This window comes from Sebastes fasciatus, chromosome 9 (assembly GCF_043250625.1).
Source record: "Sebastes fasciatus isolate fSebFas1 chromosome 9, fSebFas1.pri, whole genome shotgun sequence".
In the NCBI taxonomy this organism is placed as follows: Eukaryota; Metazoa; Chordata; class Actinopteri; order Perciformes; family Sebastidae; genus Sebastes; species Sebastes fasciatus.
The window spans coordinates 28,266,767-28,388,662 of record NC_133803.1 but is presented as its reverse complement, the minus strand read 5'-3'; the positions used below and the strand labels follow the sequence as shown (position 1 = coordinate 28,388,662).

The 121,896-nt window shown below is 40.4% G+C and overlaps 1 protein-coding gene and 1 long non-coding RNA gene across 7 annotated transcripts; one reads left to right on the top strand and one right to left on the bottom strand.

The window, feature by feature from the left end:
- Window positions 1-514: 514 nt before the first annotated feature.
- LOC141774399 (uncharacterized) lies at window positions 515-84,209 on the top strand. 6 transcript variants are annotated; one of them, XR_012595335.1, is made up of 4 exons: window positions 515-677; window positions 887-936; window positions 13,248-13,322; window positions 83,374-84,209. It is a non-coding gene; the product is annotated as an uncharacterized LOC141774399 (long non-coding RNA). The 6 variants fall into 6 exon arrangements; XR_012595339.1 differs by lacking the exon at window positions 83,374-84,209 and adding an exon at window positions 44,780-45,993; XR_012595337.1 differs by lacking the exon at window positions 83,374-84,209 and adding an exon at window positions 34,209-34,627.
- A 32,865-nt stretch (window positions 84,210-117,074) lies between these two features.
- Window positions 117,075-121,135, bottom strand: LOC141774394 (5-hydroxytryptamine receptor 7-like). Its single transcript, XM_074647044.1, has 2 exons — window positions 120,385-121,135; window positions 117,075-118,177 (listed from the first exon to the last, which is right to left on the bottom strand). The coding sequence occupies exons 1-2, from the start codon at window positions 120,990-120,992 to the stop codon at window positions 117,286-117,288; spliced, it is 1,500 nt and encodes a 499-aa protein (XP_074503145.1). The 5' UTR covers window positions 120,993-121,135; the 3' UTR covers window positions 117,075-117,285.
- Window positions 121,136-121,896: the final 761 nt, after the last annotated feature.

Sequence of the window (121,896 nt, the reverse complement as noted above, 5' to 3'; positions counted from 1 at the left end):
ATGCACGGAGACTTTAAGGGATGGCATATATATATATTTGCTGATTTAATCACATAAAAATATCAAACACTTTAAGACTTTTACTCATGTAATATTCTAATAGGTGACTTTAACTTCTACTAAAGTCATTTTCTAGTTAGATATCTGTACTTTTACTCAAGTGTGGCTTTTTGGTACTTCATCCACTACTGGTTTTATAAGTCTAGTCTGTGTCACAAAGTACAAAAGGGTTTCTATGAATACTCTGCAGAATTGATGTTCCCCCCGAATTTTGGTCAGAGTGAAACCTCCTGTCATGATAAATATCATTAAGTATAAACTGACTTAACACTGTTAAAAACTGTTTAAAACATTCCCCTTCTTCCTGCAATAAATGAAAACGAAAAAAATATATTGTTTATAAATATAAGCTTCAGTAATATTTGCAGACTAAACAGGTTAAGAGACTGAATTTGACATGATGTAATAAATATTACAAGTCCTCTGCCCCTCCGACACCCCTCTGGTTAAGACACACATGGTTCAGTCCACACACCTGCACTCAGGTTCAATCACAACGAGTCTAATCACCCAGTTCTGTTTGCGTCCGATTAAGGTGACGTCGAGGCACCATAAGAAACCAAAAAGAAAGTAAGGAGGAGAGGAAGAAGGAACATATTAACTGTAAACAGGAGAAGGTGTGTTTACTAATTGTTTGAGAGTGTTTTAATGTCAGTGTTTGTGATATGTGAAGTGTTTGGGCAGAGATGACAGCAGAGGGGAGGAGAGGTTAACTGGACTGCAGGATGAACATTTCTGCAACATATTGTGATAGGAGGTGATTTATCAACTTCAGACCAAGTTAATGTTTGGAAACTTGTTTCCTTCACACAGGCTACACAGAAAGAGGCTCCTGAAAACCAGAAGTGTCCACCTGAAGACGTCACTCAGGTGAAGGTGAGTTCACAGGAAGAGGAAGTGATGCTGTCTGACTAAATGTTTTTTCTAATTCATTCCCATCTGGTTCTTTGTCATCTCTTGGCTGTGGATGTGAGTGGATTTGTCTCCAGAGGATTTTGAATGTAGAAAAGATAAAAATGGTTTGCTATCAGATGTGTTCAAACAGGAGAAAAGAGAAAACACTTCCAGAGAGAAGACTGGTTGGTTTCTTCTTCTTATTTTTGGCAAACATTTTAATCTCTACATCTGGCATCAAGAGGAGCGGATAGCATTCCCCCCCCCCCCCAAATACAATTACTGTCTGTGTACTCTGAGCAAATAGATATCATCTTAGACACCCATAAGCAGGAAAGGCTTAAGTGTATTTACATAACATATTTGGCATTCACAGTTTCCTCTTCTTTTTATACCCATGTTTGAGAAGCAGTGACTACGCTTGGTGAAAAGTTTGTAGGTTGCTCTGCAATTCTGTAGCTATGACTTGTTGTGTGTTGCGTTTCAGTGCTGTGGGATACTTCAACTTCAATAATAGGCAGTTGCTTAAATGACTGTTTGCTTTTTTCGCCCCTTATACAGCAAATCCTATGGAAATTAATTTATCTTACTAATACTTTCTCCTGTCACCCAAAATGATTAAAACCACACTAAATAGCCCCAAATAGCATATGTTCTCTTATCATAATAATGATATAGTCATTGTGAGTAATATGGACCTTCTTTAGAATAAGGTACCGTGTTTGATCATTGTTTCCACCTATGCTCTGCCAGCCTGTTCTCATTCCCAGGTCGTCAAATACTGATGTTTTGTCACGGCCGTCGGTGTTCGATGCCGACGCACCGGGCCTTCCAATAACTACAATGTAAACCCATCCGTTGCCTAATCCTAAGCAAGTGTTTTTGTTTAGTTTAACATTAAGCACGTGTTTATTGTGACCGAAAAGTGACGCAGAGGGTTCTGACAAAGCGTCAGTATGTGACAAGTTGGGCTGAGAATGTGTTTGCTTTACACATGAAAACATACAGTAGCTCTGGAATGGCGTGCAGTGGACACCTGGGGCCTGTATTACGAAACAAGGTAACTTCAGGGTTAATTCTGGGTTTTCCGTCCTACGGAGGTGGATCGCTTCATACCGGGGTAGATCGCCATGGTAACTTATAATGAATAGCTAACATGCTCCGGAGCAGGTGATGTTCCAGATAAGAGATCAACTCGTATAAAAGCACCGCCTGCTGACCAATCAGAGCTCGGTGAGCAGATTGTATGATAATATTACACACATATGAAGAAGTTCAAATCATAAATCCAGGCTAAAAACAACACAGTTTAAACTGAGAAATGCAGGACGGACAGCTGGCTCTATGCTGTGGGTGTTTACCACTTTGAATTATGTTTTTATATTTATTTATTTTACTTGCTCTTGAGTCCGTTTCACACCGCCGCAGACGGGGACGCAGCTGAAACGAGGCTGAAATAGTCATACACGCCTCATACTTGTGAATGGGTATGATGAAGTGTTATCCATTCATCCATTTCACTTCTAAAAGCTATTTATATTAAGACGACTATATTTCACTTTTGAGTGTTCCATTAAATTAATAAATCTGTTAATTTACGCATTCACACATCAGGAGTTTTTTCTTTTGCCAGCTGTCCTTCCTGCATCTGGCAGCTTCAACTGTTCATTTTACCCTGGATTATGTGTTTAACTTCTTCGTATTTGTCTAATATAGTTTGCTCTTCCTTTGTTAAATGTGCCGCTCTGTCCGTCAGTAGTCTTGTTCATGTCTGTGATTGGTCATGTGCTGCAAACACCGCCCCGTTCATGTGAACGCACTCAGCCAGACTGAGAAACCCTGGGTTGATTTACCAAATTGATAACCCCCTTCGTAGGACCGCTTAGCGTGATCTCGTTTGTTAGGGTTAGTTAAGCAAGATAACGAGAAGATACGCTGGGTATGTTGAACTCGCTTCGTAGTACAGGCCTCTGAACACAAGAGACACACACAGACACATTAACTTCATCTCAAAATCAGGAGGATTCTCTGGACTCTGAACCTGCTCCTCGTCCACCAATGAGACAATCCAGCTTCACAAAGACTGAAATTGCTCATTCAGGCTCTCTTCTTTTTCAACTTGTATCGATCGACCGATGCACCGTGGTGTGTGTGAGATGCACTAGTTGTTTCCTTCCGGCGAAAGGAAACAGCGTTTCTCCGATGCTTTCGACGGAGCCTCTGATGTGAGACAGGCCTTGTCATCTCGATTTGATGCAGTTGGTGTAGAAACGCAGCTACACACACACACTGCAGCCTCACTTCCTACAGCTCTGTGATTCTGATGTTTTAATTAAAAGTGGTGTATCGTGGAATTTCAATACGTGCTTAAATATGGATGGATATGGATTAAATAATTGCAATTAATCATAATTAATCTTGCAGTGGATGGACAGCCATAGCGTGGGCACATCCGTTACATCCGTTGTCACATCATGGCGTTGTCTTACAGTCCCTCTGCACCAGATGGGTGAAGTGTCGGGCTGAGGCACAGTTGTTGTTTTAATATCCAGTTCTCTCTCACAGACATTCGGCCTCATGCAGCAACATTCTCTTAAACTTATCTTATATTTTGTCTTTGCTTTCTGCAAAGAAAAAGTTAAAAATAAGAGAAGTCAACTCCAGATGCACCAAAAGTCTTACCCACCAAGGTGTGCTGAAAAATGAATCCCTCTTGATCATAAATTGGAGGCATATGGCCGATTGTTTATTATTAGTATAGAGTAACGCCCTCTGCTGCGATTTTGATGTTTAAAATGCAATCATAGAAAACTCTGTTGCATATCAAATCAAGGGCCAGCCAGCCACCCAGCGGGGGGGCAATCCAGATGTTTTGGCTTGACTTTTAGGGAGCTGTCATGCTGCTGTGCGCTCATCCTACAGCGGGAGCCTGTGAAACACTTTCCTGGATGTTGCAGCTCCAGAGTAGAAGAGTAATATACTGTGTATTTTACGGACAAAATGTAAATGCACTGAACTCACCTGAAGAAGAACCTTTTTTTTAGTCTTATTTTGATGCAAAGATTTGTACATTAGCAGGAATGTAGCACAACTTTGCTTATTTAAATGGTAACGTGCAATAAAAAATATGCTGTCCCTAAAATCAATGAATAATTGTAAATACAAATCTAAATATGAATCAAAAGTAATTGTGATTATTATTTTTGGCCATAATCGTACAGTTGTATGCCCGAGAGTTGTAGAGATGCCAACAAAAACTGCTGTAGGAAGAAGAACTTAGATACATAGATTGATTGATTTTATTGATACTGTTAAGTAAACAAATGATTTTCCAGAGCATCATTACTGGCGTTACAGGAAAATCAAAAAGCATCTAAGAGCAGTACAGTATGTACGCTATTCAGAAGCTGAACGTATGCAATACCACCCAATGGTGTTTATAGTCTTTATTGGGATCAATGGATCAATAGTATTTCTTTAGCACAGAAATGTAATAATCCGATCATCCTAAACACTCTAAAACAGATAATAATCTAAATTTATTTATATGATGTTCATGCATTTTTTTTTATGTTCCTCAGATTTCAAACGTCTGTTTCCTTGAGTTAAAGAAACAATTTGTAGACTGTGGAGATGTTTTTTTCTTATCTTGGTAAGATAAGAGTGCTCTCGACCGCTCGTAAAATGTTCTCTTACCTTACAGAAAAGCAACAATAAGAAAACATTGGTGAATCCCAGAAAGTAGATACTAACAAAATAAAAACAAATCATGGATACGAGCAAAAGTAAGAGGAAATGTGTTCTTCTATCGCTTCCTGCACGAGGCCCAATAACCCTCAGACTCAACCTTTAAGCAGAGATAAAGTTTTGTGGAGGAGAGTGTGAGTGTCTCCGGGGCCGCGGACAGATGACTTAAGATCACGGGGCTGTGAAATACGTGAGCTTCTTGATGGATTGAGCTGTCTGCTTTCATTGATGACCTGCTCCAAATGACTGCAGCTGTTAGATACAAGTTAGTTTGGCCTGATAGACGGTTTGAGAGAGACTCTGACTGACTGCAGACAGTTTCATCACAGTAGATGAAGTAGAGAGAGTTGATAAGTGATCTGTTCAGTTGTAAATTCTTCGAGAATAATCATGGGCGTATTATTAATAAGGTTGATTTATTTCTAGATGATATGAGGAATATGAACACTTTGAACCAGATCAATGTCAGAATTTAACAAGTGATATAATGTATTGATATGTAAAAAATATGTATTTTAGGGCTGCAACTAAGGATTATTTTCATTGATGATTAATCAGTCGATTATTTTGTAGATTAATCGATGCGTTGTTTGCTCTATAACATGGTGAAAAATGTCGATCAGTGTTTCCCAGAGCTCAAGATGACGTCCTCAAATGTCTTGTTTTGTCCACAACTCAAAGATATTCAGTTTACTGTCATAGAGGAGTAAAGACACCAGAAAATATTCACATTTAAGAAGCTGGAATCAGAGTTTTTTTTCTTAAAAAAGAATATTCAAACCAATTAATCAATTATCAAAATTGTTGGCGATTAATTTAACGGTCGATAACGAATCAATTACTAGATTAGTCGTTGCAGCTCTGCTGTTGCTTTGTGTGATTCATGGGTTTAAAATAATGCCGGTTTAAATGACAATTATTGTTTCTGACTAGCAAGCAGAAATTTACCATTTTACTCATTCACTAGTCTGCACTCATATCTCTCTCTCTATATAGTTGTTAATTTTTCTTTTCTTGGCATGTGGTTGTTCTCAGGACACTACTGCTGTTGAAATTATGCTGTCAATTTTCACTCATAATTACAAAACTAAAAGCCTATTGCCCCGCTAATGTCCTTGAGAGACTGCAGTGGTAATTAAAAACAACAATAGAAGAACGTGGGATGGAGAAACACAATATACTGATTTAAGTATTCTTAAAGCCTTCTTAAAAGCCAGGGGGTCACTAGGGCTGTCCTCGATTGCAAAATTTTGGGCCGATTCCGATCAAACAATTTGTCCGATGGCCGATACCAATGTTTTTTTAAATTTTGTTTTTGCTGTTATTTATTCCCCCTTTGTGCCAGGGACACAAAGACATCTTACTGTTTCAGGGGCTGCACGGCCTGGAGGATGTTCCCACTGTAACGTACTGGGTGCCGCGTCACCCCCCGTTGGACTGACAGGCTTCTAGTGACACATTATGCACACACCAGGTTCGTTCATTCAGACCGCAGCGATTGTTTTAATCAATCTTGTAAGCCGTTGTTTTGCTGCTCAATTTTTCATTGAACATTAAGGTTCTCGTCGCTGATCTTTCTCCGAGAGAGTGTAATACTCTCGCCATCCGAGTGGTGTCCAGTCAGTGGCTTCTCCTCTGAACCAGCAGCTGGTTACTGTCGTCCGAGACCGACCGCAAATTACCAACGCAACAATTAGCCGGCGCAAAATTGATGCAACACAACAGATAAACGTCGGCAAATGTCATCTTATTTGCCGATAGTCCGATGGCAATCAACAAGGCGAATATCAGCCAATCCTGATGCTCGGACGATAAATGGGTGCGTACCATCCATCAACATGTTTAACACGTTTCATGACAATCTGACTGTAAAATGTTGAAATATTTTGCAAATGACTAGAAGTGTCAAAATGATCAGTGCTGACTTGGGATCAGAAGACTGCTAGCTCAGATCTATGGCCCAGTTTGGAAAATGTTGCTATGAAAGGAGGAATATATTCAAATGTGAATGGCGTTGAAGGCAGTTTTGAGAAAATCTGTAAATGTGAAGGCTTATCAGATGTCAAAAAACTGCAACGTTTTTTTAACACTGAGACAGAATTTAACAGCTCAGAACTTCAATTCTTCGTTGCAGTGACTGCTGGGTAAACAGAATAATTCCGTTCATGTTAAAAACCAATCTATCATGAAGGCGAACTTGATGTATTCGATCGACCCTGTATCCTTGTAAATTATGTTTATACAATACTAATTTATTTTCCTATTTATGTTTTGATTGGAAACCTAATTGCTGCCTGGAATACTATAGAAATGTAATTTCTAGTTGTTTTGATTGGCTATCACAATGCGTTGCTGGATGATTTTGAATTGTGTTTTCTTTTCCAGACCACCGATGCGTTCGGACTCCCAGCGTGTCGATGCTGTGCTCACGCAGCGCTAATGTCTGTCTGATCACGACTATCCGTTGCCCCGGCGATCCTCATCTTTGTTTTTATTCTCCTCTGAATGCAGTCTGTCTGTGTGGATGACCCCGTCTCTCTCTAAAGTCCATTTAGTTTGACACGCAGTTGCCATACGCATAAAGGTCGACCTTAAAAAAAATACATTATAATTGCTTTAAGTAGGCACTCAAGTGGGCCGTTTTCAGCGGTATTCATCCCCATGCCGGCTCTGTGGAGCCAAAACAGCAGATTTAAAATAAGATGATGAATAAATCCTTTTAGAATACATCAATACCTGAACTATGAGGCTTCCTGCAACAAAAACATCTCTCATCATGCATGCGTATCTATTTTTTAGGGCAGCCCCCTCTTAGTAGATTTTGGTCTTAGTTGACTAAGATTTATTTAGTCGATTAGTTGTTTTTTATGCTTTTTTTCAAGCTGAATGACTTATTTCCAGGAAACGTGTGAGCACATCGCTGGTAAACACAAGACTTTAAGTGGTGCTTTAGTGTGATTCTTTGTGGAGAAACTCAATTTCGCAGATCTGTCGATTAAACCAACTAATCGATTAGTCGACATAAGCAAATGGATATTTTCGTTGTTCGAGGACAGCCCTACTATTTTTGTTTTTCTGCTTTTGCTGTCTTGTTAATCCAACTTTCATAAAGTTAATTTTAATTAACTTCCTCCATATCGTCTCTCTAGGATGTTTGTCAGATTTTTTCTTGTAATTTGTTGTTGATTAGTTTACACTCCTTAATGTTCATTCTCATTCTTTCACAGCACAGGATTTTCATCTCTAAATAATATGCTCTGTGAAATCAGTATTTCTCTGCCGTGAAAGGATTGTGATTTAGAAAAAGAAAGTAGTCTGACATTGAAAAGGAGAGAGAAAGGTTAGAGGATGGAGGTGTATGGGGATACTTGTACCTTTCAGTCTTATGATGCAGGTTTCAGATCATAAGATTTCCACAAGGATATGTTTAATTCTCTGTGAATGTTTTTGCACAAAAAATGTCACCAAGGTGTTAAATCTTCAACTGAAGTTGTTCTTCTTACTTAAGGGTTGTAATGTTTGATCAGTGCGGCCTAGTTTGACCGTTTGGTTGGAGTTTGCGAGTGATTGACAGCCGGCTCTTATAGACAGCAGCTAGACAGAAGACCTCAGATCAGCTCTGACTCCTTGTTTTCCTCTGGTCTGCAGTCAAGTTACAGATTACATCCATGTCCAAAATGTCATCACTACAGGATTTTTTCATCTTGACCTTTGACCACCAAAATCTAATCAGTTCAGCCTCAAGTTCAAGTGGATGTCTGTGCCAGATGTAATACAATTCCCTTCAGGCGTTCCGGAGATATCGCTTTCATGAGAGTGGGATGAACAAGAGGTCACAGTGACCTTTGACCACCAACTTCTAATGAGTTCATCCTTGAGTCCAAGTGGACATTTGTGCCAAATGCGAAGAAATTTGTCTCAAGGTGTATTACAAGAATGGGGCAGACATGAGATCACACTGACCTTTGATCTTTGACCTTCAATTCCCTCCGGGCGTTCCTGAGATATCACGTTCACAAGAATGGAAAAAGTCATAAAAGTAATAGTACGTGCAGGTGAACGGACGGACAACCGGAAAACATAATGCCTAACCACGTCTGTTGCTGACGCAGAGGCATACAAATAAGATGTAGAAAAAAGAGACAGACTGATGGGAAAGTGCAGGAAAGTAGAGAAATTTATCGACCGGCTGTTTACAATTATAGTGAAGAACAGTTATTGTTTAGCAGTAGAATATATCTTAACGTTGGGGAGGGCTACAGCATGACAAAGTGTCATATTTTTCAAAATTATGAACAAAATGTACCATCTGTTTTTTAGCAGATGCTCTTCATTGCTTCTGTGAAACTGCTCATAATTTAACTCAACATGTGAGGGAGTAATGCTTCTATGAATATCCACAGGGGCGGATATTTCCTGCCACAGTTTACCTGTTTATTTATACCCTCCCGTTAATGCAGAGAGACCTCCGCAGCTGCTGGAGTGACTTTATTCAGAGTGACACTGCGTGGTGAAGGAGCACTGGGGGAGGATGGGTTTCTCTGTGTGCACCTGAGCTTCCTCACGCCTTATTATGAAACAAAACGCCTTTCCTGGTTGCGCTTCTCTCTGTCAGGTGTGAGCACTCAGGAGACACAGTCCATTTGTTATTTGCACTGAAAAAAAAACCCAGTGAAGATATGCCTCCTCTTGTGTGTTTTCGTCTGTTTCTCAGGCTGACAGCAGCGTCCAGATGGAGCTGAATGTGATTTGTCAAACTGCTGTGGAAGATGTAACCGCAGGCAAACGATGTCCTCGCTGTAACTCCTGGTCAGGTGTTAACGGTGTCCTCACCGGATAGCGGAGGAATACGAGAGTACAGGAAGTTTTTAACGTGGGGGATTTTAAGATCATAACAAAGTTGGTTCCATCTGTGCATTGAAGCGAAATGCTTCACCACGTTCGGTTCTGACTGGAGGCACAACAAACTGACTGCTGCCCAGAGACAAAACGGACCCGCTGGGTTTATACTCTTTAAGCATAAATAAGGATTAATATATTGAGGCTCTGTTCTAGCTGGGAGACAGTGTAAAGCTTGAAGAATAGGGAGAAATGTGCTCAGCTCTCCAAACTCCAAACCCAAAGTGTGTCAGCAGGGAATGAAACGCGTGTTTGTGAAAGTATCAACAGGTTTGGCTCACTTGGCCGTCCAGCTCGCACACACATACTGCAGCGACTGTAGATGTAAATCTACGCTTTGTCCCGTGCAAACAAGCCAAGTTTGATTTAGTTTGGAGTATCCAGCCAGCGGCAGCCTGAATGCTAGAAAGTGAGAAACCAAACGGATTCTGGGCTGACATTTGTTGGCTGGATATCATTTTGGAGGCGGTCCTGATCTGGGATTTCTGCCATTAAAGAAGATCAGTTTTCATCCGTAACTGTTGCATTCGGTTTATGTTCCGCTGTGAAGGGCCAATATGCAGGATCACCGTGTTAGCTGCCAAACAGCGTAGCATTTAACTGCTGTTTCAAATGATAATTACACCTGCAACAAACAGGATAAGCAGATAGAAGCTACTGCAGAGGCTGCAGCTTTACGAGTTATAGGACTTCTTAAAGCTGACGCAGGCGATGAGGGTTCAACCCTCATTGCATTGTGTTTTCTAAGAAGGTTTCTAGTAGTCTACTCATCAGTGTTGGAAGTGCTTAGTTTCACAGGGGTCCCTTTACCTCTGACCTCAAGATATGTGAATGAAAATGGTTTCACTGGGTACCCATGACCCTCCCCTTTACAGACATGCCCACTCTATGATAATCACATGCAGTTTGGGGAAAAAAAACATGCAGTTTTTTGCATGCAGTATACATGTGTTATTTTCTCCTATTCTACAAATAGTGTATTAGAGATTTTCTGCATACTGGGGTCCCTTAACAGTCTTAGAATTACATATATTGGGTATCACTGTAAAGCTGAGACTCTGTTGGATCCAATGAGCTCATTTGTATTCATGTGCGACGATGTTAATCCCCATAGTAGCCATTTCATTTAATGAGACCAAATGAGACCTGTGGTGACCTCTAGGATAATGACAGCCTCATGAAACTTTACAGCCACAAACTAAAGACCTAGATCATTCAGAGGATGGATGGGTTTCCTAGGTAGATTGACAATGAGGGGGTTTCTGAGCAGTTTCCAGAACAGAAGTGCTCGCCATCTAATCGGCAAAAAATGCAATACTTGCAGAAATCTCCAAATGTCAAAACTTTTTGAAACCAAATCACAGCGTGGCTTTTTCTGTGGTGTTCCTCAAGGTCTTGGTGTCTTTAATTTGGTCTTAACCTTGGAGGGTTTTAATAATAAAAATATGTTTTATCAATTTCTGATGGTTAAATGGTTCTCTCAGGGTTAAAGGGAAACCGATTCTCAACCAGCTCTGTGTGTCATCCCCCTGTGCCGTCAGCGCCCGGAGCTCGTCGCCCGTCCGCCAGTAAAAGTCCACCAGGTGACACCTGGACCTCCGTCGGCAAATGAGCGGGGGAGCTTTGGGCGCTGGCAGCACGGAGCAAAGCCAAACACTGCTCATCTACACACACTGCGATGACACCGAGCTGGTTGAAGTATCCCTTTTAAGTGGGAAAAGAAAGCCATTAACAATCACTTTGCTTTTACACAGCTGAACTTTAACTGTCACTGGCATTTTGTTTGATTTGATCTGACTGATAGTGACGGCCTCTTCTGTATACATGAGCAGCAACTCTCATTACACAACCTGACACATCCTCTTAATTCCCCCTCTGTGTTCCTGCTGCATAGTCTCATTCAGGTATTCCCATAAGAAGACGAGTCTCTGATCGGGCTTGTTTTCAGATCTTTGACAGATTGATTGTAGTGTTTGCTGCCCTGCATAGCTGATGCTGACCTGGACACCAAGTTACATTTAGGCTTATATCAGCACATCTGGCATCCAGGCCCCCTTCATTCCTCCCTCAAGCAGGCACCTCCATTCTGACAGCTTAAAGGGATAGTTTGGGTGTTTTGAAGTGGGGTTGTATGAGGTACTTATCCATAGTAAGTGTATTGCCTACAGTAGATGGCAGTCGGCACGCTCCCAGTTTGGAGAAGCAGACACGAGTACCAGCACGGAAGCAAAGCAATGTACTTAAATACCATACAAAGCCAGCAGATTCCATTGGGGGAAAAAAACTGTAATTTTACCTCGCAGAATACGGGAGGTTGCTGGTCTACTGCTGTCTCAATTGATTAGTTTGTTTGCGTTATTGTGTGACTTTGATTAGTTCACATTCACCAAAGTGATATGATAACACGAACAAACTAATCGATCGTGACGAGCAACTCTCGTGTCGTGCAAGGTCAAATTCCAGGTTCTTTTAATGGAGTCTGGTTGCTTTGGTAAGAGCATAGCTAACAGCTTCAGTTCCCCGTCGGAAACATAGACTGTATAACTGTCTCACGGAGAGGTAAACCAGCAAAAATATAAAAAATATAGTGTACACTTGAACTGATATAAATTTTTTTTAGGTGAGCCTTTCTTTTGGGTTTCTAAAATCCATTTTGCTGCTTCCCCCGTCCACAGCAGTACATTGGTTTTACTCCTGTCTGCTTCTCCAAACTGGGGGCATGCCGGCCGTCATCTACTGTAGGTAATACACTGACTAACACCAAAACTATCCCTTTAAGGAGCGATGAGCCAAAGCAATATTATTTTCCTGTCTAGATTTTGACAAGTTTTAATTCAAAGCTTTGTAGCATGCAGAGAGATGACAAGTTAAAGGAATATTCAAGATGTTTATTGTCACACCGGTTATACAAGTACAATCGTGTGAAATACTTTTTGCTGGGAAGCTCCATTTTAAAAAAAAAAAAAAAAAAAAAGTTGTAAGTTATATACAATAAATAAAAGGAAATACTAAAGGCAAGACAAAGGAATATTAAGAACATACTATATATAAACAGAGGCAGTGAGATAAATATAGAGCATATATACTGTATATATATCTATATATCTATATATCTATAGATATATAGATATATATATAAACATGGGAGCAGTGAGGTTAGATACTATAAAAATATTACACAGGCATTTTTTTTTTATATCGCACGTATTGCATTGATTGAGGTATTGCACTTGTTTATTGCACTTATTGTGAGAGAGAGTGTCATATGATTTATCTGTTGAAGAGTGTTGTGGCCTCGGGGGGAAAAAACTGTTTCTCAGTCTGCTGGTGAGAGTCCTGGGGGTCCTGTATCTTCTACAAGAGGGCAGGAGGGAAAACAGGCTGTTGTGGGGGGGTGTGGTGTTAAGAGTTTAAAACATACAACATAGAACATTTAGAGCATAAAGAGTTTTAGTAAGGTTTTTGTTCCACCATGAGCCTCCAGAAAAGCTTAATTTCTTGTCGCCATTGATTCTCCAAATCTGTGGAACTCAACTAGAGCGACGAATACCACTCTACCAAAACATGTTTCCTCATTCTGTGTTTTGATGATGGTGGTCGAGAGCGCCGTCTAACATGTTCTAAACATGCTCCAATATATCCCATAGGTGTTCAGCTGGGTGGATATCTGGTGAACGTGAAGGCCATACTGTACCATGGGATTCTGTGACTGAACGTTTCCGGTAGGTCCTCTCTCTTTTTCTACATTACTTCTGTGAAAAATTAATTCTGTGAAAATCATTAAAAATAAAAAAAGTCATCAAATCAAATAAAAATAATTTTATCACATTCGGAAACAAAAAAATACTAAATTAAGAAGACCAATGAGTAACAAAACAACATGATAGATAGTACTGCACAAACCAGAATCAGCACTAAGAATATACAAAACAGCTGATATAAAACGTATAATGCCATAACGTAAAATAAAATGGATAAAATATGAAGAAATGAATCAGGGATCAACAATATAGTATACAGATGAAATCAAAATTATAAAATTAATCAGTACAGCAATCATTGTACCATTTATAATGGATATGAAAACAAGGATAAAAACAAAAATATTAAAGAAAATAAAAGGATTCATTTCATCAAATATATAAACATAAACGGGACACTGGGGAATTTATAAAAACGAAAGCTTAACTCTTTAAAAACGGATCTCCCGCGGGATGTCGTCGTTTTCATCATCCTATTCAAATATATATAACATAAAAAAAACTAGTAGCTAGAGCATTCATTCCTTTTGCAGCAGAAAGCTGAGGCTGCCGTCTTTCACGTCATCACGTTACTTTACGTGCAGAACATAACAAAACCATCAAAACGCCTTTGCACTCGATCTGGTCATAAAAATGAGCATATTTCAAAAACTAAAAAAATGTGCAGAGGTCAAATAACTTATGGAGTGTTAAGAAATATTTTGTTCATGTTTCTGCATTTATAAATATTTTGGATCGATATGTTTTGTGTTTATTTAGTAACATTTTATGAAAAAACATGTCAGATTTATTTTTTATCAATGACGCAATTTCAATACTTTTATCAATTATAGTTTATTGACTGACATAACCTTTTATCTTAGGTTGTAAGATTGATTTGTGTTTGATTTAGTTCAGCAGGAAAGCATGAACTCACAATGAATGCAAATTGTTAACAAAGAAAGATGGAAAGCACCATGTTCTGTAGGGGTATGAAAACAAGCAGTTTTAGAGAGCTGTCTTGGCAGTTTTCTGAATTTGAGAGATGAGAGTTTGACCAGATCAATATAAGAATTAAGATGAAATGTATTGAACAATACAGCAGAATGATGTGATAAATCGGTTTGTAAAGTGACTTGGCTATCTTTTTGAGTAAGTGTGACATGCAATCAGATAGTCTGACTTTGGTAGATGAGTAAATCATTTTAATGGCAGTTCTTGTGTATGAATTATTCACTTTTTATCATAAGAAGCCCTGAAAAAACGTCTTTGGCATATTGTGAGAACATTTCTTATTCTGAGGGAAAAACATTCAGGGTCCGTGTTCCAGTTCACCATAAGGCATCAGCGCGCAGCAGACTGCTTCACAGCTGAGCTCCCTGGGTGAACAAATACAGGACAAACTGAGTCGAGACTCCGACCGATCGCTCCCGGGAGAGACGATGCAGCATCTGGGGCCAATGTTGGAGGGTCAGTCAGGGTCAAACCATGGTGTCGCATTAGATGTTTGGGGTCCACCGTGACAGTCCTCAACTGGTTGTGTCCATGCCCGATGGGGAGGAGGACAAAAGAGAGTCAAAGATGTGCTATTATGAATCCCACTAGGGATGTCACAAAAAACGATGCTTAGGTACCAAGCCAATGCCAAAATTTTGAAAACGTGATGGTACTCGTTTTTCTATGGTACGGTCAGGGCTCGAAGCTAAAGGTGTCCCGGGGGCGATAGAAAATGTGTTTGGGACTCACGATGTGACATATCCAGTGGACGCAGTCTATTTTCCCCCCGATAAGCCCACATTGTGAACAAATCCTTGTCAAAATTGGCAGGACGAGAGCTAGTTAACGTTAGTTGTTCGCAGCCGGTAAGCAGCACAGTCCTGCGGAGCTAACAGCTACCGTTAACGGGAGGTGTCACTGATTTACATTATAATGCGTTCAGGCTCTATTCAGTAAAAATGAGTATTGGCCGAAGGTAAAGCGTTGTCATGATGTGTTCAAATGTAATCTTGTTAGATGTAGTTTCTGGCAAGAAACAGTAATAATCACAGTTGTTTGAAGGAGATGTTTTCACAGCGATATAATAGAGAGGGAATTATGAGCGGTTTAACTTCCTAACAAAAAGCAGTATGCAAAACGGTAATACATGAGTATATGTTGAAGTACATGTGATTTATTGTTTTACTTTTGTTTTTTACCGATGTATCGAATTTGGAATCATTTCACTGGTATTGGTATCAACTACTTAATTTCTGGTATCTTGACATCCCTAAATCCCACTGTTTTTCTATCTCTGCGTAGCATTCAAGTGCTAGGATTGGCCAGGCGTCCATGCTCGCCGATGTACCAATTCATTCAGGTCCTATTCCCTGACCAATGAGCTATCCTGACCCTAACCACTCGAGGTCAAAGCCCTAACATTAACCAATCATCTCTGCCTCAACTAGCTACGCAGGGCAAGTCTTGCCAAGAAATGCAGTGGGATTCATAATTGTGCGTCTGTGATGGTCACAGCCACACAGGGTAATATCATTCCGATTCACACTCTCTCATCTCATTAGTTTACTACCTACACAGGTTCATTTAATTTGCAGCCAACTATACCTTTACAATTAACATCACTTATTTGTGTTTAACCTTATATAGTTTAGATTCACACATTAACACTGTGAGGTTACACATATTATTATTTGTTATATTAATCATTTGTTTCTTTGTTTGAGTTGGCTGTTGGGGGAGCTGACTTCCTGGTGGAGATAGGGGCGTGGCTGAGGACTCAAACCAAGTGCTGCCATGAGGACTCAAACTGGGCCAAACCAAGTGCTGCAATGTTATGGGGGGGATTTGGTTGTAGTTAGTTCTGCTTGGTATTTAATTATATTTTGTGTCCATCTTGTTTACCCCTTTGTGTTCTATTTTGGTTTGGCTAAGCCCTATATATATCTGCCCTCATGGTTCATTGTTTAGGTTAGTTTTGTTCAGTTAACATCTGGTTTAATAGTGGGAATAAGTATTGTTATATTACTTTAACCTCTTTTTTGTTAGATCTAGGTATTCAATTATTGTTTAATAATGTTTTGTTATTTTTTGGCTGAATAAAAAGCCCAAATTAGTTCAACAACTCCTGTTTCCTCGTTGCTTCACTGCTTGGTCCCTTACAGCGTCAAAGATGATGCATGGGCGAACACGGCTGCTGGCCTCGGTCTGCTCAAGGTCTAATTTAAAACTGTTTGTGTGAAGCTCTTAATACCGTGCCATCGAGCCTTCATGGTGCAACAAATAAAGCAGCTACAAGTTTTCTGCTCGGAGAGGAGCTCAGTAAAAGTTTATTTCCAAGAGAAAATTCTGAAACAATAGGACCCCAGAGTAACAGAAAATGCTCAGGGTCTGGAGTTTTGGCCTTTGAGATTCAATTCATCATAACTCCAAAAATGTAATGGTTTTATTGCTCTCCTCTTGTTTATTTGTATTGGTATTGAACGGGAGTTAATTTAATCTAGCAGCTGAGTTAATGTCTTTGTTATTGGTTTTTGTTTGGCACATGCATGATGCTTTAGGCTACCGATGCCCTCAGTAGTGCCACACTCGGGTTAATACTTCTGAGCTGAATTGGTGTTTAGCATACATCCCCCTGGAGTGTTGTTGGTGTTGATTTAGGCAGGTCTCTTTTCAGAGGGCCATATTAAATATTGGTTTTCTTGCTCTAATATCCTTCTCTTGGCTTCACAGGAAACGAATGCCTAATTTTATGGGACACATTTAGTCAAAACTTAATGTTCAGCTAAGCAATCGAATATGTTTTTACTCCAAATATTCAGTTTTATATGTTTGCTTTACTAAACTTTTTATATTCATTTTAACAGCAGAGCTCCTCCTGCTATACAATCACTCTCTTTGCTTTTTTGGCTGTTTTCTTGTGGAGGTGAGATAGCTTTGCTTGCATCTAAGGGCAACATGGCTTGCATCTAAGGGCAACATAGTTTTCTTGCATTTTGTTTTACAGTTTTACCCTTGTGTAAGGATGAGTTAACTCAGGCATAGCACAGAGGTCACACTTGCATAAGCTTATAGGCTTTCATGCTTCACCTTCATCATAATCATCAGTGTATTGTCTTTCTGTGGACTGGTAACATTCAAGCATGCTGAAGATGATCAAAACACTTGTATTTTCAGTACAATATTGCTAAATCGAGAGATTTTTAAAGATTATGTGTCAGTATTTTGCCTCAATTGGATATTCAACAGTAGAGAAAAAACTTAGAGAGTGATGGGGATAGTATGAACAGTGGGCAACCTCTGGGTCTGAGAAGTGAAGCCAATGCTGAAGTGCCTTAAACTTGCATTCTTTCTAACAGCCAGCAGGGGGCGACTCCTCTGGCTGCAAAAAGAAGTCCGATTGTATAGAAGTCTATGAGAAAATGAGCCTACTTCTCACTTGATTTATTACCTCAGTAAACATTGTAAACATGAGTTTATGGTCTCAATCGCTAGTTTCAAGTCTTCTTCAATACAGCATGATGTTCATTTAATAAATTATGGTCCCATTTAGAGTCAAATAGAGCATAAAGCAGGGCTTGCTTTAGGGCGTGGCTACCTTGTGATTGAAAAGACGCTACCATGGTGATGTCCGGTCTGAGAGTGTTTTTGTCTTGGAACTTAAACCCTTTCACAGTGTGCTTTCAGTTCATGAAAGTTAATTATAACATTTTGGTCACCTGAAAACATCTTATTCAGAGTTCGGTTGTACTTAACTCCAACCTCTCATGTGACTTTTGGTTGCAAAAAAACAACATGGCGACGGCCAAAATGCCGAACTCGAGGCTTCAAAACATCAGACCACAAACCAATGGGTGACGTCCTGGTGACTACGTCTACTTCTTATATACAGCCCATGAATATGAATCAAAGGTCGCCAGTCTAAATTCATTCGTTCCAGACCAAAACAACACTCCCTAAGGATCTTTTAATGCTTTCCTTCAGGTCATTTATTGGCATTACTCCTACTCCGTTACAGCTCCTGTTGGCTAATCTGACAATACGTAGTCTGTTTGGTTCCATGTCACATCTTGGAACAAAATACCAGAAACACTCTGCAGCTTTTGACCCTCTAATATCCAGATATCCATATTAGACTTCCCATGATGCACATCTGGTTTTGGTGGCCTTTTAGTTGAACATCAGTGTAGCGCAAACATCAAACCAAGAGAATCATCCATTCGTCCACCCAGAGCACCGCTCCCCTCGCGCCATCGCACACGTTAGCACTTTCCTTACCGCTGACCTAGAAACATTGAGGTATTTTCTGCACTACGGGTGGAGACTGTGTATATGTATGTATGTGTGAGTGCGTGGAGGTTTGTGTGTTAGCATGCTTTCATAAAACTTTGCATTTGTTTGAATCAGTTTGAGTGTGCTGCAGAGAAAAGAGAAAAATATTCAAGTTTGTGTTTTTTGCAGCAAAAAAAAAGGAGGGCTTGTTTTTGTTCACCATCAGGGACGATGTTACATCAGACTTAGACTCATTATGTCTTTCATTCTTCTTCTGTTCCTTGCACAGGGTCAGAAGTGTGTGTGTGTGCGTGCGTTCATGTGTGTGTGTTTCTATTTTGGATGGGGGAGGCGGAACATGTCTTTTTAAGCAAAGTTTCATCAGAGTAGGTGAATATTGCAGAGTGTAGAGGCTCAACATACACTAATACAAATCTGATGGCAGTTGGAGAGCAAAATAATGACTGAAAGCCTGAATTTATAGTTTTTATGATGGCCGCGACGCCTGAGGACACTGACGTTGATCAGTTGGTCCATTCATCCAATCCTAGACACTGACAGGTGCTGGATGAGATTCCCTTCTCCGGGGCAGATTACCATTTTGTGTTAATCATATTTCCTCAGAGGACAAGTCCTAATAATTTTGGTGACCTTAACCCCATCATGGTGCTGTATCTCAAAAGTTAATGGTCAGATTGCAGTGAAATTTGCTCTGTACATTAAAGATGATCTATTATGCTCATTTTCAGGTGCATACTTATATTTTGGTTTCTACTAGAACATGTTTACATGCTTTGATGTAAAAAGAAGCACTTTATTTTTCTCATGCCGGCTGTGCTGCAGCACCTCTTTTCCCCCTCTGTCTGATCCCTCTGTTTGAGCTCTGCTCCAGCGTCGCTCTAACCAGCTTTGTTTGAGGGCGTGCCAAACTAGCCGTAATGCAAATGTGTTACTTGGTGACATCATTACGTTACAAAAGAAAAGGCATGTCTTTAATCAAGGTGTAACTCCCTTTGGCCTGGGCTTTGTAACTTTGCAGACCTTTTACTTGCACAAAAAACTTTATGAGACACTAAAGGAAAGGGGAAAAAGCACAAAAGCATAATAGGTCCTATTTAATATTTGCCAGAGGATGGATCCTAATGATTTTAGTGACTGGCTAAAGATTTTTTCTAGTGCTGCTTTTGGATCAAAATTTCCCCTGAAAAAATAAAGATGGATGGATACTTTATTTGTTCCCGTGGGGAAATTGATTTGTTGCACAATCACAAGGCATTTCATTAAAAAAACAACACAATCACAGAAGACATCACTACACCTACTCGTACCCATACTTCGCACATTGCAACAAGCACCAACAACAACAAGTTAGGTGCAACAAATATGAACTCTAGTGGGCAGATTGTCATGAAATGCACTGAGCTCATTTTGCTTCCCAGAGGATGATCCCTTTTGATTTGAATGACCCCGTGACCTTTCTTTTAGCATCGGACAATTTTGTATATGTGTGTAATAAGTGAACATTTGGCACATTTACATTGTGTTAATGTTGTTCTTTAATCAGTATGGTGGCATGTTGTGAAACTTAGCAGCTGGAGCGCTTGTTGGGCTTGGAGAGTCGAGATGCTTTGCATGTTGAGAAATGTTGACCAGGTTGCACTTGATCACCCTGGTTGAAAATTACGTTAATACATTTGTTAAATATTACCCATTCAGCGATTGACATTTCAGTCTGATAGACAGATGCAAACCAACAACAAAGAAGGGAGATGCAACTTTATTTTTGCTGTAGTTTTAGGATAAAAGTAACAGATTTGGGCTTGAGGCAACATTAAGTAGGCTATCCAAGACTGTTATTGAACCCTGTTGGCAGAGCGAGGAAACTATCTAAATTGATAGCACAGATTTTCAAAGCGTTGTGTACACACAGAAAGAGAATATGTTTTATGCAATGACCTTATTTTGCGACTTTCACCGTCCCAACTGAATCTAATTTTTCAAAGGCTGACCATAAATCATGCATTGCTCAAATGTTGAGTCAGCTGACCACAGGTCTTCGACTCTTCGACTACAATACTACCAATAATGAAATTGAAACAAACTGTAACGGAAGCTGAGAGAAACCTAGACGTCATCTCAAAAAGTGCCTTTCGTCTGTGCTTTTAGAAACAACCGTCCCACGCTGTTTCTATTTCCATTTCGCTTGTACTTTAGTGCCAGCGCTGCTCAGAGTTGTCACCGTGCAGAAAACGACAAACTTGGCAAAGTATTGCAAGAAATATGTCGGGTTTATTTCCCCTGTTCAGTTGTTTCCAGTGAAATCATCTTAGTGCAGATCATGTTTGCTTATCGGTTTGCAGAAATACACCCGACTTTCTATTTTCCAGATAAAGTCGTCAGCTTGTTTTCGGGACATTCACATGATAAAAGAGAAACTGTCTTGTCAGTATTTTCTTTTTTGCAAGGCTTTCATCTGCTAAGGAGCAAAATTGATGTTTCATATTGACATATTAAAAAGAATGATCTAATAGTTGTTGACACAGGATAATAATACACTTAGTTTTTTGTGGTGTTCTGTGCACTCAGCATACTTCTCTATAAACACCTTCCAATGCGGCTGAGGATAGATTTGAAAACAGTTAGTTTTGTTTTTTTCCAGGGGGTAAAAAAACCATTAATTAAAAAAGTTTCTTCTTGTTTTGGTCTGTGAGGTGAAAACTTTAATCCTCATTACCTCAAAACTACTCTGAGCCCAGCTGGAACTTTGTAATAATTACACAATGCTATGGCATGTTATTCTCTCTCTTCCTGTCCGCCTTACTCTCTCTTATCATTTCCTTTATTCACTGCTGTCTGCGAGCCAGCACAGCATAAACACCAGGCAAGTAATTTAGACAAACGCGAATGAGCGCATCAGCCCAGAAATGGGTTTTAACAGAAAGTGTGCATGCATGTGATTCAGAGATAAGGTGAGACCCAGAAACCGAATGAGACATCCTTTCATCACCATCGGGGACATGTTGTATCTGATACAGACTTATTATAAGTCTGTCTTTCTGTTCCCCGGCGTACACTGAGCATCGGCCCAACGCTGTTCACAGCACTGATGCTCAACGCCTCACAGATTCGTGAAAACGAAGCTGTGGTGAAATATGAACATTAGATTTTTATCTCCTATGTTTTTGCTACTTTGCCGAATTAATTACCACACACCTCTAAAATCTGCACATATTCATTATCTCGACAGCTTGTGGCTACAAATTAGTAATACTTCATTAAAGCAGAACACGCATTTGTCTCCAATCTTAGAAACAAGACAAATTTCATTCAGATCACATGAATCATATCGCAGCCCCCGCTAACATCTTGGTGCGGCTGCCTGGTGGGTCTCGGCCCCGAGGCTTGGAAACCTTCTCAGGATCATCCCTCTGTCTCTGAGTTTTAGTGCCTCTCCGAGCAAAAGACATTCATCAAAGTGTCATGACAGTCTCCCGAGGCCAAATTCAAAAGTTTCCTCCTTTTCTTTCTTGGACCATTTTCTTTTTCCTCTGTCACCATCCAGAATTCATTAATTTTGTTCGTGTAAGTTTTAAGGTGGATTCACCCACTCGCTCCGCAGGCACTCCAAGAACGAATACATGCAGGACAAATGAGGTCCTGTCGTCTCTCTATGAGTCACAGTGTGTGGTGGTGCTGTGTATGTAAATGGCAATGCCTTTATTTGAATTGCATTAAGATTTTTTCCTGTTGTATAATCGCACTGGCTGAATCATGGTTCTATTTTAAATTAAATTTAAACATCCTCCGCAGCCTGAAACTTTACGCAAAAGTCCCAATTAGCTCCGACATATTGCCTTGGTATCTCATTGTAAAACACACTTCCATTGAAACTCGTCAAACAAAATAAAACACACCAAAACCGTCTTGGTTTGCCTTTCCACTGTTCCAACAATCACCAACTCTGGTTTGGTCGAAATAAATCCTTACTTGACCAGTTTGATGTGAAAATATGCCGGCTCTACATGCTGTTTTTGCCCGCTGTCTCTCTCTGCCTGTTGACTTGTTACGTTACAGCATTACCTACTTGGAAAAGTAATTTGTTAGACTACTTTTGCGTTACCAGGAATGAAAATCCCTTTACGAATCCTTGTGCATGTTGGTTATATTTCCCAGAGGGCGCGTAGCCCACTGTACACCTTCCTTTGAATGTATACCGTCATGGCACAGCCTCGTCTACGGCAACTCTGCAGGCAGGAATGACAGACGCAATATCCGCTTTACAGCTCTTTATTATATCGAGGTAGCAAATGTTTTTTTCTGTCAGACACGGTTCCCTCCATGTTACGCATCATAAGGATATTATTAAAGATTTTATGGAAAGATGATACAGTTGATATCAGTAGCATCTGACAGCCCAAAGCCATTGCTGATTTGGAGCTGGAGCGCCGGCATCGTTCTCTTCCTTGATGCGCCTCGCCACCCAGTGTTGTGGAGCTGTGCGTATGCAGGTTCTTTTTTGAATTTTGAGGTAGATTTTGCCTGACATTAACCATTCAAGTTCAATGCCTAACTTTTACCATCTCGCAAGAGTTTCGCAATTTGTGCTTTACCTTCTACACACGACCTTGATTGGTGGAGCTTGTTGGGGTCAGTGCATGGTTAAGAAGGAACCTCTGCCTTGAGGACTTGAGGGGAACGTAAATCCTGCCTCTTTTATTGGACTCTGAATCTAACCGTAGCCCCCTAACCCTGCCCTTAACCGTCTACATCCTAAAGCAGTTGATCAAAAGAGTTTGCTGGGGGTTAGTAGACAACCTTGGCAGAAAATGCTCCCTGAGAGGATCAGTTTAGTCCCTTCACCACCTCAGAGGCTTAGTTCTGCAATAAATATATATATATAATTGTGTCCAGTTTTTAAAAAAGAGGGTCTCATACTGAGGTTATGGGAGGATAGAAGAATAAATGGAGCTCTAATTCATGCACAAGTATGTTCATTAAAGTAATAAGATCATGTGTTATTTGAGTGGTTTATTTTAGACGTTTTTGTTGCAGACAATTGTAAACTAACTTAAGGAATTGGATCACAGCTCGACATCAGATTGGCTGCCTTCACTGAACCTCAGGCCTCTCACAGCATCTGAACTGTGAAGCTTCCAATTAGCAGCGTGTCCTCATTTGAACTGTCTGCTAACCAGAGCCTGATATTATGAGGAGTTGATCCTCAGTTCGGCTGTTAGTGTGATGATATAAACAATATAAGGAACATTATTCATAGTGTTCATGTTATAAAACCTATAGAATTTGGGGTTTATGTGGACTACAACCGTCAGATGGATCATCTCAACTCTGCAAACCCCAAGGGACGTTATAAACTGTGAATGAAAATGCAGAGTTTGAGGCGGTATCCCAGTGGGGCTATCCCACTTTCATCCTCCAGTCTCCCACATTCAAATTTACAGTACATCCAGGTCCTGAAACTTGCAATTGATATTACAGGAGCATAGTCTGACTTGTGCTAGCCACAAAGGGTTGAAAGGCCTTGTAGAGAATATAAAAAGTTCCTTGCTGATGTTGAGACAAACCCCTTGTGAAAAGTCTACGGTTGAAAAGGATGTGATAGGACATGAGTTTAAGTCCCCACGGACGTTCGCTCCCTCAGTGCTTCCTTCACACGGAGATAAGAGGGGAGAATAAGGGCAAAGACAGAGGGGCAAAAGAAACGGACTGAAGAGATCCGACTTGACTCAAGTTTATTGAATTCACGCTTGGAGTCGTCCACCGAGCTGACGTTTGACCGCTAGGCCTCATATCTCAGACGGGAGAGGAGAAGAAGTTGTCGAGCCGAGCCGGCCTCGGCTATTGATTTCTGGGGAGAATATACGAGCGCTGCAGCCAAGAGTCGCTTCCAACAGAGAGGAAGAAATATGGAGCCATTTTAGAGGCTCGTTGGCCAGAATGTGGATGAACGATTTCGACCTTGTGAACATTAGTTCTCAGGTTTAAAAAGAATATTTCGATAATGTAACAGTGCTGAAAAGAAATATCAGAGGAGAGACGTTTGAAAGAGGTTATTAAATGGTCGTATTAATGATGGGTCCAAAAATATGTGATCACTGTGTAACCTTTTGAAACTGCAACAACATAGACTGTATCTCCTCCTGTACACGTGTCTTGCAGAAATCTCAGCAGATGCCAGTTAATGGTTAAGTTATTGTTATTATTTATCAGCTGTACGATGAACTTCTTGCACACATACTGCAGGTAATATGGTCATTATGTGTTTATGATGTAATAAAAAAACTATTTCTGTCCCCTGTAATATGGTTTGGTAAGTTTTGCTCTCCTTGAACCCAGCGGTGGAAGATGAGTACATTACTCATCTGTACGGAATAATAGTTCTAAGGTACTTTATTTGATTTTATCCACTTGTTGGTGTCTTAAACATCTGTAATGATGATTGTCATGTTGTTAAAATGAACATAATAATAAATTGTAATATCTTCTTATAATAAGCATGTAAAATGTGATACATTTGTGATGCATTATAGAGTATATTAAACTAACAAAGGTAATAGTAAACCTGTTGCACGTAAAATGTGAAACGTTTTATAAGCATTTACTATGAAATATGATACCTTGGTTTAGCATATATGATATGAAACATATACAGTATATACATATTAAGCCCAATAGTTTATAAAATAATTAAAATAATCTCCGTCCTGACCAACTATAATATTAAAATGCTATTATATATATAATGATATGTTATGCGAGAATGTATTGATTCCCCAAAACGCTGTATCGATTTTTAATCAACCTCTTAAAAATCTGACGACCCGCCGGTGGACCCGGCAGCTATTCTGTCTTTCGGAGGTTGTAGCTGGCTCAGTTTTAAAGCTAGAGTGAAGATACTGGCATCATATGAAACTAGAAACCTAGAAAGACACCTAAGGAATCCATTGGTAGAAACCATGTCGTACTTGCATGTCCTGAAGGAGGCTAAATAACGCTCCAAAATTAGGAAAAAACTGGCATGGCCATTTTCAAAGGGGTCCCTTGACCTCTTAAATGAAAATGGGTGCAACAAGTCTCCCCTTTTACAGACATGCCCATTTTATGCTAATTACATGCAGTGTGGGGCAAAGACCAAGTAGCTGTTTGCATGCAGTACAAATGTGTTATTTTCGGCTATTTGTAAATGGTGTGTTTGAATATTTCTGCATAATGGGGTCCCTAAACAGTCTTAGAATTACATAAATTGGCTATCACTGTAAAGCTGAGACTTTTGTGGATCCAATTAGTCCAACTGTATTCATGTGTGATGATGTTACTCCCCATAGTAGCCATTTCACATAGTGACTTTTTTTTATTCAGATTTTATACATATGGTGATGTGTCTTTATACTATGACAGTTTTCAGCAATATATATCGCCCTGCTTACAATATCACCATTGAAGCGTTACACCTGTATCGTATTGCCAGATTCTTTCCAATACACAACCTTAGTTCTGCTTTTACTGTAGTAAAGCTTCAGTAGGCAGTATATTCCTGGCATCATTGGCATAATAACCTTTCAGCATATTGTAATTCAAGTGTTCTGAGAGATAACTAAACTTCTGCACCTCCTCATGGCTCTGTTTTCAGGCTTTAGAAAATCTAGTCTGTGACGGGAGACTTTGGCCAATCACAGGTCATTTCATTGAGAGAGCATTCCTATTGGCTGTGCTCCAGTCATGTGACCGGAACTTGACGTTCCTTCAACAGATTTCACAATGGCTGCCGCGTCATAAACTTTCTCATTTTACAGCTAAACCGTGCACTACAAGATGATTCTGAAAAAAATTGAGGCAAGAAATAGGCATTAACGTAACATAATATTGATTCACATTTGATAAGCGCTGCCTAGTTTGACCGTTTGGTCGGAGTTCGCGAATGATTGACAGCCGGCTCTCATAGACGGCAGCTGGACAGCAGACCTCAGATCAGCTCTGACTGCTTGTTTTCCTCCGGTCTGTGAAATCTTGCAGATGCCGTTAGGAGCACCGGAGGACACAGAGGCACATGATTCTTTTCAGGTTACCTGTCTCATGTACTACTGTCACGATATAGAAACCCTTTTATAAAAATAACTTTGTTTAATCATATTTGCTCTAATCTCGCCTACTTCAGCTTTAAGTATCATAATACCGAATGTCTTAACTCCAATCCTATTCCATCTCACTCTCTTTATGTCCTATTTTTTTTATACAGTATTAAAAAAGCACATTTTCTATTCTCTAAGAACAATCCAGCCAACTTCAAAATAAAACCCTGCTACAACCCAGAAGTGGCTCCATGCCACACAGAAAGTGGTCTGTACTTCACAGATTTAGCGGTTTGGCTTGCGGTGGCAGTGTTCAACAAAGGCAAATGATTAATTGGTGGTAACATGATTAATTAGAAGTTACATCAAGTAAACAAAGAGGGAATGCAGATTGAAAGCTTACCCCCATCGCCTTATTAGCAAGGACCTTCTTTCCATGGTGTGTGTGTGTCTGGAATTTATGTAAGCAGGCAACTTCATGCCGGTCTTTGTAATACTCTCTTTTATGCCTGTGATGATGTATAATTACACGGTCTTGTCTAAACATGCATTATAGCCTTTGTGACTATATGCAGCATGTAGGTGTGTGTGACCGTGCATTTGATTTGTATGGACGCATTATTGACACTGTGTGTGTTTGTGTGTGTGTGTGACATTGCATACTTATGTCTGTGCATGCGCTGATAAGCACGTCTGGAGAGACTGCATTAATGAGTTGCTGGTTAGTTTAGAGATCTCAGATACAGTGAGCCAGACTGATTGGGGAGCTTTGGAAAACCAACTCATCCTTAAAGCCGGGGTTAGAGAGCAAAAAATTACATCTTGCCGGATCAGAGACGGTGGACTACAAAGAGAAAAAGCAGTAATTGCTCAGAGGGGGGAAAACGGCCTCGACATGTTTCCAGTCTAGTCAAACGACTTACAAGGAAATTTCTGTTCCCTCAGGAAGACTTTATCCAAACATGAGATCAAATTTCATCTTCATTGATTCTCAAATGAGTCGCCTTTTTTTGTGTACTTGTACAGAAAAGTTGGCAAAAAGTTTTGTTGACCTCTGAAGTACCTGGTATTCCTGAGAGGTGTTCCCTCCATCGCCCTCTAGTGGGCTGCAGAGCAACTTGATAGCAGTTTTTTTAGCTCCCTCTGCATTTACTCCGTCCGCCACGTTTTTTTTTGTGAACTGTGCTGTTAATCTTCTCTAGTGTATTATTCACAATCTCAACGTCTTTCTGTGTATGAATCAATAATACAAAACTCCATCTTCCCTCTAGATGTGTAGTGTATGAATTATTCCTTCAAGATGCTCTAGTTGGAAAAGCTGCACCTGACATCTCCATGCTCGATTACCATATCAGGTCATTTAGTCTTTCCTGTACCTATTTCACGACAATATGGTACGATATGAGGCAGTCATTACCAGAGACTGGGTCAGGACACACAGGTCTTGGTTGCGGGGGACTTTATTATAGAATTTCTTTCATAGTCTTTAATTGTATTTAACATTTATATCTGCAGTACACCTTTGAGGCACATGAGAGAGCCTGAATGTTCGTATTGTTGTCATAATTGTTGCCTAATTATAACATTGAATCTAATATGAAAAGCTAGTGTTCATGTTTGTTTTACTGGTGAAATTAAAAACTTAACTCCACCTGGATGAAATTATTTGGTCTCATTTATTAAGTATCTATGTTTTCAATAACACATGCATTAAAAAAAAGTTGTGATTCATTAAACGTTTATGTCTTCGAAATGACTGATTTATCTATTTAAGATAATATAAAGTGATGCGTAAATGGCAGTAAAAATGGTCAGGAACGTTCAATTATGCACAGATTCGCCCTTCTCACGATTTATAGATGAGGTCTATTGTGAATTGTGTCGGTCATTTTTAAAAAGTGGGTCCCCAAAAAGTTTTGGAAACACTGAATAAGGTATGAGCTAAAGTTTAAAGACAGGTTTCACACCTTTTTTCACACGATTGCACGGCCTCTTCAAAGTCCAACAGTGCACCAAAATCCCACTTTTTGGACTTTAAACAGATCAGGAGAAAGTCAGATACTTTGTCTTTGTCTATATTCTCTGCAATGAACAGCCAATAAAAAGTTCAAACACACCCCCCATTTATTTTTTCCCGTTTAGGGGCAACCAAATTAAAATAAAAGAATTAACTTTATTATTCTGGCTTGTTCTGTTGCTCCACTCCGGTATGGGGTCTGGCACAGCTCCAGGTGCATGCAGGAATGAAAAAGGAGCTTAAATTCAGGCTCAGCATGGAAAGTAAACACAACCCAAGGCATAAATTCACATTAAAGGATATTAAGTGAAATGCATTTTATCCTAATGCTCATGAAAAGGCTCAGCTCACAGTTTACCACAGTGAGAAGCTGCGGTTTTTCTCATTGTAGTCACAAGGTCCCATTATTTTAAAGAACCTATTGCTCAGAGACTTGCTGCTGCACTGATGACTGTAATCCATCACTGTCAGCGGGAGGCTGGTAATTTTTCCTTACATGTTTGCAACTTTATTAAGTCACGTTCACTGCAGTTGTGTTGAAAAAAGTTACATTCTGCAGTTATTGGCTTTTAAGTGCTGAAAAAATATCCTCAGAGGAAAACCGGTGCAAATTAAAGGACTTCATTCATGTGTGAAATAACTTTATTAAAAAGTCAAGTTAAGAAAACAAGGCACTGACACACAACATAATTTGTTGCTTATAGGTTGGAGGGCATGTTGTGAGTTTTGAATGTGGCAAAGACAATTGATTTGATGTTTATATACTTTTAAGAAAACTGTCTTTCTATAACTTACTATAGTGACATCTTAACATCTTCTACATAGCTTTTTCAAATCCGGAAAATGTCTTTAAGCCCCATTTTTGGCAGCTGCTCTACTATTTATATTCTCTAACAACATGCAAATAATGTCACATTCAGTTCCCTTTATTTGTCAGAAAGGCCTAAAACACAGTTTCCCAGATATCCTGATTTAAATTCAGAATATATGAGATCAGTGTAATGTCTTAATACAACTTTATCTGCGTGGGGCACACATTTCTATTGATTATCATGCTCATTCCTTGAACTTTGAGGAGGCTTAATTTCTAGCAGAGGTTGGACCAAGTCATTGTTTTGCAAGTCACAAGTAAGTCTCAAGTCTTTGCACTCACATCCCAAGTCCTAAACATTGAGTTTCGAGTCCTAAACAAGTCATGATGTGCTCTCTGCCATTTGAAGAACAGAGTACCTGGCGCTCAGTAACGTAACGTTCATGGTTTTCTCATGTAACTTGATTGGATGCTGTCAGATTGGTTTAAACAAAGTGGATCAGCAATAAACAAAAGATAAAAAAATTAAGTTTGTTCAGTTCAGTTTTTCCCCCCACGAGTAAATCCTCTTCCCAAACAAAGCAATAAAGGATCTCTCAAAAAGTAAATAAACCCAACTTCTCCGACGGGTGACCTCCGGTTCTGGGCAGTGGATCGCCTTTTGTGCACACACTTTTTAAATACTTTTTAATCTTTGGACTTGGGGGTAAGGTATCAAGTATTTCCAAGTCAAAAGGCTCAAGTCCAATTGGAGTCACTGGTGTTAAAGTCCAAGTCATGCTGCAAGTCTTTTTTTTTATTTTGACAAGTCAACTCTAAAGTCATCAAATCTGTGACTCGAGTCCTAGTCATGTGACTCGAGTCCACACCTCTGCTTTGTAGTGCTTCTAACCTTTTAGGCATTGCTGCCTCCTCACTGCTCCCACCGTTCTCTTAGTGTTATTTTCTGTCCTTTGATTTACTGTAGTGGTTCATTAAGTCAACGGTGTTTATTAATGGCCCCTTGAAAATACTCAATACGCCATAATTCCTGCTGTTGCGACGACTTCTCTACGTGTCACTTGAGCTGAAATGTGTTTAGATGTATTTGTGCATCCTCATTCTTTTACTCTCGGAAGCTATTCAAACCCAGTACTGTTATTTAAAAGTGACAGGTCATCAAAGAGGGGAAAAGAAGCAATTTCTTTCAAACTTTTTCGTAGGTGCTTTTCCGTGACTGAAGTGTTACTTTATTGTGATTTAGTTGAAGAGGTTCATAGGTTTGAAAAGTCATCTCGGCATTAACAGCCATTTATATGGTGGCAATGGCCTGGATTTACAGTCTAAAGTGGTATATAGAGAACATTAAGCCGGGTATATGGGGGAGCTTTATACCTTTTCATTAGATTCAGCGGTCTGGCCAAAATAGACTTTATTAATCCAGGCAGCTGCAATACTCATAAACACACACACACATGCGCATACTATAGCGGCAAGCCAACAATCGCATCTTTTCACAGGCCAGAGGAAATGTCTGTTTTGGTTGAATCATTGCCATATTGGTTTAAAACCCTATTTTTAAACCGTAAAATTGTGATTGCATCATTGTGGTGGTGAGAACAGAAGGCAGTGCAGGCAACAGCTCCAACATTTCCTCTTTAATAAACACCAGTGTGTTAGTGTTTTTGCTAACAAGTGGAACCAGTATCTAGGGTCGTCTCCTCCGTATCCGGTTGTGTCTTTAAATGAGCAACTTGATAGCACCAAGAAACTATTGACACGTCTACTGCCTCTGCTGTTCTTGAAGGCTGTAAGCGATAGTGTCGCTGTGTTTACCAGCAGTCCCTTAAGTGCAACACACACTAGCAACCCAGCTGAGCACCGTGTCATTAATGTGTGTTGATTGATGCCAGTAGCACACACCGGACTCGTTATAAAGACAAAAGAAGTAGGCGAGTTACAGTAGCTGGGATATGGCCATCCGGGGAGCAAATTTAATGAAAGGGCTGTGTTTCTTGACAGCTGAAGCGCATCAAAGTCAGGAAATAGGACAGTGGCATGCCCTTTCGAGTTGACGCTGCTGGTGTACAGGCTTACATATAACACAATGGGGTGTGTGGGTGGTTTGAAGCATGTCATCTGCTACTGGTGTGTGTTAACTTTGCTGATTCTTGTGTTTGGAGTAGAAACAAGGACAATTTTCAGTGTCACAGTAACCATGAGACTTTCTCTTGCTTCTACTTTTCCTCGCCACACACAATTGTTGATTTATTAACCGGGCAAGGTGGGCAGCCCTGGCACCTCAGATCCTCTGCTTCACTATATGTCAGTTGGTTTTTGGTAATTTCATTATTTGCAATATAGGGAGTTCATTAGTTATCTAAGCTTGTGTCCAAATCTAGTTTTAAAGACAGGATGGGCCAGTGTTAGCTGGCTAGCATGCTCATTTCAGTAGATATCTCTGCAACACAATACATAGATGTCTTTAACATTAGGTCAACACTGTAAACTCTTCATATTCTGTTGATACAGTTCATTTTTTTATGTTTTAAACAAAAATTCTGGCCAGCTCTTGCACCCTTTAAGAAACCTGTGGCTATAGTTACTGCAAGCAAAACCACTTTCTGCATCTCTAGTCCTATAACAAAGCTGTGGGATGTGCGGAGCATAATGAGATCTTCGAGCTGTCAGGGTACATACACAGAGGCTGGTAGGTCAGGCGTGAGAGCAAACTTTTGCCCCGGGGTGCACGAACACACTAATCCAGCCGGTTTATTTAGGTCTCTTTTGCATGTTTGCTTGCACTCAATTCCCTTTTTTTTGATGGTGCCAGATGTGGCTGCTTGGAGACTTGTTGCAACTGCGAATTAAACCTTGATTATTTGCTTTTCGAAAGGGAAAACAAAAGAGAATCACAGTCCATGGGCCCAGAAGGGGCAATGATTCTGTATCTGTAGTAAACACAGCTGCATTTGCACTGGAAAAAAAAGTCAATGTTAAGTCAATCTATCTAGTCCAATATCACAAATCACAAATTTGTCTCAAGGGGGCTTTACAATCTTTACAGCATACGACACCATCTGTCCTTTGACCATCTCTTTGGATAAGAAAAAACTCCTCTCAAAAAAACTTTAAGAATGGAAGAAACCTCAGGAAGAGTAACCGGGGAGGGATCCTCTCTGGACAGACAGACATGAAATAGATGTCGTGTGTACAAAACAGACCAACATCATAAAAATTACAGTATAGGATGTCAAACAGCTTCCAGGTGTCGCCGAGAGACAGATGACAGCCTGGTGACGGCTCATTGACAGAAGCCGCAATGACAGATGACAGTGCAAGCGGCAATGTTATGACAAAGTAGTATGTCCCAATTGTGTGCGCATGCAACAGTACATACATAATAAGGGCAGCTGCAGTACGTATTAAAAGTAAAAAGACAAAGTATGTGTTTTGTAATGCAGCTTGTCCATTTGGTTTATTTTTACCTGTATGTAGTAACAAATAGAGAGCGTTGAGAGTTTTCATTAATTCAGCGTTTATTGGACAGAGGACGTTGAGAAATAGGAGCCTTCTTTTGTGCAAAGTTATAGAGTGCCAAAACAACTAGAGTTACCACATCACGGTTGTATGTCTCTGCCAACCGGTCAAGATGCAGTTTACCTCCATGTCTGTCCAAAATGTCATCACATTTTATCCTGTTAGACATTTCTGTGAAATTGTTGTCATTTAGCATAAAAAGTCTTGAGTTATGGCAAAAAATGTGTGTATTTGAGGTCACCGTGACCTTTACCTTTATCCACCATATTCTAATCAGTCCAAGTGGACATTTGTGCTAAATTTGAAGAAATTCCTTCATGGCGTTCCTGAGATATCATAAGAATGGGACGGACGTGCGGTCAAAGTGACCTTGACCACCAAAATCTGGACAGACAGATGGACGGACGGACGGACGGACGGACGGACGGACGGACAACTTGAAAGTATAATGCCTCCGTCCACGACTGTCGCTGGCGCAGAGGCATAAAAATAAGCATCTATATACAGGATATCCTTTATTTTAACCAGGTTAAAAACTCATGGAGATGTACATTATTCCAGGAAGAAGGAGCAGCGTTTTTTAAAGCTTTTTTGCCTAGATCCGTTCTAACCTTTGGGACCAACATCTGCAGAACATTGTGAGAGCGCAGGCCATTTTGATTGCAGTTCGTGCACATGTATGTACACAGATACGAAGAAACCAGTCCAAGGAGCGATTTATAAATAAGAGCCAACCAATGTGAAAGCCTGCGGACATACAGAGATGGCCATTTAGCAGCAGCATACAGGGTACAGTGGTGTATGAGATTTCCACAGCCAGTAATAAAACGTAAAGCACAATGTGGTACACAGTATCCCGCTTCTTTAGGCACTGGTCATGTGCATTCATATAGAGCAGATCACCGTAATGCAATAAAGGTAAAAAAAAAAAGTTGCCATGTTTCCTCGCCTGGAAAGAGAAACGGGATTTGTTTCTAAAAAAAAAAAAAAAAAATTGTTTTCAGCTTGGAAACCAGGTTTTCAATGTGTGATTTGAAGGACAAGTTCTAATCAATAATGACACCTAAATACTTATGTGGATCACGCAATGGAGAAGAAATCAACTCTTGCAGTGTGGATTTCATCATGCAGCATATGGCAAACCGATATGTTGTCCCTGTTGCCTTCAGCATCCAAAGGCTTGAGGAAGACTGTGACATCCCTGCTGCAGGAGCCACATGCCCTCTGGAAACAGCCCGAGGCCCAGAGAAGACGAGTTGCCAGAAGTTTGGACAGTGTGAGGATGGCAAGAATTCCAACCCAAACTTTTTTCCCCCACGAGAAATCAAACTGAATGTCTTTTATCTCATCCTCTGAATCCCTAAAGAGTAATGCCTGGATGAAACTTTTGGTCTGATTGTGTTCCACCTTTCAAACAGACGAACAAAGCAGCAGCCAGGCGAGCACTGAAAATAAATGGCGTTCGTAAAAGGCGTTCACTGGGCATTGTATATTGTGTGCAGTTCAGGGTGAAATCAGCAGTTTTTGCTTCAATAAACAAGATGGAAGGCGTGCAGAGCTGCGTCCTCTTCGCCAGTTAGCTGACTAATCAGTTGTTGGGGTACTTTTTTAAGGTCGCATCACAATAATATTCACAAAAATGCTGGGGTTTGTAATAAGCAGGTGAGCCCATAGTGTGATTACATCGGGAAAAAAGTGACATATTTGAGATTAATTACTGTTAAAAATGTCATCTAAGAATTAATTTAGTGAAGGGCATCGTTAGAGGAGAGGCTATAATGATTGGAGAACTTTCTCCTGCAGTTTTGCGCCTTAGAGCTGATAAATTTAACAAGGACACTCAGTGTCGTTGGTGTAACACACTCACACAGAACATGTGCATGGTCATCGCCACAGCAGCAGGGTTATGGAGGTTCAGGAGGAGTTACAGGGTAGTTTTATTGTAGCATTAATACTTAGAGATGAAGTAATAAAACATTTATTTTTTCTGATATGATCACAGCAAGTACAAACACTTTGCTCTTCATACAGATGCTTCCTAAATGAAAGGAAAGTACTGCTTTCTGTATTAAAGGGTAGATTTGATTGCTCTTAATACAATTCCATGCCAGTATGCACATTCAGATAGTTATCGGTCAGTTAGTGACGGTTTCCTGAATTTGGGTTATTTGTTCACACTGATGATGCGAAGGCAAAGTAAAGACAATCTACAGCTAACAGCTCCTGCTTGTGGGGAATCTGCAGCCTGCTAAATGTCAATGAGTTTGGGAGTTAACAGTGCAACGTGTGGTGCTTCAGATCTACAAAACAATATGTGGTCATTATCATGATATTAAGGATATTTTCCAATAAAATCTTAATATATATATATATCATTTTATGTAAAAATCACACTTTAAAAGAGTCATGTAACTATGTTAGTGGAGTAGCCGTCGAATTGCTTGCCTGTTCGGAGCAAGCCGTTTTCTTGGTCCCCGTTTGCAGCTTTGTCTAGAAAGATATTCGTAGAATATTAATATAAGATCCTGTTGTCGCGATGTGATTCAGCTAAAAGTTAATAAATTAAAACCATTAAGAACACTGTACTGTTTATTTCTTTACTCAGTAAATGTATCATACTAAGATTTAATCATTATATTCTAGTTATAATTTCAATATTTAAAAATAAAGATAGGGGGGATGTTTTCTACACCTTATGGGGTTAAATTAAAGGTGCTATTGATAACAATGATAACTCTCAGCCACTAGATGTCACATTCTCCCTACCCCCGTTCCATTGTATTTACTTCACAACAAGTCGTTGCCAAGCACTTACCGTCAATCTCAGCCATTTATCTGTTTCTTTTTTCCATACTAAGTGACGACACAGAGACACCACGTGATATCAACGTTTTGCTATTGGCTCACAAGCCTTGTTATAATTGGGAACCAAACATCTGATATATTCCACAGAGATAAACAAAACATTCATTTTGAAACCCGCCAAAATATTATAAATGATTAATTCAGTCTTTTTTTTTTTTTTCAGGAAAAGCCATATTTTTATTTAGCACTTTTTAAAAGCTCTGTGGATGTATTATTTTTTAAAATAATTTGTCTACATAAAAATGTGATGAATAAGACCTTTTAAAAGAGAAGCGGTCTACATCCTGAGGTGCTGCATATATAAGCACAAGTAAGCATGCAAATGAATGAACTTCACCTTTTTCTTGAGTTCAGCGCTGCCTTGAGTCTGGATTTCATTACAGCTTTCTCCCGGCAGGCTGTTCAAATCCTGCACTCTATTCGCCCCTCAACCTTCCCTACTTCACCATTTTAAAGCTCTTTCAAGGTCAGCTATGTTTTCCTGTGAATGTAAATCAACAATTCGGAGCCCACTTTGATCCCAGGCTCCTCCATCGAGCACAATGGATGCATTTTTTAGCATTCATGGCACTGTGTAAATCCACTGGGAAAGGAACTTTATAACCCTGAAAGTGTCAGCCCGGTGCAAAATGCAGAATATGATCCTACAATTTCCAATCATCTGCGCTGACATAAATTCTGCTGGCATATATGAAAATATGAAAGAAACTTGAAAATGAAAGCCTTAAATTACTTGTTCACTTAACATTCTGTCCATCTGTTTGAGGCTGGCCTTAAAAGACAGACAGTATGGGAGGAAATAGGCCAAAAGGGAGTTTTAACTCAAAGACTGAAGGCCTGTTGTCAGCCTTATGACACATTCATGCTGCAGTGTGTTTCCCAATAGTTTAAAGCTGTAAATCCAGCAGCAGGTGCCGACAGAATCCTTCCTACATCGTGACCAGAGATGTACTGTATATTTCCCCGTAATCGACATAGCTGTAATCTTCATATGTCCTCTCAGTGGGGTATGTGTGTTGCTCAAGGGCACATTAACAAGAATCCAGCTGCGATCAAGTTTGTGAAGGTTTTTCTAACTAGCAGACCATCTCTTTTAGCAGAAGTTTACCGGAAACTAACCGTACCGGGGATGCCGTTCATATAAACTCATGTAGAGCTTGAACTCCGCTGTATTGGGCCTATTGGAAATCATCTTAATGGATCTGGAGCACAGCTTTTCCTTCAAGGGCAACAGACAAGACCACAAGTATGAATGATTTACACAAAGCCAGCCAGATAAGGACGCACAAACAAACACTCACTCCCTCTGTAAATCCCGAGGCCTCGGGGATTGATAAACTGTATAAGGAGCTGGAGTGAGCTCAGAGCAGTTTGTTAGGATTATACAAGATGAAGCTACTGGAAAATATCAATAGGCTAGATTAGTCCTAGTCATCCCTGAGGGGGGAAACCAGGCTAGCAGCCGCAGGTAGTAATGGGATAAATCAAAGAGCAATAGGAGATAAGTAAGAGAAGGGCAAACAGGGGTTTTGTAAACATACACAAAAGAAATTTTTTTGCGTGAATAAACATGTGTGGGTAAACAGTCAGTCAGCAGCAGCAGAGCAGAACAGGGAGGAAATGAGAAATATCAGCATTATGAAAGGGGGCTCGACAGAGGAGGAACCACAGGCGCTAAAGAGGTTTAAAGTTTTTCAGAACGAGCTAGGATATTGCAGCACTAACATAAAACAATCTGAAAACATGACTTTTCATATTAAAGTTCATTCACGCAACAAAACACAAAGTAACAAATTAAATGTAACTTTTTATTTAATTCTACTAACTACCGATTGTTTTTATTGCTGTATTAATGAAGCTATCAGCTTTAACGATTCATCAATTAACCTATAAAAGGTTGGGAAATTGCATGTCACAAGTTCCCAGTTCCCAAGGTGACATTTTCAAAAGTCTTGTTTTGTCCAAAACTAAAGAGAAGAGCAGCAAATCCTCACATTTTTAGAAGCGAGAGAGCAAATTTCCCCCGAAAACCTGCCTTAGTGTTAAAGGAAAAGGCTGGCAGTATTCTATAAATGTTATCCTCAACAAATCCCATGTGCAGACCCAAACCAAGCATGAATTGATCTTACTTACAAGTATTGTGAGTGTGCCTGCCATATCATCCACAGCCCGGTCACACGAAAAGGTGTATGAATGACACGATGATATGCAAGGCAAAGGTGTGCAATAAGAAAGCCGTTCTTGCTTTTGGCGTGTCAGTTGTACGCCATGTAGTCTATACTGACAGAAATGTCAGTATAGCCACATAAATATGCTACGCTTAGAGCTAGTGACGTCAAAGAAAAAGTGAGAGAGACTGCTTACGGTGGGTGTGAGGGGAGGTGGATGGGTCCAACAAATACAGGAGGCCGGTGTTTTTCCCTGACTGAAGCAATATGTTAAGGCAGTAAGACTCTAATAATACAGTATTTATGCAGGTTGTCCAAAGATATACTGGTAAACAAATAACAAGGACAAAGCTGAGGAGTGATTTAAGACTGTTGTGCAGTACGTGCCTCTCATCTCATCTCATCTTCAACCGCTTATCCGGGGTCGGGTCGCATGGACAACATCTCCAGCAGAGGACCCCAAACTTCCCTTTCCCGGGCCACATTAACCAGCTCTGACTGGGGGATCCCGAGGCGTTCCCAGGCCAGTGTGGAGGTATAATCTCTCCACCTAGTCCTGGGTCTTCCCCGTGGTCTCCTCCCAGCTGGTCGTGCCTGGAGCACCTCCCTAGGGAGGCGCCTAGGGGGGCATCCTTACTAGATGCCCGAACCACCTCAGCTGGCTCCTTTCAATGCAAAGGAGCACCGGCTCTACTCCGAGTCCATCACGGATGACTGAGCTTCTCACCCTATCTCTAAGGGAGACGCCAGCCACCCTCCTGAGAAAACCCATTTCGGCCGCTCGTACCAGCGATCTAGTTCTTTCGGTCATGACCCAGCCCTCATGACCATAGGTGAGAGTAGGAACAAAGATTGACCGGTAGATCGAGAGCTTTGCCTTCCGTTTCAGCTTTCTTTTCGTCACAACGGTGCGGTAAAGCGAATGCAATACCGCCCCCCGCTGCTCCGATTCTCCGGCCAATCTCACGTTCCATTGTCCCCTCATTCGCGAACAAGACCCCGAGGTACTTGAACTCCTTCACTTGGGGTAAGGACTCATTCCCTACCCAGAGTAGGCGATCCACCGGTTTCCTGCTAAGAACCATGGCCTCAGATTTAGAGGTGCTGATCCTCCAGTACGTGCCTCATACTGGTTTAAATGTGTGCATTATTAGATGGAGGAAGTTATGAAAAAGTGACATTAACGCTCTTCATTAGACTCAAAATGTATTATTATTATATGATGATGATTGTTTGGCTGAGTCAATTGTTCCAGGACTCTCACTTCTCTCACTTCTCTCTCTGCTCTGTGACTTCAGGTGGAAAGTGTTTGTCATTGCTCTGTCTCTAATGAAATATACTGCTGAGGCTGTTTTGGTCCTGTCTCTATTGGAAAAGAAATTTGCGATCTCAATGCAGCTAACCTGGATAAATGAAGCTCAAATGAACTGAATAATAAAGGCATGAATATATTTTCATCCCAACACTATAAATGTCCTAACTAATTATCATTGATTACAGCACAAAATGCTGCACAGGTCGTCTGTAAAACTCCATCTATTAGTTTGGGATGGAAACTCCGCTTCAGCTTAGCTCTTAGGAAAGATTAGCTGATCGACAAAAGCTTCACGAATCAACCATTTGTCATGCAACAAGCTAGAATCCAGCTTCTCAAATGTAACAGTTGAGCTGTTTTTACATCATTATATATGATTTATCTCTGGGTTAGACAAAATAAGACATTTGGAGATTGTCACCTTGGGATCTCGGGACATTGGACATTTTACTGACTAAATGATGAATCGATCTGTTCGAATGAACATTTTCAGTACTTGCGTTCCTATAGTCAGCGTAGCATAACAGAAGGCCCTCATTAATCCTTTAAACATCAATCTCCTGCGGGCGGCCGCGGTAGTTTGTTGTTTGCATTATCCTATTTCGATATAAAATGTAAACCATTATAGCTAGAGCATTCATTCTACTCACAGCAGAAAGCTGAGGCTTCTGTGTTTTGAGTTATCACGTGATGACATCATTACTTTACATTACTTGCGGAACGTAACAAAACTTGATCTGCTCATAAAAATTTGCCTATCTCTTGGATGGATATGTTTTGTGTTTATTTCGTAAAATTTTATGAAAAAACGATTTTTGTATTTTTTTTAAATTCACGACACAATTTCAAAACTTTTATCAATTATTACGGTTTATGGACTTGCATAACCTTTTTGCTTAGGTTGTACAAGATTTTAGGGATATGAAGCACAACAAATGACAATCACAATACGCAAAAATAACAATGTAGGACCATTTAGTTCAAAACAGACCTGACCAAGAAAACAACATAAACTTCATAAACTGATGAAAACATGTCACAAAAGACCATAAAATTAAAATCCATACAGGATGTAGTATATACAGGTATGACTTTTCAGAACTATTCCAATAAATTAGAAGGAAGGGTTGTGCTCCATGATGCTGATGAATGAGAACCTTTCAGTGCACAAATTGTAGATACTGAAGAGAAAGCCACAGTCACCTTTGGATGTCATGCAGGTCATGGAAGACTGCAGGCTGCCGTTGGTCAGGATGCAGCACTCTGTAGTCTCTCTGCGCAGGATAATTTACAGCAGGAATTTCAGGCGCCATGATCACCTGATCTGAATCAGTGAACATCTGGAAAGACGAACCTTGTGCAGTCTGTACCTGCATAAGAAAAGATAAATCATCACGGTTGGTGTAAGAACATTGCAGCTTGAAGAGGCCACTACACTTTATAGATTAGTATCTATACTACTATCTCTTTTTGTGCCCTTCAGTTTCATATTTATACTGCATTTTCACTTCCTCCCAGAAAAGATTTTATCATTTTTTCAACCATACCCATAGACATAACTCGAATGGGACTTGTTTAACTGTCCATGTGCATCTCTTTTAATCTCCATCTCTGTCCGATCACGTCTACACTGTGTAGGTTATCTTTGTTTCCATTTCCCACTGCCTCCTCACTCGTCATGATGATGTAGGGCGAACCGGCACCTTGTATGAGCGTTATGCCACTGAACAGATGGCGACACTCTGCCAAAGGCAAGAAATAATATAGATTTATTCCATAAGGATATGACACCTTTGCAGTGTGATGTTCTTTAAGTGGAAAAAGAAGCTTTCTCACCCGCTAATGCACTTGAAGCAGCGCATGACACCTTTTAATTCACGCCAGCAGCCTGCACTATTCAAGGTTAGAGACAGGAAGGTCAGGGTCAGAGATCAAATGAAATTGCAGTGATTGAGTGCGCTGAATCACATTAACATTTGCTTTTCCAAAGGAAGAGTTTTGCGGAGCGTGTTCAGAAACCCCAAATTACTCCAATGGAGCTGCTTAGAGTTCATCAGCAGACGATGGATGTTGCATAAAAATAGCCAACTCCCCTGGGGAACATAAAACTGTAAAAAAAACAGGAGAGGTTCTTGACCTATAGGGAAATCACACTTAAAGATATGTTATGCCTCATTAGATCATACAACATCAAGTGGAAACGTGTTCTACATTCACTGACTTTGCTGTTGAAATCTGACCAGACAAGTGAGTTTTTAAATGGCCAGTAGCCACAACACCAACAATAAAAAAGCAACCACTAAAGATTTCAAGGGTCAAAGCAAGGTCATGCTTCAGAATAAATCACACACACACTTCAACAGCCATTCCTGTACAGTCACAGTAAAAGGTTGTGTCTAGAAGGTAACCCCCAAGTTGTGATACTCTCGCGAGATGGTTAAGGTGAAGCTTTTACCCTTGAATGGTTAAGGTTAGGCAGAGTATAGTTGCTGTGCCAGGCCATTTGAGCATCTCCACCTGTAGGAACCGAAATGTAACCTGTTTAGCCTGTGCATTTAGCCTGTATTGTTTATCATTATTTGTTTAGACTGTTCTTTTTGGTTACTATCATTTCCGGTTATTGGGCACAGGAGTATGGTTTCCACTTTATTTACCTGTGCACTTGGACGGCGGGATTCAGACAAAGAGGGTAGAGATAGGTTCCGACATTTTCTGTTGACCATAACTTCACTTCATCTACTTTAGTTTTTCCAGTTGAGTTATTGTTTGTAGTTCTTTTCATTTAATAAACAGTCATCTGGATTTAAGTATAGATTTCTTTGGAATAAATCACAGAGTAAAGAGCCGGAGAGGCGCTCTGTGGTGTTCTAGGATTTTATAGCTGAACTATGAGCAGGACGCACACTTCTCACTGCTTTGACTGTGTGGAAATCTGATATTTTCGCAGTATGTAACTGACAGAAAAAAATTTGATTTGTTAGAATTCATGGTGAAATATATAGTATAGGAACGCTGAGGTAGAGGTAGTCTCATAGGTTAGGTTATATGTGTGGGTTGGAACATTGATGCACCAAACAAAAAGCTGAAGTTTCTAAACAACCTTGTGAAAGGCAGCGTGGGTGGTAAATCAGATCAGAAAATGTAGTGAAATTGGCTCTAAAGTTTGTGAGTGTAACTTTGTCAGAACTGATTTTTCTGTGATGCACAGCCCAGAGCTGGGAACCGAGCAGTTGCAGCTTGGGGCCATAAAACCAGCGAGGGTCCCTCGAAAGAAGTAAATTACAAATGGTAAATCTTCTGTTTAGGTAATATGTAATCATGTTTTTGTATGTGAGTTTTACCTTACTTTCCAAGACAAACCATATGGCTGTTACATGTACGATTTACAAGAGCATTTTCTAATCTGCGATGATTCATATCTGATTTAAAAGTGCTCTTTACGATACCCAGGGCATTAATATAGCAGCAAACAACTATTGTCTATGTAAAGATATAGAGGAGTAATGCCTACCTGAGCAGAGAATGAAGTCCCTCTCCCTCTGTGTGTGTTGTAATCTGAGCTTCTCTGTGCTTTGTTGACGTAGCCCTTTCTTAGTCAGTCAACTAATCCGTTGTTTTGGTCTAAGTCGTTTTCTGAATGACTTATTTCCAAAAAACTTATAAGCACATCTTTGGTAAAAACAAGATTGAAAGTTGTGCATTTGTGATTTTTTTTTGAGAAACTCAATTTTACAGATTAAATCAACTAATCAATTAGTCAACAAAATCGTGTTAGTGTTAGTCGACAAAGAATTTATTTGGTCGTGAACAGCCCAAGTATAAAAATTATACTGGTGCTTGTAAAAATTTACAAATATTTGGTTATATTCCCTCAAAATATCAATATAGAACAGTTCAAGGTTGTAAAAAATAAAGTTTCACTAATACAGCAACACAAATACAGGAGAAAAATGTAAAAAAATAAACCATAATTAAATAGTCTATTTACATGTCAAGTGATTTTATTCTCGGTATTGTGCTGTATGCTTTTAAATCACTGGAAATATTAATAATTTACAGTTTTTAAAAAAATAATTAAAACGTGACATAGATGAGATGCCGTGTGAAAGCCAACTGATTTCCTCAGTTAGGGTCTACGTCATGTATAAATAAAGTGTCTGTAAATAAAACATATTCAGCGTATTCACTGATGAATAGATGGACTCCAGACGGTTAAATTGACAAAATGAAAAGTCAGACTTACAGCTGAGTTTGTGCTGAAAAAAGCATCCCATGCATGTGGGGTGGGGACTGTGCTAATAAAAGAAAAGAAGATAAATGCATAGTCAAAATCAACCTGGACTACAGATGGTTAAATAACAATCTGAATCCATTTACATTTTTTGATTTTTATGGTGTTTTTCTTCCTCTCAAGCAACCATTCGTTTGAGTTATTGTTGTTACGGATCAAAAATCACACTTGAAACTTGCCTGAGTAAAGTAATCCATCACTGTGAACATCAAGCCCAACTTAATTTTTGTCAAGGTTACTTCACTATTGTGTTCACTGATGTGAAAACTGCAGTTCTTATGGTGCGTGTAAGTACTGCTGGGACTAACAATCTAACGGATGCAGAAACAAATCCAGACGTGATGAATGATGAGCTGTGAGGAGCAAGCATGGATGTCGTGAAAAATGCGACGCAGATCTGTCTGCTTCCTCTCTTGCTTCTGTTGGTTTTGCTGGCTACCATGTGCGAAATTATTTTGTTCAACTTGGAAATCCTACACATGGAGACGCTGCTCTCATTAAGGATGACTGATGATTGGCTGCCCGCTTTGCCTGAATTTATGGAGGTTCTTCTTTCTGCCGTGACAGACTGACTAATTAACTTTGTTGCGGTTTCCAACACTGTCAGACCTGAAACTGTAATGTTGCAGCAAAAAGGCCAGAAACATGAAGTGTTGATGCTGTGAGATGCTCTGAATAAACCCAGGCCTGTAGTCAAGATCCCTCACTCCAATTAACTTTCAGTCAACACTGAGATGCAACAAACTAAATTCTATTCAAGATCAAGCAGCAGCCTCCGCTGCTGTGAAATGAAGCCCAGGCGGAAGTGCGATAAACAGTTTCTCAAATGGCCACTTGAGACTGGCTCCAAAAGAGAGTCAATCCCCATAGACCCCCCTCCCCGCCCCCCATGTTAAAATGCCCAACTTTACAGCAGAAATAAACATGTTTACAGCCTGGTACAACAAAAACAGTTTGGTCTCTATAGCAAAAATCCCCATTCATGACAGCTGTACGGTGGTGAATTTCTATATAACAAACCCGTTTAAATTATTTTAAGGCTTAAAGTTAAGCATTATTTAGGGCGTGGCCACTTTGAGTGACAGATGGGTATCATACCAGGTCACTAGCTGCTAGCCGTCTGTTCTGCTGTGTCACCTGGTCACACCTCAGATCCACTGACAACGCACAGACAACCCACCGACGATCCACTGACAATCCACCTCAGCTCCACTGACAACCCACCGATGATCCACCAACAATCCACCGACGATCTACCTCCACTGACAACCCACCGACGATCCACCAACGATCCACCTCAGCTCCACTGACAACCCACCTCAGTTCCACCGACGATCCTCTAACGACCCACCGACAATCCACCTCTTCGCCCATTTTTGGATTAGCCGTGAGTTAAGGCCGTTACACGCTGACAGTGCGATTAATTCGCATGTCAATATATATTTTTTTAACTGTTGTTTTTGTCATGAATACTTTCACACAGAAGGCGGTGAAAAAGTGTCATCGTTTTTTTTCGGAATGAGGTTGATTTTCTGAGCTTTCGTGCCGTAAATAAAGGCATCAACCAGTCATGTTGTGCAAAACCGTTTGAGTTGCGCCTATTTATGAAACAACAACACAGAGACTGCGTAATAAAAACCAGAACGGCAAACTTTATTACTCATTTCAACCTTGACAAAGGCGGCACAGACCAGATCCACTCCTTCCGTTCTGACCTTTCACAATAAAAGCCCTAAACATATAATATTCCCAGGCGAGTATTTTGCATTAGGGCTACACACATCCCGATACATTAGACCTCTCTGTGTTGAACATATTACAATACCTCCAGATGATTTTCTGTGAACCCCCAAGCTTAAAGTTCAAACTGCGTCTATGCTTTTACCTTGTAGTGCTCTGGAAAAACAGCAGCACAGCTCGAATAGTTGCGGTCCCTAATGGCTCCTCTCAGTGCGAGTTTCTCCATCCCTTTTGAGAAATGGCAGGAGTGAACACGGGAACCAAAAGACAAACTCCCTGCCCTCCGTTAGACACTCGCAGATATTCTGAGGATGAGTTTAGGTTTGGTCCAGATTTCTATGGCTCCCATCAGACCGATCATTTCATGTCTGCATCTTCACTCGCTGAGGACTACAATGCTTCAGGGCAACCGTACTGTCGTTTCACTCTACGTGACCTCCATTCCCATCTACTTTCATCCATAAAGAGTGTCCATCATACTCCAGGGAGCATGAGAAAGGCACAGCGGTGAGGATGGAAGTGTTGGAGCAGACAGTCACACCCTCGGAAATCGGTGATGCTGTTAAATCTGTAAAATAAACCTTATTTCTCAAATGTCACTGACCCCGTTTCTAGTTTGTAACCAGATATTTGATGAAACGCATCAACACGTTTATGGTGCTTCATCAGGGAACAAGTCCTGACCGGAGATACACTCTTCTGTCGATGCTTTTTAGGATTTAGGATCTTTTTTAATTTGCAATTTCAGAACATCTTTTTTTTAAATGTCATTTAATGTGATAAATTGAATGATTTGATTGATTCAACGGGATAAAAATGAATAATTAATCAAAGTAAGACTGTCCCCACCAGCAAATAACAGCATCAGCCATTTACCTTTTAATATGAACACATTTACAGTAAATTTTTACTATTCCATCTCCAGACTGAAAAACTCATCGCAAATTATTTTTTTTATCTGTTCAGAATGTACCTTAAAAAAGGAGATTTATCAAGTATTCAATACTCCTAACATGGGAGTGGACAAATATGTGTATATATATTTATTATTGTAAATCAATTAACAACACGAAACAATGACAAATATTGTCCAGAAACCCTCACAGGTATTGCATTTAGCATAAAAAATATGCTCAAATCATAACATGACAAGCTCCAGCCCAACAGGCAACAACAGCTGTCAGTGTGTCAGTGTGCTGACTTGACTATGACTTGACCCAAACTGCATGTGATTGTCATAAAGTGGGCATATCTGTAAAGGGGAGACTCGTGGGTACCCATAGAACCCATTTACATTCACATATCTAGAGCTCAGAGGTCAAGGGACACCTTTGAAAATGGCCATGACAGTTTTTCCTCGCCAAAATTTAGCACAAGTTTGGAGCGTTATTTATCCTCCTTCCCGACAAGCTGGTATAACATGCTCCTTAGGTTATTTAATTTCATGTGATGTCAGTATCTTCACTCTAGCTTTAAAACTGAGTCCGCTACAACCTCCGAAAGATCAATTGCATTACTGCGTTAAAGAAATTAGTGGCATTAAACAATTTTGCGTTAACACGTTATTATGGTGTTAACATCGACAGCCCTACTTTTAACTAGTATGGACATATTAACAGCCACTTTCCACTATTCCATCTCTAGAGTGAAAAACACAAACCGTATAAGCACATCGAATATTCTGGATGTTTAAAAATGCAGCCTCCCTGATTGACGATGTAACACATGAACACATCGTACATAACGGGCTAGATTCATCCATATCTAAATCAAGATCTCGTTATCAAACATTTGAATCATAAGACGATAGAGACGTCAGAGATTCAGTTCGTCTTTCAGATGTCGTGAACTGAATGAATCAGACAGAATTATAATTCTTATCCAAACTTCCAAAATACGTTGAGATAAATAACAAATAGCAACCTGACATTTGAAACTAAAATATTCTGGTGTTATACTTCCAGACACAATGAAGAAAGTTTCTCCTCAGCATGTGACAAACTCATGAATAAATTGTAATTTTTATGACTTACTTTTTATTTAGTTTTTGCTGTTTAATTATAAATTATATCTTGTTTTTTTTTACTGTTGCCTCTTGTTTGCACTATCCCCCTTTGCTGATGTAACACTGTAAATTCCCCCGCTGTGGGACTCATAAAGGATTATCTTATCTTCTCTTATCTTATTTGAATTCTTTAATCGACTCCTGAGATAATAGGAGCGTTCACTGAGAGTCATTACGAAACCGTCTGCAGTTTGATGTCTTTTATAGGCTGTTTGTGCCACCTCAGGTCTTCTGTTCACAGCTTTTATTTTGAACCTTTCTTAGGACTCTTTTTCTTTTTCCGTAGATTAATACGTTTTTCTATTTTCTGTATAGTCAACTAATCATCTCGAGATGAACTGAAATGTTTTGTGATATCGATACTTACCCATTCATGCCAGTCAAGTTTATTGAGAACTGAAACTCCATTTCTGAGCGTAGAATGAGCTCCGATTCCTCCTCTGTATGTGCAGTTACACCTATAAAGAGTAAGTGACCTTTTTATAATTCCACCCGGACTATAACACCATTCCGACAAAGGTTTTCAGAATGACCCTGTTCACTTGTAATCCTTAAAGCTTTGTGGAATTACAGCACAATGTGATGGCAATCTGGCGACTTTTGACTGCTTTTTCGGAGCTCACGTTTGATTTCAGGTAGGCCGGTGAAAGCTGCAGGAATGAGCTCAGAACACACACTTTAAAGTGTGCACACACACACACATACCTTTCTCCCGACATTGGAGCACTTCTGGTGAATATTGGATGGACTGATGGGGAGGCTTTTTTGGGGAAGAGCTCCGAGAGAGAGAGGGGGAGAGATGGGTGAAGCCAGGGGGAAAATGAAATGTGACGGAGGCGCTCTCTTTGTCTTCTGCCCTTAAGTGCTAAAGTCGATTCAATACTGCTGAATTCGACTACGTGCAGTTCACATCAGGTTTCGGACGGACAGACTGAGATTCACAGTAATCAGAAATGGAGGTAATTGAAGGCGTCACATACATTTTCTCAGTAGCCTTTCCTAGAGGTCATTGGAAAACGGATAATCACTTTAAGAAATTAAAAGAATAGATAGATAGATAGAGAGATAGATGTACTTTATTGATCCCAAATTGGGAAATTCTAGTTACAGCAGTAGGTTATCCAGACAATGCACAGGAACAGTAAATATGCAAATCAACACTAGATATAATTTCTATAGTATATACACAATATAAAGAATATATTAGAATTCACTATAAATATGCCAGACTACTACAACTATCTTAGAAAATATAAGATATGAACATAAAATAACAATAAGATGTAATTTATACAATAGAAAAGTGTGCTGAAGAATGTGTCTGAAGACATTTCAGACAAGTAAACACGTTAATCTACCCATAAACATCTGTAGTGTGATCATTTTAGGGGTCCTCTTTGTTCTTAATCCTGTGCAAATTTGCAATGGCTTCAATCTCTACAGACAAAAATTCCATTGCAAATTATCTACAAGATCTTTACCAAACACAGAAGTCATCTGGCTAAGACTGAATTACGAACAGTACAACTGATCCGTGGCTCGAGACCTTAACCTCCTTTACCCGACGGACCCGGTACGGCTGAGCTGTGTGTTAAAACACTGCCTTTAAAAACTTCATAAAATGCTGTGGTGGTCTTTTTCTCCAAATTGTTTCTAAAAGACGAGGCCTTAACGCTACTAAAACAACACTTCAAGTGTATTTTGTCCAAACTGTTAGTTTGGCAATTATTTCAATATTCTAGTTACAAAATCAACGCACGAGAAACTGTAATTTTACCGTATCATATTTTTGACCGTTTTTATATTGAATGCTCATACTTGACTTTGGATTATTTTGTATTATCTTATTTAGATAGTTATTGATCTTATTTGTTCGTGTCTAAGTTTTACTTGATCATGTTTCATTATTATAATAAAACGACTCCATGTGGAGTCAAAATTATACAATTTAGTTGTTTTTTATTGATTTTATACCGTGCACAATGGTAGAATGTGATGATGCACAGGGTAAATGTCATGGCCAAAGGCTCCATTGTGTGCACATAGCCTCCTGTAGCGGATATCAGTAGTATTTTATAACCAGATTCCCTTTCAAGAGGTTGAAAACCCATTTGGCACACTTTGGGTATCCAAGTGGTCAAATGGAGAGTCCTCCTGGTCCTATCTTTACTAAAACCTTTGTAGAATCTATGTGCTTTGTGTTACTTGTATCTGCTTTGGCACAGTTGTAGTCAAGGAGTTGCTGAATGAATTCAGTGGCATCTTTGTGCATGGCATCATTGCTATAATGGTGTTATCCAGTGTCTAATCTAGAAAATGTTCTAAGGGGATGATACAAATGGAAATTGTTCCTTTGGTTCATCACAATTTACTCAGGCATGGTAACAGTCACAATGTTGGGGATGGATTCTCACAGGTCTTACCTATCCATAGAGACCAAGATCATGCATATAGACCTGGTAGTTGTGGAGCTATTCTGGATTTATTTTGGGTATGTCTGTCTAGCTGAAGCACACCTTCTAGCACCGTAGGGCTTAAGAGGTTAAGGGGGCCCAAAGTCTCAGAGAAGGTGAATAGAAATAAAGTTTTGGCGCCTAGACGGCTCTTGACAAAGGTTTAGGTTTCATGTTTGGGTTTCATTATTTGGGCTTCAGGTTGGATTTGGACTTCTTCAGTGTGGGAATATTCTGACTCTATAATCGTGCCAGTGCTCATGTTTGAACTTCTTACATCTATCGGGCCAATATTTGGAAAACGTGACTGAGCTTGACATGGACGAACAGTTCAGAAAGATTATTAGAAAGGACTATCATTATGAGATCCTTTAGTGTCATGCGTTGGTAGTTGGCTGCAGTTTGTTTAGTGTTATTTCCATAAAACACATATGAGACTATGTAAGCAATAACATGGTACAAGGTGTCGTGTTGTAATAAAATGAAGGACGAGGAAAAGAACTTGGAGTAGCAGTTCCTCCGCTGACTGAATTGTTTTCACAACAAGTGTATTATCTCACTTGTATCATGAACTCTGACCTCAGGAGAAAAACGAGGGATGCTTTGTTTTTATTATATTTCAATTTTGTAGTCCGTGTTAGACCTCTTTCTGTTAAAGTTACTATCTGGTAAAAAATCAGCAAGCATCAGTACCGTTGCTATGGTTATTAGGGGCTGTCGCAATAACCGCAATATTGCAATACCTATTGACACACACACACACACACACTGTATTAAAACCAATTTAATGTGGTTCTGCTCTAACAGATTTGGAAAGATTGAATCACGACACACACACTCGCGTTAATACTTTATCAATAAGCCAATTTATTGTAGCCTCGTATGTCAGCTCTCAAGGATTTTAAATATGTTAATAATTGTTCTCACACACACATTCAGGCACAAACACACTTACACACACACACATAAGGCACGTGGCCACTCGCAGACATTTCATTAATAAACCGTTTTAATTTAGCTGGTTCATCTGTAGTCAAAGATTTGACAGAATAATAGCGATACACACACACACACTGCCAGCCCATTCAGTGCAGCCAAAATCCAGGTCTGGTTGGTGGAAGAGACGCAACCATCTGGACCTGGATTCAATGCCATCCTAAATTCTGCTCTTACTGCCAATTTCACCATGTGAAAGCATAAATAATGCAGAACTGTAATGGTTTGCTACTTCAATGGAGGAGATCTCCATGTTGAACAAAAATGATGGATGCATCAAGAAGAGACTTCAGTGGAGGGTGCTTTATTTAAATATCTATATTTCCCATTGGTATGATCTTGTTTTCCAACATGTACAAAAGTAAAGTACTTGTTTTGTGATTGATGGCACAATTTGTGTTTTTGTTTTTTTTTAGTAGAGAGAACGATCTATGGTTTTTGGGTGATGGCTGTTTGAATGGCAGCTGGCAACTCTCCTGTGAGGGAAACATTTGAGTCAAACCACTGACACTGTTTTTGAAAGATGTAAAAAAAAAAAATTGGATTCTAATAGAATTGTCAAGCACCTCCGTCTCCCTCCATCTCTGCAGACATGTAGCCCGTTAGAGAGCAGCACAGAAACAGCACTGCTGGAGGACGCTGTTCAGTCAAACTCGAGGCCGCACACAAAGGCGTGTTTTCTCCTCTACGTTTTTGTTTGTGTATGTGAGAATTATGTATTTCAACTGTGGCCTTGAGACACCTGAAAATGGGAGTCTTTACTCTTTAGGGGTTGCCTCTCACGTTCCACATGTCCAAAAAGAGTATGTGGTAACGGGTCAGCAAGGCCTCTTCATCTATAAAATCTTCTCTAATTGCAGCCGATTAATCTTCTGCAGTCTTCTTTTCCCTGAATTTATCAGCGGATAAATCAGCCCTCTGTATCCCATAATCAGTGGACAACCTTCGGGTCTGTAGTAAGTGAAGCCAATGCAGAAGTGACTTAAACTTGCATTATTTCTAATAGCCAATAGTCAATGAGAAAATGAGCCTACTTCTCACTTGATTTATTACCTCAGTAAAAGGCTTATTAAACGTTCGGTTGTGCTTAGCTCCACCCTCTCGTGTCACTTCTGTTTGCAAAGAACCGAGATGGCAACGGACAAAAACCAAGATGGCGAAGGCCAAAATGCCAAATCATCTCTTATAAAATCTGCATCTGCATCAGGACCTTCAGATCAAACTACATGACGTGCGTCTCTCCAGATGGTCACTGTGTCTGATTATGTGAACAGAGTGTCCTGCGATGACTTGGCTGAGGTACGTGTCAGACGACATGTTGAACCCAGACCAACCACAGCCTGTCAGGTCTGTCACGAGCTGCATCATCTGCAAAAGTGATTGAGCTGGAGACAGACTTCTCGGATCAGGAATGTCAATAACCATGGTGACCAAGGTGTCACAGAGCATAGACGTTTTCTCTGCCAACTTAACACAGACCAAGTGCAGTGTTCATTTCGTTAACCAAAACGATGATGTAATATGTTTGTCAACGGCCTTTTTTTCCTTTACTAAGACAAGACGGCACCACCGACATTAAACACTAATTGGGATGTGCTGAACAAACAAGTCTGATCCACGGAGGCCCCACCTCGCACCTTACAGGACTTAAAGGATCTGCTGCTGATGGCTTGGTGCCAGATACCACAGCATACCTTCAGAGGTCTAGTGGAGTCCATGCCTCGACGGGTCAGGGCTGTTTTGGCGGCAAAAGGGGGTCCTACTCAATATTAGACAAGTGGTCATAATGTTATGGCTGATCGGTCTATATATATATATATATATATATACATTTTCTCTTGTCCTGTTTCTGTACTGTTTTTCCTTCTGTATTTACTTAAAGTGGGAAACTGTGTATAAAAAGGGATGCAAGTCCGACACTGTTTACCCAATATGGATGTGAACAACCCGCTCTCTCAAAGCTACTTTCATATTCCAGCTCTATCCTGTTGCTGCAGCTGTATGACTGTTTCCCTCTCAGGGGGTTAACGTCTCCGTCTGAAGATAAAAGGTATTTGCAGGACATTGATGTTTTGGGGCAATTTGGTCCAGATGGGAGCTTTAGCTGTTTGTCTGCATCTTTTAATACACCCACGCTGGTGAGTGTGTTAAACCACCTGCGCATTGTGTGTGTGTGTGTGTGTGTGTGTGTGTGTGTGTGTGTGTGTGTGTGTGTGTGTGTGTGTGTGTGTGTGTGTGTGTGTGTGTGTGTGTGTGTGTGTGTGTGTGTGTGTGTGTGTGTGTGTGTGTGTGTGTGTGTGTGTGTGTGTGTGTGTGTGTGTGTGTGTGTGTGTGTGTGTGTGTGTGTGTGTGTGTGTGTGTGTGTGTGTGTGTGTGTGTGTGTGTGTGTGTGTGTGTGTGTGTGTGTGTGTGTGTGTGTGTGTGTGTGTGTGTGTGTGTGTGTGTGTGTGTGTGTGTGTGTGTGTGTGTGTGTGTGTGTGTGTGTGTGTGTGTGTGTGTGTGTGTGTGTGTGTGTGTGTGTGTGTGTGTGTGTGTGTGTGTGTGTGTGTGTGTGTGTGTGTGTGTGTGTGTGTGTGTGTGTGTGTGTGTGTGTGTGTGTGTGTGTGTGTGTGTGTGTGTGTGTGTGTGTGTGTGTGTGTGTGTGTGTGTGTGTGTGTGTGTGTGTGTGTGTGTGTGTGTGTGCGCAAAACCTGGTCATGGTTTGTTTTAATCAAAACCCGGGGCCAGATGGACAAAGTTTAGACAGGTTGGATTTAATGTTTTACAAATACTTCTCTAAGACGCAGGTTGACTCTACAGGCAGCTCATTCATTGAAGGAATCCTCAGTTGTAAACAGTCTTGATGCCCGTTTGTCTAAATAGACACACATGACAATAGGCTCATTTTGTAATAGATGAGCTAATGGCAGACATCTTCAAATCTCTGCAAATTCATTTTCATAGAGATTAACTGAAACAACCGGTCGTCTGGAAGACAGGAAATGAATCCGAAAACGAATGTTTCACTTTGAAATGATCAGCATCAATCAGATAAAACACTCTGCAGTTGAAGAGATAAAACATGAAAAATATATTTTATGGTATGTTTGAAAACACAGCATGCAACTTTTAGTCCTTTAGATGACTGAATGATTTAAAAATGTTTTTGTCACACCAAAATGCTCATAATATATCTTCAGTGTGTCTTTTTATGATACTGCCACAGGAAGTGCCAAAGTAAGACATTCTCAAATCCCAGTGGTTTAAAAAAAAGACTTTCCCTACTTAATTATATTACATATATTATTGTATACTCTGTGTCTTCAATTTAAAAAAATAATAATTAAATTTAATAAAAAAAAATGTTTTGCATTTTTTATTTTAAATTAAAATTAAAAAACTGTTCTTATCAGATTGTTAAATTTTAACCTCTTAAAACTCTGACGGCCCACCGGCGGGCCTGGACGCTATTCTGTATTTCGGCGGTTACGGGCTGAATTTTCCAGCTAGAGGGGAGATACTGGTATCAAATGAATTGATACCAACCAAAAAACTGGCATGGTGATTTTCAAAGGGGTCCCTTGACCTTTCACCTCAAGATATGTGAATGAAAATGGGTTCTATGGGTATCCATCAGTCTCACCTTTACAGACACATCACATGCAGTTTGGGGCAAAAATCATGCAATTTCTTTAATGCAGTATAGATGAGTTATTTTCACCGACACTAAAATGGTGTATTTGAATATTTCTGCATACTGGGGTCCCAAAACAGTCTTGAAATTACATAAATTGGCTATCACTGTAAAACTGAGACTCTTGTGGATCCAATGAGCCCAACTGTATTCATGTGTTATGATGTTAGTCCCCCATAGCAGCCATTTCATTCATGGTTGTTGTTTTTGTTTTTCTGTCAATTCAACATGTGAAGAGTTCCACATCAGAGCCAGACTGATGTCTTCTTCTTTCAATTTGTATGTCGCTGGCGTCTCTAAAGAAAAACACTTTGTGACAGAACCTATTTGTTGAAGTTAAGCTATAAATAAATCAGCTTTGATGCAGACGTTCAGTGTATCAAATGTGCCTTAAAATGCCTCTGTGGTGTCACTCCTTTCTCCTAAGTCCTTTGACATTGTGTGTCTATATGTGAAGAACTGCCTCCTTTCTTCCTCTCTCTACATGTTGTAAAAAACACACACAGGCCAAATACTTGAAAGCACATTAAATTGAACATGATTTGTGTTTTATTCTAAATGTGAACAGCACATTTATTTAATCACCAGGAAATTACAGCTGTTATGAATTTCGAAGACAGGAAAAAAAAAAACAGTTTGGATGTTCAGAACAAGAGGAGTGAAGGACCTGAGGGGCTAAAGCACATGGATGAGTCACCTTGCCGAGTGTATTAAAATATTTTATAATAGAAAATCTTAATCATCGCTGTGCAAATAATTTTCCAGCAGTCACATATTTTGTGCTCGGCGCTCTGTGCTTTGGTGTGGACGAGTCGTGACGTCTTTTTCTTGGATTTTTGGTCTCTTTTTTTTTAGCCGCAGTGGATATTACTGCCCATGGTAACCACCCACTTCTTCTTCACTTTGTTCTTGTTCCCGAGGAAAGAGCTCAATGTTCAGAGCAGGAAATGGAAAACAGTCTCAAAATGTGGCATTCTTATGGGTCATGTAAAGTAGAGTGACTAAAATTGAAAGGGGAAAAGGAGAGAGAGCCCGCTAATCCGGCACACACGGTTGATTTTTGTAATGTGGTCCCCTGAAAATCCAGCTGTTGGCAAACTGCATAGTTAAAGAGTAATTAGTCATAACTCACGTCTCGCTCTATCATATGGTGGCAGTTGAGGAAAACGCCACAGTGTTAATCATGTAATTTCATTTTTGCAATTTGGAACCAGACGCAATGTTCCACTACTTCTTATGTTCGGCACACGAATGAAAAATGAACCACAGCCTCGCACTAATGTTGACAAACCGGTGTGAGCTCATGACCTTGGCAGGCAAGTCAGCCGGCAAGTAGGCTGGAAAGTAGTGGTCTTCATGAGCTACATGTCTCCTATAGGAGCCACTGGTCCAAAGTAGTACTGATACTGATAGGTAGGAAGATAGTAGATAACATGTCCAGGTCCTCCAGGCAACGGGGGTTATCTTTGTTAAGTAGCTTAATAGCAGAGGAGATGAAGCTGGCCCTGCCTCGGTTTGTTTTAAATACAGAGGCAGCATATCTCTTGCCAGAGGGCAGGACCTGAAAGCAGGTGCTGAAGTTATGAGTTGATTCCCTCACAATGTTACTGCTTTCATCGCTGTCCTGTGCTCATAGAGCTGCAGGAGGGTTGAGCACTGCTTCTCCTTAAAGCTTGGACAACAGGGTGATCACTAGGGTTGACCTGAATGCTTCAAAGCTTCGAACGCTTCATTTTTATATTTAAGTATGTTATAATAATGTATAAATCCCAAAATAGCCCATGAGATAAGGAATAATCACACAACATTATTCATATTCAACATTCATTATTATGAATTATTCTCTGTCCTGGGCACTGAAACGGGGGAGATGGAGACAGACAGACAGAAGAACGTGTCAGCCATGCTGCTCCACGAAGCTTCGAATACCTTCGAATATTTCTCACCGAAGCTTCGAAGCCCCAAAAAATGGTATTTGGGACAACCCTAGAGATCACCCTCTGCAGCCAGGCCGTGTTGTCCTCTTAAGTTTGTTCTTGAGAAAGGAAATTAGATTCATGACGTGTACTTAAACCGCAGAATTGTTCGTTTGCGCCTGCGTGTGTGTCACTACATTTAATAACACGTGACAACTTTTCAGCCAATTTCTTCTCTGCTGCGGTCGCCAACAGCTGATCTGCTCAGAGTGCAACCACCGTCTCTCTCGCTGTCGTTCTCACACACTCGCTACACACATATTGTGCTACTCTTATACCATTGACGTAATATGTAAACATGACGATTCAAACCCGGCTTTGGCCATTTTCGAACAATAGCGCTGCGAGCGTCAAAGCTCGGCCCAATCCAAACCCTGAACTCAAGTTTTAATCCCTAAATTAGCGTTGGATAAATTGACCACTAAAAATGTCCTCAGTTAAACATAAATACACTTTTGTTTTCATCTTCACCTTTTTTACCTATAGTAATGAACTTGTTAAAAAGTTCTAAATGAAATGTGTACTGAACTCCACACACACACATTCATGCTCCCGTTTGTGTGGACTGTGCACAGGAAGGCAGGGTTGTTCAGACAGCACAAAGGGCCCAGCTGTGTGGGAAGTGATTGCTAAAATTGCATCATGGCAGCCTCTCCATCATTCACAGAATACACGACTGCTTTTCCTTTCTCTCCGTCCTCTGAAAGAGTTCCTGAGTTGAAAGAAGAAGAAAAAAAGAAAAAAGAAAAACAAAGCTGCAGTTGCGGATGGATGTGTTTTATTTGAATTCTCACCTTCGCTGCCATCCTTGCTCACCCTCATCCTCTTGTCTCATATGTTCTTTGTTCTGTAAGCTCTCTGTCATCCTTCTCTCCCTGATTTATTTTTCACCCCGTCTCCCTTGTATTTTCTCCCCAGTTACCCTGTCGTTCTCTCTCTCCCTCCATTGTATGGTGATTATGATGCTTCCTCCTAATGATGTCTTTGGATTAAAGTGTTTCTGACACATATAGCATCTGCACCCGGCTGCATGGAGGGTTTCTGGCAGCGCTAATGTGACACAAATGCAGAATGCAGTCATATATTCATACCTTAATAATCACAATTTAACCATTAGGCAGAACCACATGTAAATAAGTCTGCTCGCCCCCGACAGTCTCCGTAATCAGGTCTGTGCTTGACGTCTCACTTTCATGACTCTGCTGTTTAATGTTAAATTTGTAACAATAGTCTCATTCTGAAATCTTGCGTCGCATCTACATTTTTTACATCAGCTAAATATTCAGCCATGACATTGAAAATCTTTTAGATAACACTAAGCTACGTTTTCTGTACTCCAACACAACAAACTCTGACAACACCAGCACTCCTCTCTCCTACTCTCTCTCACAGAAAGCGAAAGGTAAGAAAACATTTTATTTCTCTGTAGGGTCCCTTCCATAATGTTGTCAGTTACCCTTTAATAGTGGTCCCCTCTCAATACATTACAGAGTGTGTACAAAAATGCACTACTAATAAATACGTCCTGTAGATCTCAAAGAGCTCGCACTCAAAACTGCACTTCCTTGGGTCCTCAGCAATACACCCGTCAAATGTGAAGTAGATCGGATGAACAGTAGTCGAGAAAATCAAAGGACAGACTTCCATTTTAGTTGGATGCTTTTTGCACTTTCTCCATCGGCTGCTGTATTGAATTTCTTTTCTTTATTATCAATTACTGAATCTGAATATACACCGATCAGCCATAACATTAAGACCACTGACAGGTGAAGTCAATAACATTGATTATCTCGTTACAATGACACCTGGCAGTGGATGGGATATATTAGGCAGCAAGGGAACATTTTGAACTTTGTGGTGTAAGCAGAAAAAATGGGCAAGCGTAAGGATGTGAGCGACTTTGACAAGGGCCACATTGTGATGGCTAGACAACTGGGTTAGAGCATCTCGAAAAACTGCAGCTCTTGTGGGATGTTCCCGGTCCGCAACGGTCAGGACCTACCAAAAGTGGTCCAAGGAAGGAAAACCGGTGAACCGGCGACAAGGTCAGACCCAAGGCTCATTGATCCACGTGGAGAGCGAAGGCTGGCCCGTGTTGTCCGATCCAATAGAAGAGCTACTGGAGCTCAAATTGCTGAACACACAGTGCATCGCAGTTTGTTGCAGATGGGGCTGCGTAGCCGCAGACCGGTCAGGGTGCCCATGTTGACCCGTGTCCACCGCCAAAAGCACCTGCAATGGGCACGTGAGCATCAGAACTGAACCACGGAGCGATGGAAGAAGGTAGCCTGGTCTGATGAATCACATTTTCTTTTACATTATGTGGATTGCAACGAGTTCAAGGTGTTGACTTGGCATCCAAATTCTACAGATCTCGATCCAATCGAGCATCTGTGGGATGTGCTGAACAAACAAGTCCGATCCATGGAGGCCCCACCTCGCAACTTACAGGACTTAAAGGATCTGCTACTGACGGCTTGGTGCCAGATACCACAGCATACCTTCATAGGTCTAGTGGAGTCCATGCCTCAAAGGGCCAGGGCTGTTTTGGCAGCAAAAGGGGGACCTACACAATATTAGGCAGGTGGTCATAATGTTTTGACTGATCGGTGTATTTTCCTCAGCAGCCTGTTCACTGACGTAGCGTACAAAAAGCGAAGGAGCGAGTTAACAGCACAGCTGTACACTGAAAAGTTATTTACAATCAACTTCCACAATTTTTCCAGAATGTACCCGAGGCTGTAAAAGGAAACTTCAAAACAAAAAGTTTGATTACAAATTAAGTGCAGACCGCAGCTCTGTGTGCAGAGAACCCATATTTACTATCAGTGTGTGCTGCAGGCGGCGTGACATGCTGCAGAGTTCACCGCAGCAGCAAACCGTGAAGAAGCTGCACTCTGACAGAAACACACACGGAGGCTTTGTGATGAAGACTGAGGTGAGGAGTAATATCCGGTGTGTGAAATTGTTATTCAACATCAACGGGACATTTGTCCCGAGACTGAAGATAAGCTTCATCCTGACTGAACAAAACTCAAATTTATATGTAAATCCACTTCCTCAATTGAAAATAAAGTGATATTCTTTCCTGAGAGTCTCCAAAGTGAAATTTATCTTATTAACCTGACAGAACTTTAGTGTTTTTAGCTGTTGTTAGTTTTATATACTCTTATTATCTTAAAATAAACAGCCCGAGGAGACAAGCTGAGATTTATTTTTCATTTTTTAAATCAATTTAAATAATTTCATAGTGAGAATACTAACTTTGTTACAGCTGTCAGTGTGAAATGAATGCTCACTGCTGCTTACTGTCCGGTGCTTTTCCTGGCTGTAATTATCTTATTATTCAATTAGTCTTTCTTGGAACAGAGTCCTGGCAACGGCCCACTCACTCTTCTAATGTATAATTATTGATGTATTAATTGGTGTTTTCCTCGCTGGTGTTATCTTGATGACACAGGGACAAAGAGAACAACTTTAATCCTGTTTGTGCAGATTAAGAACACACCAAAGCTTCTGATCAAAACATCACCGCGAGCAAATGCAAGAAAGAAATCACATCAAGGTGAAATTAATAATCATATTTAATGACAACAGAACAAATTATGGTGAAGACAGAAGCATGAAAGACATACAAAAAAGGCCATCATTAGTTTGTACCTGCTTTAATGTGTTTCTAGATAAACAGTGTAAACTCTACACCTGGACTCTACACCTGCATCATCCACACTCACCTGAGGACAAAAACAGTGTCCTGATCCACAATACACACAACATGGAGAGAGGATCAAGTAAGCACATATAATCCCATTTCACCTAATCTGGCTTTACTGTATCAGCAGATGGTTTTATGCCGCATGAGTAGAATTTAAGAGCATATACCAGATGTTACCAGATGTTCAAGTATGTTATAAGGTCGCTGTAGTAAAAACAGCATTTTCCCCCCTTCTGAAAATACATGAAGTCATGACCACATGGGATGATGTACAGACTGTCCCCACATGACCTTCACGCAGCTTTCTCCTGTACTTTGCTTGAAAAGTGACTTAAAGGTTAGATTTAAAGAAACAGTGTGATGCATTTAGGGGCAGAAATGGAAAATAATATTATTAAATATGTTTTCTTTCAGCCCAGTCACACAGCAAAGCATGTAGTAGACCTGCCTGTCCAACGGAAGAAAGGAAGGAAGTCACGTTTTGTGTCGTGAATATTACATGCCTGCATGAAGGTGCAGTGTTTTGTAGTGACGGTTGTCACATGATGGTTGTCACATGTTGTGTAGTGACCGAAGTCTAACTTCAGAGCTACAGAGTATATAAAGTGAGAAAGACCATTTATGATGGGTCAAACAAACACAGGACTTTCAAGTGTTTTGTTTTGGAAGTTACGTTCGTGACGTATTGACGTTGCGTTGTTTCCGAACGTGTTACTTAGTTCTCATACTTATTTTAAGACCAACCATGACGTTTTCCCTTAACCTAACTAAGTGGTTTTCTTGCTTAAACCAAAGTTGTGATATTGTTCCCCCCTGCTGGTACTGCACATTAATACAGGCTTGTGATATTCACGTCTCTGTGGATTTTTATGGATTTGGAAAAACAAGTGAAAGTGATGGAAGAAATGGAGTGAAAAGCAAACAAGTAGCCCAGAAGAACTTACAGAATAATGGCAACAATATTGAGGCAGGTAAACTTAGATGAAGAGTAGATTCTTCACTAAAACATGGGAAGCAAAGAAGAACTGATAAACACGAGCAGCTAAAAGTTGAAGCAGCCTCAGCATCATGGGACATTCTGAAAAACTGAAGAGCCATTCCTGCCTTTACCTTGTTTCCTTGTTGTTTGCTGCATCAGCTCATAATGTCTTGAAAAAGGTAATTATTTTCCCTATTACTGCTATACTGTACCCTGCTGATTGCAAATAATTCAAAATCTGCACCCTAGTTATGGCATTAGTCTGTAGTTTCCTTTCATTATGTTCACTGGAGCTGAGCCACTTGTTTTTGGTGAAAGCATTTTGTGTGCCTGAAGGAGAGGGAGAGAGAAACAACAACAAGCATGATTAACAATTAATTAATGAGTTTCTGTAAAAGCAACCAAGTGAAGACAGGCGGAGGCGAGTAAAGGAGTGTTACAGTGACAAATTATTAGAATATTGTAACCAACGGCTGATGGCCTAACCAGATATAAACTTTCAACCGATATCACGTCAAAGCGCGTAATACACCCGCCTGTCCACCAGAGGATAGCATGTCAATGTCATGTTTTGCCTCACCGAGGCAGGAATATTACACGCGTGTATTAATGTGTAGTACCAGCAGGGGGCAACAAAAACATTCACTTAGGTTCAGGCAACAAAACCAATTAGTTAAGTTCAGGAAAAATGTCATGGTTGGCCTTAAAGGACCAGTGTGTAGGATCTGGCGGTATCTAGCTCTGAAGTGAGGAGATTGCAACCAACTGAAGCCTCTGCTTCTGCCAAGCGCATTGGAGAGCTAGAGTGGCTGAAAACGCGAATGTCCCTCTCCAGAACCATTCGGAGCGGAGCAAGTGAGTAGAGTGTGTTTGTACGCGGGAAGTGAGTGATGAAGCAAGAGCGCGAGAGTGGTGGCGACGGGAGCGAGTAATGTCATCGACTCCGGCCCAAGCAGGAAAAGACCCACTCCCTATGTAGATGTAGGCAAGGCAAAGCAAGGCAAAGCAAGGCAAAGCAAGGCAAAGCAAGGCAAGGCAGCTTTATTTACAGCAACAGGGCAATTCAAAGTGCTTCACATAAACATTCAAGAACATTGCGACAAAGTGCAAAAGAACATTAAGACATAATTAAAAACATAAAAAAACGTAAAAAATAAACAGCTCATTCTAAAGTAATGAAAACAAAACAATTATTATTTTCAGATGATTATACATTAAAGAAAACATACTTGTTAATATTAGATTCCATTTCTGCCAATACATCCCCCTAGTTGTTATACACTGGTCCTTTAAAATAAATACGTAAACTAAGTAAGTAGGCACGAACGCCGGTCTCCTGGGTAAAAGTCTGGTATTTTTGGACCCACCAATCCACCCGGACCTCCTCTCTATACTTCCTCGTTCACAGTTATGTGGATTACATACAAATAGATGTTGTGGGGGTATACTGTATACAAATTACGGTGCATTACTTTTCATACGAACAGTGTATGAGACCAGCCTGAAAATACATTCAAAAACAACGTAACAGAAGTACGGAAAATGTGACAAACGTCACTAACGTAACTTAAAATACCGGTCTTGAACGCCGGTGGAAAGTCCTGTCTGTGTTGGACCATTCCCCTCCCCTCCCGCCCACCATTAAGTGGACTTTCTCCTCTTTTATCCTGTCATTACAGACTATATGGCGTAAAAATGACACGCCTAAAGCAAGAAGGGCGTTCTTATTACACACTTTTGCCTCGCACATTATCATCATGTCATTCACACGCCTTTTCATGCAACCGGGCTGAAACTTTGCTGTATTGACAAACAATGAACGATTTGGTTCAGATTTGCGGGGTTGATTTTGGTGATGGTTGAATATGAAAAACTCCCCGGTAGAAAACACAGTGGTGAGATGTAGAAATTAAGGTGATGTTAACAGCAGAATAAAACACCTTTCTCACGTTTTCTCACCTCTGAACCGCCAAATAAAGGACGAAAGCGAAATATACAAACAAATCTGATAAACTAATGCAGCGGCTCTTGAAAACAGCTGAGGGGTATTATCTCTAATACAGATCTGTGACATCCCGTGAGTGGCAAACACGGTTTACAGCCCTGCGATGGGAAGTCATCATGATGTCTGTTGAATCTCTAAAATGAAAGCACCAAGCTGCCAGCAAGTCCCTCTCCTCTGAGAGTGAAGACGAGGCTCAGAGTTCTGCACACACAGTTTCACAGACACGTTGCGTTCTTCTCCCTATCTGTCTTTTCCAGTTCGCCCGCCGTATACTTTTATCCCTTACTTGGCATGTGTACATCATGCTCCCCTGCTGCAGTCATTTACACTTCATAGACATGCCTCCTATGGAGGGCAGCTCTGCGGTAGGTGTGATGTGGTTTAAGCTGTAATGGCATGACTATGGGTGCTGTGGAGAGTGTATATCCTGTGATAAGGTTATAACTGACACCTGGACTACCTCGTAATCACAAGCGGAGGAGTTTGAGATGCTGCCTGGCAGCTGAAACGCTTTCCCCTCTGTAGTGAAGACAGGAGTGGCTTAAGATCTGTCTCAAGAGAGAAAAGTAGAAACGTTAAATACAAGTCTTCTCCTGCTTCGCCCCTCTCCTTCTCTGTGCTTTATCTCCATTATCTCCATGATTAAGCATGACTCTCGAGATAAAGGGGAAGGACTCTGCTTCAGGCCTTTGCTCACAAAATGCCTACTACATGTCAGCTTTTAGAAGTGATAAAGCTCCCTACAAAGTCCTAAATTTTGTCCCACAGTGCTGCAGACGGCTGGTGTGTCGCGGTTCCCAAACTGTGGTTAATGAGTAGACTGAAAAGTACAGCCCTGCAGCCCCCTTCAAGGCAGGGGGTCCCACACATGGTCCCGTATTTCAGCAATGCTGAATAATTCAAAGAGCCCAGACCCAGGCGTATTTAACTTCAAAGAGGGAGACACACATTGATTGTATTGTAAGAGATTACACTGGACGGTGTGTGGGAATACATGTGGGGAAAGTATTGATTAACAGGAGGGATGTAAAATGGGACTAAAATCAAATCCTAATTATCTACATAAAGCTTTGTGTTCAAATATTTAAATAAGTTGAGGAAATGTTGATTCTCATAATAGGATTTCTTAAAATAATGACACTGAGGGGAAACACTATGGGTGAATAGATTAAAAAATAACCATGAAACCTCCCTAGTTAATTACTTATATTAAGATGATTCTTTTTTTTGCGTTACAAGTTTTCTGAGTTTGTAGGTTTAGATATGCAAATGAGGCATTATCTTATTAAATATGTGCTAATTTGCATACATTTCCAGAACAGAAATCCGAACATTGTATAAAGCCAGGTTAAAGATTCTTGTTTCATTCTGTTGACATGTTAGAGTCAAAGATTTTTTACAGAGGAAATATCTTTTTATCACTCCATAAATCAGAACATACTGCCAACAGCCATAAAGAAAAATAATACATTTTCGCCATGTTTTTAGGAATAAAATGTTCTATAAATCAGGTTATGAATGATATATGAACAATCCCCTCTGTAAAAACCTCCAGAATATAGATTGGAATGAAATTGGAAAGTTTGGTGGATGTAAGTGCTGCTGAAGTGGATATTTATAGCTCAAATGTCAAAAAACTAATTTTGGGAAAACGGCCTTTAAAGAAATGTATTGTAAAAGTCCATTCATTTTGCAAGACACTATACAGGTGAATGGGGTAAAAACTGGTAGATAACTAATAGATATCACCATGAAACTTCCATCGTCGATTAATTACATTAAGAGAATTATTTTTTTATTACAAGTTTTCCGAAATGCTATGTTTAAATATGCAAATGAGGCATTATCTAATGCTAACTCTTGATGAATTTAAGAGAAATCTACAGACACAAACAGACAAAGTAGTAAAATAAACACCCAAATGACATGTTATGGAAGCAAAATAGCCCAAAATCTCAAAATTGATCAGTGCGTAAAATATTATTTTTTTGCCTGGGGTGTCTTGCTTTAAAAATCATAATTTAATAGATTTTATTTTAAAAACTGATATGTTTCACAGCTGCTGACCATTAAACTTCTGTCTGAGTGTGACGGCTGAGTAACGCTGCAGTGTTTTAAACTATTACGAGGTCATGATTTATTGGTTGAGTGAGCTCTAAAATCACATTGTTAAATTTCCAAATGTGTTTTTTCAGTGAGGGCATGCATCATCGCTGACAGATTTACTCTTTCTATACACATTTGTCTGTTTATTTGTCAGACATTCGTCCTGAGATGAACTGGATTTTCTGTTAAAGAAAGATAAAGATAAAGATAGAGGGCTTTTGTGTAGAGGATCACTGAACAAAGCCCAGTAAAAATGATTTATCGCCAACATTAACAAAAAACATAACCACGACACCCCGACACAAAAATGACTCCTTCTAGTCCTAAAAAGAAGCTTGACCTTGACAGTTTTACGGAGCCCCCCAAGGGTCACATGATAAAGTTAGTAGCTGTACAAGATATAAATTAGTGTCCCCGTCATAATTTACATTCGGTGGGGCTGAGGTCATAAAGTTGAATCCATGGGCATGATTTGCTGATCCCAGTGCTTCTATATAAGTACTAAAATACAGAAATATGACTGATATATTATTATATGTAACATTATTAGATTCAATATGTTGGCAGCGTTTTACTGTCGTAGCTGGTTTTGGTGGAGCTGCTTTCTTTTTCCTTTTGTTTTTCCTTTTGCTTTTCTCTCCAAAGTGTCACAAATTAAATCTCAGGGGTCATGCGATGATTAAATGGGTACAAAAAGAAGACAACTTCTGATACATATTTGTCCTTTTGTTCACATCAGTGTGTATATCAGCATCTTTTGGTCCAGTGGACTCATCAGGCGGCACATTCTAATCAGCAGCTGGTATATCAGCACCGAGAGAGAAACACAGATCAAACACACAAATAAATAAAAACGCCAGCATGGTGCCAAATGGCTCGATAAACAGCAGAATTTACTGCCACGGTTCCTAAAATAACAGATGTCTGGAACGACAAATCCTATCAGGAGCAGGATGGTGAGTAATGCGGACAGCTCCTGCATCCCTGAGGGTTCCTGGATCAGCACCTTGGACAGCGGTCATGACACACTACTGCACTCTGCTCTATCAGGAGGACGGTTGACAGTTTATCTGCCTGGTTAAAACTAATGCAGTCTAATAGTACAGTAATGGATCCTTCAGTACCTTCAGGATGGTTGTAAAGTCTAGAGAGTGATGACAACATTATGGTCATTTTAGAGTCTGTAGTTTGTTGTGCTGTTGCATCGTATTGTGTGAGAGATCTGATACACACACATCAATCAAGCTATTTCAGTCTGTTTTAAAGTATACTTGACTTTTCATTTACTTCCTATTCAGTATGAGGCACTCTATACTAAATACCCAAAACACAATCAGAACTAAGATATCCGCCCGTTCGCACGAAAAGGCGTATGAATTACATGATAATGCGCAAGGCATTTTGTGTGCAATAAGAACACCTTTATCGCATTTGTACGCCATGTAGTCTGTATTGACTGCAATGTAAACGCATCCGTGTAAGTGATAGTATAATATAAAGCGAGAAAGACTGCTCATGGCGGGTGGGTGACGAGGTGGTGGGGTCCAACAAACACAGGACTTTCAACCAGGAGACCGGAGTTTTGTTTTGTAAGTTACGTTAGTGACGTTGGTCACGTGTTTTTTTTAAGTGACATTTGTGACGCGTTTTCCGTCCTTCTGTTACGTTGTTTCCGTACGTATTTTACTTAGTTTACGTACTTAAATGCGGATGTTACCATAGTTTTGTTGCACGTCGTACAAATGACACGCAAAAAGCATAAAATGCGTCCTCGTGACACGCAGAATGTCTGTGTAATGTTGTGCTATTTATACGCCTTCCTGTGAGATCGGGTTAATCATATAATGTGTAGTTAGGACACAGGGTTTGATAATGTTGTGATGTGAGCACTGTGGTACATTTCCTGTGTGTTTATGTACATTCTGACAAACAGAAGACTAGATTTATGTCTATTCTTATTCTATTAGTGTGAACTTTTACTTTTCATGCATCAACAGATTCTTTCTTTATATGATTTGGAAACAAAAATATATTTCATATTATGCCAATAAAGCAAAAGGAGTGAAATTGTAAAATGATGATGTATAACTACCACTTTAGGGCGCTCTGCACTAACGGAAACAAATGAAGCCTTTGTCGTCAGGCATTTCAGCCTCCACACGAGGTGAGCAGCTAATTAATACAAACATGTTTGTTGTTTTAGCTTAGTTCAGCATTCAGCTACAGTACCGGGGTATATTCAAACTAATGACACAGAACGATTCATCTTAAGATGCTATGCTTCAGCAGAGGCCCGCCATCAGACTAAATGGATTTGTTTTTCCTTCATTTACTGCATTTCTTCAGGGCTTGGAGGTGCCTGTAATGTGCGGTACACTCTTAGCTTTAATATTTGACAACTTCAGGAAAGTGGCACATGCCTCCTACAGTTTTAGGCAAAAGTGGATTTTAGAGAAAAGATTTCACTCCCTCACACCTTCCGTCTTCTCCGTCACTCACCATTCCCTCTTATGCTAAGCTACACCTCGGGTTTATTCCCCTCCCTGCTTTACTGGCACAATTTCGGTTCAAAGAGCCTGGCTGGAGTCCAGGCAAAAGGCGAGCTTTATTTAACACAAAGCTGATACCAAAAAATAGGCTGGAAACCAAAGTGAGGGAGCAGGCATAGGCGAGAACAAAGGATAAATGCAACAACAAAAAAACTAAACTAAGAACAAAGAAACAGGGAAACACACTGACTAAATACACAAGGAACTGATTAACTAATGATTCTCAGGTGTGGTGGAAAACAGGCAGGAAAAAGACAAATGCAGGAAGCAAAACATGACACTTTCAAAATAAAACAGGAGACAGACTAAACAAAGTCTGTCTCCCAGACCAATTTACACTATTACAGATCAAATAAAATCATCCAATTTGAATCATCCAATCAGTATTTTGTCTGTATTTTCATGAGATCCAGCCTCTAACTTGTTCACTCTAATGCCATTCATCTCATCTGTTCCTGTGTTTTGCTCCCTCCAGAGTAGCTGCCAATCCAAAACCTTTTTTTTGTGTTCTTCATACTGAAGGGCTGTCGATCGGTGAAAAAATATTTAATCGTGATTAATCACACATTTATTATCTGTTCAAAATGTACCTTAAAGGGAGATTTGGCAAGTATGTAATACTCTTATCAACATGGGAGTGGACAAATATGCTGCTTTATGCAAATGTATGTATATATTTATTACTGGAAATCAATTAGCAACACAAAACAATGACAAATATTGTCCAGAAACCCTCACAGGTACTGCATTTAGCATAAACAAATATGCTCAAATCACAACATGGCAAACTGCAGCCCAACAGGCAACAACAGCTGTCAGTGTGTCAGTGTGCTGACTTGACTATGACTTGCCCCAAACTGCATGTGATTATCATAAAGTGGGCATGTCTGTAAAGGGGAGACTCGTGGGTACCCATAGAACCTATTTTCATTCACATATCTTGAGGTCAGAGGTCAAGTGACCCCTTTGAAAATGGCCATGCCAGTCTTTCCTCACCAAAATGTAGTGTAAGTTTGGAGCGTTATTTAACCTCCTTCCCGACAAGCTAGTATGACATGGTTGGTACCAATGGATTCATTAGGTTTTTTAATTTCATATGACACCAGTATCTTCACTCTAGCTTTAAAACTGAGCCCGCTACAACCTAAACATTGCAAGTTGCGTTAATGACATTAGTGGCCTCAAAACAAATTAGCGTTATTATCACATTAACTTTGACAGCCCTAGTTTTTCATGACATTGAGGGTCTGTATTTGTCCACATATTAGTTTTTCTCACTTTTCTGTTTTAGATGGATCCTCTCTTTTGTTGTATATTATCATTGGCCTGTTTAAGAAGCTGTTTTTAATGTTTCCAGTGGATTTTAACTCCCCCAGCCTATGATATTAATATGCTCGTCAGCCCACCGCCAGCAGCAAGACTCCATTCAGAATTAAACCATGATGCAATATTTTGCTTTCCCAATACCATGGGTTTTCTCCTGTAATCATCCATTAGCCGGTGTAGCCTGTGAGTCTAAACCAGTCTTCTGATTTAAATTCCTCTTTAATCCTGTCCTGATGAATTCTTGTCAGCGCCTCCCTCAGTCTGTGATCATGTTGCTCGTCGGCCCCTCCTGTCTACATGACACAATACACCTTCCAGCCCATCTGAGAGCGACGACATCTGCCTTTGAAAATGTTCAGGTCTTTGGTGATTTTCCAAACGGGAGAACATTAAAGTAGTACGTGCTAAATGAGGTTAGAAAAGTGGCGAGCGCTCAGCTTTCTGGGTAGGGTAGCATCTGCCAAAAAACCTGACCAGGCACCTCGCGAGTGAACACCTTCGATCCACTCTGCAGCAAACAACTGTTCTGCTGAGTAATGTTCCCGACACGCAGCCTAATTTCACTTTGTTGCATCTGCGGATCATCTGTTGTTGCTTTAGGGCACCGGCACACACAATCTTCTCTCCCGTTTCTCTTTAGTCTTCACTTTTCTTCAGCTCGTCCTTTAGTTTTTTCTCTAAATGGAATGGGGATTATTCTCCAAGCAGCTTTATCGTCTCGAGTCGTCTTTCTATCTTGTAATCCCTCTTTGGTCCACTTACTGTTGCTTGTACTCAGCAGATGCTGTTGATACATTCTTTTCATTTAACATGCAAAAAAAGTTTGTGCTCTTCTGCTGCGGATAACTTTAAAGTGAGCACTTAACCGTCTGCTGTTTACTCAAAGACATTCGAAGGGTCATAGAACTACTCACCGAATGTTACACACTGTTCCTTTAACTACTTATACGCCAGTTATGGATGCTTCATAGGAGGAGTTACCTAAATAAGGTGTTACCAATAATTGAATCGATTGAAATAAGATGGAAACACAAAAAAATTACGAAAAAAGAAAAGAAAGTATAGCCTTTATGTCCCTGCCGTTCATCATGCATTGTGAAACTGTGTCACAGAACTTGTCCATTAATGACTTAATTTTCTCATCATTGGACTGTGGTTGTCCTCTAAATATCATCCAGATGTTTTCTTTTTTTGTCTTCCCTCCTCATCAAGCAGATTCTCAGCTCGAACACATACTGTAAGTGAAGATTTTCCTAAATCTGCCACAAGCATTTTGATGATACTCGAGTTCTCAATTACCTGTCAGAACTGGGTTGATTGCCTCTTCATAACTCCTCGTGTTTGTTTCTCTGTCTCACTCCATCGTGATTGTTTTGACGTTTTTTTTTTTTTTTTTCTCAGACCACCTGCAGCTTCTCAGATTAAGCAGGAGAATCTCTGATTTGAATCTTGTTAACTCCACCCAGAACTGAACTTTTGAAAGTTTGAGTACTTGGAACTTTCTGCTGCAGCGTTTCATTAGTTTCTCCCTTTTAAATATCACTCACAGCCTACAGAATACATGGCCTTTATTTTACCCCGCGTAGCTTTTCAACCTCAGATAATGTCAAACCTCTGCCTCACTATCCATTAATGCATTTATTGGAAATGTATCCCCGTTGAGGCTGAGCCCTGAAGTAACAAACTGCATCTTTTAAACCTCTCCATCTTTTATTGAACCTGTATTGCTCAACTTCAGAGCAGTTAACATGATCACGATACGGAGGCTGGAGCGCCCTCAGCATTGTTTCAAACTTGCCAGATGGTATCTTTGATGATTGTGATAGAAAAAGAAGTAAAAAATAATATAAATTATCAAACAAATCATCTCAGAGACAGTTCGATATTACAGCAGATTTTCAGCAGGCGTACAATAAATGCCACTTCTACACCGTCTAAATGTAAGTTTCTAAATAACGAAGCAGTCAAAGTGATGGAATCCTGTTCAGTATTCATATCCAGCGCTATAACTATAGTCTTTAATCCTTCTCACACATTGGGACACAGCAGTGAGATGACTCCCTAATGGAAATGGATCACTGTTTCCAGGGGAGAAAATGAAATATAAGGAAGAGAGATGTGCAGGAAGGGAAATCTTGGCACTGTGACTTTGACATGTTAGATCTCAGCTTGTAAAAATATACCAACTGAAGTTTTGGGAGTGCTCGGGCCTGTGCAGCTTCCAGAGTTTGATTTATATATTTACAAAAAAAAAACATACAACATTTTTCTTTTGCCTAATTAACTTGCAACCTGTCATGAAAAGTAGTTTTCATGGTTACCAGAGGAGTCTGCAAATCCTGCGGCGGATTCAAACGTGGATTCGAACACGGGATTCACAAAGAAAAGTGCGTATTATCATGCTAAAGCATGTAATAGACCCACCTGTCCACAAGAGGACAGCGTGTCACGTTTTGCCTCGCTGAGGCGTGAATATTACACGCCTGTATGAAGGTGCAGTGTTATGAAGTGACAGTTGTCACATGACGTTTGTCACGTGTCTTCCGTACGCCGTACTACGCTCCGAGCTAGTGACATGAAGTGAGAAAGACCACTTATGTGGGGTGGGTCCAACAAACACAGGACTTTCAACCCGGAGCCCGTTGTGAGAGACCGGTGTTTTGTAAGTTTCGTTAATGATATTTGTCACGTGTTTTGTAGTGACAACAGTTTTCCGCACTGACGTTACGTTTTTTCCGTACATGTTTTGATTAGTTTACATACTTATTTTACGTTTTCCTTTAACCTGACTAAGTGGTTTTCTTGTCTGAACCTAAGTCAGGGGCTTTGTCGCCCCCTGCTGGTGCTGCATGTTAATACAGAAGTGTAATATTCACATCTCAGCGAGGCAAAACGTGACACTGACATGCTTTCCTCTGGTGGACAGGCGGGTCTATTACACGCTTTGGCATGATATCGTTGGTAGGGGCCAACAAAACCACTTAGCTCGGTTTAGGAAAAACGTCATGGTTGGGCCTGGAATATGTACAAATACAGACAGAAACAACGTAACATCAGTACGAAAAACACGTGACAAGCGTCACTACAAAACCACGTGGTGTGAAAATGACATGCCTAAAGCAAGAAGAGCATTCTTATTACACACTTTTGCTTTGAGCAATATCGTGTCATTCACCCGCCTTTTGGTGCACCTTTTTGTGCTGGCGTATTAGATATGGTGTGTAAGACAAAAGCTGGTGCTGCACATTTCATGAAATACAGAGTTGCTTTTCCACTAGAGGCTCCTCAAGGTGTGTTTGTTGCCCTCAGTGGTGGATAATGTGTGATTTTGAAGGGAACTCTGGGAAATATACTTTACAGAGAGGTGGTGTCACAGAATCAGCCAGAACTAAAATGTTAAAGCTGCTCTATAATTCTGTGTTATAAAACTGACCAAATGAATATGTTTAATGTGAAAGCGGTCACAGAGAGTCAGCTCGAATCCTTTGAGTGTTTCAGCTCATTGTTTTGGATTTACGGCTCTAATCAACCTCGCAGGCAGCTGTTCTCATCAAACAAGCTGTAAAAACCCACTGACACTAAACCACCTGCCCGGCACCAAACTGCAGACAGACACAGTTAAAGACTATAGCTGCTGAAGAAAGTTGAACATCTACTGTAGAAGTTAAAAAGCCAGATAACTCTCAAAAGTTGGTAGAGACCAAAACAGAGCTAAAAGGATTTACATTCCATTAATGTTGCTCTGTTTGCTGCATGTGTAAATAGGCAACTGTTTGGTAAAACGCTCACCACCAAAGCTCAAACAGCTTGTTCCCCTGCTGTTTTTAAGCATTATAACTTTAGGGATTAAAAGAGGGAGCACTTGAGGATTTTATTCAAACTCATGTTAGAGACCTGTGATCTGATTCCTTTTATTATAAAATGCAAACCAACCTGAAGAAATAACCCCAAATCGCAAAGTGAGGGATTATGGGTGTTATCAGGCTTCAACTAATGCATAATGCAGACCAATCAGCATCCTGTGAGGAACTACTGGCAGCTACTGGTGTTGTTTAGGTGTGTGCGACACGACGACACGGAGAGGCAACAATGGTGGCTCCTAAAGAAGTTAACGGTTATCAAATAATATAAGAACTGGAGAGTTTTTCTTCAGAAAAGATGTTTTTCGCTCTTCTCCCGACTGGCTTCGGCAAGAGTTTGATTGACAGATGGTTCATGGTTCAACAGTTTCCAATGACGGCTTCTCAGATGGTTCTGTGCATAGACTGTATATAAAGATGGACATGACAGCTCCCTAAATGTGAGGCCAAAACATCTGGATCGCCCCCTGGTGGTTGGCAGCAGTATAGGTCATAAAGCCCGCCCCCTCCATGTTAGCGGATGGACCAAATTAAAAAGTCAAAATACACTTCAATTAAAATTTTCTCAGAGATGGTTTCTGTCTCTTTAGGTAGTTCTTATCACGCTGATGTATGTTGAAGTGTTAATTTTCTGGTAAGTTTAGTTTTAATTAGTTATTTGATGCTATAAAAAGGGGGCGGGACGTCATGATTGACAGCTGTGAGTCTCTCTTGCTAACAAGCTGTGGCCGTGCTCGGCTCTCGATTGGTCCGGGCGGGTGAATCTGACTCCAAATGACGCGAAAATCTCAAGATGGCAGATCTCGTATGCGGGATATTTTGGCTTCACTTCTGTACAGTGGGAGGAAGTGGAGACGCGTTGTCCATCTTTATATACAGTCTATTGTTCTGTGTAACAAACAATCAGGTTAATAAAATCTGGACTAATGCTCAGATTTCACTACAAAGCTAATTCTTTATGTTCTCTCATCTGGTACCGTGAACACCAGAGCGATGTGCATCTCCACGCTAAAATCTCTATTGACAGATGAGATAAATGAGCCCAATAACAAGCTGCCTTTCAGTGACACCAACCAAATCCCCAAAATGCATCAAATTGAACTTTTCCACTCTGGCCCCGGATCACAGAAAATCAACTGCTCTTTACCTGCAACTGCAAACTGATTATACCGCCTGCCTCACTAAGTCACTCTGGATAAGCGCTTCAGCTAAACGACACTTGGCGGCAGAGAGTCGGCTGAGGAGAGAGCCCGAGACAGAAAGAGTGACGGACAAATGCGGTGACAGACAGACAGACAGACAGACAGACAGTGAGAATAAAGCAGAGAATCAAAGACAGCAAAGTGAGAGAAGCGAAGGAAGAAAGAGACGGAGCGACAGGGCAAAGAAGATATGAAAGAATGGCTAGCGGGATTGAATGGGAACTGTGAGGATGTTTCCGGAGGCTGTTTAAGAATTAATCCAACAGTGAGCGGTAAGCAGAGCACAAATACATCACAGCCAACCGCAGAGCTCCCTGTGCTGAGACAGCTAAAAGGGAATATTATAAAGATGCAAATGTGGCCCATTTACTGAGGTACAAAAGCCCAGATTGAAATTTTGGATGAGCGTGTTCGGTACGCATAAAATCAGACAAGGACAGCGAGGCAGACACACACCACCATTTACACACATAAACACACACACTCTGCACTTCTATATTTGTGAGGACCATCATTTACGTAATACATTCCCTCGCTCCTTGCCCCAACCTTACACCAGAACTTTGAAACATAAGTCTGGTTTATTACAACTTGGGTCTTATTCTCAAAGTTTTGAGAATCAAACCTACTGGTTATTATAACATTTTAAGTAAGGCTGCAAAGTTAATGCAATAATAAAGCGAGTTATTATTAATCATTCATTTTGGCAAGGAAAAACTGGCATGGACATTTTCAAAGGGGTCCCTTGACCTTTGACCTCATATGTGAATGAAAATGGGTTCTCTGGGTACCCACGAGTCTCCCCTTTACAGATATGCCCACTTTATGATAATCACATGCAGTTTGGGGTAAGTCATAGTCAAGTCAGCACACTGACACACTGACAGCTGTTGTTGCCTGTTGGGCTGCAGTTTGTTATGATTTGAGCGTATTTTTTATGTTAAATGCAGTACCTGTGAGGGTTTCTGGACAATATTTGTCATTGTTTTGTGTTGTTAATTGATTTCCAATAATAAATATATACATACATTTGCATAAAGCAGCATATTTGCCCACTCCCATGTTGATAAGAGTATAAATACTTGACAAATCTCCATTTAAGGTACAATTTGAACGGATAAAAAAAGTGGCTATGGACAATCATGCGATTAATCACGATTAAATATTTTAATCGATTGACAGCCCTAGTTTTAAGTATTTGCTGAGTTCTGGGAACATCTCGATAACCAAGTGTGATGAAACAAGTAACACAAGTAGTCAGACGACAAGCAAACCACTTTATTTGGAGGTAAAACTGAAAGTGAGTGCACCTGAAATCCTTAATCCAACAATCCCTCAGTAATCCCTCATTGAACAGGAAAACTGTGCCCACAACTATGTAGGTCAAAGCTGAAGCAGGGTTCAACCAAGAGGTCAGTTTGTAAACTGGGATAGATATTACACAACGCAATGTTGTCATTTTTGAAACGACACAAACAATATCTGTGGACAGTTGTTGGGTTGTATGCAGTATGCGTTCAAGAGCCATCAAATCTGATCAACCACAAAAATGTTTTATATCAATCTTTAAATTTGGTTATGTCATGGTGTGGTACAGGTGGATCCAAACGCAGGACACTGACAAGAGGTTGGTGAAGTTTTAAGGTTTATTGAAAAACCAAGGTCGATGAAGGTGAGTGATGTGGGTGTGGCCGAACGAGGGTTGCAGACAGGGTGACAGGAAATAAATTAGCACAGGTTTACAAGAAGAGAAGGAATTTGCTAGCGTGGCCTGAGCATAGCTACCACAGAAGGTGAGATAATGATCTGGCGAGGACAGGAAGGAAAGCCGGGGTTGAACTAGTGAGGAGCTGACGAGTGGATTGACGACAGGTTTGCGCAGAGCAGCGAGCCGGGAGAGGTGCCGAGCTGATTGGCAGCAAGTGAGCTGGTAGACTGGGTCCAGGTTGACTGCAGGACAGGAAGAGACACACACACAGACCAGCCGGGGACATGGAGGACAAGAGGAGTGGGGAACACAAGAGACACTAGGAAATAAGTCGGTGCACAGCAATGGCCGTGACAGATTGTTGCTTATCTATTGTACTGTAATTTGTGTATTTCCCATTAAATTGATTTGTATGTAATCCACATAATTGTCAACCAGGAAGTATAAAGAGCAGTGAACGCCACGTAGCGAGGAGGTCGGGGTGGATGGGTGGGCCTAGAAATACCAGACTTTCACCCAGGAGACCGGCGAAGGAGAGGTCAACTTTGATTTATTTGTCACGTAACTTACGTACTTAAGTAACGCCACTTCCGGACCATGATCTTTTCCTAAACCTAACTAAGTAGTTTTGTTTCCTAGATCTAAGCAAGTTGTTTCCTGTGAAGACGGGAAGTTTATTTTGAAAAGACTGTATGCATGTAACGAGTGGAAATTGACACGTGTTTCTGGACATTCGTAGGAAAACAAACGAAAAAGGAGGAATAACTTTTTCGTAAGACATCATACGAACTGAGAATGCGTTGAACCACACCGCTAGATGCCGCCAAATCCTACATACTGTACCTTTAAGTTAACAGCTCCTATGCAATGGTTAAAATAGTTATAGCGGGACGGATAAATTATTCCCCTTCTCAAACATAAATCAGCTAACAGGAACACAATGTCAGACTGAATGAATAATGTGAAACAAATCAGTGTGATTATCAGGTGAGTCACTCCCAAGGTCTGAAAATGAAATTGGTCCTCAGTAAGGTAGAAATACACAAGCACACACACACACACAAACACACACACACACACATTCAGCCCGCTCTGAATAGATTACCCCTTCTACATTTAGAGGCTCGAGGCGTTCGCCATTAGCTCTCTGCGACCCAATGCCAAACCCTGAAGGAATCCAGACACTATAACAGACACAAAGGTACAAAAGTGCTGTTAGGAACAAAAAACACTTCCCCACAGGAAAACGTCTTCAGGAAGACTCCTGCATATTTTCACAGGTGAGCACTCGATTCAACAGAAGCTCCGGGGGGCCGTCTGAATAAACTTTCATTAAAGGTTTTCTAGTCAAATGGAGGAATTTCAGCTGTGCTGCTAAATGAGAGAGGAGGATTTTGAAAGCAACTCACCTTCTCTGCTGCTCAGCATTGTGTTGCTGTCCTTTGTGCGCGCTGATTGCTAAGCAACTCAAAAAACGCCGGCTTATTCAACAGCGGTAATATTTATATTTAAGCTTTTAAGTGTTGCTGTCTCACAGTGGCAGCTTAATGGCTCCATTATAATTAGTGTGAGAGGGCGTTCCACCAGCAGAAGGTCACCAGCTTGATTACAGGAGGGACCAACGTGTCCGTCACCATCAAAGTAGCCCGAAGCTAAAACACTGCACTCTAATCTGGAGATCACTTTGCAGATTATCAACAATTATTTGTAATTAATTGTCCAAGTTTGACATACCTGAATGTCAAAACTCTTACAGTTGTTTTATTTTGTGAAGAGGTGCTATCGCTGATGCAGCAGAAGTGGATGTTTCTTTGTTGGGCAACAATGAATGAAATAAATCATGGACTAAATGTGTTTTGCTCTCTACCCCTTAAAACATTTTGTTTTCATTACAAAACACAATTTGTCTGTTTTCACATTTTGGAAGCTGGTGAGGGTTCTCGTCTAACAAGGACAACAAGTCCTCTACATGAATGGACTAAATACCTCATTTGTCCTCGTCCTCCAGAACAACTCATAGAAGTGTTTTTCCTATCTGACGCCCCCACCAGCAGCACCACATCATTTGTCTGTGCCTTCTAAAACTGTTACAAATTACTGTTGAGAAATAAATCAGCTTTATGATGTGACAGAGCTCTGGTTTAGGTTTGGTTAGGTTTGATGGATCGGGATTTTTCTTTTTTTCTTTTTTTTGAGTTTCTGCTGGAGGATTTCCGGCGGGTCGTGGCAGGCCTGGGGGAAGATAAAAAGTCATGGGACACATCTAAAATACACAGGGCCTGGAGCTGTTGTGCTGGAACACAAAGGGAATCAGTTTATCAGATGCCATTTTGGACGATGACGGTGACTCTGAGTGGTCAAACAACCCACTTTTAGATTTTGATGGATGCAAAGAAAATGCATAAAATCGGACTTGATCCGAAAACTTCAATGACGGACAAAGGTTTCGGAGTCGGTGTGTAAATGTGATTGACACAAATGGAGGTTGTATTTATTTTTAAACATGCAACAATTTTGGACAAAAAAAAGTACAGACTTAAGGCACGGTCACAACTGTGCAAATTCAACATTTGTCTCCCGTTCACTCCCAATCTATGCGAGTGAAGGGGTGAGAAAACATTCACTTCCGGTTGTGAAGCAAATTCGCATGTTCGGATTTGTGTGGAGTTCAACTTTGGTGAACTTCCTTATATATCGCATTAGCATGCGATGGTCATTCGCCTGCATTCATGCATGTGTGACCGTGGAATGAAAAGGACTGGGCTGGAACTGGGCGTTCTAGACTGGAGGGAAAATATGGAAAGAAATCGCGAAAGTACATTTAAAGAGGTACTGCACACTTAAACATGTTTTTTTGAGTTGTAAACTAAATGATATGGCTGTCACTGTAATGTGATGAAACACAGGTAACACATTTGTTACAAAATGTTTAAAAAATCAACATTTCATGGGTTGAAAATGGCTCAACACGCCATCTAGCCTACTGTAAAATCAGACCTGAACCTCGCAAGGCCAATGCTGACATAAAGTTGACTGGTTAACGCCCTCTAATCATGAGCCAGGGGATGTCACTGAGCAACTCTCGCCTCACACGTCACCCACTTTTTGTCATTTTTTTTTAAAAACTATGCGGTGGGTGGAGGTAGTCTCAGACCTGGGGGCGAAGTTACACTTTAAAAAAGAAAAGCTCAATTCACATTACATTAGACTGCATTCAAACCACGTAAGAGCAAGAGTAGATGTCATCCAAAACTGAGTGTATCCCTTTTAAACAAATGGCTAAAAGCAATATATGTTTTAGAAATGAGACATAAGTGCTAGCAAGAGTTGTAGAGATATACTTTAGTCTGAAACGATGTGTTTTTAGCCTGCGGCGGAGGTCGGGTGGTCACTCCTGGTAAACTTTTAGGGAAAGACACCACAACCAATAGCTCCTTCTCTACAGTCGTTAATCAGAAAACAGCTCAGTTCTACCTCATTAGTGACACTAAACCTGCGGCTCACAGTCAGGGAACTGTTGCACAGTTCAGCACCACGGACAGCTCCCAGAGCTTTTTAAATCCACTTCAACAGGATCTGCTTTTAATGGTCAATTTTCTCCTCTGACTGAGTCAAACACGTATAGATTCAACCTGATGGTGAGTCTGGAGGCTGGGATTTGTAGCGATGCTGTAATAGGTTGTGTTAAACTGTGAGTTTATCATGCATTTTCTCTCATATACACAGATATTAAACTTTAGTACACCTCTTATCTTTACAAACCCATTTTTTAGAGTGGTGGGGGACAGGGGATGTTCAGGAGTAGATGAAAAGTCAACAGTAGATAACACATAGAAGTGGTGTACATCATCTGAAAGCTGGGAACCTGAAGATTAATTTGAGGTGCAGCATTTTTGTGTCAAGTTGTTCTAGTCATGAATTAAAATGTAATTAATAAATTTGGATAAATTGTGAAAGTGTATAAGAGCATAGCACATGATGATATTAGTTTGTGATGGCCATTTCCATGCTCTATTAAGTTGTTGTAGCAAATTTTGGAGCTGATACCATTTGTTACACAGATTTGGTGCTAAATTTAACCATTTTTTACCTATCGAGAATTGATCAAAATGATCAATAATCCCTTCAAAATACCACATTAAGACACCAAGACCTTGAGGAACACCATAGAAAAAAAGCCATGCTGTGATTTGGTATCAAAAACTTTTGACATTTGAAGATTTCTTCACATATTTTTGGCGATTGGAAACCTCCTTATTGTCAATCTAGGAAAGCCATTCATCCTCTGAATGCTCTAGGTCTCTAGTTTGTGGTTGTAAAGTTTCATGAGGTTGTGATAATCCTAGAGGTCACCACAGGTCATTTTCTACAGTGAGGTCAAGTTTAAAAAAAATGGTCCCACCACAATGAAATGGCTACTATGGGGACTAACATCATTACACATGAATACAGTTGGGCTCATTGGATCCACAAGACTCTCAGCTTTCCAGCCATACCCAATTTATGCAATTCAAGACTGTTTAGGGACCCCAGTATGCAGAAATATTCAAATATAACATTTTTAGAATAGGCAAAAATAACACATTTATACTGCATTCAAAGAAACGACATGTTTTCTGCCCCAGACTGCATGAGATTATCATAAAGTGGGCATATCTGTAAAGGGGAGACTCGTGGGTACCCATAGAACCCATTTTCATCCACTTAAATTGAGGTCAGGGGTCAAGGGACCCCTTTTGAAAATGTCCCTGCCAGTTTTCCCTCGCCAAAATGTCCCCTGACTTTGGAGTGTTATTAATCCGCTGCCGCCTCTTTCACGAAGGTGTCGAGTATATTTAGAAGTCAACCACATAATGATGATATAAAATAATTAAAGTCTCATTCTTCCCCGTGTGTATCCTTACTTATCTATGGCAGTATATCTAATTGTTCTCTGTCAGTCACAGAAGAAACGACAGAGACAAGGTCATTTCATGTGAGAGGTACAGAGATCTTAATTAGGCCTTTGACAGTCAAGTAGCGTGCGGCAGACTTCAGCTGTCATCTAAACCCTGCTCCGGTGTCACTAAGATTGATTGTGATGGTGTAATTATTAACTGGGTTACTCAGGAGGCATTTTAAATAATGGTTTCCCTCCTAAGAGAGTCAGTGTCCTGCCTCTGCTTTTGTAGGACTTTAGAGTGAACTGTCCCTTCATTTTTAATTGAATTATAATAGTGATTTTGTCAGAACATGTCGCATTGTTTTGATGATGCTTATGTGAATAATTAGTGTTGCAGAATTCAGGCTCTAGAAGTTCTCACAAAGTAAAAGTTATCTTTAGATGGGATATTGAATGTACAGCTAGTAAAAAGGAAAGGAAATAAAATGTTATATGACCATGCAACGTAAAATAAAAAATGAATTTTTGATGAGATTCTTTTCCGAGAGATGCTCAGGAGGAGTTCCCATAATTGATCAAGATATTTTGAAATTATCACCGTGGGATGGATGTTCTGACCTCTCTCTCATTCTTGGAAAAAGTAAGTGGCAAACTCCCATTGTTATGCACTTCAGGATTCAGATGGATCTGAAAGTGTCTGCATCTTAAAGTGGCTCCGGTGTTTTAATTTAATGTCCCCGCTGTGGCAGGAAATAGGGCTGTGGGGACCGGAGCTGTCACACACTCCGATGCAGAATGAATGCAGGTATGATTGTAAATCTGTCTCACCAGAACATTCAATTATGTTTCATTTCATTGCACAATGTGCTTTTGGGTGGATAGCTATATTCCAATTCAAAACAATATATCATTTACACATTTATTTATTTACAGTTCATTTTTAATATTATATGTCAACACAGTCTCTCAGCAGTTTGTGAAATAGTCACAAAATTTAATCTATTTGATTCGTGTACATACTGTAAACACGAATTTCTAATTTTTTGTGACGCTCAGCACGACTTTCAACCCAATCATTTTGCTCATACATCAGCTGAACATACGTTATTGAACATTGCAAGCGGCAGAGCGCAGGTCGCTGTGACGCTGTGATTTACACATTAATAACAGGAATGTTATTTTCTTCCGTCACAATGTCACTTGTGTGATAACAACACAAACTGGACACCTGTTCCTTGAAAGCCGTGGTAACAAATTTAGCCAATAACAAAATGTTCACTAAGGTTTGTTCAAGGTTTTGACCTCTATTAAAAATTAAAGATACATGCAATTGAAAACATAACTCACCCTTGAAAATGTATGTGGGAAGATGTGACCTTGAGTGTAAGGTTAATGTATCTGCTCTTCAAACTCCTCACTGCACAGCTCCAAATATCAGACTAAAGCCCGTTGCCACTGAAAATCTTCATGGGATTCAAGTTTTCCAAAAAATACCAGAGTTGTGGCACAAACGGGTTTCTGTGAACATGGAGAATTAATGACAGCATCTATTATTTACAGAACACAGCAGCTCAGTGTCCCTCCAAACTCTCTGTCTGAATATTGAAGAAACACAAAGAACAGCGGACAGAACATGAATAATACACATAGCAGTGATACGCTGGTACATCGGCAGAGAGGAGAAACAAAGGAAACACAATTATCTGGAGGGGATAAAAGTGTAAGAGTCATGTGAGGCCTTGATGCATTTAATATAATTTGAAAGCACTTTATGATGATTACAGGACATTGTGTGTTATCACGAATTTTCCTTTTTTTCCCCGTGACGCTCAGCACGAATTTTAACAACACACACGGGTCAATTTACGCTCCAGTCTTTTCAACATAAAACTACTTATTTAGGTTTAGGAAAAGATGGTGGTTTGGGTTAAAATAACTCCAGAAGTGCCGTGACTTAAGGACAGAGGTTACATGGCAAATAAATCAACTTTATATATATCCTTTATTTAACCAGGTAAAAAACTCATTGAGTTTAAAATATCTTTTCCAAGAGTATCTTTTCCTCTTGGCCAGGTCGGCCAAGAGGGCAGCACAGACTTTGACTTGTGGTTTCCCACAGGATATAAACACCGGTCTCCTGGGTGAGAGTGCTGTGTTTTTTGACCCACCGATCCACTCCGACCTCCTCCCTACATGGCGTTTTCCGCTCTTTATACTTCCCAGTTCACTATTACGTGGATTACATACGAACTGATTTCGTGCTGACCATCGTGAAAAAAATGTCCAGTTCGTGTCTAACGACGGAGCTCAATGGCACAGAGGCAGAAGATATATCAGGCTTTGACTTGTAGGAAGAATGTATTTTTAGTCCTTTAGATGAGATTTGTTAATTAGAAAACATCACTAGACTTATTTTTCAGCAAACCATCTTTTTTCTTTTCTTTTTTTTTTCCGGAGCAGCAGTGGACGTGGTGAACTTGTGTGTCTCCTCACACTGTTATGTCTGGCGATGTGCGATCCCGCAGCAGAGCTGCTGAAACATTTATGCGACGACGACAGAACAAACCCTGAGACGTGGCCGAGCTGTGTTGTGACCATGTCACAGCCGTGTTGGTCCTGTGTTATTTCAGTGTTACTGTCACGTTGTATTGCATCTGCCTTTCTCTGTGGCACACACACTCACACACAAACACACACACACACACACACACAGACGTGACAGTAGCTCTTTCCTTGTGCTGTTGTAATCATGAGGACATTTGCATACAGCAGACTCATTCATTCCCTAGAACCCTGAAGTCAAATCTTAATAATTATCTTCACTGACCTAGAATCTCTCTCTCTATCACACACACACACACACACACACACATACACACACGCACACACGCACGCTCGTCTGCAGCAACAGCAGACTTCTGCTCTTTCTGCTATTTTTGGCCATAATTAATTCATGAAGGATGCTGTGTTTTACGTCTCTTAGCGATGGTCGCCGGTCACGTGACCTGGCAGCTCAGGCAGGAATTGCGGGTGCAAAGACACCGGACAGCTGGCCACTCTGCGGGATGTGTGCATTTATAGCATTCGTGTGAGACTCCTTGTGTCTGTTCTCTTTGCAGGAATTACAGAATATCCACATTTGCATTTATGCTTTTGTGTGTGTGTGTGTGTGTGTGTGTGTATGTGTGTGTGTATTTCTAAGAGGTGAGCCACTGGGGAGGTAAGCTCAGCCAACACATGTGGTGCACTTGATTACATAAGAGCAAAGAGTGATGTTGCAAAAGAAGGAGGAGGGAGGAGAGGAGAAAAGATGGAGGATGCTGGAGAGACTGGAGGGTAAACAAACACTGTAAAGAAAATGTAATTTAAGGGCTGCAATACTTGTAAGGTTTCATCAGCATACGTAATGTTGTATACTATAAAAAAAAAATCAGAGGATCTTTGTAGAGAAAGCTCTCTCTCTCTCTCTCTCTCTCTCTCTCTCTCTCTCTCTCTCTCTCTCTCTCTCTCTCTCTCTCTCTCTCTCTCTCTCTCTCTCTCTCTCTCTCTCTCTCTCTCTCTCTCTCTCTCTCTCTCTCTCTCTCTCTCTCTCTCTGGATGGTTTTGGAAAGAACAAACTCACTTTTGTAGCAGTGACGCATTTTTGCTGCTCAAAAAAAAAGGAACAGAAAAACAGTCCATTAAAAGGAGCCCAAGATGTGAAGCTGTTTTTAAGTAGGAGGAAAACTTTGCGGTGTCATACAGTGCCAGTGTCCCAACATCCAGCAATAACAATAAGACTCAAAAACTTCCCAATAAAAGCATCAAATCCACAAAAGTTAAATGACTAGAACATTTGTTTTCCTCTTGTCTTAAATATTTTACAAATAAAAAATAAATGAGGGATGACATGTTTATGTGAGAACACTTCTTTCCAATTTCCAAGTCCCAAGACAGACATAAAAACATGTTACATAAAAATTAGCTAACTGTTGGAGTTACATTTTTAAAGGACCGGTGTGTAACATTTAGGGGGATCTAATTGCAGAAATGGAATATAATATTAATAAGTATGTTTTCTTTAGTATATAATAACCTGAAAATAATAACCTTTTTTTCTTAGCTTAGCTGTTTGTATCGACATACGGAGCGAGTCCTCTTTATGGAGTCTATTATATTGGCTGCCCTTACAAAAAAGAAGTTTATTCAAGTGTGCTATTAGTATACTTCTTTTAAACCTCAAATAAGACAATACAGTTGTTTACTTTTTATGTATTTATACTTAACAAAATTATACTTAAGTATACTTAGCTTATACCGACAAGTATACAGAAAAGTCCAAGTATACTTGGCTTATACTGAAAAGTTTACTAGTTTAAGTATATTTGGCTAAGCACTATAAGTTCACTGAAAGAAATCTTACAAGTATACTTGAAGTAAAAACGATTAAACTAGTAGTTTACTGAGAGTATACTTTAAAGTGTACTTTCATAAACTAAAAAGTATATAACTGGTAAACTAACAGTATACCTATAAGTTCACTTGTAGTATAGTTCATATTATAGTTGCAGTACAAAATACAACGTGGATGTGAACTAGTTGTGTACTCAGAGTTTACTACTCTTACATTTAAAGTATACCTAAAAGTATACTTTTATAAACTAAAAAGCGGGCCAATTTAGTCCTAAGATGTATTGAAGTAGTAGATTTACAAGTACACTACTAGTACATTGATATTAGTATGCTTATTACGTAAAGTATAAGATAAGATAAGATAAGATATTCCTTTATTAGTCCCACAGTGGGGAAATTTGCAATACATGGGATTATACTTGAACTATACTTTTATGAAGTTTACTTCATAAAATAAACTCTAAAGTATACTTTTTTGTAAGGTAGTCAGTCTCTCTACAGTTCGTCCACTTCAATGTCCAGATTGTCAGGTCATTTTACCTGAATATTCATGTTCCCCTGAGGATGATTCCTAATGATGTTAGTGACCTCCTGACCTTCAGCCCAGCGTCACGATCAAGCCATCATTTCCACCTAAATACAAAGCCATGAGCCGGTAACCTGAGGACAGTCTCTTCATGTTTAGCTCTAAGAAAAGCAAAAAGTATCCCATAATAAGGACAGCTTCTAGGACAGCAGCGCTGTTTCTAAGTACCACTGCTTTTGTAGATATTATAATTGTCCCTAAAACACTTGGAATGACCAGCTTTGATTCCAAACAGCATCATAACACTCTCTGAGAGAGTGTTATTCTCACTGCGGCGCTAACAAACCAGGAAAAAAAGGGATCTTGTACATTTGAATATCAGAGGGAAACTCCCTCATTCATATTTGTTATTTTTCTCAGCCCCTAAAATTAGAACCAGGAGACTCTGAAATGGTAATTCAATATGTGTATCACGCTACCGCAGACTTCGACACTCGTGTTAAGTAGAGCATCGTCTTGGTTATGTAACCACGTCTGTCAGTCAGTCCCTCAGTCATTAAAATAACAAATCAAATATTGAAGAGTGAAGGAATCAAGAGGGCAAAGGAGGCATATCCTACCGAGAAATGTCCCATGGTCACCAATGTTAGAGAGCTTTTTCTGAATGTGTTAAATTTTCAGTTTTTATCTTTACTGTGTGGAAGGTTGACTGAGCACCCTGCTCATTTTCATCATGCAGTTCACACACATTCACACCTCACAGCCGCTGAGTGCAACCAGTCATAAAGCGTGAAGTGCCTCAGCTTGTGTGTTACCGTGGTTTATTTAAATCAAGCTCTTAAGAGGGGACATGTCTTCTTCACAAACTCCATTTCGGACACCTCTTTAGTGTAATTTTTCAATAGACATGTGGTTAACGTTACATACGTGACGCAAGTTAAGTATGTTACGTCACTACTTGGTTTAGGAAAAGATCTGCTTTAAAATAAGTCTGTTTGTTACATAACTTCAGTTACGCGCTCAAGTTAAAGGGGCTAAATGTGAGATTGGGAGCATTTCTATTGCCTCCGTATACGGCTCTCAACATAGGGAGATCAGGTGTCCCACTGTACGAGTGACTGCACAGCATTTTTATCCCTTGTCCCACGTCCCACATATTGAGACACATTTTCACCGGCTCTATTTTTCAAAAGTCAAACCGCTGCAGGTCAGACGCTTTTTTAAATTCTGGCTTTTATCCAATGTCTGTGAAGAATGCAGGGAAGGCTGTCATCATCACGGCGTTGTGTTTTCCATCAGACTGAGCACACATGGGTCAAGTGCATGTTAACATTTCACCGTCTTTGCTACGCTACTCCCAACAGAGAAAATTGCGAGTCACCGCCAAGTCCCAAGCTGTGCAGATTTAGTCGGAATATGATGGAAACTACCACAAAGAAAAGGAAGAGCACCTACAACAAAGACTGTGAAACTACTTAGAAGTATTTATAAGCCGGTAGAAGGAGATTCTCAGAGTTTTTTGTGACATTTGGCAGTTATTTTTCAATTTCAAACGGAGGGAATATGACATTAAGCGTCACGGTTCGTGTGAGTCTCACAAGAAACGTGCGGCTCAAAAGGAGACATGCCGATCTATGGCTGCATTCGAGCAAAGCATGGAGATGTTACAAGATAAGGGGCAGAATAGAAATGTTTATTATTTAAGTTAGATAGACATCATATCAAAATTGTAGACTACCTCTCTGCCTTGGTAACGTGTCCCACATTGTCTCCCACAAACATACTCTTTGTCCCACATTTGGTTTGTTGGGATCTGGTCACTGCATTGCAGCTAACAGCACAAACAATAGCAACACTGTCGACAGAGCTTAAAGAGTCAACCTGGGGGGAAACCGGAGGGTGGGTGCTACGTTCTGCAACGGCGCCGCCCGTTGGGATGGCGTTATCAGCTGTAACCGCCGTATGAGAGCAGAGCAGAGTGGCGGCCGTGAGCTAGCCAGTGGTGCACGCTCACATGCGCTCACATGTACAAGCATGTGTGGTCAGCCCGGCGATGTAAACAAAGCACGGAGAAGCTCAGATTACAACACACACAGAGTGAGAGTGACATCATCCTCTGCTCAGGTAGACATTACTCCTCTATATCTTTACATTGCAAAGAGTTGTTTGCTGCTATACTAATGTTGTGGATATCGTATAGAGAACCTTTAAGGAGGTTGCATAAGTTAAGTAGGTTAGGTACGTTATGTAAGTTAACTCACATACGTAAGTTAAAATAAGTTAGTTTCACGAACAATAAGCGTCTCCTGGGTGAAAGTCCTGTGTTTGCATGACTCATCCATCCACCTCGACCTCCTCCCTACGCAGACTTTGCTGCTCTTTATACTACTGTACATCATCTGACTTCCTCCTTTACTCCCGTCCGGCCACTAAAGGCAACCCTGCACATCGAAAACTGACCCTAGAGGGGTACATGTGTAATAGTTTGATGCGTAGGGCCACTGTGCCGTATTTGTATGAGTTGGGAGTGAGAACGCTCTGTTTTGGGGGTCTAGTTGCTTTCTTCAAAGTTACATTGATGGTAATTTTCTTTTTCTTCACCCAGATATAAAAATTCAAAGCACAGCCTGGTGCTGTCGGCCTCTGACACAAATTATGTTGGCCTCTGACATGTATTATGATGAACAGCAGGACGACTGAATCGTTTTACCCCAAGGGGGAAATAATAACTTTATTCTGTCTGTATAATTTTTTTAAATCAATAAATTCTCAAGGACACACCAGAAGAATGAGACTCTAAACATAAAAACAGATCATCATTATTTAATCCACTCTCAGATCTGACAACACTTTCAACTTGTGATATGTGACCAAAAGAGAAACACTTTTCACTGAGGTATCAGAGGCCTGAAGGTGTACCAGCAACTACAGCTGCTGTTTAAAATGTGTCATGTTACCTAGAGAAAATGAAAGGCCTTACCGTCCCAACGACACAAGGCTTTTATCCAGGAGGCCGCTGTTTGTGTCCAGCGTGTCACGTTTCACTTTCACTATACAATCAGCTGATCGACCACGTCAATTCACATTTTCACTGTACAAACGTAGTAATTTTAAGCCCAACCTTGTTGTTTTTTCCTAAACCTAACTAAGTGGTTTTGATGCCTACATTTAAGCAAGATTTTTTGTTTAATTCACAACATTTATTGACGCCAAGGGGTCTGGCAAAGCGTCAGTATGTGACAAAGTAGGGTGAGAACATGTTTGGCAAAATCTGGCATCTGCTTCTGCTTTCTTATATTTCCCAGAATGCCTTCTGACAACCTCTAAAGGGGGCGACTGTGGCTCAGTGATAGAGCGGTTTGTCCAGTAATCGGAAGATAATGGCAGCGGTTCAATACCATCTGTGTGTGAGTGTGTGTGAATGAGCATTAGTTTAGACCCTGATGGGCAGGTTGGCACATTGCATGGCAGCCTCTGCCATCAGTGTGTGAATGTGTGTGTGTGTGTGTGTGAATGGGGGAATGCTGACATGTAGTGTAAAGCGCTTTGAGCAGTCGGGAGACTAGAAAGGCTCTTTTTCAATGCATGTGAAGATACTGGTATCATATGAGACTAAAGAAAACGAATGTCATAGTAGCTTGTCGAGACGCTCCAAACTTACGCTAAAATTTGGCGAGGAAAAGCTGGCATGGCCATTTTCAAAGGGGTCCCTTGACCTCTGACCTCAAGATATGTGAATGAAAATGGGTTCTATGGGTACCCACGAGTCTCCCCTTTACAGACATGCCCACTTTATGATAATCACATGCAGTTTGGGGCAAGTTATTGTCAAGTCATTACACTGACACACTGACAGCTGTTGTTGCCTGCTGGGCTTCAGTTATGATTTGAGCATATTGTTATGCTAAATGCAGTACCTGTGAGGGTTTCTGGACAATGTTTGTCATTGTTTTGTGTTGTTAATTGATTTCCAATAATAAATATATACATATATTTGCATAAAGCAGCATATTTGTCCTCTCCCATGTTGATAAGAGTATTAAATACTCGGCAAATCTCCCTTTAAGGTACATTTTGAACAGATAAAAAATGTGTAATTAATCGCGATTAAATATTTTAATTGATTGACAGCCCAGAAGCACAGAAAGCACGTGTGTAGTCAGCATATACTGTATAGTGCCATGTTTCCTCTGGACCACTGGAGTTGTGTGCCCTCAGGGAAAACGTTTCTCTTTTATATCCAATTTTCTTTAGATTCCACTTGAAACTACCTATTTAATAGGTGTCAGTTAATGCTGAGAAAACAAAAAAAGAAGAGTGGATAAGAAAGGACACATAAAAAAAGGAGTTTAATGATACATTTTATTTGTTAATGCTAAACCCAAGATTACATTACAAAACATGAGCTGACACACAGGAGGCAAAACAGCAGCCTAAGCTCTTTCAAGCTTTATTGTTAAGAGTTAATGCATTTACGGTATAGATCTTTTATTGGTCTTTTTTGGTGAAAGTTATTTGTTTTTGTTTGACTTTATATTTTATGAGCTCCGTGACTATGATTATGGTCTTTTGTTTGGAGAAAGGAATTGCATAAAAAAGCAAACAAAGGCCTCTGAATGCAGCTTTGTACATTGATGTTACATTTTAAAGGGAAAAGGTAAAATGATTACACTTGGTCATTGCCAGAATATTGGCTCATTGTGTGACTGGTTGACACCAGATGGTCAATGGCAACCAGTGATGCAGAAACAAGACTTGGATGTGTACAGACATTGGCATTAATGATGGAATATATTTTTTTTGAAGTCAAATAGAGAAAAGGTGAAAGGTGTGCGGCCAGTCTGGCAGAAGAGAAAACAAAAACACAGATGGCAATTCTGCAAGCAATAGACTAGAGTCTTACACCAGAACAAGTGGCGGCATTGGTCACCATCCTGTTCACGTTTGCCTGACAAGCGACATCTTGTGGTTGTGAGAATTATGATTCTCAGGAGCAGAAGGGAAAAGGTAGCATGGCGAGGTCAGGTGGAGGATTCGACCTCCATAACAGTAAAGAAATATGTTTCATGAAGAGAGGACGAACAAGAGAAGAGTGAGGAGTGGGACGTACTAAACTGCACTTGTCCGGGAAAATTGATTTTATGTGAATAATCCTCTTTCTCAAGGACATGATGACAATAAAAATGACAGATTGATACATAATGATAACCGGCTTGTTAGCATATTTTCATTTCCTGCGTACCATGTTCCTGGGGAATCATTCAGCTTTTTAAAAAAACAAACAAAGGTAGGGTAATCTTGCTGGCCCAAAGGAGAGCCAAGCCAACAAGTTCTCATATCAGCACGTCACATACTGACACTTTGTCAGACCCCTCGGCGTCGCTTTACAAAAGCCCACATATCGTCTTTTACAGAGGTTGTGTTCTGCTCTGCATTGATTGATTTATTCAGTAGCAACAGTTGTGCAATGCCTCCTGAGTGTTGCTGGATTTTACTTGGTTGAAATGTAGTCTAGAAATGGGCTATACAAACAGAAAATAAGTTTTAAGCCAGCTTGCCCCGACTACAGCGTTCTCCCTCAATACTGGACCAATGTAGCTGTTCCTGTTATTCAGTTAGACACAAAAACATGGGAAATAGGGTTGAAAAATACAGAAATTACCCTTTAATAATTATATAGGCCTACTATTTAATAATACACCATAGTTTATTAGTTGATTTATATCTTATATTAAGAATCTGAATCTGCAAAGTAACTAATAAGTACTTATTTCCCTCTGAGATGTAGTAGAGTAGAAGTATAAAGTTACATAAAGTGGAAATACTCAAGTAAAGTACAAGTACGTCAAAATTGTACTCAAGTACAACAAATTGGTCAAATCTTTTGAGTACCGGTGGATGCTACAATAGCATCAGTTATATCAGAACTGGAGAGTATTTCTTCATTGAAAAAAGAGCAGAGAAAGGCAGTTTTTTGCTCTTCTTCCGATTGGCTTTGGCGAGAGTTTGATTGACAGATGGTTCATCCAATCACTTGCCAAGTATTTTTTTCCAAACAGTTTCCAATGACGGCTTCTCATATGGTTTTGTGTAACAAACCATCTGGTGGGTCAGGTTAGGTTAAGGCTACTAAAACACTCGAAGGTTGAGGAGAGATCACCAAGGCAACAAGGCAGTGTGGTTTAATAGCAAACGCTCCCTCTGTCAGAAACACAACAGAAGAGCAACCAAACAAACTCATGTTGTTTTAATTTAGAAGTCCATCATAAATAACCGCACCTGCAATCTGATGTCATGCTGCACACAGTGCGAGTAGATTTCTACACAGCAGCAGGACACAGTGGAAAGAGTTTGTCACCTTGCTGAGGATTTGGAGGCCTGTCGCCTGCAGCTCTTCATCTAACAGCTCGCTGTGGCTGTTCTTTCTTGTTCAATTACCCCCTGCAATATTTTAAACTGATCCGATGCCAGAAAATGACAAAAAAAAAAAGGTCTGTTTCCTGTAGCTGCTTTAAAATAAATCCACCAGCAGCAAGATGTTCCAATTTCATGCAACCTAATACAGCTGTGACACGTTTGTAGCAGATTTTAATGAGATGAAATGACAAACAGAAATGCTGGTTTCCATGCACGTATCATTTCCTGTGAATCCCCTCATGCAAGTGAAGTCAGTTTTAATACATCACAGGAATGGCAGACCCCACCACTAACAATAAAAGCTGCTATATAGAGAGGTACTAAATATGTTTACACTAAATGGCTATTGCAGTAAAAATGCTGACCATAAATACAATGAAAGCCTCTTATGATCTGCCCGGGTCAAATTGATATACTATAAGCGGATGATTATTATAACTGATTTCTTTTTCTTTACTTCTCATGCAGATGACCATCTAATTGACATTTTTGTATTACATGAATATAAAGTAATGAAACAGACAACTGAATTTAACTGAATTGTATTGACTGTTTCAGAATACAGTACAGCTGTTTTAAGGGAAGCTTCAACCACAAGCCGTCTCCATCTCTAGCAGCCACGACTGTTTCTCGATGTTTGACTAGACGACACAAGGTAGACTGAGGAACACCAAGTTCCACTGCTGCATCTCGTTTGCTGGGTTTTGGCGGTTTGTCATAAGCTTTGATAAGAATAATTTTTTCATTGAAAGAAAATATATTTTTTTCCCTTCATGATTTCAATGTGCACGCCAGATGCAGACAGGGCACTGCAAAGTATCAGAGTAAAAATAATAGAATTACCATAGTAATAAAATACAAATTAAATTAAAATAATTTCCTATTTTGTTAATTAAAAAACAGCTTCATTTAGGTGGCATTATGTCTGTTTCAAAATGCATCTGCTGTACACAGTGAGTGGTACATAAACACAATTTTTAGGATTCAGGGTTTCATTGTTGGTGCAAAGATGGGAAGGTGCTCCTTTAATGGCAACTAGATGTCAAATCTAAGAAAAAAAAAGCTGACTGTATTGAAGAGAAAGGGAAAACTCCAGCTTCTCTCAATATAGTCTGTAATTTTCTCCACGAATAGTTTTGGTTGTGATTTTCTAATAGATTTTCTTGTGTTTGACAGCATGTGAGCGAAGTTTTGAAGTCGCTGATGTATTCTCCACTTTGAAGAACCTTTTCAAACTTGACAACATAAACATCCTAAATGGGCCCTTTTGTATTTCCTGTTCCAATGGTTGTTAACACAGAAGCTGTCAGGAAGTAAACTTGGACCAAAGATGTTGCCCTAGCAACAGAACGGCAATGAAAAGGTCTGTAAAAAGTAACGGTAATGGCATCCAGGGGAGTCCTTTGTATGCAGTGAGAAGAAGTAAACAGAGCCCAGATGCTCTCTGACAAAGAGATTAATACTACTGTGGTTTTCTATGTTTCCTGTTTTGTTTTGTTTGATTTGATCTGATGAATTGTAAACAAACTCAAGCTGTGACACATTTGTCATGGATGAGCAATAAAGATGAGCGCGTATCTCATAACACAGCCTGTCATAAAAGAATGAAAAGCCAGAGATCCAGAGAGAGAGAGACAGAGAGAGAGAGAGTTTGCTGAGGGAAAAGAGGGGGAGGGATGCGACTATTCTTTTGGGCTCAATCCAAAAACGACTTTTTGGTTGAGCCTCTGAAAATAGGATCTTCTTCAAGGGCAAGACGAGTTTAGGGAGATATATTTGGGCAAAGAATCCAGAGCCCACAATCATACCCCCGAGCAAATCCTACAGTTTATTCAACACACTACGGCCAAAAGTACGTGGACCCTGGAGCCCTACACCCATATTTGATTGTTGAACATGTCGTTCCAAAACTCTCTTTACATGTTTCAGGCTTTTGACCATATTTTGGAAACTGGCTGCAGCGATTTGTTCCCATTCAAACACGAGAGAATTAGTGAGATCCCACACTGATGTTGGGTGATCAGGTCTGGTTCTCAGTCGGCGTTCCAGTTCATCTAAATGGTGTTGGATGCAACACATTCTCACTCCCAACTCAAATACCTCCATTTGGTCAGTGGCCCTCATGCATTACTATTGGACGTGTCAGGGACAATGTGTCAATAAACGCTTGATACACGCATAGTGTCCTTTCAAAATAAAATTCTGTTTTCACAGGAGTTAGGTTTAGGCAACACAACCACTGAGTTGACGTTAACTCTACTGACTTAACGACTCACTTGACTACATCACCAGAAGTGGTGTAACTTAAGTACGGTCGTTACGTGACAAAAACTACGTAGTTAGGTTTAGGAAAAGACCGTGGTTTGGGTTATAATAACACAACATTGACTTCTGTTTTCACACGGGTCACAAACGCCGGTCTCCTGGGAGAAAGTCCTTTGTTTTTAGACCCACCAAATCCACTCCAACCTCGTCCAAATGCGGCCGCTCTTTATATTTCCTCATTCACAATTACGTGGGTTACACACAAACTGATTTTGTGGGATTTACACAAATTACAGTGCTTTTCCTTTTCGTAGTTATAGCTACGAACGGTGTATGAGACCAGCCTGCTCGTGTCACGATACTAATGACACTAGCGAGTCACGTCACTAACGACTGACGTGACCAAGTAAGTCAACATGGGACACGAACAGCAGCCACCTGGGTGAAAGTCCTGTGTTTGTTTGTTGTTGTTGGGGTTGAGGTCAGTGCTCTGTGCAGGCATTGTCATGATGAAACAGAAAAAAAAACCTTCCCAAAAGTGTTGGGGCTATTGTATTGTATGCCGTAAAATGAAGAGAGCGGCCTTTCTCCAACTGTTTAGATTATTTAAGCCCCCCTGCACTCCAAAATATATCTTTTGTTTGACCTTTATCATACAGATTGATGTATGTGCAGAGTTTTACACTAGCTGTTTTCACATTCATCTTGCTGAAGGAGGGAAAGTTTCTCTTTGCTCATCTTAAACCTCAATTTAAGACATGCGAGTATGAGCAGGATTTTGTGACATCACAACTAGTTTGGAAGCCAATCATGGTCCAGTTTGTGCAGAAATAAATGCTGCAGCTCCTCAACACCGACAGATGTTTCCTGTGTCTTGTTTCCTGGCAGCTGAGTGGAGTGACGGGGGTTAACTCCGGAGCGAGTAACTTTATCGACTCCGGCCCAAGCAGGAGAAGTTAACACAGTAGTTCGTCCGTTCTGGGCTACTGTAGAAACGTGGTGGCCGGCTCCGTGGAGAAGACTGCTCCCTATGTAGATATAAACGTCTCATTCTAAGGTAATAAACTTTCCGGTGATTAAACACTAAAGAAATCATACTTATTAATATTTAATTATTATGAATATTATATTCCATTTCTGCCAATATATCCCCCTAAATGACACACTGGCCCTTTAAAGTTTTAGAGTTCTTTTAATGAATACTAAACTATTTAGATTTACCCATTGGTCTGATGTGTTCACATGACTAAGTGAAACTTACTGCAAGTGAGATTCATATTTTTAATATTGCCACTAATGAGCAACGGAGAGCTGTACGAAAGAAAACATGAGACAATGGCCATTAAATGGCCTCCTCATGATCCCCCTTGCTGAAGCTTTCATCCAGCAGAGAGGCAGGTACTCACACATGATTTGTTTGGAGGTATTTGAGGGTCTGTTCATATGTAAATGAGGTTTTTAGGGATGGAAGTTGAGACTATTACAGCCACAGCAGCCCTCAGAGTATTGTTTATGGCCATGTTGAAATGTAGAAGGTTCTCAGCCAAAAGGTCAGTCCATGATGATTCACATTCAGAGTTGATTTATGAAACGCAAAAGGGCAGCTGGCAAGGTTTTAAGAATCCCCAAAACTCACCATTTCTTCATATGTTGAAGAGAATCTAAGCACAAATGTCGAGCTTTTGGTTCATAGCTTGATCTGGTCCTGCAGTCGAGAGGAGATCATAACCGCTGCGTCTGTGACACATTCTGCCCCAAACACATGGGCTGTATTTATCAAGCAGACGCACCAGACTGGAGTCGCAGTTTTTCGTGTCATTTGTGTTTGCAAGGCGATGAGCACTGAAGGGAGGAACCGTCTTAGTAAGGAGGATTAGTACATCTTTAGAGGAGTTTGGATTTATCACAAAAAACAGGTTTATCCTGTAAGGGAACGCAACTTAAGTGGAAATCTGTTTCATGATTGGTCACTGCAGCTGATTTGGAAAGAACCTGTGAAGACAAACTGTTGAGGGTAGCTAGTGAACCCAAGTTCAAGACACAAAGAGGCGAGGAGGCTGGAGTAAGAATAAATAAATCATTTATTGCAGAGCAAAAGGGATGGGATGTGAGCATTGACTAGAAGAAGTGGACGTAGTCACCGTGACGTCACCCATTGGTTTGTGGACTGTTGTCTTGAAGCCTCGAGTTCAGCATTTTGGCCATCGCCATCTTGGTTTTTGGCCGTTGCCATCTTGGCAAAGAATGTATATTGCCAAGAAAGTCAATTGTTCGTTCCATTGCAACATCACCGTCCAGCAGTAAAGCTACACTTCCTCCATTTTGGACTGAAAGCGACTACCAGACGGCAGTAAAACGTCCGCCTAAAAAGTGCCGTACAAAATATAACAAAATTATTTCTATTCTATTGTCATATTCCACCGAAATGACCTGTGTTGAACAATGAAATATTATAAATATAATAGGCATTTGCAGTCCAAAATGGCAGCAGCGGCTATTGTAAAAAAAAACACCAGTTTCGTCTCTTTGCTTCTATTCTCTTTGATCATGTTTTTTTGCAACCAGTAGTGACACGAGAGGGTGGAACTAAGCACAACCGAATGCTGAATAAGACATTTTTAGGTGACCAAAATATAAAACAATAACTTTCATGTACTGAAAACTGAAAGGGTTAAAGTTCTAAAACGAAAACACGGACAACTCCCAGACCAGACAACGCCATGGTAGCGACCTGTCAATCACAAGGTAGCTACTCTCTAAAGCATCCCCTGCTTTATGGTCTATCTGACTCTAAATGAGACCATAATTTACTAAATGAACATCATGCTGTATTGAAGAAGACTTGAAACTAGTGATTGAGACCATAAACTCATGTTCACAATGTTTACTGAGGTAATAAATCAAGTGAGAAGTAGGCTCATTTTCTCATAGACTTCTATACAATCAGACTTCTTTTAGCAACCAGAGGAGTCGCCCCCTAGTGGCTATTGGCTTCATTTTTCAGACCTGGGGGTGTTGCCCACATGGTGTGAGGCGGGTAGAAGCTGGGCAGGATGGATGATAATGATGACGGCAGCTTGGGGACTGGGCTGGTTGTGTCGAGCAGGTGGTAGCCGGGGCCGAGCCCAGCAGAGAATCCAAACAGTGGGAACAGAACCGAGTCAGAGCTGAGTCTCTTTGTAGGAGGCTTGATTACAGGATGTGAGGCAGCTGGTGAGGCGTTGCTCTCCTCCGGCTCCAGCACACCTGTCTCCACTCAGACAATCACACCGTGACACAAACGCCACCTCCAGCCACATGCAGGTGTCACATCATTCCTGTTTCGTCCTAAATAAAGTCATTGAATTTATCCAAAGACTTAATTTGAAAGTCAGTTTTTTCCAGAAAGTTTCTTTAAGATTTCTTCCTGTCAAAGTTTGTCTTTAGTGTGTTTACTTTTTAGCCATTACCATACCCTTGACAGTAAAGACTTATAATCTCTAAGCTTGAAAAGGAGACACTTCCTGTACCTGCAGAACTTCACAAAGTTTATTTTTTTGCTCTTATTGCTGCATCATGTCCGCTGTCTTATTTCCGCAAACACCTCACTTTCTTAGGGTCCACAACACTTAATCAGCGTTTCAAAATGGGTGTGTGTTTCCAACCAAACGCATCTAAATTTTGACTGAACGAAGCAAAGTACCTTATTGACTCATAGGCTCGTCATTCATTATCGGCCTAAACTCGCCAACAGAGAGGAGCTCTTTCAACTTCACATCATTCTGCAGCGCGTTGCATGAAGAAGAAGAGGGGAGGGGGGAAACATGAAAGGATTTTGCCTTTTAATTGGAAATTTTGGGGTTACGAAGTACTTTGAAGATCCCTGCTGTCTCCTCAGCAGCTTCTGGGGTGTAATGTTCCTTCCAGTCCTGACCAAAGTCATATTTATTTAGGGATCGTCTCCATGTCAAACTCTTAATACTCCTTCAGGCTTCCAGTCACCCATCGCTGCTTGTAAAACTCCTCTAGAGGCAAAGGCCACACGCTGCTTTTAGCGGATTCAAGATTACTTTTAAATTTAGTTTGTACTTATTATTTTCGGAAAGGGACAGTGAGAGAACTCCCGACACTACAATCGTTCCCGTCCCGCCTACGTTGTGATACAATTTATCTGAGTGAGGACTCTTTCCTGAGGCACTCTGTTTGCATTTTTGTTTTATTCCAGCAGTTAATGGGATTAGCCGGACTGAATCCACCATATCATTCCTTTGACGGAGTCCTCCGTGCTCACTACTACTACCATGACTGCTGCGTGTGATGAAAACGAGGTGTCCAGGATGCAGAAATTAGTCATGGAGGAAAAGAAGAAACACAAAAATGAATTTTACAGTGGCTGGAGTATGTGGAAAGAGACAAACTATGGTAAGAGAGGCTAAAAAGAAATGGCAAACTAGTGCATGTAAGCTTAAAACAGAAAAACAGACGGATGGATTTCAAGTAAAAAAAACAAGCCTGTTAGCCAGCACTGAGGCTTGTGAATGAGACAGAGAAAGGAGAGGTCGGAGCAAGAAGAAAAAGAGGTGTGAAAGAATGAGACCGAGAGAGCAGGACAACAACGGTGACAAGAAATCAGATAGTGTGAATGAAAAAGAGGACGAGAGGCAGAGTCGGAGGTCTGGGTTGTACGAGTGAAAGGAAGGAGATAGCGAAGGATGCGTGAAGCTCGTGAGTGAAAAGAGAAACGGAGAGAACGTGAAATAAAAGCAGGCAAACAATGACGGCGGCAGAGAGACAGATGATGGTGAATTAAATGAGAGACTGAAGCGAGAATTGGTAAAAAGCAAATTAGTTAGTGAGAGAAAGACGCTGGAGAATATTAGGATGAGTGATGAGAACAAAGAAAATGTCAGAGGAGGATTGGGATCGAGCTTTTTAAATGGAGCAAAACCGTGTGAGAAAAGATGGCGAGAGGCCTCAGATGACTCCTGACATGGTTTATTCTGGCTTTCAGCGTTGCTACAGACTTTCATACCAACATCTACTGAATAGAAAAATGTTTTCTTGGAGGGAAACGTGTAGTAAAATTGGGGGAAAAGTAGGGATGCACTGATACCGGGTCAGATATCGGGCCGATACTGACTCAAATAGCTGGATCGGGTATCGGTGACAATGGGTACAATCCAATAAATTAAATTCTATGTTTTCTGTCGCCTTACACATAAAAGAATGATCCCAGTCACTTCCACACAGTGAGGCATACAGCTTATTTAGGCAAGAAAACTGCTAAGTGGTTATGCGACTGGACGTAGCGTGACTTAAGTAAGGAAAGTTAGATGACAAAAACTACTTAGTTAGGTTTAGGAAAAGATCGTGGTTTGGGTTAAAATAACACCGGGAGTGGCGTAATGTAAGTATGGAAGTTACGTGACAAATAAATCAACATTGACTTCTGGTTTCACACGGGACACTAATGCCTGTCTCCTGGGCGAGAGTCCAGAATTTCTATTTTCAAACAACATCAAGCATGATATTGTAGATTTATGAGAAAATGATCGCAGATCTTTTGATCACTACTTGTTCTTATGTTTACGAAGTTTATTTCTGTACAACTTTATTGTTAAAATACTTAGCAATGAGATATCGTTTGGACAAGATACAGTTGGTTTACAGATTCTGAAAGCTGAAGAGTTCAGCTTTTCAAAACGGTTTGGTATGCATATGTTATATAACTATATCATTTTCCATCGCAACTTTTTTGCAACTACGCCACAGGGTACGACCCGTTTCCCGGGATCGTGTCCTTGGGGCTTAAGAGATTAAGTACGGAACTCCTCCACCCCCGACCTCCTTCCAACGCGGCATTCACCACTCTTTATACTTCCTTGTTTACAAATACGTGGATTACATACAAATTGATTTTGTGGGATGAATACGAATTGCAGTGCATTTCATTTCCGTAGGTATAGTTAGAAATGGTGTATGAGGCCAGCCTAAAATGAGGCCGGCTGGTCCTAGAACGCAAAGACAGACATTGGCTGTAATTCATAACCACTTTAAAAGCTCAGATGGACATTTAAAAAGGACCTTTCATTGCACCAAAAGTTAAACTCATGCATTATTTGCATGTACTGAGGATTTAATGGAAAGTGGGCATATTATATTTCACACTGTGCGTAAAGTGGATGAATATGAAAATTCACAATCTTTCATTATTCACTATCTTTTACCCAATAGAGCATGTTCCCCTTCATGCACTTTAATCTGAGTAAATGGCTCCGATACAGCAATAGACATGATAAAAGCTTTCATGGGTGGACGTCTGTAATGGCGATATGATAAGCATTCGGGCTGAATGGCGTTGTTGAGGAGGTGAAAGGGGATATTAAATATATTGAAGTGGATTCAAATGTGTTCATTGTATCTTCTAATGGGCTCCTAACATCACCCTTTTAAACTGCATTCATTGATTTCCACTTGCAGGACATTTGGGGACAGAGGAGCAGTGGAGCAAACACCTGTGTGACACATCACTACTTTATTAAGTCGTTATGGCATTCGTGTTGGCTAACGGCTGCATATCCAGCAGACACAGAGTGACATTAGCGCTAATTTAGAGTCTTGTTGGCGTCCAACTGATGGATGTAAGTCCAATATTCACTCTCCTTTTAGCTCCTATCTGGCTCTTTAGCTGCTAGATGACCCACTTTCATCACCAGCTATCTTGCTAACTTTGCTATCTGGTGCTGGAAGGGTACATGTAGCCTAGTGTTCAGTGACTTTATCAATCAGCTGGAAACAGCTGCCTGCTGCTGCTGGATGTCATTTGATCCATTATTAAGATAATTTTAGCCAGTGTTAAGAGGAACACTGTAACATTTTGGAAAATAAACTTGTTTTCCATCTTAAATTAGGATATCTATATAGCCATTTCATCCAGCAAGTCCAGCAGCTATTAATGTTTGCATAGAGTTAGCACCGACACTAGATACGTTTTCCTACGAATGTCCAGCAACACGTTAACTTTGCATGGCAGCTGGATTCTTGCAATGTCACGAGATCACGAGAGAATCGCTTGATCAAATGTCACGCTAAAATCAATCTTGTCAGGCTTTGTGTCCGGCTCGCCAGGCAACGGACCAATCGGCGTCCTGTGACGAGCTACTGGCTTCGGCGTGAGCTGGTGAGACGATAGTGAGAGGGGACTGTTCATTCTAAATATCAATGGCGGCTCCTGAAGTGATTAGATGCTGCAATAGCATCAGTTATATCAGAACTGGAGAGTATTTCTTGATTGAAAGAAGAGTAAAGTACGACAATGTTTTCACGTTCAGTTAGTTTTTGCTTTTATTAGTTTGATTGACGGACGGTTCACTCAATTACCAAGTAGTTTTTTGAAAGTGCCGGCCCTTTTCCAGTTCCAACAACTTCCAATGATGGCTTCTCAGATGGTTCTGTGTAAAAAAAAACATCCGACAGGGTCAGGTTAGCAACATGTGTCAGCTTGTTACATGCGTCTTTTCAAAATAAACTTCCGTTTTCACAGGAAACAACTTGGTTAGTAACAAAACTACTTTGTTAAGTTTATGAAAAGGTCATGGTTTGGGTTAAAATAATTCCAAAAGGCGTAACTTAAATACGGAAGTTACGTCACAAATAAATCAACGTTGACTTCTTGTTTCATACAGGATACAAACTGCGGTCTCCTGGGCGAAAGTCCTGTGTTTTTTGACCCATCCATCCACCCTGACCTCCTTCCTATATGTCACTCTTTATAGTGTTAAGTGTCATGTTGTTTGAAACTGTCATTTGCGTATTTGAAGGCAACGATATCCTTCCAGATCATAAAATGCTCATATGGGCTGTTCTGGAAACTAATGTCAAATGATGTTTGGTTATTTAGTTGGTGGGATTTGTTGTTTTTAAAACGCTTACATTTTTTAAAGCTAGCGTGATGAGAACTGGAAGGACTCAATCATATTGTCTTATCAACAAAGTACCCGTTGTGTTTAACTCAGCCTATGAGATTATTACTGTCGTGTTAATATGCTCTCTGTCAGTCAGCGGCGCTTTGTCAGGTGTGAACATGCGGGTCTGTGTGACCGACTGGCAGGGCGTCACTGACAGAGAGCAGATGGCGTCGATCTTTGCCTCCACCGTCGATAAATGAAAGATTAAAGAGCCCTCCTTCCTCGCTGCCACGGGCTTAAGGACATAATCAGTGTGATGGCCGCCCAGATGAAGTCACCGCTGTTTTTCCTGCCGCCTCCTCGCACACTGACTCATCATAATCGCTGTGTCTTTGACTCATCATATTAACATGGCTAGTTGGGCTCACGTCATAGTAATAACACTGAAAGCTAATGATTAAGTGTTGAGTGAGTTTGACAGCCCATCCGCCGACCGTCGCATTTCCCTCTTCGTCTTTCTATCGTTTCATTCTCTCCCTTCTTCCTCCTCCCCTCCCGTCGCCATTTTCTCTCCCTTTCTTTCACAACACATCCTCTCTCCCCTTTCTCATCTCTTCCTCTCCATTTTCACTCTATACGTTCTCTCCCTCCCACTCTTTCCGATCCTCTCTCGCTTCTTCCTCTCTTATCTTACTCTTTGTGTCTCTCCCTTCTTCGCTCTTTCTCACCCCTCCTCCTCCTCCCTCTATCTCACCAGGCATGCAGCACCACTCTGACTCAGGGAAAACAAACTTCTCACTTTGTAGCTCACAGAGACAAACTTTGCCAAGGAAATAAAGTGTAAAAAACACAAAATACACTTCTTCTTCTTCTTCTTTTGTATTAAAGTGTGAAGTTCTCCTGGAGTATCAGCTTCTCCCCTGCTGTCCGTCTGTGTTTTGAAGAAAGCAGAACTCACTCTTTATGATATTTCTGAGCGTGAATGTGGGAAAGCTTAATCGATAGCGGCCGCTCATGTAAACGGCATGTAAATGCCCTGGGCGGCAAAAGCAAATTAGTCAAATAACAAATTGCATCAGCATGGACGATCAATCACAAGTGCACTTTGATCAATAAAAACACAAATTAATACAACTCTCTGTCACAGTTACACACAAAGCTGAAGTGTACTTCTGCTGGCGGGCGATGGGAGAGACTGCCCAGTATGCAGACGGGTTGCTGGTTTCAACTCTGCAGTAGGTAAAATATTCTGCACAATAACCCCACAGCTCCACCGGAGTCAAAAACAACCTTTTTCTTCTTTGTCTTTGTTGTTTTGGTCTTGCAGCTCCCTGTGTGTGTGTGTGTGTGTGTGTGTGTGTAGGTGTGTTCAAACTAAGCTCAAAGAAAATGTGAAGGGGCACAAGCCAAAGGAAAGACAGTTGTAAGATATAAAGGTACTCCTGAGGTTTGATCTTGGTGTTGTTGAGGATGAAATTCCTTTTATGTTCCATTGCCCTATGTACAGTGACCTGAGGAATCACCTGTTTGTGAAGGAAAAAAATCAATAGAGGAACGAGGATCTGTTTTGGTTTTCTGAAGGTTTTATGTTGAGTTTGCTTTTTAATGAGGAGATTTTTTGCCTCAGCAAGATTTATAGAAAATGCATGGAAGACAAAGAACATTGTATCGATCATAATAAGACCTTTTTGTTGTGAATGCCCTTTTGCCCATTTTCTCATTTTCTTTGAATTTGTGGAGCCGTATTTTCTGACTGGTCATGTGACCATCTTGGTTGTTGTTGTCCAGTGTCTTGAAAGCCCATATGGTCTGGGCCAAAAGGTGCAGGACACTCAAATGAACAAATCAATCAGTCAACATAAGGATATTCTTCATGAAGATACAGACTGAACAAAAACACACTGTGGCCAAAAGTATTTTGACAGTTATCACATGTTGATTTTAAACCAATTTTTTGACTAATGGTGTAGTCATTTTAGTGACAAATTCAACTCTAATCCCAGATTTCAAACAACTTAATGACCTCTCAAAATTAAAGAAAATACTCCTCAGAGAAGGAGGCAAGGCATTTCTTGCTGCCCAATACGTATCAACATGCCACAAGCTGAGGGATAGTAAATGACACACACAGACACACACATACAAGTGTGATGTGATCTGTTGCATGGCGCATTATCCTGCTGGAAGTAGCCATTAGAAGAAGCTAATAATAATAATAATAATAATAATAATAGACATTTAGAGCACTTATCAAAACAAAGTACAAAGTGCTTCACAGAGAGAAAAATGAAACCTCGACTGTAACCATTCGCCTCCATCTTCACGGAAATCTCTTCACAAATCGCCCGGTTGCGATAAAAATCATCGGGTTTCCTTTATACGTACTCTTCGGGCCCAAATGGAAATGAGGCAGCATGTTTCTTCTGTAGTCCAGCCACAACAATCCATTTTGCATTCTTTTGTTGTTTTTGTTCTTCACTCTTTATCTTCTTCTTCTCTTCTGTTGTTGTTTGCCTGTTGTCGTTTGAAAAGATGCCGTTTGCACGCAAATGAGTAGCCACTTCCGTTTACGCTGAGGACATCGGCAGGGCTTAATGTGGCCAGGACGCATTTGCGTACACACTGCTAAAAGAATGTGGCCCAGACCACCTCTGAATGTGGTCTGAAAGATACAATCTCAATGCGTCCTGAATGCGTCTTGAGTGCGTTCACACCTGAACTGTCCACTTGTGATCCAATCACTGAGGACGCATGTTAATACCAGGTCTGGCCAGGGCCTAAGTGAGTGGGTTGTTTTTTTGCCTCAACCTAACTGCGTCTGTTACCGTAGTTTTGTTGCGTGGCGTATAAATAACACGCAAAAAGGCTAAAATGTGTCTCATGACATGCAGAAAGTCCATGATATATCGCGCTCTTTATACGCCTTCCCGTGAGATTGCGTTGGTTTATGTGTAACATTTAATACTTGAAATAGTTTATTATCAGCTGTCAGACAGAATATGAAATGTTTCAGGTTTTCATATATCTGCAACAGCAGCACTGTGGAGCAGCTTTTGGATGATCAGCATGAATTTTAAAGTTCGGCTGAAAAATGATGTCTCATTTTTTGGACATGATGTTATCGTGTGGCCCGTTCCGGATCAGGATGGCAGTTAATTATAAAATAAATGTAAAAGTATAATGAATACAGAGCAGTGAATCAGCATTCTGTCTCTTTCTTTCGCTCCTCATTCTCTCTCTCGGCCTGCCGTCTTTTCACTGATTTATTTCACCCGCCCTTTATCCAAAACGACACTCACACATTTTGAATCTAATCTCATTTGATTTAATAATAACATTATTTCATTATTATTTTCTTTGCCGATTTATACATCAAAGCGGTATTTTAAGAGATGCCTGGGTGAAAATCTTCAATAGTGTCTGGGATTCATTCATATCAGTGCTGTCAGACAAAAATGTTTTGTTATCTTCAAAAAGTAGGTCTAATCTTTGACGGACTCAAATCACTGGTATGAGTCTGTGTTTGCTTTTTTTTTTCCTGGGAGAGACATGAACAAATCTTGTTATATTTGAATGATACTGAATAACAAGTTGTTTTTGTTTTTCTGGCCTAATTTCTTCTCACAGTGTTTGTTTTCTTCTCAAAACAGTTGAGTTTCGTTAATCTAACAGATTAACTTTGCTTTCTTTTTTGTATTTTCATGTTATAAAATCATTTAACTACTATTACTACAATAAATTGCTCCAATATTTAGACACCATCTCTGAGCCAGATGTGAACGAAAAGGTCACATTACCACCATAATTTAAAATATAGTCCATCACTCTTAACATTGACTAAAGCCGGGCTCAGCAGCCCAGTCGGCAGGAAACATTTTTGGCATTTCTGCAAACCACGGATATGTTGATGTTTTGGGACGATTTATGTCCGATTAACCCCTCCCGACAATCGGAGGAGAAATCTGGTCTGGTACCTTGGTCTGGACCGATGTTCGGCCCACATTAATGTGAGGGGTTTACAGATCCAGTCTTACATCTACTGAACTGGTCTCAGTTTGTCATCATGTTTGATATTGAGAAGTTAAAATCTGGATGCCCTTACCAAGTAGAAGTTTATTCAAGTTTGCTACTAGTATACTTATTTTAAACTTAGACAGTGTACTTTCAGTTTACCTTTTAGATACTTATCAGAGATATACTTAAGTATACTTAGCTTATACAGACGAGTATACAGAAAAGTCTACACTTGTACTTATTACACGGCTTTGTTGAATACTCGATTCTGATTGGTCAATCACAGCGGTCTGTTATTTACAATTCAAGTGTAAACCTTTTTAATGCAGCAACAAATTGGTCAAAACTTAAACAGGAATTAAAATTCCAGTTTATGATGCATATAGTATATAAACATAGAATTAAGTTGAATAGATCACCCCATTGTCAGCGATACCCGATCCAGCTGTTATAGAGTCAGTATCGGCGCAATATCCGATCCGGTATCGGTGCATCCCTACCCCATATATTTGGAAATACAGGCCCTACCTGGAGTTTAGATGGTTAAAAAATAAATGATTTGACATTTTAAGTTTGTATTGTTTATATAACTTTTGTCTTTATTGGGGGAGGATGTACATTTTCACCCCATTTTTATCCCCAAAGAGGGGAAAGAGGGATGATATTGTTGTGTTTATTGCTCCATGTGTATCGTTAGTCTTTTGGAGAATCAAACCTACGGGGGAGGTAAATGCATTTATAGCACTTTTCTAGTCTTAGCGACGCCTCAAGTCAGCATTCACCCATTCACACACACCTTCATTCACTGGTGGCAGAGGCTACCATACGAGGTGCCACATACACACTCACAAAAGTTTTGGGGCACTTCGACACGTAGACTGTAGGGGCCAGGGATCAAACCACCGACACTCTACCTCCTGAAGGTATTGGTACCCCTAAAATCACCCCCCAACATTTTGAAATGGTCTAGAACCGCCACTGTGTTAAAAATCAGCCATTTGGGGGACTGGACAATGATTATCTGTCAGTTTATAAGTCAGTATTGGCAGGGAAATGCAAATGAGTAATATTGATGTATTTGCAAAGAGTGTATTGATCATAACCACTCACACTGAGGGGAGAAAATATGCCTGCCTGCTCTTTCAGCAACATTGAATGCATTTCCTCAAATGCCCCAGAACAAGTAAACACACGCTGCATTCTCTCATAACAGGAGTCTGCTTTATTGGGTACAAGTTTACTAAAACCAATCACTGTGATTCAACGTGGCATAAATCAGTCAATAAATATAATAAGCAGACTCTGAGTTACAGATCAGAAGCAGACAGCAAGGCCAGAAATAATCTCTGAAACATTAGTGGGCAGAGCCAAAGAATCCTTCATTTGTTGGAGTGAACTGGCAACAAGCCAGCTAATGGCTAACTCAGCTGCAGAGTCAAATATTTAATCTTCAAATCTATGTTTTGAATTTGTGTTTTTGACGTTGGAAGATTAAAGCACAATGTACACAATAACAACACGTTAACACAAATTAGTTTTAACGTCACTAACTTCTTAAACACATTAACACAACTTGCGATTTTTAGGTTGTAGCAGACTAAAAAACGCTCCAAACTTATGTTAAATTTTGGCAAGGAAAAACTGGCATGTCCAATTTCAAAGGGGTCCCTTGACCTCTGACCTCCAGATATGTGAATGAAAATGGGTTCTATGGGTACCCACGAGTCTCCCCTTTACAGACATGCCCACTTTATGATAATCACATGCAGTTTGGGGCAGGTCATAGTCAAGTCAGCACACTGACACACTGACAGCTGTTGTTGTCTGTTGGGCTGCAGTTTGCCATGTTATGGTTTGAGCATATGTGTTTATGCTAAATGCAGTACCTGTGAGGGTTTCTGGACAATATCTGTCATTGTTTTGTGTTGTTAATTAATTTCCAATAATAAATATATACATAAATTTGCATAAAGCAGCATATTTGTCCACTCCCATGTTGATAAGAGTATTAAATACTTTTAATATTTTTAAAATCTCCCTTAAAGGTACGTTTTGAACAGATACAACATTTTATTAATTTGCGATTAATCAGGATTAACTATGGACAATCATGTGATTAATAACTATTAAATATGTTAATCGATTGACAGCCCTTAAAATTAAGAAGAAAAACTCTATACCATATTACTAAAATGTCAATATATTAACTTATCATCCACCGAAAATGAGCTTTCATGGCCTCCACCATTTCTGAAAACTTCAGGAAACACGTCACATCTCATGGTTGTGAGTACCACAAGAGGGGGACATTCATTTGCACTCGTATACTTACTTTCGACCAAAGCTGTTGCCATAGCAATGGAATGACAATGAAAAGGCCTATACGATCAACCCGCTAACATTCGTACATGATGCTTTATCAAAAATAAGTTATTGCCATACTTTTAAAATATTTTCGGCAACGCTGACGAGACGTGACGACTTCCAGGCTAATTCAGTATGATGTGTTAGTTGTAGATGGTTAACAGCATTAACCTTTTAGCCTCACAGGCTGCTTGTAAAGCTGTTCCTTTGGCTCCGCTCATCGAGGTTTTACTCCGCCAATTCATTATTTGTCAGTTGTTCCCTCGGTTGTTAATTATTTGTGCCTCGAGTGTGCCCCTGCTGCACATAAATATTTGCGTAACTTTAATTCCAATCAGCGCAATCCAAACAGCATACCATCTATGTCTCTTTGTCAAGCAAAACCCTCATATCTCCATCTAAACAGCCAGCACTTCAGCCATTTCCCCCTATATGCTCTCAGTTTACGTGCAGACTAATGTGCATCTTTAAACGCATTTTTAAATGTTTTTAAATGTCATGGTTCCAGGCCACACATCCTCCACAGCTGTTAAATACACCACTTGCTCTAATCAACTATGACAGCTTCGAGTTCAGAGAGAACGTTCTTTAAATGTTCTTTAAATCTTCGTCATCCTAACTGTCCTAGAGCACGACACTGAGTCAATACCATCTGCCCATTTGAAGATCACAAATAAAAGCTGTAATATAGTGGAGATACAAGGTTTTGACACTTTGCTTTTATTTTTAGAAAAGGCTGACAATAGCCTTGCAAACATTTTTATTCTTAGTACTGTCTAATCAAACACAGTGCAGCGATGCAGCAGGTTGCAAGTGTTATATTTACATAAAGCAATACATTATTTCATTCTGATGACGCCAATGATCTGTCACGAGAAGTCAATAGGCTTTGTCATCTCTGTTTTTAGGTGTGAGTGCTTGTGTATGGGGTCATGATACAGACAAAATTCATTTTATGTTTAGAATAATTTTTATTACAAAATATGCTTTTGCAGCTCAGCCAGAGAATAAGCTTGTGATTTGCTTCTGTACAAATGTATAAGCAAAGATCAGTCAGTTTTTTTCATACATGTACAGTATACATGTGCTCTCTTTAAGTGCTGATCGGAACAGGAAGTCCACACAGGAAAAGAAGGTATTCACAGTGAAAGAAATCATTTCATTTTTAAGTATTTAAAGGTGCTAAATTCGATATCCAGAGCATTAATATAGCAACTGTTTGCAATGTCAAGATATAGAGGAGTAACCTGAGCATAGAATGAAGTCGCTCTCCATCTGTGTGTGTTGCAATCCGAGCTTCGCCTCGCTTTGTTTACATCGACGTTGATGTGTTCGTGCCAAGCCCCCCAGGTAGAGCGCCGGGCTTTGATGCAAGTTTTCGCAGTGGCCAAACGGTGGAATTACCACTTCCGTGTCCGTCACGTGATGCCATTGAGCCCAAAACGACTTTTTCCCATAGACTTACATTGGAAAAGAAACAACGTCTGTAATTTTTTTTATACATCCATGGTTGGTGCATGTGAGCGTGCCCCGCTGGTTAGCTCGTGGCCGCCGCTCTCATACAGCAGTTACAGCTGATAACGCCGTAGCACCAAGCCTCTGGTTCCCCCTCAGGTGAACACTGTTATCTCTGTCAGCACTTTCGCTGCTGTAAGCGCTGTTGGCACCGTTAGCTGCCGGCTTGCCGTCACCAAGTTAAGAGCCATTGAGAGACAATAGAAATGCTCCCAATCCTGTATTTAGCACCTTAAATGATTTGTTTGAGAAAATGATGCCACTTTTCACATTTTCTCATCAGGCACTGCCCTGATAAAACTGTACAGACTGTAAAATATAATTACATTTCAAAGACTTCCCAGTAAATGGTAGACGCCTTCCATCAGTGAGCGGCCGATTAAAGATTGTCTGCTGTCCGTCCACTTCAGTGTTGATGCTAGAACACCACATAAAATGTGTTACCATGAAATCCTACATAACAGCACTGCTAAATTTTCACATTTTGATTTATTATTTGCACTTTTTAAAGTTTTGTTCTAGGTTTTGAGTGTGCGTCGTGGGTCTTATGGTCATAAAACTTTCTTTAAAAAGTGTATTAATATCCTGCAGTTCAGGTAAAAGTGTGAACGTTGCTATACAACAACGTGACTGCACTAACAACATATTTTGCAGTCTTGTCAACAGGAATTGTTTGTTGGTAATGATGCAAAGGAATCTGGCAATTTGATTGGTCGGAAGATGCATTGCATCCCTTCAGATGAATCCCATAAAGCATGTCTTGCTACGCTTTATGGGGTCGTTAAACCCAACTGTCGTGGTCATCAGGGAGCAATCAGTTTGTTTTTATCATAATATACAGTGCACACAGCATTTTTCACACAATACTCATGTTGGTAAACAGCGTATAAAAGTGATTTTGCCCTCTCAGGACTGTTCTTTGTTGATAATACTGACAGTACAAAGTCCTGCGGGATCAATGTTGTATGTATAATCCCAGTAAAGAACATCCCCTTTGGTACAAATGCTCTATAAAAAAGTTGATTAAATGCTGTGGAACAGGACTACATGGTGGTCTATTGTGGCCTCTGGTACATCCTCAGCAGGCTGAGCATCTGTTGGCACAAAAATTAAAATTCCAGACATTTCTGGCACATTTATATAGTAGCTATTAGCAGCACACAGCGGTTAGTTTAAGTCACCTCTTGTTCAGCATCTTAAATATTGACGATCTAGGATGAAAAAGTGTCTAATATTTGTCATCTTAGGTCTAATATTATCCATCACCCTTTAAAAACGCCATACTTTGTATTTACATTTTATGTTAACAGTCATTTTTCTAAGAGCATTTAAGGTCAGTTTCCTCACATGGAGGATAATCTGGAACCGAGCCGTTCACACCTTTTGTTTGACAGCCTTCGCGTCTGTGCCATTTGATCTTTGGTTGGTGTGTCATTTAGCTGCCGTCGACACAGATCTCCACATCTTGCAGGCTGCATACCGGTGGTTCACAACCTTTTTGTCCTGTGACCCCTCATCACAGGGTGCGTACATATACCAGTTATTTTTTCCTTCTCAGATTTTTATTTTAAAATTTTTAGTGTTACAATTCAGAATATTGCACAAGAAAAAAGCTATATTTATAAAATTATATATATGAAAAGACAACTGAATTGGCATAGCAATATGTTTAGTTTTTTTTAACCGATCATCTGTTTATCAGGCCATTTAAATAGGCGTTATCAGTGGCTATAAGCCCCATCGATGTGGGTCAGTAGGGCACTGCTACACCCAATAGTAGTTTTATTATCGATTCACATGGTAGATCACCGAAAGAAGGAATAAAAGAAGATGTCATCAACCTCTAGCCAGCGCAGGAGCAGAAGTGGAAGTTAGGTGCTGTAAAATAGGCAGTATGAAAACTCCATATAGATGGGACACAAAACACAAGGTTATCACCCAGGAAACCGGGGTTAGTATCCCATGTGAAACCGACAACGTGTAGTTGTCTTTGTGTTCACAATCATTAAGTTTCACTTTCACTTTTGAAACATTGTAATTTTAAGCCAAAACACAATGTTTTCCCCTAAACTTAACTAAGTGGTTTTGTAAGCCTAAAGAAGTTTTGTTTGTGTTAAAAACGCAACGTTTCATTCAGATTTTATGTGTTAGAATGTGTTGCTTTTAAATTTAGCTTTCACTTTTACAACATAGTAGGTGTAGTAGGCCCCAAATCACCCACAGATATGGTGCTTGTGGCGACTGATAACGCACATTTAGTAGCCTGATAACAGTGGAATCGGGTGTTTTTTTTTGTAATTTCCTTATATTGGGACTCATTTTGGGGGGGGGGGTACATCTTCAGTGTTTTATGTTCTGTCACTTAAGAAAAGACAAACATCAAATGATCGTAAAATCAATAAAATGCAGAACATTTCTGTAAAATTGTCAAATTATAAATTATTTTTTGTTTTTGTTTTACAGACTTTCAAGTTGCACCATAAAGGTCTTAGCACCTTGGTCTGGCACCATCATTCAGGTCCAAGATAACAAATGTACGAATAACCAGGTATCAGATGAGAAAGAGTAAAAAGATCTAAGTGTTGTTCACTTTGGTGCTGTCATCAGTGAAGGTGACCAGTTTGATCAGATACATTTATGTGGCCACCAGAGTGTATTAGGGGCTGCTCACCCAAAGTGGAAAACGGACGAAAGGCTTTTTAACTCTATTCTTGTCAATGGGAGGGCACACCTCTCAACCTGTCTGAGGCTGAGATGCAGCTGACAACCATTGAATGCGACAGGTGTGCTCCTACCTTTAATTTACCATTTCACACATCTCCCCTCGTCTCGGTCTTCCCATCTCAGTGATGCAGCTCATGCCGATTGCATCACCTGAAATGCTCTGTTAAGACAAACTGGGTTTTGTTCTTTCTTTTTCTTTTGTGATAATCACGACTGTGCCATTGTTACCCTCCTGGTTTTTCCATTTTTAGTTCCATCGATGAGTTGAGACCCTCAAAAGCAAAAAAAAAAAAAGATAAGAAATGAGGATAAACTAACTTTACTTCTGCATTAGTTTTCATGCTGGATGTGTTTGTATAACACTGTGCTCCTCAGAGGTTTTGGATGCACCTCTGCTCAGTGCCCCTGCTCATATTCACTGGCAAGCACTCTCCATAAATTCTACGCCATGCAGGAAATGGAGCCGTGCCAAGACGGCACCGAGCCCAGAACGAGTACAGTTCAGCGGTTCTCAACCTTTTCAGCTCACAGCCCTCAACGTGAACCAACTCATTTCACTTACAAAGGTTGAAAGCATTAATGTGCAGAACCGTGAACTATGACAGCAAAAGACTTTCACAAAGGTAATGACCGTAGATAGATAGCAACGATAGTTGACTTTTTAAATAACTTTTGACACAATCATGCTTACCGAACTGGTACAAAATGAAATTACAAAAAAAGTTTGTGAGTCCTATTTTTCTCTGGATGAACTGTGTTTTGTTTAGTAGACAGTTTGGATTTTGTTCTTCAGTTTGTAACTTGGATACGACTTCCCACCAATGATCCAAGCCAATGCCATCATTTCTTATTATTATTTTGGCAAACTGGGTGAATCTACAGCATCGCTGTTGCATTCCCACTCGGTGATTAAGGCTCAGAAGCTGAGTGTATTTAAGAAATCTTGCACAGAGCAGCTTCAATTAATGATTAAGAGAATAAAGTTGGCAAATTACAGTGTTCACACTCCCTCTCAGTAGAAAGAGATTTTTATGAAATTAACTGAATGCCCTCTGTTGCTTCTTCTCACTTAGTAATTCAAGTAAACGTAGACACATTTCCAGTAGAACAGACTGTACTAATACTGGTAGGGTAGTAAGAAGCTCACTCCATAACACAAAACTAATACTGTAGTAACACTTTGCTTCTATTTTTTGTACACAATATTAGGAAATAAAATAGCAGAAATAGGACTAAGCATGTCCCAGCTGTCATGTTCAATGGGTACTTACGCTTACAGTAAGAGCTTATTCCTATTATACACAGGATATGACATTAACATTAAAGTAATTGGAATTTTAATGTGCATATACAGTATTATGCACGTGGTCACTGCTCCACTTCACTGAACCTGTGCTTTACAATAATGAAACCTCTGAGCTCAATGTCCTAATCTCTGTGGGAGGGGCTCGGAAACACCAATGAAGCACCGGCCATCGTCTGCTCGCTTACGTCCAAATCAGATTTATAGCCGTAGATTAATAGCCCCGGAGAGACGGCTACATTAGATCCTGTGTCTCTGTGATTAGTGTCTGTGATCACATAGAGCGCAATAATAGCACAAGGTGAACAATAGGTTACTTGAAATGATTAGTTGATTAATTAATTAGTCGATCAAAAGATAATTGATTGTCAACAGTTATCCTACGATAGATAGATAGTAACTTTATTGATCCCGAGGGAAATTCAAGAGTGCGATGGGATTTTACAGTTACATTTAGTTTGAACAGTGTGGTTATTTCACAGGAAAATGATCTGTATTTATGTTTATTATCATTTTTCCTTGCTTTTCTCACTGGTTTGAAGTGGGCGGGGCTCCGCTGGGAAGAAATTATGTCACTTGTGTCCTCGCACCAATCAGAGTTAAGCAACATTTGAGTCCAAAGTGGATGACAGTTATTTTTGCCACACCCACACAATCCTGGTGAGGCAGATTAGCTTAAAGTGTTAGTGTTAAATGTTTAATAAATAACAATTAAGAAGGTTTTTTTTATCGTGAATGTTTAATGTTATAGAGAAATCAGCCTGCTCGCACTAAAAGATGCATGAATGACTTATCAAGCAAGTCATTTTGCGTGCAATAAGAGCGCCGTTCTTGCTTTTCATGTGTCATTTGTACACCATGTAGTCTGTACTGACTGCAATCTATACACATCTGCGTAAATACGCTACGCTCACAGCTAGTGACGTAGAATTAAAAGAGAGAAAGACAGCTTATGGTGGGAGGGAGGGGAGATGGATGGGTCCAGCAAACACAGGACTTTCAACCAGCTGACCGGTGTTTGTGTCCCAAAGTGTTGTTGAGTTATTTTGAAGTGGCGTGTTTTTGTTTGTGTTATTTTTTACTCGTTTTCCATATTTATGTTACGTTGTTTCCGTACGTATTTCAGACTTAGATTACATACTTGTTTTAAGTCCAATCATGATGTTTTTCTTAAACAAACCTAACTAAGTGATTTTATTGCCTAAACCTAACTGCAGCCATTGTTTCATGGTGTAAAAATGACATGCAAAAGAGACGCACAAATGACATGCGAAAAGGCTAAAATGCGTTCCAATGACACGCTGAATGTCCTTGTAATGTCGTGCTATTTATACGCCTTCCCTTTTCGGGAAGAGAGAAATACTTAAAATTTGAAACTACGTTTTCAGGGGCTTTAAGTCATTCGTCAAGCAAAACAGTCCCACAATTTGCAGGTTTCAGCTTCTCAATTGTAAGGATTTACTGCTTCTATTACTGGAAATTGATTGTCTTTGGGGTTTGGGCTGTTGGTCAGACAACACAACAGATTTGAAGGCATCACCCTGAGGTCTGAGGAATTGTGATGGACATTTAATATTTTCTAGCATACTTTAGACCAAATATAATCAAATGTTAAATTGATAATGACTTGGTATAAAATGGATATGGATTGGGATGGTGTCACTGAAATTAAGGATGTACAAGAGGAAAGGTCGTTCTGAAAGCTCAGAGTTTAAACCATGATCCACTCCTCTATCTGGATAGTACCTGTTGCACAAGCTATTGTGTGACGTAACACACAACAAGGCTAAAACTGATCCATGATCAGCTCAGAGCGTCACACTTTGTGTCAAATCTAAAACACGAGGTGCATAGTTTGAAAAGAGACTCTTGTGGGCTGCAACCAAACCTTTAACGATAAAAAGTCCCAAGTGATCGTGGTTCTCCAAACTTCTTTACATCTCTGGCGTGTTGGCTTCCATCCTCTCACCTACGATAGTTCCTCACATCATTTCCTAAAAATGTGTTTGCTCGTAAGTGAGCAGCCTAACCACAAAACATTTGATCTTGATTGATCCATAAATAGTTTCTCAACAAAGCGATTTGAACAGAGAAAAAAAGGAGCAAGTTTTGGCACATTCAACACATAGTGATATTGATCAAATAAAAAGCATCTTCAGAAGATATAAACTCATATCAGGTGTGATAGATCCTCAGAGGGAGCCACCTCTGAAACAAGGTTTGTCCCAGAATCAGCGTGTCTGTCGACTTGTGTACAAATTTTACATGTCAGTTGAGTTTTAATCATAACTTGTCCACTTGTTATCATGCTTGTCCACTGAAGCAAACTCGACATTTTGAAGCAATGAAAACCAGTATCGGTGTGATGACCAGGGACCAAGGTGAATACATTTGGTGTTCTAGCCTCGTGGGCCCCTTGAGCTCCAAGAACTCCTCCGTTTTTTGTTCGCGAGGTCAAGTTTTCCTTGGCCCAATCTGAAAATACAAGACACTGGCTATTGAATCGGAAAGTTTCCACTCGTGATGGTAGACGAGTACAAAGTCAGTGTGTAGCTCCACCAACTTATGTAACAATGTCATGTGCAAAAGATGGTTCAGTAGAGTAGCAACCAGTTTTGAATGCATCAAGGTAGCAACCATCATTACAATTGTTGTACAGTAGTTACACTGCAGCAGCCACTATTCAGACAATATGAATTTATTGCCACCGAGATAAACCTTCCCTAATTTTTTTCCCAAGCCCCAGAAAAAAAAGGCTTCTTCAGTGTTCCTTCATGTGCATCCATTTAATCACGGCATCCTGCCTCATCCTGCCTCATCTCGCCTCAGCAATCATTGTACAAATTTGGGGAAATAACCATTCTGGCAGCGTTGTGGCCTTGTGCCACAGTCTGAGACCCACTGGGCATTTCCCCTGGCTGTCTCTGTTGGTCTCTGCAGCATCGCTGATTGGCAGACCTGCAGCTCTACACATCAGCGTCTGGCTTCTCCACCAGCTTCAGAGCCTCGTGCATGCCAGCCGCAGACAGCTTCCGATTGATGTTCCTGTAGCGGCACCGCAGGAGGTTACTGTAGGTGGTCCTCAGATCACGGTTGAAAAACGCATAAATAAAGGGATTAATGAGGGAGTTGGCGTATCCGAGCCACAACAGAGTTCTCTCCAGCCAGAGGGGCACGCAGCTGCACTCCACGCCGCAGACAAATGGCCTGGCGGTGGACACCAAGAAGAACGGCAGCCAGCAGAAGGTGAAGGCGCCGACCACGATGCCCAGAGTGGCCGCGGCCTTCTGCTCCCGCTTGAAGATGGACTGGTTTTTCCTCTTCCGCCGGTGGTGGTGTTCACCGGTCTTGAGGAGGCGAGAGACGCGCGTGCTGCACTCCTCCTCCACCTCGCGCTGGAGCTTTAATGCCGCTGCCACGCAGTCCAAGCTCTCCTCCTCTTCCTGTTCAGCCTCTGTCGCTTCAACACTTCCCGTCTCTCCTGATGCTTCTAGCCGCTGAGCCTCGTGCCCTCTTCTTCCCCCTCGAGGAGCCGCCCCTGAAACGGGCTTCACTTCCCTGGGGAAGCCGGTGATGCAGTGCTTGGCAGCGCTGAGTTTTGCCGCCCGGAAGATCCTGTAGTACATGATCAACATCACTGACATGGGGATGTAGAACGCCACAGCTGTAGAGTAGACGGTGTAGCCGAAGTCCTGGCTGATGAGGCAGACCCGGCCGTCATTGACGTTCTGCGCCCAGCCAAACAGAGGGGGGAGGGTGATGGAGGCTGAGAGGAGCCACACTGACAGGACCATCTTGGCCATGCAGCAGCCGTTTTGCCGGACAGGATACGTCAGGGGTTTCGTGATACCCAGATACCTACAGAGACAAACGTGTGTGGATGAATGATTTCATGAAGACAAAATTCACCTGATTTATTTTTCATTTCTAGTCCAACACAAAGGTATTTTCTTGCCTTATTCCACACTGAGCAAATGATGCACCCTCCTGCCTCAACAAGGTGCCGAACAACAATCTGTGGTTGCCATATGCAGCCCCAAGATGCTGAGAAAGACCATGTTTGATCAGAAAACCTGCCAGCTTTAAATAAAGCTCATAAGTCTACAGTATATATGGGCCGTTTGATCACAATGTTATTCACTCACACTCAAAAACCTCACTGGAATACAGTTTAAAACCATACATTTACATACAGTAATTAACCCACCACAGCAGATATGTGTGTTCAAGAAATGATTTCAGAATTTTATTAAAGTTATGAAACTACATGCCAATAAAATGGTAGAAATCCTATATTTTGCAGTAGTTTTAACTTGAGATTTGGGTCAATTTAAAGGTCACTTACTGCTTCCAACTCCCACTTTGACCCCTTTATTCGATTAAAATGAAGTTTTAGTGAGAAAGGACTCTGGTGCACAGTGGTGCAAAGAACCAAGTTGAAAGGTCACAGGTTTGATCCCCACAGTATGCTTACCAATTTCATTCAAGTGCCCTTGAGAGAGACCCTGAGTCACGGTGAGTCTCCTAACCTCCCTACAAAACCCTACAATGTTTCAGTGTCGAAAAAGACTGAGCGACAAAATATCTTATTACTGGGTAATGACATTTTTGTAAGAATATGTGAGAAGGTGGGATTAATTTAACCTTTATTTAACCAGGTTAGTCCCATTGAGATTAAGAACCTATTTTCCAAGGGAGACCTGACCAAGACAGTCAGCAGCAAGAACACAAAGTTGCAGACACAGACACAAACAGAGACAAATACAATTTAAAAACACTAAAAGCACTGAAATTTGCATTAAAAGATAACTATCTAAAGATAAATGGGGGGACAAAAAGGAACTTGTCTGGGAGTCAGCTGTACAGCAAGGGGGATAAAAACATTGTCATGCCATAGAGTCTGCTTCTAAAGCTTTCATTTTAGATTTAAAAGTATTTAATGATATCAGCTCCTTGATTTTCAGGTCATTTTGGAGCAAATTCCAGGCTGAGGGTGCAGAATATGCAAAAGCTCTTTCCCCAATTTTTGTCCGAGCTTTTGAGACAGAGAGCACCAAAGAAGTCCTGTGAATGTAGTGAATACTGTCCACAATGTTTTTGCGTAATAAACACTTAAGTATTGTGGGAGCAGACCCAGAATCACCTTATATATAAGGATGTACCAATGTAAGAATGGGAATTGCCAAAATGTGTCTACGTCTGACAAAATCACATGTGGAGCGTCTGGTTCCAAAATGCGTAAAAGTTGGATAAATTAATGCCATTTTCACACAATTTATCATTTTATTCATTGTTTTGGAAAAAACATAGTTCTTCAGTAGAAAACTCAAACGCATGCTGTCCAACAGAGTGGACATGTGAAAAACTCCTTGAAAAAAATGAAAGTCAAATATTTGTTTTCATGCCTAAACATGAATAAAAACACTTGGTAAAACAAATCCTGACTGAGGTTATCATAATTCATGCATGAAAGGGTTAAACTGGGTAATGACAATTTTGTAAGAATATGTGAGAAGGTGGGATTAAAGAATGGGAATATAGCCAAAATGTGTCTGACAAAATCACATGTGGAGCGTCTGGTTCCAAAATGCGTAAAAGTTGGATACATTAATGACATAGAAATAAGGGTACTAATATAAAAAGCTTTTTCTTGCTTGTCTAAATATTTAATCAAGTAGCTTTATATAGTGTGATTTGCTTTTGATAAAATAAGTTGATCTCACCTGTCAATGCTGATTACGCACAGACTCATGATGGACGTGGTGCAAAGAACCAAGCCGAAAGGTTACAGGTTCGATCCCCACACTATGCTGATCAATAATAATGACATGTTTGTAAGAATGTGTGAGAAGGTGGGATTAAAGAATGGGAATAGCCAAAATGTGTCCACATCTGACAAAATCACATGTGGAGCGTCTGGTTCCAAAATGCGTAAAAGTTGGACAAATGAATGACATAAAAATAAGGGTACTAATATAAAAAAGTTTTTTCTTGCTTGTCTAAAATAATGATCAAGTAGCTTTACGTAGTGTGATTTGCTTTTGATAAAATAAGTTTATCTTTACCTGTCAATGCTGATTACGCACAGACTCATGATGGACGCGGTGCAGCACATCACATCCATGGCGATGAAAACGTTACAGAAGAACTGTCCGAATATCCACTGGCCTCCGATCAGGTCCGTGATGCTGACGAAGGGCATCACGGCCAGAGCCACCGACAGGTCCGCCACGGCCAGCGACACGATCAGATAGTTGGACGGCTGTCGAAGCTTCTTCACGACGCACACCGAGATGACCACCAGCGAGTTCCCGCAGATGGTGGACAGCGTGAGCATGGTGAGGATGCCTCCGATCAGCACCTTCTCGAAGCGGCCGTAGCTCAGGATCTGCTCTCCGCACCGCGTCCCGTTCGTCTCCATCTCCATCTCCATGACCTGCGGCTGAGTGCTGGAGGTGGATGATGGAGAAGTCGTCGTCGCTGCCGCTGCTGCTGCTGCTGCCTCTGCGGCGCCCTGCGCAATCTTCAGCAGCCGAGGCGCAAGAGCCTCCGAGATCATCATGTTGGTGGAGCCTCCTGGATCTCCACCACCACCAAAGACTCTAGTATCTTCTATCATGAACGACGACCTCATGTTACCGAAGCTTCCGTTACTCGCTCCCACAACAACCATTCTGCTGGTCCTTTTTATCCATGGGCTTTGGAGACGCGTCCGGTGGTGACATAAAGGCGCGCAAAAAGGCTGTGCCAAGTGTTGGTGTGAGAAATGAGTAATTCCTTTTCCACACACACACTCCTTCCTCAGGGTAAACTACTCTGACATGCTCTCTTTCTCTTTCTCTTTCTCATGAAGCATCTTAATTCTTCTATTTAGAGGCTATACTCGTCATTACGCACGTGGCACGCTGCAGGCTATATTCCCAAAATACAAGACCTATATAAAATGCGATTTGTTGTCCACCCTGAGTGGCAAACCATCCTAAACTGTTCAGCCTGATGTGGAGAAAGATAGAAAGTTAAAAAACCCGCAGTGCGCGCGTATACATCTCCCAAAAGTTGGACGTGTGACGTCAAAAAGACTTGTTGGATATAGCCAATCGGCTGCAGAATACTTATCTAAACATGAAAAACACCCCACAGAGCACAGCACACACTGTCTGAGGCCTTTTTGGAGTTCATTCTACCGAAAAATGTCTTGGCAAGGACAAACTGCACTGTATAAATAACAGTAAAGAACTGGTAGCAGGGTTGCCTTTATGTTACTGTAAAATTAACATTATTAGACTGTCGCTGAAATTTACAGCTTTGTACTGTTAATGAAAAATACAGTTAGAACTATTTTTTTTATTAATTTCACAGTATTTTACAGTTAATTTACTGTTTAAAGATACATTATATAGCTGTTTTTCCACCTTTCTTTTACATTATCTTACTGATTTGTTTTAATGCACTATTTAGGTTGTATTTTTTACATACATTTTAATAAAACATTATTTTTTGCCTAGATGAATAGACTTAGCAGGTTACAGACATAGGAATAGTCACACTAAATACAATTAAAGGCACTTGTTAGGAAA

Coding starts and splice junctions, on each gene's coding strand:
- LOC141774394 (XM_074647044.1), bottom strand. CDS start 120,992: ATGGTTGTTGTGGGAGCGAGTAACGGAAGCTTCGGTAACATGAGGTCG. Junction 118,178..120,384: donor TGCGTAATCAGCATTGACAG/GTAAAGATAAAC, acceptor TTGTCTCTGTAG/GTATCTGGGTATCACGAAAC.